The 113009-nt window shown below is 34.1% G+C and overlaps 10 protein-coding genes and 1 non-coding gene across 16 annotated transcripts; 3 read left to right on the top strand and 8 right to left on the bottom strand.

Annotated features, from left to right (window-relative positions):
- Positions 1–6746: 6746 nt before the first annotated feature.
- On the bottom strand, positions 6747–11232 carry LOC129874850 (CASP-like protein 5C1). The gene is made up of 3 exons (XM_055950224.1): positions 10589–11232; positions 7284–7416; positions 6747–7200 (listed from the first exon to the last, which is right to left on the bottom strand). Exons 1-3 carry the CDS (start codon positions 10717–10719, stop codon positions 7006–7008), a joined length of 459 nt encoding a protein of 152 aa, XP_055806199.1. The 5' UTR covers positions 10720–11232; the 3' UTR covers positions 6747–7005.
- Positions 11233–11631: 399 nt separating this feature from the next.
- Positions 11632–14588, bottom strand: LOC129875251 (molybdopterin synthase sulfur carrier subunit). Its single transcript, XM_055950703.1, has 2 exons — positions 14443–14588; positions 11632–12119 (listed from the first exon to the last, which is right to left on the bottom strand). Exon 2 carries the CDS (start codon positions 12101–12103, stop codon positions 11792–11794), a length of 312 nt encoding a protein of 103 aa, XP_055806678.1. The 5' UTR covers positions 12104–12119; positions 14443–14588; the 3' UTR covers positions 11632–11791.
- Positions 14589–15561: 973 nt separating this feature from the next.
- On the top strand, positions 15562–23809 carry LOC129872344 (uncharacterized). 4 transcript variants are annotated; one of them, XM_055947319.1, is made up of 7 exons: positions 15562–15925; positions 21152–21380; positions 22074–22160; positions 22542–22688; positions 22856–22906; positions 22966–23061; positions 23513–23809. In XM_055947319.1, exons 1-7 carry the CDS (start codon positions 15846–15848, stop codon positions 23711–23713), a joined length of 891 nt encoding a protein of 296 aa, XP_055803294.1. In that variant the 5' UTR covers positions 15562–15845; the 3' UTR covers positions 23714–23809. The 4 variants fall into 4 exon arrangements, with proteins under 4 accessions (XP_055803294.1, XP_055803290.1, XP_055803292.1 ...); XM_055947315.1 differs by having other exon boundaries at positions 15563–15925; positions 21162–21380; XM_055947316.1 differs by having other exon boundaries at positions 15567–15925; positions 21162–21380; positions 22856–22882.
- Positions 23810–24410: 601 nt separating this feature from the next.
- LOC129872345 (oxygen-evolving enhancer protein 1, chloroplastic) lies at positions 24411–26288 on the bottom strand. The gene is made up of 2 exons (XM_055947320.1): positions 25955–26288; positions 24411–25286 (listed from the first exon to the last, which is right to left on the bottom strand). Exons 1-2 carry the CDS (start codon positions 26195–26197, stop codon positions 24528–24530), a joined length of 1002 nt encoding a protein of 333 aa, XP_055803295.1. The 5' UTR covers positions 26198–26288; the 3' UTR covers positions 24411–24527.
- A 2084-nt stretch (positions 26289–28372) lies between these two features.
- Positions 28373–28457, bottom strand: LOC129875410 (small nucleolar RNA SNOR75). The gene has a single exon (XR_008763196.1). It is a non-coding gene; the product is annotated as a small nucleolar RNA SNOR75 (small nucleolar RNA).
- A 3291-nt stretch (positions 28458–31748) lies between these two features.
- Positions 31749–34675, bottom strand: LOC129873439 (BTB/POZ domain-containing protein At5g66560). The gene is made up of 4 exons (XM_055948539.1): positions 34212–34675; positions 34072–34141; positions 32705–33967; positions 31749–32614 (listed from the first exon to the last, which is right to left on the bottom strand). Exons 1-4 carry the CDS (start codon positions 34250–34252, stop codon positions 32030–32032), a joined length of 1959 nt encoding a protein of 652 aa, XP_055804514.1. The 5' UTR covers positions 34253–34675; the 3' UTR covers positions 31749–32029.
- A 4823-nt stretch (positions 34676–39498) lies between these two features.
- On the bottom strand, positions 39499–45212 carry LOC129873855 (uncharacterized). The gene is made up of 6 exons (XM_055949048.1): positions 44831–45212; positions 43731–43978; positions 41943–42143; positions 40596–40686; positions 40174–40444; positions 39499–40097 (listed from the first exon to the last, which is right to left on the bottom strand). The coding sequence occupies exons 1-6, from the start codon at positions 45103–45105 to the stop codon at positions 39765–39767; spliced, it is 1419 nt and encodes a 472-aa protein (XP_055805023.1). The 5' UTR covers positions 45106–45212; the 3' UTR covers positions 39499–39764.
- Positions 45213–48026: 2814 nt separating this feature from the next.
- Positions 48027–48784, top strand: LOC129872216 (uncharacterized). Its single transcript, XM_055947118.1, has one exon. The coding sequence runs from the start codon at positions 48129–48131 to the stop codon at positions 48615–48617; it is 489 nt and encodes a 162-aa protein (XP_055803093.1). The 5' UTR covers positions 48027–48128; the 3' UTR covers positions 48618–48784.
- Positions 48785–48900: 116 nt separating this feature from the next.
- On the bottom strand, positions 48901–54579 carry LOC129872215 (wall-associated receptor kinase-like 14). The gene is made up of 4 exons (XM_055947117.1): positions 54226–54579; positions 53224–54014; positions 50766–50840; positions 48901–50393 (listed from the first exon to the last, which is right to left on the bottom strand). Exons 2-4 carry the CDS (start codon positions 53975–53977, stop codon positions 49111–49113), a joined length of 2112 nt encoding a protein of 703 aa, XP_055803092.1. The 5' UTR covers positions 53978–54014; positions 54226–54579; the 3' UTR covers positions 48901–49110.
- A 16118-nt stretch (positions 54580–70697) lies between these two features.
- Positions 70698–103580, bottom strand: LOC129872026 (uncharacterized). 3 transcript variants are annotated; one of them, XM_055946860.1, is made up of 36 exons: positions 103118–103573; positions 102782–102875; positions 99884–102084; positions 99169–99283; positions 97009–97788; positions 96595–96853; positions 95204–95712; positions 93134–93260; positions 92930–93054; positions 90470–91137; positions 90223–90340; positions 90024–90140; positions 88446–88540; positions 87304–87452; positions 87020–87075; positions 86714–86927; positions 81487–81903; positions 81142–81419; positions 80932–81017; positions 80764–80850; positions 80368–80626; positions 79842–80279; positions 79636–79732; positions 78556–78881; positions 75934–76059; positions 75656–75823; positions 75309–75437; positions 75101–75190; positions 74531–74637; positions 74302–74450; positions 73374–73456; positions 73195–73290; positions 72917–73039; positions 71944–72027; positions 71473–71616; positions 70698–71115 (listed from the first exon to the last, which is right to left on the bottom strand). In XM_055946860.1, exons 1-36 carry the CDS (start codon positions 103396–103398, stop codon positions 70792–70794), a joined length of 9519 nt encoding a protein of 3172 aa, XP_055802835.1. In that variant the 5' UTR covers positions 103399–103573; the 3' UTR covers positions 70698–70791. The 3 variants fall into 3 exon arrangements, with proteins under 3 accessions (XP_055802835.1, XP_055802836.1, XP_055802837.1); XM_055946861.1 differs by having other exon boundaries at positions 78556–78878; positions 103118–103572; XM_055946862.1 differs by lacking the exons at positions 70698–71115; positions 71473–71616; positions 71944–72027; ... (7 more) ...; positions 75656–75823; positions 75934–76059 and adding an exon at positions 76247–76544 and having other exon boundaries at positions 103118–103580.
- A 4611-nt stretch (positions 103581–108191) lies between these two features.
- On the top strand, positions 108192–110016 carry LOC129874055 (protein JINGUBANG-like). Its single transcript, XM_055949276.1, has one exon. The coding sequence runs from the start codon at positions 108422–108424 to the stop codon at positions 109838–109840; it is 1419 nt and encodes a 472-aa protein (XP_055805251.1). The 5' UTR covers positions 108192–108421; the 3' UTR covers positions 109841–110016.
- Positions 110017–113009: the final 2993 nt, after the last annotated feature.

Here is a 113009-nt window from a genome sequence, read left to right as displayed (position 1 = left end):
ACTAATTTTCCTCCTTAAAACTAATCCCAAATCGTGGCCAGACTTTGACTTTTACGTTATGAATGTTCATGTGAGAGTTTAGTTGACATGAGGCGTTATTACCAGATTATGACTTTAGTTGACATGAGATGTTGTTACCAGATTACAGCTAAGACAACATGGTTGGCAGGTTAATCGTCTTTTATAGTTTACTATCAGATTGGAATTTAAATAGAAGGGTCATTTGTTTGACCTCTTTGATTATATTATTCTGGTATAATATAGGTGATTGATTAGTTACAATTTGCATGATAGCAGGACTGTGTTGTTTTCAGGAAGAGCAATAATTTGCCGACGGCTTAACAATTTTAAGGTTTTTTGTATTACTACATATAAGAACATATGTGATGTTATCTAGCTAACTTAATTAACTAAATTGATAGTTTCGCAGGTCTAATCATTTTGAGTCCAGTTGTAAAGCTTTTCAACGATTATTTCTTCCTGTATATATGATATTTTCTGTAGCATCCCCTTGGGAAGATACCACTTATCAAACAAAGGCTAATTTAATACTTAAAATATTTAGGAGGAATTTATATCAAAAGATATTCATAAAATATTTAATAGCGGAAATAGGCTCATGCGAAAAAGGATTGAAAGTGCGTCTTTTTTTTTCATTGTACCCTCCGAAAAATTTCTTAGATGAAATACAATATCAGAGTATCAATTTAAGATGGTAATGCCCTTCTCAAGTAGTCCACATTTAAGAATCTTCATTTTTGGAATTTATATTTTCAAATCAACGCCACTGCGGGTTCTATAAGAAACACGAAACTCAAACTTGCGATTATCACAGAACCTAACATCTTCTTTGGTACATAATTACAAGGAAAAATGTAGACCTAGTATATGGCATGACTTGGGTTGAAAGTACACTCAAAAATAGCAAAACATGTCCCAAGTTCAAGTTACAAACATATGGTCCTGTGTTCAACAAGCCTCCGAGATTTCATACATAAGTGTGACATATGGATCATGTACAAGTCCCCAAAATTTTACAAGACCTAGATGCATATGCAATAGTGATCTTCACTAAAGCTCCCAAAAATGCTACTCCAAATGGCCACCTTCAGTTCTCTTTCCGAACATTACCTACGATAGAAAACAACTATCGCTAAGCATAAAACTTAGTGGTGTATAAACCTTGGGCTTGGAGCCATTAGATTCTCCAATTCCCTTATCCGTAGTAGGTATCTCAAAGAGACAAAACAAATCAAGTAACCAAGTGTATCAAAATATCAAATATCAAACCTTGAAGAGTTTCAAAATATTGATATCCATATTTGAAGGCTCAAGTATCAAGAAAGCTTATAACTCAATTCAAGAGAGTTTGTCCAATAATCAATTCACCTTATATGTACGTCATGTCATCACACTAAGCATAATCAATATCAAGATGGATCGAAGCCCATATCAAAAAGGACCGAAGCCTCGAAGCAAGAAGGGTCGTCACCCAATAATCAAGAAAATCAAGAGCCATGTTGAAAGTGGATTTCCACTCGTACTCGAGAATGGACAAAAGTCCATCATCAAGAGTCAAGACGAAATGCAAATCCAAAGTCAAGATGGAAAAGATCCGAATCAAGAGGCATGCCTATATTAATGACAAAGTCACCGCAACAAGAAGGACAAAGTCCCAACAAGAATGTAAAATGATCAAGCAATTCGTACAAGTGAGCGTTTTAGCGAAAACTTTATCATACTTGAGATAATAACCATACAATGCTATAAGATGAAGAATAAGAAAGCAACCCATCAAGATATTTCAAAAATTCCAGAAAATAAAGATATTTAAGTTCAAATTTATACACAAATCTTGATATTTTACCACAACATAAGTTCTACCATTATTTGCAAAGTTCGAATCGTTTACGCCGTAGACCAACCAAAATCCTCTTTGTCAAACAATTCTTCTTGGCTTGTACAAGAGCATATATACCTTAAATACACAATCAAATATCTACTTAAGTTCAATGGTTCAGCACATCAAAACTAAACAGGAAAATCAACCCAAATTATCAAAACAAGAATTCTGGACAGTACTACTGTCCTATACTGTCGCTCAATTTCAAAGGGGTAGACAACAAAAATAGACTTTGTGGCCTTAATGAAAGTTGTAGATATATGTCTTGGAGTTTCAGGAAATTCGAATCACCCCTATAGCAATTCTATACAAAAAGATATAGACATTCGATAGCTAGTGACGCAACTAAAACCTTAGTTATACTATCAAGGAAATCATCTTTTTTTGGCTGAGCTTTCATTTAAAGCCATACATAATGTTGACTAACTACACATCTATGCCTTTTTTCATTACCTTACTTAGTGTTATTGTAATATCTTGATTTCCGGTCTTTATGACTTCAACATTTGCGATGATGTTAGTTTTCTGTTTAGTAGTTGCACTCAAAGATTGTGGCTGGTTACATTGCTAAATTATGGTTCGAGGATGAAGAGCGATGATGAAGTTTCACCAAAGAGTACTCCAATATTTGAGTGTGTTTTCGAGGATGAAGAGCGATCTGAAAAATTAGCGCCTATAGGTTATTCATATAACAAAGTACACATGATTGTGTGGGAAACGAAGGCAGTACGCTGGCGTTAATATTTAAAACAGGGGATACCTATTCGTTTTCGAAAGAAGTTGAAATCACGATGGGAGATAGGGTTCGGAGAATGTTTGGTATAAAGGAGAGAAAAGCCAAAAGTTGCATCTTTTGGTTGTAAAAGATAGAAGTTTCACCTGCTTGGGGCTTATTTGGACGGTGGAGTTTGACCAGTTTGTGTGGATTTGAAGAGACAACGTATCACGGTGAAGGAGTCTGAAGGGGGGTATGTGTCTATAGTTGGGGATTAATTTTTAAGTTGGGGGTATTTGCGTAGTTTAACTTTAGGCTTTTTGGATTCATGCTTTTTTAAGATGGTATATATTTGATTTTTTAATCTAAGTCAGTCTCAATTTTTGTGCACGTTTTTTCTTCATGTTTTTAATATAATACTAGTTTAGTATACGTGATTTGCACGTATGTGTCGTATCAATAAAAATAATTATATATAAAAAAGAAAATAAATAATACTTGCCATTATATATTCATGTTAATAAAAATAAATAATGTTATTATTTTGATGCAGTATTTAAATATGTTATTAACCTGCAAAAACAAGAAAATCAATTCAATTACTTATATAATATTTGTACTCATAGATATATTAATGTTAAATACAATAATTTATTTCGTTTGCATTTCATATAATATATTTTATAGATGATGTTCTAGGTATATGACATATTTCACGTGCATATTGTATTTTAGTGAGTACATTCTTTTAATTTTTTTTAAATATTACTCATTTCATTTTAAAGACTATCAAAAATATATACTAAAGAATATAAAAATATTTTTATATAAGTCTCCAGTTCCTCTTTATTCAAAATAGAGTTTTGATTTTAAAATTCTATGCCAGTAAATTAATTGGGAAAATAAATTCTAAGAAATTTCTAAACGTAAAGTTAATTTTTGTTAGCTTTGTGGTGTTTCAAAATAATCGCCCACATTTGATTCTTCAAAGTCAAGTAGCTTTTTAATTGATAAAAAGGAATCCTAAACCTAAAGTGAATCTAATAAAGAGTCGTATTTAATTTTAAAAGCAATAGAAGTTAGTTTGTGATTGGAGTTAAAAACAGTTTATTAGTGTTTATAATTATAAAAATATTTTTTGATGGATAATTAAGTAATTTAATAAAAAAATTGCTATAAGTTAATAGAGTTGTAATTGACTTTAAAGTCATAATATTAAGACTTTTAATATATAATTTTCTTAATTATTAATTCTCATAATACCTTTTTGCCATATATTTAGAACTCTTTGATTTTTAATTATATTTTTCTCTTACCATATATTTTAGGATTCCTTAATTATTAATTGTCTTGATGCCTCTACCATATATTTTTTTCTCTTACCATATATTTTAAGACTCCTTAATTTTTTAAAAATATTTTTTTACCATATATTTTAGGACTTTGATTCTTAATTTTAAATATTAAGTATAATTAAATAATAATTTTAAAAAAATAGTAAATCACAATTTTACCTATATGTAAAAAATTCAATTAACATTTATAAAGAACTTCATACCTTTTATAGTAATAATGTAATGGAGATATAGGTAGATGGATAAATATTGTCAATCAAACATAAAATACAACATATTTAGTCAAAACTACAATAAATTAGCCCTTTATTTTTCGCAAAGAACTAAAATTATAGCACTACATGACTAATCCCAACAAATCCAGCTTCATTAATCTGAGGCACATTCCTCTCAGATAATTACACATACGATGAAAATAATTACAAGTAATATTAATAATACACAATATAATTCTTGATGAGATAGACAGAATTAACGATTTCCGATAGATAATTTATGTCATTAGAAAAAGTTAAATTATTTATAGAAGAATAATGTGTGATGCAGCACAATGATGTTTTGAGGCTATATGTTAGGTTCACTTGATTTCATAATTCTTATTGAGTAAATAATATTTATAGATATTGATAGAGAGAGTCCAAATTGGTCATGAAAACGTTGGCAAGTTTATATTAATAGAAAAAGTTAAGTATTGTAATTGGGTTATTTGTTTAGTTGCAATTAAGAAAAAGATGTGTGTAAGGAAAACTTTTAATTGGTCATAAAATTGTGAATTTTAGGATTGGATTTATAGAGATCGAAATTTAATTGAATTCAAAGAATGATTTGTATTAGGGACTTTTTGTTATAACCAAATAAGGAGTTTTACGACAGTGGCAATTTAATTTTGTCCAATTTTTTGTCCTTGTGTATAGTTACACAATATATTGCCAAAAATAAAGATACAGTCGGACACTTGAAATATATAACATAATTAGAATGTTTTTTAATATTGTAATATAAACGAAATTTATATTGTAGAATAGACGTTGTAGAAAAGGTAATTTAATATTATTGAACATGACTATTTTTACTTTTATATTTTTGATACATAATTTTTTCATTGGAAAACTTTGGAATTTTAATGTGAGATTTTTTTGCATATGCCTATTTTTACTTAACAAAGTCTTTTAAGAGTAGGAAACTTATTACTAATTTAATATTTTCTATTAAATATTAAGTCTAAAAATTGAATAATAATTTTTTTTAAATGGTAAAAAGACGATTTTGTTTAAAGCGGAGTCTTTTAATAAAGGACAAAAAGTTCAACATTGTAAGGGTCTTCATGCTTTTAATATAATATAGATAGATAAATACTATTAAAAGGTATCCAAATAATACATGTTTTCTTCCAAAATGGATAGAATGTACACGGGCCTTCTCATTGCAAGAGATGAAAATAAAATATCAAATTAGAAATGCGTAACCAAGTGATATGCTAAATAGAAAAGATATTTGCAAATAATAATTGATATTTTTTTTTTCTTGCTTCGTATACCGAACTATCCCTTTTAAAATGTTTACCTAATACAAAGGGGATCGCTTTGGTATACCTTTTCTCCTTCTCTTGCTTTTCAGGGAGGAACGTGTTTTATCACTCTCTAAATTACATTTAATTGAACAAAATCTATATTTAGAGTTTATTATATTTCCTTCACATATCTCACATTTAGGATCTTTCACTTGTCTTCCATTAGGATTTAGAAGTAGAACATCCCAATTGTTGATCTTGTAAGTTTGAATATTGTTAAACGCTAGCTCTTCTATGTCATTTTTCTGAATTGCTGCTCTTTCACACACTTTAAATACCTGAATATAATAATATCAAAGTTAAAGAAGAATGTATAAAAAAAACAATCTGGTGCACAAATTATTTCACGTTCACGTAATTAGGTTTGAGTAAGGACCGCATATAATTAATGTAGGCAATCCACCTAACACAAGTATCAATTGCCGATTTTACGGCTCGGACCTATGTATGATCGCTCATCCTTTTCTTCAGCAAGAATTTTTAGTATAAAGTAACTACAAGAAAATAAGAAATTAATGAAGGACAAAATTTTGTAGCTTAACAACAAAAATCTCATGCTAATTCCATTTAGCTATGGATTATATGAAAATTCAATTAGCTAAGAGCTATTTAACGACGGATAAATTCTATAGCTGATTCTATGTTCTAGCAATAAATATACAATACCTATACACTTTGTACATTTTTTATAAACTAGATGGATGAATTCAGACGGGTAATTATATATAAAAAATAACTAGTTGGAGAAGTTTAGGGAGAAATAACCTGCAAATAGGTATGATGTTTATGTTGAGTTTCCTGGGACTCTTTCCAACAATAATAGCAAAGTGGGGTGCTCATGCAGTCGTTACAAAAATATGTTCAATAACTATTTCTATGACCCTCTTTTCTTACATTGCCCATCCGACCCATAAAATTTAGTTTGTACCAAAGCTAACAACCATGTTGGATTCTTGCTTTTCATCTCTTGAATTATTTAAGGGAGAAATTCTGAAGAAAAAAGCAAAGAAACATTGGTATATATATATATAGAGCAAATTAGGAAATTTTGTATTTCATGTTCAGAAATTATTAGGAAATCCTATGTCGAAGTAAGAGATTATTAGGCAATCCTGCTGTACCTCAAACTGTAGGAGGAATATCGAAAATTACGACAATATATACGACACCTAAAATTAAAAAAAAATACAAGTAAGAGATTCATAAAACTTTGACTTTAACTGCCTTCACCATAATTGACCAACGCAACAAGGATCAAAGTAGATTTAGTACATTTAGTCCAGCAATGGATCACTGGTATTACTTCCCTTCTATAGCATTATACATCTTTTATTCTGAATTTTGTGCTTCATCTACAATTAACTATAAACTCCGACAGACTATACGGAAGTTGTGCCATATACAAAGCCATACAAATTACCTCCGGGTTATTCCGGATATCATATTGCACCAGATAGAGATACTAAATGGAGGGAAGAAGCCAAAGATTGAAGAGGGCTGACGCAAATGTCAGAAACCAAGAAAAGAAAGCCATGGTAGCGGAGAGTTGATAACGGGTGCATAAATTCCCCTGGCAGAATGAGCTGCTAGAATGAATAAGATAGTCAACCGCACTAGCTGTTGAACATGCTGCAGCTAGGGACATAAATGACAGGACCTGTTAGATGCGACAACGAGACAATATTTGATTAGAAGAAGACTATATAAGACAGATTTCAGTATATCAAACAAGGCACATACCCAATCTCCTAAAACAACAAGTGAGAGTAATGCAGGCAGACGAGTTGGGACTTTAATAAAAACTGAGAACGCATCCACCATTGCTAGTATCAAGCTCCATGTCATAACCAAACCCATCACTGTCACCGAAAAGCTGCAAGCAACAAAAGTTGAAGTAGGTAAATTAACAGATAAATTTGCATCTTAATTCACAGCTAGAAGATTATGTTCTGATACTTCTTTACGTCTAAATATTTCTGTACCAGCACAATTCGTTCATTTAAATAACATATAATATACTCCTGGAGCTGTGATATGTGATGCTTCCAGGTGGTTAATTAGCTGTGTTGTTAAGAAGATGTAGTAGATAATGGATTTAAAAAAAAGATGTAGTAGATAATGGATTAAAAAAAAAGATGTAGTAGATATGCAAATTAACAACAATAGGTCTTCATTATCTAGATGAACATATCCTTCGAATTCCTAATGCTATAGAGCCTGTTTGGATAAGCATTTTTTAAGCTGCTTATAAGCTGAAAACTGCTTATTATAAGCTTAAAAAAACTGGGGTAACCCAACTTATTTTTTTGGCTTATAAGTTGTTTTAGATAAGCTAAATCAAACAAACCCAATTATTTTTTGGAGCTTATTTTAAACACAAAATGACTTTAAGTTGGCCAGTCAAACACTCAAAAAAGCTGAAAACAACTTATAAGTTATTCCAAACGGGCTCATAGTGCCATGCTTTTCATTTCTGTTTTCAACCACAAGTTCCGATGCTTTGCATAATTCAATACTGGAGTCACATATCTATTTTAGTTACATTCTGTTTTTAGAGAATAACCATAAACAGTCAATTGGCTCTAACACATATCTGTTGGCAAATACAGGAATTCTTGTAAAAGGACAGAGAATGAGATCATAAAGCGCCATCCCAGCCCCATATCAGCAAATGACTCATTACATCAGTTATAATTTGTTTGGTTATACCTATTACCACTGTGACCAAAGCGGTTCTAGAGACTATGTGCAAGAAACCCCAACTCCTACAAGAACAAAAAAGGTAGAAGAAATGCACGAAAGACACCTTACAAACAAAAGAAATGAAGAATTGTATGATCTGTGATATCTTCATCAACCAATAGTAATACTGAACCGTGGCCTTAAAGATGATATGCCTATTTATTTTAATGAAGAAGCACATGAGTTCAATATGATATTTCAATTGGTAACAATTAAGGAAATGCTGACCTCAAAAACACTTCCTACTTGCAGCTCTTAAAACGAACGCCAAATACAGTATAAGTAAAAGCTGTTATTAGCTCTAGATCTCCAAATGTTCTTTGGAAGATAAGAGAGCTAGCAATATCTACTATCTACACCATGCTAGGAAGTATTCTACGATCACTTCCACAACAACCCCACCGACACTCACAAATGAACAAACTGCACGAATGAAACAACACAACTGTATGTACACTCCATAAGATTTAAAGTAGGTGTAACTACTTGTCCCCTGATTCCCACACTGTAACATGGAAAATCAACCACAATATTTACATCTGATTAGCTTCATCCACAGATCCTTTGTGCATACCTAAGCCCACTTAATAGCTGTCAGTTCTCTCACCTATTTAACGTGGGAACTTGCAACCAAAAATATTTGGCTGTCGTTCCATGAATGTGACTATTTCTTCTGGCAAAGTTTCAGTAATACATTACAAATAACCATCTACCCAGGATTTGTTAACGCATTAATGTACAAAACTGAAGAAAGATACGCCTAGACAAAATAATAAAACGACAAATACCCAGATCACACATGCGACAAATGGCAAATAATACACCAAAAATCAATGTGTCTGGTGTCTCAGCCTAACACGACAAATGAAGTTAATATCCGTTATGACAAATCAAACATAGGTGATGATGAAAAGGAGCAGAAAGAGGTGGATCTATCTCAACCAATGTGTCTCATGTCTCAGCCTAACACGGCAAATGAAGTTAATATCCGTAACGACAGGTCAAACATAAGTGATGATGACGAGGAGGAGAAAGAGGTGGATCTATCCCAATCAACGTGTCTCGTGTCTCAGCCTAACACGACAAAAGAAGTTAATATCCATTACAACAGATCAAACATAAATGATGATGATGATGAGGAGAAATAGGGGGATCTATCTCAATCAATGTGTTTCATGTCTCACCCTAACGCGACAAATGGAGTTAATATACGCTACGACAAAAACATAAATGATGATGATGAGGAGAAGAAGGAGGTGGATCTATTTCAATCAATGTGTCTCGTGTCTCACCCTCACGCAACAAATGAAGCTAATATACGTTACGACAAAAACATAAATGATGATGACGACGAGGAGAAAGAGGTGGGTATATCTCATTCTTGATAAAGTGGAACCGGATCAAGCTCGTCTATAAATCACCAGTCATCACCGCTGAATTAAAAGTAGGAATTTCTTAGTCCGTACATGGATCAACATGTATTACAAAGTAACACGAACAACGTTTCCAGGAGAAAGAACATCCGACATTCCGAGTTCCAACAGCTAGTTGTTCTTCCGTATCACAAACAACATCAGTCCGATGACCTATAGAAGATTATTATCTCATTGACCTATTCTACTTGCTCTCACCTTGTTCCTTTTTTTTTTTTGCTATTGTTTTATTATCTTTATTTCCCCTAGTGTTTTCCTTCCAATCCTCATTTACCTACTCCATATCTATTTAATAGTTTCTTCTAGCTACTCAATTTACAGTCATCAACTTGTCATAACATAACAATTGCAAGTTCCAACCGAAAAGAGGAAGTGGCGCCCCACAGCCTTACAAGTTCCAACCAAAAGAGACTTAACATAAAATTCATTTTTCATTCTTCCTGTTCCCCTTTCAGACCTATGCTCGGTTGAAGCTGCCAAATGACTACATGATGATAGGTCTATTCTACCTCAATTCACCTTCTATTTTGAACTAAGTTCCAGTCCGAAGTGGCAACTGAGCTGTCAAACTAGCTTTTTCCACCCACAAGGATTAAAAAATACCAACTTGTTAAAAGATGGTCAACAGAAATTGCACGGCTAGGTCAAAAATTGAAGGCTATTCCATATAAAGTACCAAAAATTCAATCATTTTTCAAAATGCATATGGAACATACAAACACGTCAACACAGAAGGTTACCAATCAGAATTCTCCTAAAACAAAAAAAAGAACCAAAAATTCAAGACTCAAAAGAATTGACTGATTAATGATATCATTCATCTCAGAAACCCAAAAAAAAAAGAAGAGGAAAGCCCGAAAGAGAAATTACCAGAAAGCAGTGTAGCTATAGAAAGGAATATCGAAACACATGAAAAGAAGTGAAGCAACAGAGAAGATAGCCTGTCCTAATCTCAAAGCCAAGCTACCACTAGAACCCAAAGCCCCTGGAAGTTCATCCATATCGTTAGCGACATGCCAGAGACTAGTAGAAATTTGCTAATATACTGAACCGAGATGTTTGTCATGTCCAATTTTAGCTTTGTACGCATACCATGCCACGTTTAGATCAAAGAGGAAGAAGCAACCGAACAGAGAAATAGAGGAAAATTAATACTAAGAAGACATTTTTGTGACGTATGAATGTGTAATCGATGCTTCTCCTCTAATGTATTTTGTTGAGCTTTTAAATTTTGGGGCAATTTGATCTTGTTCTTGTCTGCCTTCCAAAACAAACAACTCCAGTGGTGAAGCGGTGGCGGTGGACTTTTCTGACTTTTTCCTCCATTTCCTCTCCTTTTGCCTTAATATACTTCTTTCTTTCCTGTATTTTACACGAAATTTATATTCTCACCATGAAGAATAACCATTTACTAGCAAGTAAAAGTAGACTCAAATTCACTAAATTTATAAAGAAAATCCTAGCAAGTTAAAGTAGACCCAAATTAATCGCGAACCTCTACTTTTTGGATGGGAAAAGATTTCTCATTTGGACGATATGGTTTTTACGTGGCATAATACATAAACATGCCATTTAACTTGAACTCATCATAATTAACTCTTTTAACTTGAAGTGTGAACAAATAAATATTTAAATTTTTATAAAACTCAACAAGTACACACATGTATTATACTATGTAGGAGACGTGTGCATACTTGTTCAACTTTGTACAAATTTATCTACTTATGTACATCCAAAATTGGATGAACATATTTATGGATATGCCTTTTTATAATGTTAGTCATCCTCTTCGTGTAAATTTTGCAAATCCATCAAGGTTCAATTAGGTAGAATAATTTAGGATATTTCATGGTAGCCATGAATGCCATATACTGGGCAGTGTGAGCTTAGTTCATGTTCCTAAACACTCGGTGTTCCATACATTGCAGATTCAATGATTTAACCAAAACATACAGTGAGAGAATTTTGTTCTTGAATTATTAGGGGGAAAAACAACACAACTTAGTAAAATGGTTACATAAATACAAGTACAACAGAGTTCGACTTCCCTATATTTGCAGTAGAGAAACTGAGTTAGCCTCCACTAATAGGAGGTATAATGGCCAATTCATCTCCATCTTTGACAGTGGTGGACTCAACTGTGTATTCCTCATTCCGGGCAAGAAGCATGCACCCACGAATCTCTTCCAAGCGTGGGAAGTGAGAAATGACCTTATTCAAGCAATCACCGGCGGTACTACCATAAGAAACTTCCAATGGCATTTCAGACATGCCAGTCAAATCTCTAGCACGGGCGAAAAACAGAAACTTTATTTGAAGAGATCTACTCTCATCTTCATTCTGCAGAGCTTCCACATCTTTACTGTCAATTTGTTTATCAATCATGACTATTGCAAATAACCTGTCCAGCATATTCAACAGCAGTGGTAACATCTCAGTTATGCCCCAATTCCGAAGACATGGTTTTTGTGAATTCAAAATTGACAACAGTAATAGCATATAGTTTTTTCTCAAGGACAGGAGATAAGTAGTAAACACCACGACAACGACTAAATCATACTATTCGCCCTCTTGTATTAAAGAATAACTGAATATTTAAAAGGATCTGTTACTCTTTCCTAAGAAATTACAACTAAATAATAAACAAACACAAAACTTAACTTCTATAAGACGTTGAAATCTAAAAGTAAGAAACACTTACTATAAGTAGTCTAACTAAAGATACAAAAACAGTATTGACCTTAGGACTCCCTTAACATGGCCAAAACTGAACAACATCTAATGTGATTGAAAATAAAGCATTTGCAATTGACAAAAACCATTAACCCAAGTCCACACACTTCACAATGAAAGAAAAGGATGTTCCTTCTTTCACAACATCAAGTTCAATGCAGAATTAACAGAGTCATTTTAAAACGAATGAAGAGAACTAAAAAGAAAGGGAAAACTCAAGCCAAGTCTACTACATCCATGTACTTACATTATGGTTAAGATAAACTTAGAGAAAAATTGTCAGAGACTAAACGAGTATTGAAGTGTTGGATTTCCTAGTAACAAAAAAAAGTGACAAACTTACTTAAGAAACAAATGAGAAAAGATGACACAGCATATTCTTTTGGAGCCTAAGATCAATTTAAAGGATTCAATCAAAACACCCCCAAGCCCCACCCTCCATAAAAAAAAAAGAAGGAAAAAGCAAAGCAACCAGCTAACCCCATAAGGGAAGTAGATAGATACACCGATTTGTATTGGGCATTACACCCTACTATGCCATGATATAGATACAATCAAACTACGCTTCCATACTTCACACATATACTAATCCATTAACTTGTTGAATTCCAAATAAAGTTTCAAAATTAATTTGAGCAAAATTTGGTATAGACCCAATTTGAAAGAAGACATGTATATTTTTCTTCATTCTAAGATATCACTGTTAACATATCAATCAAAATGTAATGAAAAAAGCATTGCACCCAACTGTACCACTTTTCTATCTAAGGATGGTAAAAAATGCTAGACACCATTCTACAAATGACATTATTAATACAACTTTCATGAGTTTTAACAAGTCAAATACACTTACCTAGTCACTTTAAACTTTGATGTAATGTTTTTTCCCATCAAACTAATGATTGCACTATTCTCTAATATTCTCTTTTATTAATACTTATATCACATGACTAAAAGAAGCTTAAAATAATCGATTAATCATCATTTGACCTCAGGTGCTAAATTTTCCCTCCTAGTGTCCTAGAGAGGAAGCTGCTACTATAAGCTACAGAACTCTTTTATACTTTGGGTAGATCTACAATTTAAGAAAAAGTGCTTGATGCTATCTCACAAAAGGATACTCCATTCCATTGGTAGAGAAGCAGCTCTACCAATGGAATCTAAATAGTGGCAGTAGTTCTTTACGGCTATTGGCTAACTTATATTTTCTTGCAATCCAAATCTTCGTAAGTCAGTCAACCGCGAGATGATTAAGAGGATTTGGAGAAAATATAAGCTAACCAACCGTCGTAAAGAACTAATCATCCTGGTAAGGCTCCCTGGGTATGTTGTTGTTGTCATCCTGATAAGACTCATGCCTGCTGTCCGTGTTTATAGAACACTAAAATGGGCTTCATGGCAGGCTGCACCTCCCCAGCCCCGGCCCCTCACAAACTTCCCAAATAGGGAAGAAAACACTCCATTAAGACAGCATGGAAATATTTCTCTTCTTAGTTCTAATTTATTTTTAATTTGTTGCCTAAAACTGAGTATACATGTATGTTTATCAGCTAATACATTCAAACGACAACATACGAAATTTGTGTTCTGGTCTAATGATTATCTTTTCAATTTTTTTCCTTTTTTTTTTCTAGTTTTCCTTCATGTTTTATCTGAAACTGGAAAATAGATTCAAGTTGAATCCATAAACCGGTCTGTATGACTCCTCAATAAAATTTGTACTCTCCAAGTATCTGGAACATGTAATTCTGTTCTAGGCTTCTAGCTATAAGCAAAGTATATAATAACAAGGGAGTAGTTAATTATCATCTTTCAAAATAAGGTCAAATTCTCCACGAACATGTGATATTAGCAAATTATCGAAGATTCGAAGTGCTCAATCCACTTACGGTGCAATGTTCATCGCCTATAATTTGAGAATTCAGCCAAAACTAAAAGGCTGTACTCACATAAGAACTAATCAAAGAGGAATTGCAGAAGGTCGAACATACCTGAACCCAAAAGTAGAAAAAGGAGACGCGCAGATGCTCTTCGAATAAGGCAGAGTACTGGCCTAATTTCTGATAGAATTCAAAGAAATCTGCACAAGTGAGGGAGTGGGGAGAGGGCACAAAAACAGTTTTTAGAAAAAAATAAAAAATGCTTAGGTACACGGTAGCAATACTTTTTTTATTGCCTCAATTATTACTACTCCAATCTTTTTCTATTTCCTACTATTCATTACAAAAAATATTACTTAAATATTAGAATTCCTACCTAATTTTTTTTTAAAAAAAAAACTTAGTGGATTTAAGGTTCGATAGATTAGAAAAATAATTTTATCACCATTTTATGTAACAGAAAGTTTAACTTTAAAGTATAAAAAAAGTTGATCAACCACAATTCGAACACACTTATAAGTTTTAACACCTTATTGAAGCTAATACGTATAATTAAGAAAGACGATATATTTTAAATGGTTAATTTATTTTAATAATCTTTTGAAAATATCAAAAAGAATTAAAATTTAAGTCAAATATGTTTAATATGAACACTTTATTGTATTTAATAGAAACATATCATAATTTAAATATCTAATAAAAAAATTTACTTATAAGCGTAAGACACTTATCATTAAATTTTACCTAGATATATTTGAAGTTATGCTCTCAGTCCCATTTTAATTATCGCTTTAGTTATTTTGGGCACCCAATTCGAAGGATAACCAATATGCTTTAATGGGTGCTTGGCAATTCTGGAGGCAATAAATATATTAGTGCCTAATTGATATTGTATATATGTATGTGGACTGTATTTCACCTCTCCTTATTTGATAAATGTATCAGTGGATATTTAATACCTAATACATCTATTTTTGATATCAGAAAATAATAACTATGAAGCATAGTTTAATAAATTATTTCTTTATTTTTTTCTTAATATTTTGCATATATTTTAAATTTTAAGGGTATAATTAAAAATAATTATCTATTTAATATTGAATTCTAAAATACTCCTTAATTATTTTAGGAGAGTTAAAATGATATTATTATTTTACTAATAGACCATAGTTAAAATGAGACGACTGGAGTACTGTATAAGTATTTGACATATACAAACGTATGTACAATTGAGTGAGAGGGGTATTTATCCTAAAAAAAAGTTTAAGCCAGATAGGAGGAGAGCCTTATCTTTGTGAGGCTGAAATTGTAGAAACCTTGTCTGTATCGCTGTTTATTTTAACTAATTATACATTCATTCTGTAGTTTGCAGTTAGTTCATGTTAGTTGAATGGGGAGTAGTGCTGTATATTGTAGTGGATTGCTATGTTGTTCCCAGTTGCGGTCGAGCAATTCAAGGGTCGTGTTGGGCTTATCGGTGTTGGAACAGGTGGATAAGGAGTTAATGAAGGGAGATGAAAGGGCTGCATTGTCTCTTGTCAAGGATTTGCAGGGCAAACCTGGTGGTCTTAGGTGTTTTGGCGCCGCTAGACAGGTTCATTTTTGCAATGTTCTCTATGTTAACATTTCCTATTCGGATCAAATTCACTAGGCACACTCCCAACAAATTTAAAATTTGGAGTATTTATGATAGGTTGATTATTTTTAATCTACCTATAGCAAAATTTTAAGCCGAGCATCAATGGGAAACAACTTTTCTACCTCCCAAGTAGCGGTAGCGATTAGCTGGACTTAGTGATAAACTATATCTAGCTATGTTGAATAGTTAATCGTTTCAATTTTAATGGACAGACATTGGCCTTGTTATTCTCAGAAATCTGCTTTAACATTACAAGTTTTCTAGAAGAAATATTTGTTGAATTTGGCAAGATTCTAGATGAATTAATTTGAATATTTGGTAAGAAGATAATTCTTCTTTGGTATAAAAAGTCAAGGTAGGAAAGTTGTAGTTGAAATATTGGCAGACCATTTAATGGTTTCACAAAATAAACTTTGACATTTTAACCTATAGTGATGTCACGGAGATTTCATTCCTATAAATAGATAACTCTTGGTTCATTTGTAACACACCTCTCACTTGCTTTCTCATCTTCTAAGGCATTTGATCTTCTTTCTCTCTTGTAGTATTTCACTTGTATTTTATTGGAGTAAAATAAATATTGGTTGATTATATCCGATTTGAGTAAAATAAATATTGGTTGATTATATCCGAGGGTTAAGCAAAAGAAAATAAACTTTTACTGAACGTCGTAAATTCCTGGTGTTCCTTTTATTGTTGTCTCATTTACTATTTATTTGCTAGCAGTTGTGATTTCATCACTCTTTATATATCTGGCTTCCGCAACAATTGGTATCAGAGCCAATGTTTTATCTAAGTATGCTTTGTGGTTGTAGCACAGTTTGAACTTCCATATCAGAAAAGATTTATTTTGGCCTTTTTGCAATTGTTAGCTAATAAATAGTATTTGTAGCAAAAATGGGAGATAAGAAAAATGATAAGTCCACATCGAAGGTCAATAATACGTCATCATTGGCATCTTCGCTTATGACAAGAATTGTGTCAAATGAGAAATTTGCAGTTGATATTTTTGATGGGTCAGGACATTTCGAAATGTGGCAAGGCAAGGTCCTTGATGTCCTTTTTCAACAAGGACTAGATGTTGTCATAGAAGAAAAGAAGCCAGACAGTGTAGGAGAAGAAGATTGGAAGATTATCAATCGTGTTGCTTGCGGTACCATTCGATTTTACCTTGCAAGAGAACACAAGTATCCATACACAAAGGAAACTTCTACAAGTATATTGTGGAATGCACTGAAGGAGAAATTCTTGAAGAAAAACAGTCAAAATAAACTTTACATGCAAAAGAGACTATTATGCTTCACATATATCCCCGATAGCACAATGAATGTTCATATCACCAGCTTTAATAAGTTGGCGACAGATTTGCAGAATATGGATGTAACTTTTACTGATGGAGATATGGCCTTAATGTTGTTAAGTTCATTTCCCGATGAGTTCGAACACCTTAAAACTACTCTACTTCATGGGAATGATGAAGTATCTCTCAAAGAAGTTTGTTCTGCCTTGTATAGTTATAAACAAAAAAAGAGAGAAAAAACAAAAAGATGGAGAAGCAGAAGCACTGTTCGTGAGAGGTCGTTCTCAAAATCAGACGAGAACGAAGAAAAGAAGATCCGAAGAAAAGAAGATCCAAGTCAAGATCCAGACCCAGCAAATATGAATGTGCCTTTTGCCGAGAAAGGGGGCGTTGGAAGAAAGATTGCCCAAAGTTGAAAAGCAAGGTCAAACCAAACAATGGGAAGGCCGTTATGGATTCAAATGTAGCTAATTGTGATGACTCTGATTTCTCGATGGTTACAACAGAGCCATCCAAATCATCTGATGTATGGTTGATGGACTCAACTTATAGCTATCATATGTGTCCCAATCGGACTTGTTTGTTGATTTACAAGAAGGAGAATGTGGAGTTATTCACACCGCAAACAATAATCCTCTTACCGCATATGGTGTTGGTTCAATCCGATTAAGGAATCATGATGGATTGAGCAGAACATTAACAAATGTTTGATATGTACTGGATTTGAAGAAAAATCTCATATCTGTAAGAGCCCTAGAATCAAAAGGGTTCAAAATCATTGCAAATAATGGGGTAACGAGAATATGCTCTGGTGCACTAGTGGTAATGAAGGCGATTCGAAGAAACAATAATATGTACCACTATCAAGGTAGTACAATTATTGGAACAGCGGCAACAACATCTAGTGACAACAAAGAGGCAGAAATGACCAGTCTATGACATATGCGCTTGGGACATGCTAGAGGAAAATCCTTGAAGACTTTATCAGATCAAGGATTGTTGAAAGGAGTAAAAACTTACAACTTGGAGTTTTGTGAGCATTGTATAAAAGGAAAACAGACAAGGGTTAAATTTGGAACATCTATCCATAATACTAAAGGTATTTTGGATTATGTTCACTCTGATGTTTGGGGTGCTTCCAAAGCACCTTCATTAGGTGAGAAACACTATTTTGTAACCTTTGTTGACGATTTTTCTCGAAAGTTGTGGGTGTATACAATGAAACCAAAAGATGAAGAAGGGAAATTTTTCTCAAATGAAAGGCGATGATAGAGACTGAAAGTGGCAGAAAGATCAAGTGTCTTCGTACAGACAATGGTGGAGAATATAAAAATGATCTTTTCCAGAAGGTTTGTGAAGATAATGGCATCGTCAGACATTTCACCATTAGAAATACACCACAACAGAATAGAGTGGCAGAACGCATGAATCGGACTTTACTAGAGAAAGTTCGGTATATATTGTCCAATGTTAGCTTGGGCAAAGAATTTTGGGCTAAGGCAATAACATATGCATGCCACCTCATTAATCGTCTACTATCTGCTGCTATTGGTGGCAAGACACCATTAGAAAAATGGTATGAAAAAACTACTGAAGATTATGGTTCATTATATGTATTTGGCTCAACTGCATATTATCATATAAAAGAGTCAAAATTGGACCCAAGAGCAAAGAAAGCTCTATTTATGGGGATTACTTCTGGAGTCGAGGGATACCGTTTATGGTGTCCAGAAACAAGAAAAAATATTTTCAGCAGGGATGTTACCTTTGATGAATCTGCCTTGACAAATAAGGGAACAATTGAAGATGTCAAACAAACTGATGGTGCTTCAAAGCAGGTGGAGTTTGAAGGAAAAATAATTTTTCCAACACCAAGAAAAAATGAGGAAGCAACAGAAGATTTTCCTCTGGAAGAAGAGCCAGTCGATAAGGAGATTTTATCTCAAGAACCTAAACCACAACTTGAATCAATTGCAACCAGCAAGCTAAATAGAACAATAAGAAAACCTACTCGACTCATAGATGTGGTGGCATGTGCAGACTCAATTGCAATTGATGGTATTCCTACCACTAATAAAGACGCAGTCCAAAGTTCAGAAGAAGATAAGTGGAGGATAGCCATGAATGAAGAAATGCAGTCCCTACATCATAATCATACATGGAAATTGGCCAATCTCCCGAAGGGCAAGAAAGCAATTGGGTGCAAATGGGTATAAAAAAAAATTCCTAATCAAGAAGATGTTCGCTACAAAGCAAGATCGGTGGCCAAAGGATATGCTCAAAAGGAGGAAATTGATTATAATGAGGTATTTTCTCCTGTCGTGAAACACTCCTCCATTAGAGTTTTGTTGGCTTTGATAGCGCAGTTGAATTTGGAACTAGTTCAGTTGGATGTAAAAATTGTGTTTTTACGTGAAAACTTGGAAGAGGAAATCTACATGACTTAGCTTGAAGGATTCAAAGTTGATGGAAAAGAAATATATTTTGTGCAAACTTGAAAAATCATTGTATGGATTAAAACAATCATCTAGGCAATGGTACAAACGATTTGACAAGTTTATGTTGGAGCAAAAGTACAAAAGAAGCAAATATGATCATTGTGTGTATTTGCGCAAGCTTGAGGACGGATCCTTTATATATCTTCTCTTGTATGCTGATGATATGTTGATAGCTTTTAAAAGTCAAGAGAAAATTGAGAAGCTGAAAACTCAACTAAGAAGGGAGTACGAGATGGAGGATTTGGTTGAGGGGAAGAAAATTCTTGGTATGGAGATTATAAGATATAGACATTCAAAGAAACTCTTTTTTATCTCAAAAGGAATACTTGAAGAGGGTACTAAACCGATTTGGTATGACTGGCTATGTTTTCACTATTGCAAACGCACCAGTTAGTTGAAAGTCTACTTTGCAGTCAACAGTTTCTTTGTCTATCATTGAGGCAGAGTACATGGTGATTACAGAGGCTGCAAAGAAGGCGATTTGGCTTCAAGGGTTGCTTAGAAAGCTTGGTATTGAACAAGAAGGTATCACAATATTTTGTGATAGTCAAAGTTCTATTCATTTAGCAAAGAACCAAGTTTATCATGCAAGGACGAATCACATTGACGTCTAATATCATTTTGTACGAGAAATCATAGAAGAAGGTGGAGTCATAGTGCAAACAATTTGGACTACAGATAACCCTGCCGATATGCTGACAAAAGTGGTGACTGCAGTCAAGTTTCAACATTGTTTGAAATTGATCAACATTGTTGAACATTGAAGATTGAGTTTGAAGATACAATCAAAAGTTGTTGAGAGAAAGTTGAAAATGGAGAATCTTGCCAAGGTGGAGATTTGTTGAATTTGGCAAGATTCTAGATGAATTAATTTGAATATTTGGTAAGAAGATAATTCTTCTTTGGTATAAAATGTCAAGGTAGGAAAGTTGTAGTTGAAATATTGGTAGACCATTTAATGGTTTCACAAAATAAACCTTGAAATTTTAACCTATAGTGATGTCATGGATGACATCAAGAGGAAGATTTCATTCCTATAAATAGTTAGCTCTTGGTTCATTTGTAACACACTTCTCACTTACCTTCTCATCTTCTAAGGCATTTGATCTTCTTTCTCTCTTGTAGTATTTCACTTTTTTTCTTTTGGAGTGAAATAAATATTTGTTGATTGTGTCCGAGAATTAAGCAAAAGAAAATAAACTTTTGCCGAACCTCGTAAATTCCTGGTGTTCCTTTTATTGTTGTCTCATTTACTATTTATTAGCTACATTTAGATATAGCAGTTGTAATTTCATCACTCTCTATATATCCGGCTTCCGCAACAATATTCGCCTTGTAATTCTCTGAGCTTATGTAGGAAAACTGCTTTAACTTTATGTGTAGGTTCATGCAGGTACCACAGAGGCTTTATTCCTTGGATGAATTGAAGTTGAATGGAATAGAAGCCGTATCTCTTCTATCACCAGTTGATGCCACCCTTGGAGCAATTGAAAGAAATCTGCAAATTGCTGCTATATTAAGTGGTTCTGCTGCATGGTATGCGCTTGATTTGAGCCCACAACAGATCCTTTTTGTTTCTCTGGGGGTTCTGTTTCTGTGGACTCTAGACTTGGTAAACTCTTTAGATGCCTGTCAATTTGTCTTCTGGAATTCCTCTATGGCTGTTCATAGAGCAATTTTTATATCTTTTCTTTTAGAGATTTCCTGAAAATTTGTTGCAAAGGTCAGAGTCATGTTATTCACCAAAGCAATTGACTTGCTGCGAGTTTTCAAGATTGATGGCTGCTTTTCTCCCCAAGAAACTCAAAGTTTAGTTTTACTTTAAACAAATTGCTAGGAACAAATAACCGCATTTCTAGTAGTTACCAGCTTTAATTTTCGTTTATAGAAGATATTCTGAAAGAGATAAATCTGCAACAGAGAGGTTAAAAAGAAAATCTACAACAGAAGAGGGCAAGAACTGAATACCAACTGACATAAGAAAAATCACCAATATGACCAAAATCTTCAATATAGTGCTCCTATAGCTTTACTCCAAAAGGGTTGTCAAAGACTAATTTTATCACTTATCACCTTGGGGACATGCTCGTGATAATTTTCTAGTTTCATGTTTTGACATATTTCAGGAATATAAAGGAGAACAATGTTAACCTTGTGATACAGTTTACGCACTTGTTTATGTATATTTGATTGTTAGTCAACTTAATCAAGTCAACAGAGGTGAAAGTAAGAAGCCTAAAACATGGAGTTATGTGTTTTGAGACATTTCAAGCATAATTGTTGAGTTATCCATATTTGTGCATAGGTTTCTTTCAATGGAGGAGTTGGTGCTTTGGTCCTTGACACAATTGGCCATACTTTCAGTCAGAAGTACCATAACAGGGTTATTCAAGTGAGATCCATCTCTCTCATTCTATCTGTCTCCCTCTCTTCACCTATACATACAAATGCTGAGCACTAAAGAGTATTGTTTTCAACTTTTCTCGGAAAAAAGAAACTAAATAGGCTTTAGTTTTCAACTCTCTTTGATTGTAACCTCTTGCAAAAGACTTACGAATTGATAATATTTAGAATTTGGTGGTTTATTTTCATTTTCCTGATTCTTCTCCAAAAAAAAAAATCATGTCCTGCTTGCAATGTCTTTAATACACAAGTATTTAATTTCCTTATCCTTTACCTCTACTTTTCTCTTGCTGAAAGTCTGCATTAGTTTGGCCTTTCTTTTCCGTGACTTGTCTTGTAACAAGTTGTTCCTTCCTCAATTCTGATCTAGCATGAAGCTGGGCATTTCTTGATTGCCTACTTGCTGGGTATTCTTCCTAAGGGGTATACACTCACCAGTTTGGATGCTTTAAAGAAGGAAGGATCGTTAAACATCCAAGCAGGAACAGCCTTTGTGGACTTTGAATTTATTGAGGAAGTAGGTAGTCTCCTATCAATTTTATAACCTCCAGTAAAAGCTTTTCAGTGTTGGTTGCTTCTTGAATATTGCTCTTTCTTCTCCTATAAGCTTTCGGGGCTGGGCAATAATCATGTAAGAGTATAATTACTCTTTCTCTAGTTTGACCCTGATTTATCGCCGTGCAGGTAAATAGAGGAAAAGTAACAGCCACGGTATTAATCTCCGTTAACTATCATGTATGTTTATTTCTGTGATTTGTTATATGATTCCTTCACTAATCAAGCACTTCTAACAGATGCTGAACAGGTTTTCATGTATCGCGCTAGCAGGTGTAGCAACTGAGTATCTTTTGTTCGGGTATGCTGAGGGAGGTCTGTCTGACATTAATCAGGTTTATGTCATTCCTCAGCCTCCAATACTCTGAAGAAAAGCCAACTTTCTAGGTTTAGTTTGCTTTCGTATCTCAGCTGAGTGGGACGTCTAAATTAGGACATGACATCATATGGTAACACTGAGAATTTTACTATTTGAAGTGCAATAAACAGCTATTGCAGTCCTTAGATACTCTTCCTCTAAGAAGAACAAGAGCTTTATTAGTATGAGTAATTGCTATATTTCCATTAAACAATAGTGATCGTACCTAGATTTATCGTAGATTGCTATTCACTTTCATGCATAAAGAGTTCAAACTTCCGCCTGCTACTTTTTTCTTGATGAAATTGTGTAACGCTGAGATTCCTACATCACTTTGCTAGATATTGTGCATTCCTACAGTTTTCACCAAAATGATTGATCCTATACTAAATGTTAAACAAAGGCTAATTAAAATTCCTGCTTGACAGTTGGATGCATTACTGAAAAGCCTGGGATTTACACAGAAGAAAGCTGATTCGCAGGTGAGATGGGCTGTATTGAACACAATCCTCATTTTGCGACGCCATGAGAAGGCACAATCAAAGCTTGCAGAGGCAATGACTCAAGGGAAATCTGTGGGCGTCTGCATTGATACTATTGAGAAATTCATTAACGACAATGATTTGTAGCTTTATTTATCTTATGATCCGTCATATAATTACTGATGTCCCCTATGGGCTATGAAACTCCTTCATTCTCTATATAAAGTGATCTTTTGTGTGAAAGTCAAATGAAATTACTGCTAGTTCTTTCCTTGTTTCCTATGTTCCTTTCCATTGTCATTCTCTCGTTTTGATACCATTATTTAGTAGAAATGAATAAATATTTATAAATGTTTGTCTTCTTTGAGAACATGAGAATGGCAATAATGCAAATTTAGATAAAACACATTTTCTGAAACCCTTTTAACATATAGAAACTGGTAAGTTGTATCCAAAGTTTTCGCGATAAATGGGGTTCCATTTGAAATTTATCAGATGAATCTTAAAAACTGTGAATTGAATCGTGCTGTTTGTCAATTGTCAGATTGTACTTGGTATGGATCACCATTTCATTGCCTTACCTGGATGTAGTAGTGTTTGACACTTCTCAACTGGACGGGTATCTCAGGTAAATGTATGAGATTCATTCGATGTATCACTCAACAATAGTTACCTTTGCCAAACACAGAGACAGATTCGACGATTATATCCAAGTCTAAATATGGATTGCATTCAACTTCATACTTTACTTTAGATGAACAGTTTGCAGTCTCAAGTAAATATCAGCATTAGAAGCATTTTGCAACTCACTATCTGAATGGATTATTACTTATACTTGATAATATACAGCAAGATAGTTGTCTCATTACTTGTCCAATTGGATCACAGAAAGTTCAAACCCTGTAGTAACTTATAACAAAATTAAAACACAAGAAATCATCCACAAGGTCTAAGATCTCTCTTATGAGTCAAGCTGGGCATACCAGATACCCTGGATTTTTACATCCTTAGGGACCTTTGCCCCAAGATCAGTATCAGATGGCTGAATGCTCTCAAACACTCCAATCACCTCACCAGTCTGTGGGTTGCTCTTGGTAACAGTAAATGTGATCTTTCCTGTTGAAGATGCAGTATTCTTTACATTCTCCTTCTGGAGCTCCTCCTCATCTCCTCTGCCTCCAGCTGGCAATGCAACAGCATTGTCATAACCAGTGGATCCACCCCTGCCCTTTGGGTCAAGAAATGATGAACCTCTGTATGATGGCACAAGGAATTCACCACTGAAGCTGTCGGGCTTTCCAGATGCCACAAGTTGTTTGATGGTGAAGAGGAAGGGAACGCGCTCACCACCAGGAAGCTGGACAGTAACAGCAGCGTAATCAATTCCATCCTTCTCCTCAAACTTAACGGCTCCATCAGGAGATACTTCAAAGGGTCCCTCAATCTCATCCAAAGTGTAGGTTAAGCGAGTCATAAGCTTGGTCTTTTGGAATTCTGGGGCTGAATTTTTGCTTACACCCTCTGCCTTGACAGTGAATGATGTTGGCTCTAAGCAGAACTTCTTGGCATTGTATTTGCCTGGCTTGAAGGCAAAGCTCTCAACACCTCCATCAATAGTGGGGCACTGGTTGGCAGTTCCAGTTCCCTTTACTTCCATGTATGTCTTGCTCTGAATTTCGTCATAGGTTAGACGTTTGGGAACTCCTTCAGCATTTGCTCCCTATAGATCAAGTTACAAATCTTTAGAAATTTTCTCACTTAGACACAGGACATCAAAAGACAAAAAGGACACAAAGCATAAAACAATTGATCATTAAAGGAACATGAGCTAAAGATGACCAGATGAACATTCCGAAATGAGCAGTTTTAATTTATCCTATCTCACCATTTCAGGTATATGATAGATCTTAATTCCTGAAGATTTGTTAGTGAAATATACTCTCAAGTGTTGATCATTAAAGGAACTCTCAATTGTTTTATACTCTCAAGCATAAAACAATTGATCATTAAAGGAACATGAGCTAAAGATGACCAGATGAACATTCCGAAATGAGCAGTTTTAATTTATCCTATCTCACCATTTCAGGTATATGATAGATCTTAATTCCTGAAGATTTGTTAGTGAAATATACTCTCAAGTGTTGTATGGGGATAGTACAAAAGAAAGTGTTATTTCTCCAATTTTATAGATGCTTGACAAGGTATCGGAGTAGAATGAGGTTCCGGATCCAAATCTCAGCATCATTCATTAGAATTTTCACGTGCTAGAGCCATGAAAAAGAACGTGTTGAGACTTGAGACATAATTAAGTACGTACGTTCTATCTAACATATTAAACTTTTAAATGAGATCCTCACACAATTTAACAGAACTACAATATTAACTTACTGAGACAACGAGAGCAGAAGTGGCAAGAGCAAATCCAGCAATCTTGGCAGCATCAGTACATTTCTGAGCAAAATCTTTAAGATCAGCTTGCAAAGAGCAAGTAACCCTGGATGCAGATGGTTCAATACCAAACGCCTTGTTCACACTTTGATATGACCTCAATTGCAAGTTGTTTCTGGCAGAGACACCACCAACCTTAGTTGGTTGCATAAGAGTAGCAGCTGCTTGTAGAGAGGCTGCCATGCTTCTTTTTTTTCTGTGATCAGTTTTCTGCTGCTCTTTGGTTTCTGTTTATTAGAAAGTAAGAAGAGTGACAGTTGGATGGTCAGATTGCAGAAATTATTTTTGGTGGTTTTGCTGCGAGTAAGATAAGATATATAGGATAAGGTTTCTTTCATTGGTTTCTTAGCTTGCCATGTGGCAAAGTTAGTACTTCGGATAAAGATACTCACTCCCTCAAACTTGTAATTAAATTGATTGACAATAACATTTTTATTTTTTATTTGATATTACGAGAATGTAGATAAAATAAATAACCAAATAGTTAATGAATAGGTCTTCTAGTGTATTTGTTTTGCCATGTTACATTTGGTATTTGTACTTATTTGCTGAGTATTTGAATGAACATTAGTGGGAAATGACTTTGCCAAAAAGGAGAGGCAAGAAAAAAGAATAATGGTGCAACCTTTGCATTATTAGCACGACGCTCTAATCAACTGAGCTAATGGACCAGATATTTTTGATAGTGTCCTTTCTATATTTGACTGAACAGCAGAATGAATACTCTTCCAGGTTTGAACAGAACGAATAATCCATTTAAATTAGTTTAGCTCCACAATGTTGTCAAGAACAGTACGTGCTCTAAAGAGTATCCTACTCGCACCATTTTGGTTCAAATTATAAAATTGTTTCTATTTAATTTTAATTAAGACAGTAGTTCTTTATCCTTGTACTTGTATAAATTTGTATTCTGATGCCTTTTACTTAACTTTTTGCCAACTAAACTCAACATTTTGAATTCCTCTTACCATTGATTAATCCTATGTGTCAATATAATTATTGACTTGGCAAAAATGCAAAAACGAATCATAAATTTAAAACCAAAAATATTGTTTTTTTTTTAAAAAGAAAAATAGAATAGAAAACCCAAAAAAAAAAAAATTAAAATTAATTCTCACTCCTTTATTCTTTTCCCCACCCATCCCCATTTTTTTTTATCTCTCTCTATCATCACCCCCACCCCCCCACCCCCATCCGTTCTTCTCTTTTTTTTTCTCACTCTCTCTTTCTCCCCAAATTAAAAACGAAATTAATAGAGAGTTTGAAGTTCTTCCCCCAATTATCACTTTCTCTTTCTCACCCTTTCTTCCCCACCCTTCCCATTTTTTTTCTCACATTCTCTCTTCAATTTGTGAGGTGACAGATATGATAATTTAGTGGGTAAAAAAAAATTGTTAAATGTCTTTATGAAATTAGGTGGTGTGTTGTGTAAAATTATGTACATATATTAAGATATATTGAAATATTTTAATGGTGATTTGTGGACATCAATGGAGAAAAGAGGTTTATAATATTTAAGTGATGGACAGAGTGATAAAAAAGATGTGACTTAAAAGTTATGAGAGAGGAAGGAAGGTTGTGGTGGTGTCACTTATTGAGTTTAAGGTTCTTGAACAAAAAGTTAGGTAAAAGGATATAAAATACAAACTCATACAATAATCATTTCCCCTAATTTTTATAGTTACTATGTTGATGAATTTAGGGCCTCTTATCAGCTGCTGTTCATCGATTCATTTGCAATTATATCTTTCTATTTAGATTCTTTTTCTACATTTTGTTGTACCTCATGTCTAAAATTACTATAAACCTCCGTAGCTTTTCATTGTAGAGCAGCCAGCACCTGTTTTAGCTTTAGAAAAAACATTTCTTAGATTAAAAAGTTTGTGCAAAATGAAAATATGATCGAATTACCACGGCATTTTAAACATCCGTGTTTTTGAGTGAAATCTTAAAATCAAATAGTGAAATCTCACTATCACAGATTTCACAGGAGATAATAGCAAAAGGAATATAACACTTTTTGGAAAATAATTTTGCAACATTCAAAACAAAATTTGTACAAACAAACGTGACCATTTAACAACCATTTGAAGCCCAAAACTTTATCATCAATATAGAATCGTAAGACAAATTTTTTTCATGTGGTAAGACTCAAAAATCAAAACCAAAAGGACAACTATAAAATTTCTTTCTCCAATTGAAAACTTAGCGATATAAACAAGGAATCGACTTAATTAATCAGAGATCAGCATTATATTGTGTACCAGATTAAAATCTTATCATTAACTCAAAGCATAAATAACCAAAAACCAAGATTAAACGCAAAGTAGTAATGAGGTAGAAGTAGCAGATAGGATTTCCTCTCAGACAAATGCCTCGATTGTCTTCATTATTTTAAAAGAATGGATTATCAGACTCGTCATCTGTTTGTTCCTCATTGAGGAACTACTACTTCAACATTGTCGATTATAATACTAAACAAACTGAAATTTATAAATATAATTCACATCCCTAATGCTGTGTGTGAGAACTAATGAAGAACAATTACCTCCTTCACGTGAAGAGTAGGTCAAGCATGGATTGAAGCTGTTGTACTTATAGGCGTCGTTAGGTTTAGGGTTTAGCGTTAGGGCTATATTAAGGAAACCCCTATACTAAAGCGATTAGACTTCAGGCCCAATATGTACTTCTTCTTGGACTCGCTAGAATTGATAAACCTGGCTTACCACTACTCGGCATTTTTGTTGTCCTGGCCCAGTTTGAGAACTTATACTATAAGGGCTCGTTTGTTGTAAAGAATAAACAAAAATAATTTTACGATAAAAAAAAATAGTTCAAGAATAAAATTTTGATATCTTGTTTGGTTGAAAAGTTTGGAAAAACTTATTCCATCATTTACACCATAATAATGGAATAAGTTATCTCATATATATGATGGGATAAGTTATCTCTCCTTATCCCAGGATAACAAATTCCAGCATAATTAATTTTGGAATAATTTGTTCCCAATCAAATGACCCCTAAACTAATAAACCAATTTAGGAATTGTCCCGAGCGAAGTGCAAGTACTCGTTTTGGGGGTCGTCATTTAATTTATATTTGATATTAAAAAAATCAAGTTTACTTGCTATGGGCACAACTTCAGATGTACACGTCCCAAGTCGAAAATGTGTTTGACTACCAATATTTTTTGTCTGGACTCTGGAGTATAACATTTACATATGAACATTTTTACCTGAAGTTTGGTATAGATCGTCAAGGCTGACTTAAATTGTGGCCTTAGCAAGACCTATTTGAGATTTTTTTTTACTTAAGGATGTGTCCTTGGCAAGGCAAACTTCCGACATTTTCTATTAAAATTGTCTACTTTACGAGGTCAAACTTTGGAAAGTTTTTTACTAAAGTTGTGATCTTTGACATGACATTTTTTTTTTACTCGAAGTTATGTTCTTGGCAACATCAAACTTTAGACATTTTGCCATGAGGTCAGAGCATATGTTTGCCCTAGCTTCAGACATAAATGAATGAACTCCGAAAATTCAATTGAAGCAAAAAATGAGAAGAATCTAAATGATGTACACAATATTATTTTTTTAGGTATCTGAATGTAGATATAAATATTAATGTCTTTTGACGTATTTATGAATGATATTTTTTGTTATTTGACTTGATTAGAAATATATGGTGACGGGTGGTGTCATCGAAGTAGTAGATTTGTCTGAAGCTTGTCCAAATATGGTTCCTCATGAAATTTTTACTATTGTCCTAAAGATGTGAACAAAAATAATATTGTTCTCCTTCCTTTATCAATTTGTGTGACAATTTGAATTTTGAGAGCCAAATTTAATAATTTAATTGTGATTTTAGATATAGAATCTTTAAAAATTACGTAAAAAGTAATATAAATCTCAAAAATTTAAGTTCAAGACTTGTGTAAAACACATACTACTACTTAACAACTAACTTGACACTAATATGTACTACATACTTTTTGCTAATTGAATGGGCAAGACAAGAGTGAGTTTCTCTGTACAAAGTCGCTAGTCCTTTCGTTTCAATGCACAAAGGATTCACTTTTATCTTTCAACTCTATTATTCGGTTTTCCGTCTTTCATAAAGATCAAGTTATGTGTTGGTTCTCAGTGGTGCATGATAAATTATGATTGAGCTGCTTTTCCATTGGCAGAGACAAAATGAGAAAGGGGAATTGTTTATAAAGGAGTAGAAAGAAAAACTTTATCCTTCTTTTAATGAAAGGGATTCGACACATCTTTTCAGGCCAGCAATGCTCATTTTGTTGCATTATGAGATGATAGCAAATTATTGGGCCTTACTGGACCACGAGATGATTGAATAGTCCAACACGAACTTCCCTCTCCGTCTTAACTTGAACACTATGCAACAAATATTGGGGTGTTCATCTTTACTTATCTATTATATTAAAAATAGATATATAATAATATTTATTTAATTTAAATATTCAAAAAGTAATATAATAAAATTATCCTTCTATTTATAATTTCTTAAGAAATGTATAAAATCACAAGTATTATTAGACGGAGGGAGTAATACCATTCATCTGTTTTGGTGTCCAATTAAAACTCCAAATTCCCAAGGCAAGCGATGCTACTACCAAGCAAACAAGGCAACATGACAACTCTAGCATATAAAGCTACTTTAAATTCATAAAAATAAAAAGTAGTTCATCATCACAGTTCAGTTCATCAGATTTAAATTCTCTCAGTATTTCCCCATTTCATATTAGATGACCATTTTTTATTTTACACAGTGATTAAGAAATTATTAATGGACTGATTATCTTTACTATTTTACCATTTGTTTATATCAATGCAATATACGTAAAATATAGAAATAGTTAGTATTGAGAATTGTTCACATTCAAAAGGTCATATTAATTGTAGGAATAAAATAAAAAAAATAATGAATTAATTCTATCTTGATTTAGTAATTGATCAAATAATATGAGACAAACACTTTTAGTAAGATGTTTATCTGAAAAGAAGGAAATAGTAGATACATTCCAAGTTCCTGCTTTGATTGGTGACACGTGGCATATATTAAATTTAATGGCTAAGATTTAATTGATCAAAGTAAATTTCTAATGATTATATAATCTCAAATACTTAGTGATATATTATCTTGTCCATATATATTTAAAAAATATATTCTTCCTGCGCAAGATCTATAACCATATTCTGCTACTTTGTGCTCATTGTTCATTTGAGTTCTTACTATGTCTACTTTATTTTCCATATGAACATACCCATGTTAGTTCGTATTGTGGATATTTATTTGATGGAACTACGTTTGTCACTTTGTCACTTTTAAGTGATTTTCAATGAAAAAGAATTGTGTGAATTATTAACGATTAAATTGATAATTAAATCGTTAGTGATCAATAATTGATAACCATTTTTTCGTTGATTTTCAGAAATTAATTTCCATGGTAAAAATATAAGAAGATTTTCTCTGCATCGATAAGTTTTGGTGTTGCAAAATGACATCAAAAACAATTTTTGGAGGAAACAGGGAGAAAAGAGGAGAAATTATCGGATTTCTTTAAATGGATATAATATATTTATTATCTAAATTATGGTTAGGAATATAATTTGATCATTAATTTAACTTATACTGTCTCACCAATCGAAACTAGAACTTGGGGAAAATGGAGAAGAGCCGTTTCCCACCTAATTAAGAGCAGTTATAAAAAAAGTTTTAACTGCGTATTAAAAGTGGTAAAATTCAAATTTCCAAACACGTTACATTACTCTCTCTTTTTTTCAACCACAGTGTTTCTCCTTAGTTATCATTGAGATCTAAATATAGAAAACAGCAACTTACAAACAAAAAAAATAAAAATCTGTTCACTAAAGAATAGTAGTAAGTTGGAAAATAAACAATTTTCTCAATTACGGCACAACAGATATATAATTTAGAACTCAAAGTAGAAAGCATTAGGTAGAGAAAAGAAGTTGATCTGTTTCTTATTTGGCTTTATTGTTGATGTTGATGACGATGGCCCCGTCCTTTCCTAGCTTCGACAACCGTTGGCTCATGCGAGTCACACACTTGCGTCTTGAATTTACACCCCAACTTCTTTCTCCACCCTCCTCCTCCTTCACTGCTGCCATTGCTGCCGTGTTTGCCTACCTTATCTATCTTCTGGATAGCTTTCTTCATTGTGGAGCATTCTCGTTCCAGTTCATGTACACGCGTCCTCATGCTATCCATATCCAAGCGTAGCACTTGATTGTCCCTCACTGTTTTCCTCCACGTGCTACTCCCTTCCAGTGCACGTGCCACTCCAACTACTCCTGTCGTTTCCTCTTGCTCTCCACCTTCACCGTCGTCCATAATTGACTGCCGCGGGATTTCTCCTGGAGCAACGTCGGCAACCATAAGAGTTCCGGCAATTACTTGCCGGAGTTGGAGTTGCTCGAAGAACAGTACCTGAACTACGGCTCTGAGTGGAAGCCGTTCATTCTGAGCTGCGTGTGTACACGCCTCTAATGTTAGCTTTTGGCAATCCATCACTCCGCATATTTGCTCCCTCTGCGCTTCCGATATCCATGGATGCGCCTGCATAAGGAATTTAGTTAACAATTTTAAAACACAAATTATTGAACTAAGCAAGTGCATAAGTTTTTTTAATTAAGAAAATGTCATTACCTTGAGATACACATCGACAGCTCTGTAAAGGCCATCATCAAAGAGTCTTGCTTGGTCCGGCAATGCAACAGCTAGTTCACAGAATTTTTCCGGTAACAAATTATTATCAGAAGCTATTTCTGATAAGTAACCGTCGATTAACTTTCCGACTAACATTAACACCGTGGATCTAACACTAATGTTCTCTTCTTCGCCTTGATTTCTAGCCGTCGACCTCTGTTCCAATCCGTTTAAAAAATATCCTAATATTCTCTCTACACAAGAGACATCATATAACGTTTCATTCAGATAAGAATAGCTCGGAATAAGAAGATCGTCCAAGGTTGCTTGTTCCAGTTGAGATCCGATTTTCCTCTCCAGTGCAGCTCGAGCAACTTCTGAAGCATTTAGTATGTTCGCTGTTCTCAATAAGCCGAAGAGAATCCTTGTAGCTGTTGAAGTTCTTGAGCTAGTCTCTTCAGGAAGGTTAGTAATTACAGTCTCCAAAAGCTCTCTCTGTTCATTCTCCGACGGTATCGATGACGACAATGTCTTCCTACTCGAGCGTGAAATTCCTGGAATGTACTTCTTCGCGTAATACATTAGACAGCTCTCGATAACTTCTGAACTCAAATCTCTACCTTTCATTGCAGAAATCAAACGCTTGAACAATGGCAAGCTCAAGTGCCCTAGCTCTTCGAACCATGAATCCATACTACCGCCTCTGTTAGCACCTTTACGGCGAGTATTTACTTCAACTCCATTTCCAGGGCCGTGATCGTTCACCGGCCAGCCAAAGAGAGACGGATCAGCAGCTGAAGCTCTAACGGCAACGGCGTCAATGCATCTCTGAACAATGCCGAGTGTTTCTGCTAGCGGCAAGATGTTCTTGCAAGAGTTTAGGGTTCTAATGGAGTCCTTAATGCTCTTTAGCACAGTCTGTGAAAGAAACCTCTCCGTCTTGGAAATGAGGTTATCCTCAGAGTACTCTTCAGTCATCTCCAAGTACTCACCCGCACAGCGCAGTGGAGCAACGTTCAATGAAGACAACTCAATTTTCACACCATAACAGAACTTGGCAGCCGTCTCGAATGTCTCTGAACCGCCCGGGAAATCAGGGAGCGAAATACAGTATTGTTGGTCCTCCTCTTCTTCTTCAATTTCCTCGTCACCATCACAATCGTTGTCTCGTTCAGTGAGTTTTTGGATTTTACTGTTACTTGCATTTGTCTCTTGCTCTGTTATCATCTCATGAAGCTTTCTACTTTTTGACATCAGGGGAAACTGAAAGAGCCAACCGACACAAAAATAAATATACAAACAAACAAACATATTAACAACCATATTACTATTTCAGAATCTACCCATTCAACAGATAACTGACCAACCTTGTGAAGATGGAAGGTCATATCCTCAACTTCAATGATGATATCACTGGGTAATCCTGTAGTACAAAACCTGAAAAAACATCGAATCTGAATTAACAATACGTGAAGAAAAAAAAAAGGAAAATGTCATTGTTACTCACCATGCTTGTCCTTTGGTGGTGGGGTGGTCAGTGTGCGCCATTTTTCTTCAATGTAAGAAGAAAGTCGAAACTTTATTTTATCTTTCGCCAAGGAAGTAGAACTAAGATAGATCCATGAAGATAAGGTGTTTGAAAGGAAGTCAAGTCGAAATGATTATGTAGGTTGAAAAAACAGAAAAAGATATAGATGATGATGAAATAGATGGTTTTTCTTTTCCAAAATCTCGTCTTCAAACTTGTACCCACTTTCCTTTAGATGATGAATCAGATCAGAATCTTCTTTTCTCTCTCTAGGGTTTGGAGAAGGAGGAAGAGGAAAGCTGGGTGGAGGATTCAAAAAGCACTTCGAAATCTACTTTGTAAGAATACACACATGTAAGAGAAATTATTATCGTCATCATTAATTTTTTTCCTTTTCCCTGTTTATAAGCATAAAAACACACTTTGCTTGCCAACTACTGTTATTGCTTTTTTGCATAAACAATGACCTATTATAAAAAAAAAAATTGAGCATTTCTATTGCTGTATTTGGGTGGGCCTAATTAGAGATTATAATCATACGCAACTTGATTAAAGGAGTATTTCACGTTGTTGTCATAATCAACATTTAATTTGTTTTGTTTCATTGGACGGGGTATGTTGATTATACAATCAATCGTATCTTATTCTCAAAAATAATTGAAGCAATTATATATTTGAATTACGTATCTTCAGTATACGACAATGTGTTTTAGTTTTAGTTCACCAAGACTTTATTAATTGTTTAAGTTAAAAATGGAGTCAAAAGGAGAGAAGGAGACTAATGGAATAAATGATTTCAAGATTATGGGGTTATAATGACTTGAATATGGATGGTCCCAAAAAGGGCCCTCCAGCTAAAAGGTAGCCCATCTACGCTGTGTCCAGTTATCGTACCTTTTAAGGATCCATGACAATTTGAATTTTACTCAATATAAAGCCCACATTTCCTGCTACACCACCAATAGCACAACGAAATTTATTTACTTTTACAAAATTTACAACAGTTTGAGGGCAATTTGACACTCCAGAGTTGGGTAGTTCACATGTATACCATGAAATATTTCAATCGCATTAAAATATCGATTAATTTTGATTTTTATGGAAAAACGCCAAACATAATATATCTTTGAAAAAGCAAACATTGGCATGTCACAGAGACAATGGATAGAAATTAGAATATACAAATCGAGTCAACCAATCAGATTTCTTTGATAAAATGGGTATTTGACTTCAACAAAAATTGGTTCTACATTTTCTATTTATTTATTTCACACAGCTTACGCTTCTTCAATGTGTAAACAAAAATCCGGTGGGAAATCTGAGACATGAAAATTTAAAAAATGGGCAAACTGCCTGCCATTAACTAAAACATACCTATCTATATTAATAGGGCAATAAATGATGTCGACTTTATGAGGTCCACGCAAAGAGAGGTTGCTCAACATTAATTCTTCTATCTAACATTTCAAATTCAAAATAAATAACACAACAAGAATATATTCTATTTAAATATTAGTATAAATTAATGAAGATAGGAGAACTAATTGTTAGATTATAGTATTAATTAGTTTCATTTCACAGCAGATAGTGCCAATTTTGAATGTGCAAATTGCAAACATCGAGACTCAAGATGGTGGGGAAATGCTCTATATCATAGCTAGAAACAGCGAAATTAATCCATAAAAATATAGTCTGTGGGCAGGTTAACAACCCGCCGATATGTTATTAGTTCGGCCTATTTTACCTCATCAAATTCAACTCATCTAAAAGTCGGAGTCATTTATGTAGTCTAAATTGACCTATAAGAAACTTTGTCAGAATATTTTTAGGATATTAATTTATTTGATATATTATATATAATGATAATAAAACAAAAAAACGAAAGTTATGTTAGGTAACTAACCAAATAATAAAAAGAAGAAAAAAAATTGATAAAAATTGAATAAGTTGATGTATGACTCATTATTTAGCTCATCTCAACCTAATTCATCTCTTGATAAATAACTTTTAATCGAATTAATAACCAATTTATTTATGAACTCAATTATTTTAACTACCTAAATTCAAACCTGCCTATTTAACCTCCCCACTAATATTAAAATGTTACTGGCATAAAAAGACACATTATTTGATACAAGTGCATCAATGGAATGTCCTCCCCTATAGTTATTCATGTTCCAAAGTGGAGGACAATAAACTGCCATGATTATAGCCACATTAGGTGGGTATTATTTAATATTTAGTGACTAATAATAGGACCATTAGTTGACATTTGTCTTTAAGGAAGATGCTCATTGCACACTCGACTGATCGAACTGGTCCCACGATGTCGAAATATTCATATCATAGCCCATGTGGTCTAGATGAATGTAATATCAAGCTTCAAAAGCAAATACACTGTAATATCTTTGATTTGAATTTTATGTAAAAAAATAATATTTTTAGAGTTATATTTATGTATATTGTATGAATAAAAATAAATATAAAAAGTAATTTATGAAATTCAAACCATGTATTTATATTAAAAATTATAATAAATAAATAAGTTATGATCGAACAAATCAAAAATTATGGTAAAATTCTAATTCGAACGTACAATATTGAAATTCAAAAGAGGAGTTTCAAGAAAGAAAAATGGAGGCGCAAAGACCAAACAATTAGTAGCTCCTTGAGAATAATAAAGAAAACCCAAAAGCGGCACAAAACCCGTGATTAATTGCTTATATTTATTGAATAGAAATCTACAAAACACCCTGCACAAGGTTAAAAGAGCACTCAACTCTGGAAAACAATTTTATTTTATTTTTCAAACATTTTAGAACTTTGGAAGCAAATTAGGGTGGTTCGGTCAATGTGTATTGACCTCAAAATTTACAACATTTTAATTTATTACAAATGAATATTATTATAGGAGTATTAATTAATGTAATACACTTTATTTATAGCCCAACGGCATCATCGCCTCATTGAGTACCTGAAAAACAATAATTATTTTGAAATCAATATAAGGATTTTAAAAAGCTTCGCCTGCATAAGCTTACTGACATTGTCAATCCAAGTCTAGATAAATTAAAATTGTCAATTTATGATCAATCTTTATAACATCGCTTTTAACTTATTTTTAATTTAATATGATGAGGATAATGTGAGTTAGACTTAAATGAAATAGTGAAGAATTATATGATCGCCCCGATTTTTTTGAAATCGAAGCTTAATTATTACTGTTATAATATCTAATTCAAGGATTAAAAAGTACATAGTAATCTATTTCATAAGATTAATTTATTAGCACCATGCCACCATCCTTGATTTATTTCATTCGTTTCTAATCCAACTAATAAATCACTTTCTTGGAAAGTGAATCCTCTAGAGAAATGAAGAAACAAATCGTAGCTTAAACTTTTGAATAGTTTTCAATTGTTCCAAAAAAAATAAATTAAAACTTAAGTATGAGCAAAATTGTCAAAAGTTGTAAACACTACACAAATGTTGATGCTGGAGAATTTCCGGTTTCTTCGGAAATTTTTAAAAAATAGTACCTACTTAGGAGAGAATTTCCACTTTCCCTTTTGGGTTGGCACTTGGCATATAATGGGACCATCTGCTTAATTTCTTTCATTTTCTTTGATCAGCTATTAATCACAAATTAAAGGTCTACCAAATTCGAAAATAAACAAAAAAGGAAAGTGTACCATTTACTTATTAAAGCGTAAATAGAACTTATGCATCCATTTATTCTCCAACTTAATTTTATTTTAAAGCAAAGGTCACAATTTCTCTTCTTTCTTTAGCTTTGCCTAGTGGCTATCTACACCCTAGTTGGCTCATATATAGTTTATTACCTTTTACTTCATTCTCATACTGTTTAAATTCTAGATCCGTCTATAATACCTGCAGTAGTCGGAGCACATTTGTTTTGGGCAACAGTTTCTTTGTTTTGGGTGGTGGAAGAGAGAATGACAACCCCAGGCCAAGGACGACAATTGCAATGTTTGCCTTGTTCAATGCTACCATAGAGGGTCCTCAAATGTTTACCACACCCACCCCATGAGAATTTCCCACATTTCATGCAGTCCACTCTATAACACATTATTCTCTGTGTTTCTTTTCTTGGAACTCTTCGATCCTAAGTTGATGATGTTGTTTTTGTTTACTTTTATCCAATTCTGGAACTCCTATAAAAGGAATTCCATCAACTTTGGTGGTAACGACCAATCGTTAAAGTTCCTTTGATGGTATCGGATTGGTTCTTTATGTCACGGAAAGATTCACCAAGTATGCTTTTCTTGCTGCGTTACTTTAATATCTACGGACTTTTGTTAGCCCTAGGATACAATTATTGGCATTTCGTGTTTGTCTGGTTCCATAGAGAATCCATACTAATCCAACTATCCTCAGACAAAACATGTTATACAGTACGCTTAGCACTAAATCATAATGCTTAAGAGCATCTTTAGGAGTGTATAAACGACACAGAACAGGTATAATTCACATGGAAGTGCGCTTAATTTCAGAAACATTAATTCGTACGTCGTCTGAGTAATGTTGGATCAAATTGTCTTACTAACTTATCTTGGCACTCAATTTTATCTTTTATTTTCCCTACGTACGCAAGAATATTCTCTAGGAGACAACAGCACTAGATTCACCAAGCTGGTTAGAAACCAGAAATTTCCTAGGATAAAGGTTTGGACGAACAATAGAATAAACGATCCCATAGCATTACAAAATATTATGGATAATTGTGGTGTCTACAACAACATATGCGCTCATCAACTAATCCATGAAATACCTACCTACTCTTTACCAACAAAAACCAAGTAACTCGACCCACCAAGCCATAGACAGACGAAAAGATTCACCTAATGTCACCTCTGCTGAATTCGAACTTCTGTTTCCAAGAAACTACGATACATGGATTATCGTCAAAACTCTTTTTAACAGTTGAGAAATTTCACAGTATGAGCAACGCTGAACAGCAAACAAAGCCTAGAAAAAAAGATCATATTAATTTGAAATGTAATTTGTCTGTTAAATGATGTGAAGAAAGAACAAATTCTTATTTACTGACAGCCATAAGTTTACTGGAAGATGGTAAAGGTAGGTGAACGTCTGTTAATTTCAAAAAGTAATGTTATAAATAAATACATAAGTGTATAAGATACATACTACTTGCCAATTGCGTGATGATTAATCAGCAGATTCAGCACCAATTAGTCTAGAGAGTGGCTACTTGTCAATTACTGGTCTGCCAGCATAGCTATCATTTCGTTCAAAGATGTAAACTTCTGAGTCGTTAAGTAGATTATATAAAAAAACATACTGCAGAAGAAACAAAGCAGCAACACATACAGAATAGTTAACATGCATACATGCAATCAAGGAAAGGAAATAAACTGATGCCATCTGTGGCAACACACTTCCCACCTAACGAACAGAGAGTGCGACAAACTAAGGCAATCCACTAATGTTGTCAATAAGCTAAATTTATATGTTAAACATTACTTAATTGAAGCAGCAACAATACATTCTTTACGAGGCACCACCATCTCCATTATCAGACGGCTGCTCAGATGCAGGTTTTTTTGCTGGACTAGATTCTGTAGTTGTGTTTAGATGCACCCTCTTGACTCCTCTTCCAACTACTCCAAGATGAGTTATTCCAGCTGCACCATTTGTGTGGGCAGTGGAAACAGTTGGAGAGTCAAAACTTCCGCTACCACTGGCACCAGCACCCATTTGTGAGGAGCTCACAGCAACAGAAGCATCAGCTTTCTCCATACTTCTTGCTTTTGCAGAAACCATTCCCAAAATATCCGAGAGGATAGATGATGGATTTGACATGCACTGCTGCAAATCTTCAAGCTGCACGTGGAAGAGTCAATTATAAACTATGAAAGAACTAAGACATTAAACAAAACGCATCTGGTGAAATACTTGCCTTCTTCTCCAATTCTGCAGATAGACCAGTGAGCGTTTCAACTTCAGCTTCTTTAGCAGATACAGAGTCGGACTGTGATGCACTGGAAGACTGTCTCGCAATCTGATCTAGATTAGTAGTAGCTAATCTTTCTGCTGATTCTGACAAAAGCTTTATTTCATCGGTGAGCCTCTGCAGCCGCGACTTGCAAGTTGAAAGAGCTTTTTGGCAGTATGGTATGGCTTCCTGATGCTTAGAACCAATTTCCAGACATAAGCAAATCCTAAAGTTGCTGTAATACAGTTAAGATCACATGGCGAGGAAGAGGAAGCAACACCTAAATGGTGGCACTTAAAGAAACCATGATAAAGATTTTACTACTCAGATGTAGGTCAAAAAACAATCCCATTAATTTAATGTAAGTTACATGTTACTAAGGATACAGCTCAGCAATATGGCGACTGTCAGGTTCAACCAAACGTTCCAAAATGGATAATGCCTTCAGGTAATCACCAAGGGAAGTTTCAACATCCTCTGCAAAAGGAAAAGGACAACATTTACAAATCGTATAGCATGTGAAGTAGAGAAATAAACAGTTTTTTCTACTAAAAAGGCAACTCAAGGTCCCAGATCATTTGCAATTGATTTGATCAGTTCAGTTTAGGTCATTTTTATTTTCAACCATTTAATACATTTCCAGTCACCTGCAATTTTCAAAACAATTTGTGATACATGCAGCAAATAACCATCTAAAATGTAAATACAAGATTCCAGCCAACAATGCTAGCAAGTTGTTGAGCTAGATTTCAATAGGAGGAATAGGGCTTTCGTTACTCATGGTCATGTAATGTTACTCAAATCCTCTAAAATGGTCACCACACCCATATGCCCCTCTTTAAGGGGATCCAACATGGGTACAGTGGCATTTTAGAGGATCCAAGCAACATAGGTTGTATGCCTCTAATCTCAGTCTCGGCATGGAGATACACCATTGTGTCAAGCCACTAACATAACTTCTCCATCCTTGCTCATCCCAATATTTGCCTCCACTACCCCTCAATCTGCCAGTCACTCCCTCATTCTCAGTCCACCTCTCAACACCCACATCTATAACTCGCTGGTGATAGAACTAGAATTGTCTTGTTAAATCAGTAAAAACAATAGAAGCCAGAAACATTCACCTCCATTTCATATGTCTGGGTAGTCAGATTACTCCCCTTGATGTGCACTTGTACAGAAGAAATCTTTTAGGACACAGACACTCTCTATCTATCTCTCACTCTCTTGATAGTAATGGTCTTGGGCCAGCTTGTTATCTCTTCAAGTAATTCACTTGATACATACTACCTCCCACCACCATAGGTATATCAGATAACTCCGTCCACCAAAACTTAGACAGTGGACAGAAATTACCTAGTATTTTTTAGCTATGCAGAATTTGCATCCAGATCTCCATGATCCATTCCAACTTCATTGACTGCTAGACCTCACCTTTTAATGCTTTTAACAGTCATCCTCATATTTCCGTTGATTCAAACTGTTTGAGTTAGAGAAACTATTTGCAGCTTGGGATTGCAATCCAAAACAACCAAAATGCTGGAATAAAATCAACCGAGTTTTTCAGTTAAGATGACAACTTAATTATCAGTCCTGTTTAACAGTATATATTTTTGTCAACAAGACAAAAAGTGGTTGATAGCCCAATGGACATTTCAACTTCCCACATAGAAAATAAAAGGAGTCTGACAACACTATTCTAATGGAAGTATAGTTTAATGGAGGAGACAAACCTCTTTCCAAGGCTACCTCAGCCAAAGCTGATAATACATCCACTTTTTCCATTGTGTCACCAGAGTGCTTTTCAGCAATTGCCCTTGCAACATCTAACAGTTTCCAGGCCAAATCCAGGTCAGTTTCATCCTCATCACCTTCAGCCAGGTCCTCATCAACACTTTCTTCTTCATCTCCTTCATCTTCGTTTTCCTCTGCAGCTGTTTCATAACAGTGTAAACCACAACAAGAATTATCATATCTAAAGATGATAACTGATTTCGATTAGTGACAAAATAGTTAAAAGATAACTGATTTCTATTAGTAAGAAAACAGCACCAGCACATCTTTACATTTCTAACATGTCAGTAACAAACTACACTGCTAGGCATGGAAGGCGATTGCATCTGATTCTACAGCAATTAGAGATTTATGTGAATCAACCAGGTAGACTGAATTTCCTCTCTGCACCCCCCACCACCTCAAAAGAATTGTAACAGACTTTGTGTCTTTAAAGAAAGAAATGCAGTAAGAAACAGGGCCATGGACCTTCAAACAAAAATGAGAAGCTAAGAGTCTGCCTCTTTGGAATGAAATGCACATTTACAGAAAATATAATATTATCAAACATATATGAATCTAGAACTTTTTTAACAATGATATATGAATTTAGTACTTATAACATTGTAATGCCATTAAAGTTTTGCTACTTTCAGTGTCCAATGCACAATTGACACTAAAATTAAACACCTTAAAAATAGTACATCAACAAAGTCACAGAAACATAACTTTGTTCGCATAATTGATTTCAAGCTTCACTTAATAATTTTGAGGGGGGGAATAAAAACTAATATGCATCAGGCAATTCCATATTTAGTTACTTTTTTTGAGAATGAAATTCCATTAATTCAAAATATAATAATAGAGTAAAAGAGAGAAGCTCAAAATGAGAAGTTGTAGAAGAATAGGACTCAAATACGAAGAATCAAAAGAAACAAGGAAATGGAAGCAGTAAAAAGTGAGGTATTACAAACTCAATAAATAAAGCAAACAACGGACAAAGAGAAGGCCAAATGCTAAAGGGAAGGAGTACTAGCACTAAAATAGCAGGATACTCTCTCTCTCTCTCTCTCACACACACACACACACACACGCACACACTCTCTCTCATTTATATAACCTTTAGAGTAAAGTTCAAAATAAACTGCTTTTGCTGGATCAATTGCTTACTCTTTTTTGTTCTATAACCATGATGTCCAAACTAGATTGTGCACACCTCGACTAATTCCACGAGGCCTGCTCACTAGAATAGCTATACCTCTGAGAGATTCACTTTTGTAGCACTTTGTTCCTCACTTCTAAAGTGGTGGACTTCAAAGAAGCTCAATGCTCACTCATGAAGTGATAAACATTTTTTTGCCACACTATGTTCCTCACTTCTAAAGTAATGGTCTTCAAAAAAGCTCATTGCTTCACCCATGAAGTGATGAACTTTTCTTTACCCTTCCATCTGGATCAGTAATTCCATTGAGCCAAGCCATTTTTTTTTGTGATTACTCTGTTCCTCACTTCTAAAGTGATGGTCTTCGAAGAAGCTCATTGCTTCATCCTGCGGTGATCAAGTCCTTGCTTCACATTACTATGTTGTTTAATATATTTTAATGACACATTTTGCATCTGTGCTAATTTTGTTAATTACTTAGCAAACTCTTCAATTCAGTTATTATGTTTTGAGAAGATGTCACAAATAGAAAGCACCAGTAATGTTATTAAACATCAAATGAGAATATAATGCAAAGGAATCTAACCATCATCTTCCACTTTTTCCTTTCCATTCGAACTTCCACCTGGTTCAGCAGTACTTGAGATAGAAGACTCACAACTAACAACACTTTTAACAGAGCCGTCTCTATTAGAATCTTGTTGAGACCCGCTGTCCTTTTTTGGCAAAGAAACCAAAGGATCGGCCTCCTCCTGAGCTTTGTACAACAAAGCACACCCATATTTATAGTATGCATTGATACATTCAGGAGCAAGTTCACCAAAATGTGCAACCCTGAAAATTTTGCAAAACAAGTCCATGTGAAACGAGAATTACTAGAAATGGCATAATTACATAAAAAACTGATATGTAGGGACAGAAAAACTCTAAAACTATGCATACTGTATGATGCAAAGAGCAACAACAATGCCCTTGAAACAACTTCAAAAACTCTTGAAATATTTCCCTTATACCCACGCATTCATGTTATAAAGAAAGTTAAATTCAAGTAAACCAACAGTATTGCAATTGCAACAGAAGAAAGAAAATGAAGGTGCATAATTTTCAGAGACTGATGGATAATAATTCCTATTTCAATTGGTGAACTGAACAGCTTGGAAACAGATGTTCATGGTGCCTTGAGCTATAGAAGATGTATCTGCAAAAGCCAAGAGTCCAGGAGGGCTTATAAATCTCAACCCTATATACAGTGGTTCTTCATGTCTGCTTCTCAATCATCCCCAAACAGAAAGGATTTGAACAGCACCAAAAAAGATATTTTTCCTTTTTTTCACAGTGCAATTTCATAAGATAAGTACAGTAAATATATGAAGAAATTATTTATCTGATAATCACTCGGAGTCCGTGCTGTGTCTGTGTATTAGTCCAATGTTAACAAAAAATTGCAAAATCACTTGAAAGATGAACAGCTCAACGATCCAGAGTACATTAAACCCTAAACCCTCAGTACCTTTACCGCCTTACTACCAAAGATGGCCTAAAGATCTCTTTTTTTACATTTCCATCAACAATTGACTCGAAAGAATCCAATCAAACAGTTTTGAACAAAAGAAAGCAAGCAAACAGTTAAATATCCTTGATATTAAGCATAAAAGTGAGAGGAAATAAAACAGGTAAAACCCTAACCGGATTTCCATGGCACGGCTATAGCATTCTACAGCTTCTCCATAATCTCCATCTTTAGATGCCATGGAGCCTTTCACCATTAACTCATCGGCGTACTCCAGGGATTTTTCACGGTCACCATCAGAAGTAACCACAGAACTCTCAGCATTATTATTGTTGTTGCAAGTTGATTCTGTACCTTCTTGAACACCAGATTCGATGGTGGCGTTCACCGAGTTCTGGTTTTGCTCCGCCATAGGGCTTGTTGTTTCTGAAATTGCTGCTTCTTCAGCCATCGTCTCTTTGATTAGAATTAGCAACTCTAGGCGGAAATTTTATAAGCCCTCGTTTTTCCCTCTCTTTTGAACCTCAAAACGGCAAAAACCCGTATGGCGCAAAAATGAATAAATTTCATCTTGAGAGGTAACGACGACGTTTTGATGTCAATGACCCGAGGAAAAAATAAACTCTCAAATTGTTTTTTCATTTTCCTTTTATCTTTTTGAAATTGTGATGCATGTATCAAGTCATGTTAAATACACTATGATAGATGATAAATGGTCAAATCCATCAGTGGCTCCTAAAGTTGACACCAATTTTTACTTAAATATTTTAACTAGATTTTATTCATTCTAGACAACTTATGTCGGATTTCACTATGTCATTTTGACACTTTTTGCTTACATGGCATAGTGAATGTGATACACTCGTTAGACCGCGCGTGAAAGACCTGATTTAGTCTATTTTTAATTTTTTTTCCTTCTTCTTTCCCATTTTTATCCACCATTTTTGCAAACTTAAATTTCATCAATGGTGAATGAAGATAGTTACAACAAAATGATGAAAAATAATGGAAAGTAGTTTTAAAATTTAAGAATAGACCCATTTCAAGATTTAAATATTAAATATTAATGAAATTCTTTCTTAAAAGAATTGTTTATGGGAGAATGATATATTTTTGGTGAATTTTAGAGCTACTAAGAACTTGGTATTTGATGAAAAAGACAAAAGAGTAGGGGTTATTTCTGCAAAATAAGATATTTGGAGAAGACATTAATCAAAGAAGCAATATGTGTGTGTGTAGATATTTCTACAAAAAGGGATAGGGGTATTTGGAGAAGAAAATCAGAAGGACGGGGTGGGGTGTGGGGGTGTGAGCAGATGTTTCTGCAAAGGGGTAGGGCTATGTGGAGAAGACAGTAAAAGGGAGGTGGGAATTGTGCAACTTTTTAATGGTTTAAATCTTTTTTTATTTTGCAAAAATACAATGTGTCATTGATTCATTGGTCACTTTTTATTGTTACTCAAAATTCATTATTTAAGAATTGTTTTTGACACAAATGACAAATGTCGTCGTTTAATTCGTCACTTTACAGGTCATTCGCGAGTATAACACACACATATCATATATTTTTGCTGATTGTAAAAAAAGTGTCAAAATGACACAACGGAATCCGACATGACATGTCTAGAATGAATAAAGTCATATTGAGGTGTCTAAGTGAAAGTTGATATCAACTTTAGAGGATCATCTCTAAATTTGACCAATGATAAATCAGGATAATACTATTGAAATTGTGATGCATGTATCAAGTCATGTTAATATACTATGATAGGTGATAAATTAGGATAATACATAGTATTAAAAAATAAGGGTAAAGTTCATGTAAAAAGACAAATTTCATATATTTTCTGTTTTGATAGGTATACTGAGTATAGATAATATTAAGTTCTACGTAGTAATTATTTAAATACAAATTTTAAAATTTTATTTTCTGTTATTCGTTAGTCTATCCACGCTAAGAAAGATTTACGAGATGTAATTAAAATTTTAAAAATTTATTTTAGAAAAATGGAATATAACAAATTGTTAGTAAACTGTATTGTAAATATTAAAAACAGTAACAACAACTAAAGGTAGTAAAACACAGAATCTGAAAAATTAATGCAAGAACAAAATCGAGCCCACTGAATGCACAGTGTGTCTTTAAGGAAATTATTCCCCTCAAAGTACCCGAAGTTTTGGAATCTTTCCTCCCAGGATAGAACGATTTACTCACCAAAGTAGAGGTACTGCAAATTTTTGGTGACTGCGAACCACTTGAAGGTTGTATATCACACGATTTTAGAAAGTGCAGAAAGAAGAAGAAGAAGATGTTATTTCAGAATTTTCGTATGGAATATTCTGAGGATTAATATATATATATATAGACTGTTTACACCTTTTAAGAAAAGACACCTGTTGGGAAAATGTTTGTCTGTTGAGAAAAGGCTTGCAATTTTTCGGACAAGGTTGCAACCTTTCAAAATCCGTTGGAAAAACGGAGGGAAACAGATCGCGGGTCAGGTTTTTTTTTACTTAATTAATTAAATAAATAAATAATATTAATTAAAATCCGAATTCGTAGCCGTAGCCGTAGCTGAAGCCGAGCCGAGCGACGACGACGACGGCGCGAGGGGAGACCCTCTTCTTGATCCTTTAACAACATGAAGGAGTGCTTCTACTTTTAAGTAGGAGACTTTTCATTTCCACCACCTATGTGAGACCAAAGCTTATTTAATAAAGCAAGAGAGAACATATCATTTTCCTCTCCACTTCTTTTCCCTCAATTTTCCATTCAAACTATCAATTAAACCCAACACAATTTTGGAACTATTGATGTTGGCAAGTTTCAATTACATCATTTAAGTGCGGTAGCAATATATAAAAAATTACAGGTGACACTCTCAATAAAATTTTCTTCAGACTTGAATTCGAGACTGTTGATTAAAGATGAAACAGTCTCACCGCTGCACCATAACTCATGTTGGTACCATTATCAAGTTGTTATGATAAGAAAACAACTCATAATAAAAAAAAAAGGAGGAGTTTTTGACCATAATTCATTTGCTTTTAATCCAATTTCACGCAAAATTACATTTTCCACCAAATAAGTAGGGGGAGATTTTATTTAAATTTAAGATAGCCCATAAATTATAATTCTTATTAGTTACTTGAGATCCTACCTCATAACTATTTTACTATTATTTATCTTAATTTTCAGATGCGAAAATCTGTGTCGCACATAGAATATCTCTAAAAAATATTTAAATCAGAAAAGAAGAAACAAATGAAAAAGAAAAGGATTGGAAAAGAAGCTACAATACTTGGCATTTTTGTTGTTTAAAAGAAAAAATAAATCTGGTCCCAGTTTTAATTAATTAATTAATTTGTATTTTCTCTTGTCCGTTCAAAAAATATCAGGCCACACACTTCTTTGTGATTGTGGTATCAAGGGAGTTTTGCGAACCTCATTTTGATTGCAGAGAGAGCAAATCCATGGCTTCCACCACTACTTCACTTACAATACGGACTTTCCCACCCCGTTGTGTGCTAAATGCAAACACAAATCCTCCTACCAAGCAGGCGGCGATGGCTCTCCCTGGACGGAGGCAGTTGATCTCTTTGTTGACGGCGACAACGGTACTGAAAGCACTGGAAATGCCGTCCAAGGCTGAGGACATTGGACTCTTCGGACTGAGAAAGAAGCTTAAGAAAGTAGAAGAGGAGGCAGAAGAATTAGTGAAAGAGGGATTCGAAGCGGCAGACAAGGGAATCGTAGCGGCAGAGAAAGGAATTAAAGCGGCGGAGAAAGGATTGGTGACGGCTGAGAAGGGGATTGAAGCAGCGGAGGAGAAGATCGAGAGTACCGTGAGTTTTGGTGGGTTGGCGCAAGCTGGAGCGGTGGCCGGAGCTGAATTTGTTGGAGTTTTGGTCGCCGGAGCTGTTGTTAATGGTATTTTAGGACCTGAAGCTCAAAAATCTTGAAAAGATTCTTGCTTTACATGCAGTTTTTCATTATTGTTGTTTGCAAATTAAAATTGATCTGTGTTTAGCTAAATTCAAAGCATGACAGTTTTAACAGTGTAACAATTAATCCTATTATATAATAATATTTCTGGATAAATCTATATGTAGATAAATTATTTGACATATCCCGGGTACTAGAATGCTTGAAGATGATGTATGATGCAGAATTACAATGGGTATGTTGTATGTTGTTGTAAATAACAGAAAAATAAGGAACACAACTGCGTAAGGACGATCCAAATTCATGGCACTGCAAATACTATTTCACATTCTTCATAATGTATAAGTCTGCGTATGAAGCAGCAGAAGCAATATAAGTTTGGATACAAAGAGAACTCTTGTATTACTCTTTGGTATTAGTCACTAGATCAGAAGGCAAGAAAGGTTGGTAATAGATTACAGGTGATCACCTCAGTTTTCTACCTAGAGCAAACTTTTTTTTTTCAAGTCATCATCGACCAGAATTACCTAATAATCTGTTTGTTGAAGGGGGACTCTCTTCACTTAACCAAGGATCCTGCACAGAAACGGGGGACCTATCCTTTATTTCCTCCATGGTTGCCAGTGAATTCGCTAACTTCTGCGGAACAATCAACCTTCTACTCCCAATTCCTTTCTTAGTTGTACTACGAAAAGATGTCTCGCTCATACTTCGGGGAGATGAGCAAGAAGAATTCACTGATGAAGTCATACACACATTGTCCTCTAATGATGCCCAACTGCTGAGCCTGATCTGTTCTAGCTCATCTGCCACTTCTGTCATTGAAGGCCTCATATCCCTATGAAATGCAAGGCATCTGAAAGCAAGCTCTGCAACTCTATGAACTGATGATAGAGTCCATGCATCTCTGTGTGGCTCGAGAAATGGATCGATGATCTCATCCACACGACCCTTCCCTATCCTGTCGATTGCAAGTGCAGCCAAATTAATCTCACTGTGTGATCTAGAGAAATCAACCACTTTCAGTGCTGTAATGATTTCTACAAGAACCACCCCAAAGCTGTACACATCACTCTTGTCCGAAAGATGGTAATTCTGATGGTACTGAGGATCCACATAACCTGGAGTACCTTGTGGTGCTGTAGAAATGTGGGAATCATCTGTCATGCCAAATCTGGAAAGACCAAAGTCTGCAACCTTTGAGTTGAAGTTGTAATCCAATAGTATGTTACTTGATTTGATATCCCTGTGGTATATTGGTGGATTCATTGCTGAGTGAAGGTGAGCAATTGCATGAGCAGTTTCTGTGGCGATAGTGAGACGTATTGTCCATGGAAGTCCTGAACCCCTTTCTCTCTGTAGATGCTGAGCTAGAGTTCCATTGGGCATAAATTCATAAACAAGAATCTGTTCACCATTTTCAATACAACAACCTAAGAGGCGGACCAAGTTTGGATGACTTACAGAGGACAAAAGCTTAACCTCATTCATCACTTGTTCAACACCATCCGGATCTCGATGTCTTAGTTTCTTAATTGCAACCCATTCATCACTGTGGAGCTTTCCAGCATAAACTGTGCCATAAGCCCCTATTCCCAGCCTCTGTTTCTCAGAGAAACTATTTGTTGCCCTCTCAATTTCTTTGTATTGAAATACAGGAACACTGTTGCTGCCGGCAGCTTCAGATAGAAGGCGTCTGGCGCTCATTCTTTTCTTGAGAGATGTCGAACGTCTTCGAATGCAGTAGCAAAGAAAAGCTAGAGCAACCATTAAACCAGCTCCAACAATAATCCCTGTAGGTGGTCGAAATTTCATTAGACCAGGAAGATATCAAACTCACTATTTATATTAAATCAAACAGCTGTAAAAGTAAGCAGGCAGGGAAGTTTTCTGATCAGTTAGCAAGTACAGCAACTCTTTTGCAATTTTGCAAAATCTAGTACATATGAAGGACACAACAAATATGTGATGGCTATCAAACTCATTTATAGAAAACTAAAGAGTGCGCATTTGGTAATTGAGAGGTGTTGCCAAACTGAGACGAGAGGAGCAGGAAATGATTCAGCAGGAGATGCTGAGCTGAAAACTAGTGCATTAAACGAGTGGAGAAGTAATAGTTACTAACATTTTCTGGAGAAAACCAAAAAAGAAAGAAAGAAATTTACCTCCAACGAGCACACCAACTCTTGTAGTTCCACCACATCGGCCAGAAAGGTATCTGGAAGGATTGCATCTAGAAACTGATCGAGAGACAAATATAAAGAGGAAGTTAGTATAAAGATGGCATACCGAAAGATAATCATAGAGAAAGAGGTAGAAGGAAGGAACATATGGCACAAAATTTAGGGCATAATTATTTCTTATCTGGGAATAGAATTGATTGGATATATAGATAGAAGTGTCTTGGAACATCATCAGAATCAAAATTTCTGCCCTCCAGAGTCATGATCAACAAATGAAACCAATTCACTAAAGACGTGGAATCTCACAAGCACTACTCAGTTAAGAAGTTTTAGCAGATACTTTCCAGGACATTGAATTAACTGGTAAAAATGAAACAGTTTCAACTATCATCCCTTCAAATTATGACGTTGATTCAGGTGAAGTACTAAGTTAAAATTAAACTGGCATAATAATGAACTGTCTCATTACAGGTTAGCCAATTTGGAAAGCATCAATATTGGTGCCTGGTCAATCAAAGGTACTGTCTTCCATTTTTCTCTCATCCATTAACCAAATAAAAAAAAAAAAAAGAATCCTGCGATTGATATTTTAGGGAGGCTTAGTTTAGACTAGGCATTGGTTCGAGTCCCTTTTACTATAACGCTTACTCAACAATAAAATATGAAATTATTCACCAATCCAGGTCTTTTTCATCCTCTGACTTTCCCCTGTTCAAACATGGGGACATCCAATGACCATGTGCTGTCCCTTATAATAAACTTAAAAGGTAATAAAATCATTGAAATCTGTTGACTTTGGGGATTGTCCAATTGATAATCTACGGAGTATAGCAATTAAAACCTCGTCAGCAATCACATTCATCATCTTGGAGTAAGAGAAGGCCAAAAACAAACCAGTAAATGCTTCTTTAAATTATTTTTTTTCAGTTAAGATCTTTGAACGTGTCATATAATAACCAAGAAATCCCCTTTCTGCTATATATGCAACTGGGTAAGATAACTAATTAAAGTGTTCAACTCTTCAAGTCAAGCAAATTCCTTTGAGTGGAGGTAGAAAGCTCAATTCAACTAAGTAACATAATTTTAGATTGTAGAGCTCAAACTTGTTATTTTGATTGAACTAAACTAAGTTATAATACCACCTCGAATAGGCAGTCTCGTACAGATTCGGATCCTTCTTCATCTTATTAGAGGCGGATCCATTATTTAAAACTAGTGGGGAGAGTAAACATCATTGTACCCACAACTACTTGATAACAATGTGACAAAGTCAGACACTCTTTCTTTCTTGTCCATCCAAGAAAGAATGACAAATTTTGGAAAAAAGAACTAATCTTAGAATCCCCATTTTAATGTGATTATTTTATGTCCACAAAAATGTGCTTTGAAAATCACAAATATAAAAAAAAATTAAAAGCTTCTTAAATGGAATCAAATATCTTCACAAGAATAATATATTTGTCTTGGGTCCATGTGCAGGAAGAAGAAAGGAAAGTGGAAGGTACTGTTAGTAATACCTAAAAGCCTAAAACGCGGAAACGCTGGCAGCTGAAGTTAGGAACCCAGCGGAGCAAAAAGTTCTTGAGGCCGAGTCCCATGACCAAAAAAAAGAAGGAAAAAGAAATTAGATTAAAGATGTGTTCCGTACAAGAAAAGTATTTTCCATAGAAAATATTTTTTTCAGAAGTTTTGATCATGGGAAAAATTGGATATGAACACACTCCAAGTCGTGTGTGGAGGTCATTGCGGTCTCATTCAACAGTCGACAGCTTAGAACCCAAATTCGACCATATCAAAATCAAGAAAAGGCTTTATTGACTACACCAGCCGCATAAGCATTACTCTTTTGGAATATTTGGATTTCCTAAAAAAACTTAAATCACACTAAAATATCATTAGTTTAATCATAGTCAATTCATGTAAATCTCCATTAAAATCAACAATAGCCCTTCTTCTGTGGCGTGTTTCTACTGGTCAAACCAAATATAAAAAACTACTAGTCGTCTTACCATCTTTCACGTCACTTCTTGCCCATAGTCAAACAATAATTAGGCCATCTAGCAATTAGCTTTGAATTTTACCCCTAATATGATAAAACCTTGTCTCTATTTGAATTGCCATATACCAAATTTAGTCGACATTTTGAGTTCGACTTTCGGCATTTCCATTAATGATATATTTCCAACTACTAAAACCTAAAATATCTACCAATACCTTGAGGTGGATGGAGCTCAATTTATTATGTTCAACTCAACTTAATATTGTTGACACTTAATATATGTTATGTGGAACAAAACTAAAATTTCGTGCTAAATAAATGTGTCTTATCTCTAAAATTTAAATTAAGATGATCCGCACAATTCTAACAACATCAACGGTGAATAATGTCGCAGATTAATTGTTTTTAACATTTGAAGGGAAAAAAAAGGACGAAACTAACCTTTCCGGCACCCATCACCGTCGCGGAAACCATCACCGACGAATCCATCTTTACACCGGCACCGGAAACCTTTTCGGTTCCTTGGAAGAGAAACGTTGGTACAATTTGCATCGTCATCACATGCACAATCCCCTTCCAATCCCCATGCCAATTCCATCGTCTGAAATTCCAGGAACATGGCAGAACTCTTCTTTGTATCATTATCCATACCAATCAAGATGGACGAAACCACAATTCCACACCCTGTATTCCTCAGTTTCTGGTAATCCAAATAATCAGCCGCCACCGCTGAATAACAACTGACATTCTCTTTCTTCGAATCACATGACTGTATGTTCAAACGCCCGCTTAAAAGTTCCGATGGTATAGTACACTCGCTCTTCGGAACTTTACAATTCTGTAGAAGCAGCCCATTTCTCCAAGTCATACCAAAGTTGGTTCGATCAAATTGTTGAAGATCCTCAATCTGACGGCTGCAATTCACCGGGAAGTTGACCATCAGAGTCTCTGAAGTTACATTCTGTATTTGATATTCCCCAATTCTGATTTCTCCAGTACTTTCAGTACAATCCAAACGAATCCCACAACCCTCCGAAAACCCAAATGGATAAGAAACACGTGGACCATTAGAACCAGCTGCTCCACAGTACTGATCACATTTAGTTGAATTAGTAGCCCCAACTGATGATGATGATAACCAACCCAATAAAATTGAGAAAACGAATCTAATAACAATCATCTGATGAAAAACCATGGTTCGAAATTGAATTAAAGAGAACAATCATTTGCTTCTGCAAAGAGAAGATGAAAATGAGTGATAGCTAATTACCCATGAAAAAGGAAGAAGAAGAAGAAGAAAAAAAAGTAGAAGAGTTTGACTTGTGGAAGACCATTTATTGAGGAAATTAAAGGGGTGCAGTTGATGTTGGTGGGAAGTTCATTGTTTCTCAATAAATGCTATTTTCCGAATTCCATAGAAGGGAAAATAAGAGTAAAGAGTACCGTGGACTGGTTTCATGTATTAATGTCGAGCTTAGCTTTTACTTCTCTCTCTCTCTCTCTCTCTTCATCTGCAAATTTTCCTTTCTTTGATTGGTAGCAATTAAAGAGTCCAGATATTTGAGCTCCAAAACAGCTCTGCAAAAACTGGGTTTCCTAACAATGAAGCTATCAAACAGTAATCTGATTTTTATGAGAAGGAAGACCTTAAAATACAGCGGGGAAGAAGCTTCTTTTACTCACACGCAGCGCATTTCCATTTTCAACTTTCCTATTTATACATTTTAAAATCTATTTTAATGCGTCCTGTGCAAATTGGTGCCTTTCTCACTTTCCACATCTACTGTCCATTACATTTTCCATTTTTAACTTTATTAAATATTTTCTTTGGGTTCATATTGTCTGTTTTTTAAAAAAGGTACTTCATATTTAATAATATTTAGTTAAATTATTCCTTATCCCTCCTTAAATATCATAGTGTTAATGCTCCACTTACAGATTGAAGAAAAAGTAGCATTTGTTGTATGTTTTAATTTAATTTACTTTTCTTTTTTTACATAATTAATACGATCAAGTTCATCTAAACTGTAATGAGATTTATGAGTTAGTAAATCTAAGGTCATCAAAATTGAGTGAACTAAATTCAAATAGTGATGACAAGCTAGCGAATTGTCCTTTTGGAAGCATGATGTTTGATAACTTTCGCCATGAAGATTATTGAAATTTAAACTCATGCATTGTCACTCAAATTAGGAATGTTTGCCCACTAACTTATTCCTTTAGAAGCATTTTATATGTCCCAAGTTTTAATTAAATCATTAATTAAAATTAGATCTTAAAAAGGAAAAAGACAAGTAGAAAAGGGAATCATCATTTGAGAAAGTACAAATTGGGACCCAAATTAGTTCATTGTGCCTAAATTAGTTTTCACGTTTCCTTTTTTAAGAAAAAATTAATTTAATTAAAATTAAATTAAATTAGAACAATTTAAATTTTATAATTAAAAATTAAAAATTAGTAAAAAACCTATGAAAATACTAAACAATGCAAAATTTCTCATGTTAATTTGATAAAAAAAAATATATGCTTTAAAATATTAATTAAAGTTTACATAATTTAACCTACAAAAAGTTAAATATAACTACTAATTTAAGACGGAGAGATATTAAGGCTTAAATTTATTCAATACCCACGTACCACTCTACCAGATTTTTGGTACAGAGATTGATTTAATTGAGACAAGGCACTTTGAAAATTAATCTATAATTATTACCTAGTTGCTTTGTTTGACATTTTAAAATCTTAAAATAATGAGTGGAATATAAAGGTTCTTTCTAATTTTTGTTAGATGTGTTAACAAGTGCGGTCGTTAAATTCACACGTAAATTTTAATGCAGACGTACAATGGTTTAAAAGGGACCTAACCATAGTTGACTATGTGAAAAAACTTAAAACATTCAACTCAATATCTTGAGACAATTGAACCGAAAATGTATAGGCTACTTAACAAAAGAATAATAATGAATAAAGATGAGGTTTGCTTTAGATTGCTTTCTACAAAAAATAAAATAATAATTAGTAGTTAATTGTAATACTTAAATCAAATTAACTATTTCCTCTAGTCTCTTAATAATTGAATCTAGATAATATTATAGACCAAATATGCTTTAGCTATGATTACAAATTGCAACAACAGAATCAAAATTTTGACTTTTCAATTAAATTATGCTGCGTGAATTATTAGAAAGATCATGGAAAGAAAATGAAGTGCTAGGTTTTGATTCCGAAAATATTATAATTGCAATTTGTATGCTAACGCTGCTAATTACACTGTAGCAGGCTTATTTTATTGAAACAATCGTTTTACATTGGTCAGGAACGAAAATATTAAACATTATAGCTGTAAGAAAAGGATAATTTTTGGTATATCAAGCATTTCAAATTAACAAAATTTGGAAAAGAATAGCATGTCAAGAGTGTGATGTTTGCGGCTATTTTTACGGTCCAAACCTTCGATTCTATAGGTCACCCTAAGGCCTGAAGAATTTTACTATTGATCCAAGTCTAAAAAAATATTTCATTTTTTTCTTAAAGTATTCAAGCACATCCTGTCAATGTGACATATTGAAGCAACTGCTACTCATGCGTTTAGTTTCTGTCTCCTTCATCATTTTCTTCGTCTTTTTTCCTTTTTTTTTTCTTCCTTTTTTGTACTTTGTAAAGCAAAGTTCTTATGAGTTTACCTCAAGGAAAACTTTAGAATATTGCAATGATCATTTTCTTTATAAATATGGTAAAATGTACTAGTGGACTTATCTATTGACATTTGTCTCTAAATTTATGTCGAAAAATCTTAATGTTGATCTTGGTACCAGCATTACCTAAATAGATGATCTCTTATTCTAAAAATTTACAGTCACTCAAATATTTATATCAAATTAATAAATTATATAATGAAAGACATGACAGTCTTATTACTAAGTTATAATTAACTAATATAAATTTTAATCTTAAATGTTTTGACTTAACCATAATAAGTAGTACTTGTCAATTTACAAACTAAGATAAAATTAGTTTTTTTTTCTATTTTATCCTTACAATCGATATTTTTTCGAAAGTGTAAACTGTAAACAAGTTTAAAGTTCTAAAAAAAAATCTTAAAGGATAAATAGTAAAACTGTTTTTCTTATTAATGATTTTTTAAGAAGCTGGTAAAGCGAAATTGAACAATAAATATGGGACTAATAGGAATACCAAAAAGAAAGATAAAACAAGTGGCTATTCCCAGTTTGGCGTTATACACGCCCTTGTTTTTTATATGTGGACTCTTGGCGCATGTTTGGGTTAGGTTCATTTTTACACTAAAAAGCTACTATATAGATTTGAGTATAAAATAATCTTATACTACTCTATTATTTTTATTTATTTATTATATTAAAAATATATTTTAAATTTTAATATATTGAAGAAAACTACATTTTTTATATTTTATTTTTAGCATTAGTTATATATTTTTAAATAATTATCTCAAAACTTAAGATTAAATATCCATATTACTTGTTATCTTACAAGAGGTGTGTGTAAAGTTGGGACTTTGAACAAGTAAAAGTACACGAAATAATGATTTTAAAGCTTCCAAATTGAGATTTAGTCATAGCACGACAAAGTAGACCAAGTCAACAGCACCTTATCCAACGCCAACTTTTATTTAACGTTAGTTTGTTTCCGTCTTCAATAAACGACGTCTTCTTATCCATTTCAATTTTTTCTTAATGACGATTTTTTCAATAATTCTATCGGATACTCACTCCAATCTTTTTTAATTGTAATAATTTCTTTTTCAAAGTCAAATAATATGAATTTTAATTAATATTTTAAAACGTATTTTTTCATCATATTAATATGAAAAAAAATATATTTTATAGTATATTTTATATAATTTTTGAATATCTAATTTTTTATTTTAAAATATCAAATTAATATAATTTAATTTAACCGCAACAATTAATCAAATTGACTATTGAAAAATGCAATATGACAACCAAAAAAGAATGGAGGGAGTATTGTATAATCCTTAGAGGTCATTTGGTTTGAATACAAGTTATGATGAGATTAGTTGTGCTAAGATTAATTATGATGAGATAAGTTAACCTGAGATTATTTCTTATTGATTTTTTGATTTGTTGTATTCAAAATAATTTGCATTGCTTAAATTTTATTTGTTTACAAAAATACCCTTTACTTTTTTTAGACATTTTATATTTTCTTTACAAGCTTTAGTTATTTATTCTTAAAAAATAAAATTTTTTTCTTATTTAATTTAAATATTTTTGTGTGTGCATTCTCATGATGGTACTGTATGTATTTAAAAATAAAGTTTCATCATATTTAGCTTTAAAATAGAACTTCTATCTTAAGTTTGTTAAAGTAAAAAGAAGATTTATTATTTATATCACTTCATTTAAGCATATATCACTCTAAAATTATAAAATATTAAAGTTATCTTCAATTAATTTATATATAAAATACAAGCTTTCAAGTGACTAAAATAATATATAATTAAAAATATGTAATTCAGTAGTAGAGAAATCAAAATTTCATAAACATAAGAATTAGTCAAATAAATTCATAAATAAAAATTATATTTATATGGTGTCATTTTTTAATAGAAAAATATGAAAATTATAATAAAAATAAGGAGTAGTGAAGGTTGTGAATGTTATTATACATTATATTAAAAATAACATGAATTTACATGAATGTGAAAAATGAGGTATAAAAAAGATTTAAAGGAATATATTTGTCATATTACCTATTTTACCCCGAAATAAGTTATTTTGGGATTACTATACCACCCAAAGAAAGGAATAACTTATCGCGGTACTAATTATTATTTCTAAAATAAGTTATCTCAAACTTGCCAACCAAATAATAAATTGAGTGACACTATAATTTTATCTCAAAACTATTTGATATTATCCTTCACATCAAATGACCCCTTACAGTAATATATATCAGATTATTTTATTCATAAATTAAATGAAAATAGTAATAAGATATTTTTAATATGTCATTTAGTTAATTTTCTGATGAAAATATTCCTTTTGCATTCTTATTGGGCTGAGTTTTGACCAATGATTTTGACTTTTGTGGTTTCGATAGCACCCAATATTCTTGCATGGCATCTCTGACTTTTCGACTGGGAGTATGTTTGAATTAACTTATAAGTTATTTTTAATTATTTTTTAAATATTTGATTGATTAATTTAAATTTATTTTATATTTAAAATAAATTTTAAAAATAATTAAATTTATTTGGCTTAACTTATCTAAAAAACTTATAAGTTAAGCCAAATAGACATTTACTCATCTTATGTATTTGAAATATATGCTAATTATGGAATAGGTATAAGAAATTTTTGGCAAAAAGCTCTCCTGCATTGACTTGAGATTTTGCATTGAATGCTTAAATCTAAGTTCACGCATAAATCCCAAATCAGATTTTCCAAATCTAATTAAGCAGAAAATTAGGGAAAGAAATACCTTGGTTTTGACCATGCACAAAGATCTACCACAATTACCTTCGTAGAACAATGATTATAGGAAATCGGTAAATCATACTCTTTTCGTTAATTTTTATTTATTATATTTTGGATTTGACACACTCATTACAAAAATAATTTAAGACATGACTATTTTATCACACTACCCTTATTAATTAATATTTAGTGTTAAGTTTTGAAAAATAATTTGGGAAATAAGTAATTAATGTTAAAGGTAAAACATAGAAAACAATATTTTTCTTGATATGTTAAAAATGACAAGTAAAAGTGAAAATCTATTTTTATAAATAATGAACAAGTAAAAGTGAATAGAAAGAATAATTTGGAACAACTATTTATAATAAGATGAACAACTAATATGAAAGAAATAGTATGTTTTATTTTTACCTTTTCTCCATGATGGCACGAGATAAATTGAAGGCACATCCAAAATTTTAAATCAACAAATACGTAGTAACAGACTAATTAATATATATGTTTTTAAAATTTGCACAATTATATATAAAGAAAAACAAAAAAAAAATGCACTTGTAAAAAAATTGGATATATTGATTGATAAAACATATTTCATTCTTTAGCGACAAGAATTAGGTGTAGGTTAACCGAAACACTATAATAAGGTGGAGGAGAAGCAAACGAGTACCAGAATATTTGTACAGAAATTAAAGGAGCAAGTGGTTGATAAACTAAATGGAATCTGTCCAAATAATGTGGGACATACACGATTTTTTAAAAATTTCATAGGATTAAAAGGTTCAATTAAACCCTTATAATTTAAATAATAAAATAATAATCCTTTTGTATTTTATATATGAAAAAAAGCTTAAATATGCTATCGAAAAAAATATTTGGCTCATCTATGTCATTGCTGTTTTAGAAAAGGCTCATTTATGCTATTATTTTTTAACTCCGATTTTACAAAACCACCTAAACAACTTTTAACACTTTTCTATTGGAGTTTTGAATCAATTTTTTTTTTTTTTACTTCTTCTTCTTCAAGAACACCAAAAACACATGAAGAACACCAAAAATTTGAATTTCCAACTTCTTCAATTTTTCACGAAATCACCTCAAATTTCAATATTAACATCCCTCCGAGCTAGATATCAAAACTCAATATCTTTCAACCTCGAATTTAACCTAACCTAACAAGACACACTTAAAATTTCTTCAAAGTTTTAAAACTTTAACATCTTTTAAGATATAATTTTCTCCACAACTCCAAATCACTTGAAATGTTGAACATAGACATAGTGAACTTTACAATAATGCGTTTTGGGTTTACGTTCAAAATTTTAAGTAATTTGGAATTGTGGCTAAAATTCCACCATTAAATGAGGTTAAAGTTTTGAAACTTTGAAGAAATTTTAAGTGTGTCTTTTGGATTAGGTTGAATTCAAGCTTAAAAGATATTGAGTTTTGATATCTAGCTTGAATGGATGCTACTATTGAAATTTGAGGTGATTTCGTGAAAAATTGAAGAAGTTGAAAATTTTAATTTTTGTTGTTCTTCATGTATTCTTGGAGAAGAAGAAGCCAAAAAGTACATTTGATTCAAAACTCCAATAGAAAAATATTAAACTATTAAAATTGTTTAGGTGGTTTTGCAAAATTGAAGTTAAAAAATAATGGCATGAATGAGCCTTTTCTCAAACGACAATAGCATAGATGAGCCAAACTTTTAACGGATGACATAAATGAGTTTTTTCTCAAAGTTCGATGGCATATTTGAGTTTTTTGCCTTTATATATTAGATCGGATATAAGTTTTTTCTTATTTGTAATGGATCATCAAATCAATTGGCCCGATTTTGTAGACAAATAAATAATTATTAATACGTGTTGCAAATCAAGACCTTCCAAAAAGGTCAGCTTTGTGTACTTACTTACTTTTGATTGGTTTTAATCTAATCATATAATAATTCTAACATAAATATATAGGTTTTGTTTTATTTAGTAGTGATATATTTAGTGCTGTAATTTTGAAAAGTTGTTAAACGTTCAATTGACAAGTGAAATTTTTTCCAACTTCACTAAAAGATGTCAATGGAGGTAGGTGTTTCCACAAAACAAGTGCACATGTTCCATTTTGCAGTGGTTAAAGATATACTACGTACAATATATAAACATTTTTTAGCTACATAGTTTACCTAAATTATAAATGTTAGATATTCGTGTCGGTTCATGAATTAATGAGGATCGATTTCTTAATTAATTAGTGGATCTATTGATGCTTGAAGGACGAAGTCAAGAGTCTAAAAATTGGCCACCTAGTCCTTCACTCGGTGGATACGGAGGGTGGTCATTCGTACAAATGATTTATGATTGATCCCTTTTAATATCTTCTGTATCGAGTTTGTGGCATAAAACTTGACTAATGCGGTTTACATTCATTTTCTGTGTGATTTGCAGAATATTACACAGTAAAGATTTATCCAATATGCACAAAATGCTGACCCAAAAAGCAGAAACACTGACAAAAATTGTAACGGCTACAGATTTTTCTGAGATTAAAAAAAAACCAAAATTGGGCACCAATTCATTATTCACTTCAATGGCTTACGTAAATTGCTAATTTTTAAGGAGCTTGAAATCTTGCTGTGGCCACCTATTCATCAGTAGATCTCTATTGTTATTTTCTTCTGCGCATAAGCGAACCAACTTCGGAGGACGTTGTTAATTCATGATATGTATGTTTTTTTTGTTTTGTTATGATGCGGTGTTCAAGACGTCGTTATATTGTCACATATTAGGGGCGTTAAAATGAGGCTAAATATAGGTATTTCGTTTAATCCGTCAAAACTTTTATAGGTTAGGCTCAAGATAATTTGTATTGGGTTTAATCTCAACTCATTCAAGCCTTAACCCATTTTAAAAGAATCTTCAATAGAGTCCAACTTAATCTCCAATTTCAATCCATTTTAAGACTCTTTATTTGTATTGGTGTAATGAATGTTCTCATATTAAAATGAATTACTATCTATTTTATATCTTTAAGATTAACCTATTCATTTGTAAACTTTTATTTTTATTTTTTGAATTAAAATTCAAATTGTGATTATAAAAGATAAATAATAATATGTTAAAATTATTGAGATTAAGCGGGTCAAATTGAGCAGATCATGACCCAATCCGAATTTTAGCCCAATTGAGCCCAACCCATTTGAGCCCAAAGTAAATTTGGACGGCTCATGACCCAACACAATTTTATTTCAATCCATTTTAATATTCTCAATTTTAACCCAACCCGCCCATTTGACACCCCTATCACATATTACTATACTACTTCCTCTGTCCCATATTAAATGGACATTTTACTATGCATATTTGTCCTATATTATATAATCACTTATTAAATTGGGATAGAATTAATTTTTTTTAATTTTTTATCCCTACAATTAATATGACTTTTGAAAGTTTAAAGAAATTTAAAGACCTAAAATTTCTTTTTTCAAGAGGCTAATTAATATGAACAAAGGATAAAATAGTAAAGTTAATTAATCTATTAATAATTTTTTAATTACTGTATAAAATATAACGGAGAGATTAATGTCTACCATTTTGCACTGAATTGTATGTAATGTCACTCAAATTTTGTGAAATAGTTTGATGAAACACAAGTTCGATACTTATTTTAATTTGAGACATTTATTTGGAAGAGTAGAAACACGAGAAAAGTGCATCTCTAAGCAGAAAAGGGGCAGAAATAATCTCCAATCAGAGGTCCATGAAGCCATATTTACAGGGTTCAACTGATTTTAATATTTTCGACATAAATCACAAATATATATATGAAAAGTTACTATAATTTAAAGAATTATGATATTTTTAAGCCCATCCTTTCAAAAGTGCAGATGTATTCCGTGTTAAAAACCTTAAAATTGAACCCATTAACTTAAATTACTAGAAAAAATACTTTTTAATTAAATTAATGATTTTAGCGATATTTTTTATTTATTATCATTTATAGCAATATATATCAATATTATGATATATCTGTCATGTATTAAAAATAAATTATGCATGCAATATAAATGTATTATAAGTGTTTTAAAATATATTATACTTATTTGGTAAGAAATTGACACAATGTATTATAAGTGTATTAAAGTATGTGATAAAATATTATCCATGAATAAAACTTGTATTATATAGGTTTTATAAATTATTCTCGCTAATATGTATTAAAATTGTATTATAAGTGTTCATTAAAAAAAATATTATTGCTATAAATGGTAAATATTTTCTTAATATAGTACATTTATGTAAATTTCCCAATATAATCTAGGAACATTTAGATAGGCTAGAAGCCCAAAGAGACAGAGAGCTAAAGCATAATTGAGGTTTCTTGACAAATTACATATTCTAGGGGGAGCAGAAAACGTCGCCCTGTTCTAACCATTTGTGCTCATAATCATAATTCCTTGTGGAAAAAGTAGTGTCCAATAGACCCTGCAAATTTGCACGAACTTTGTGCAAACACTTATGGTGACGAATTCTCCTCAGCACAACATTTTTGTCAAGATTTTGGTGAGACGACGACTTCAAATAGAGCTGGCTACTTATTACTGAACTTGTATTCTCACTATCTTGATGTGAGAAACTCACATTATGGGACTCAGAATCAGAGAAAGAAGGTTTTTGATCTTTGGATATCACGAATGCCATGTTTTCTTGAATGATTGGAATAGCAATGTATAGAGAAGTGTAAGAATTGTGAGTTGGGAATAAATATATAAATAGCATGCTAGATGCAGATATTTCTGTGGGCATATTGGCAACTCTCTCCGGTTTTATTTTAACCAAGTGGTTTCTAGATACTGGATTACCCTTTTTGGCTGAATTAAGTTAGTGTATAATAGTAGCAAATGTAGATATACTTTACTGTATAAGTAATAGCAACTCCTAATTTATCCTAAATGTGTCTGTCAATAAATTGTTAAACAAAACATAGGAAGAGTGGACTATAATGCATTAATTTAACTTATAAAGTGTCAGCACTCAGCAGTATAAGGTTATCCTGAAGTGGAAGACGGTGGGTTACCAATCTATTAAAACTTTTAAAAGTTGAAAGGGAAAGGATGAGATTGAAGGACAATGCAAATAATAATGGAAACAGTGGGCTGCGCCACTAGTTTTAATTAAACCGAATGCGGATTTTATGTAAATATGCACACGTAGCTATTTCAATTTCTATTTATGTTATAACCCAAATTCATAATTTTTTATAAATTTAATCGCTTTTAAATATTGTGTTTGTTTGGCTTGCCTAAGCCTAACTTCAAATAGAATGGTAGTCATTTACTAACTCGGCAACAAATTAAGTTGATCCTCTCTTAACCAGAGAGGTTATGAGTTCGAATTGTAGGTATGGAAAATTCAATGGAATTCTATCCAGTGCAAATTTAAATTGGTCAAATTTCAATACTCAAAAATCACAAAAAAAGAAAAAGAAAAGGAAAGATGAAATCATCAGTATCTAGGTCGCAATGGTCAGAAGTCGCTTTTGAAGAAGTAGCAAAATAAACTGAAAGAAACTCTGTTCACGTTGCTTGTTACTGATTGTGCATGGTTGAGTTTAAATACATGTAACTAATCAAATCAAATTATTTTTTTTTAGTTCTCTCTTAATAAATGATTAATAGAGACCAATAGCTAGGCTCTAGCTATGGTTACAAATTGCAATAAGCAATCAAATCTATTGACTTCACAATTTAAAATAGGCTATGTTATTCCAAAATATCTTTCTGTAACACCATCGCTCTAACTTTTTAATATATTTATAACTTTTAATATATCATACATTCATTATTAGATTGATCCTTTTTTCTTTTAAGACTTTTAGTATAGGTGAATTGATCTTCTCTTGATGAAAAATCATGTTTTCATAAAGCATAAAGTACTAGACAATAGTTGAATCATGATATTCAAAAAGTATAATGTGTTTGCGCTAAAAATTTTAAAATTGAAGTCACTAACTTAAAATTGAAGTCACTAACTTGAAATCCCCAATCCAGACTCAGTCTACAAGGCATAATTCAGACATGTGAATTCGAGCAGTAGTCCCATCCCATGTCGTAGAATCCAAAATCATGAACTTCAAATTCTGACTCTGCCGAGAGCTAAGGATGTTTGGTTTAAGGTGGATTTATATATGCTAAGGTATTGCAGTATAATATTTGATAGCATATTTGTAGAAAAATAATTACCATATAATTATTTATATATTTGGTAGCATATTAAAGAGATATTTAGTTTTCTTATTTTAATATTGTATCACATATATATTCTCTCTTAGGGAATGAATAAAGGGGGTCAAGATTGTACAATTCTTTTTATGGTATCTGAGTCAATTTTTTTATTCATCATAAATTTCCATGGCTGGTGACGACGTACCTCATCCACCACCATCAAATACCGCTGCCGTGGGTCAACACTTTACTTTCGATCAATGGAAGGCTATTACGAGATTTTTTGGAATGCTATAATTCCAGAAAATCGCTTGAATGGTAAGTTTGACGTTTCTTCTTGGATTATTGATACCAGTGCTACTCATCATGTTACCGGTGAGAAATCTTGGTTGTTTGATGTTCATACTGTTGGTTTGTCTAATAGTGAAAATGTGTTTGCTTCTTTGGAAGGTTCCGTTCGACTGTCAGATAAAATCACCTTACATCATGTCCTTTATGTGCCTTATTTACGTTGCAACTTACTCTCCGTTCCCCAACTTACTGATAATTTACGCACTATTATCTCTTTTAATTCTTATATGTGTGTTATACAAGACCCACTGAATGAGTTGATTGAAACGGGAGTTAGGAGGGACGAACTATACTATTTTAGCAAATTGGACGTGGTGCAACATGTGTCTACTGTCATGGCAGCGTCACCATTGGAATTGTGGCATCGACGATTGAGACATCCTTCCGAGAGAGTAGTTAAGTTGCTTCCTCATATTAGTAGTGATAAAAGTAGTTTAGCAAATGATTGTGAAGTGTGTTTCTGTGCTAAGCATCCTAGAGACAAATTTCCTTTAAGTGATAATAAAGCGTCTAGAATATTTGAGAAAATACATTGTGATTTGTGGGGTCCATATCTGCATGTTTCGTCATGTGGAGCTCGTTATTTTCTAACAATTGTTGATGATTTTTCCCTAGCTATTTGGATCTACTTGTTGATTGATAAAACAGAAGTGTTTAAGATATTTATGGCTTTTATGACTATGGTTGATCGACAATTTAATCAAATAATTAAAGTTGTACAATGTAATAATAGTATCGAATTTAATTGTTTGATCGATTATTTTTCCGCCATTGGTATTCTGTTTCAAACCTCTTGTGTGGGTACACCACAACAGAATGGAAAAGTAGCGAGAAAGCATAAAAATGTGTTGAATATTGCGAGGGCTCTAAGATTTCAGGCCAATTTAACTATTTTTTTCTGGGGTGAATGTGTTCTTGCCGCATCTCATCTCATAAATCGTACCCCCACACCCAATTTATAAAATAAAACACCTTTCAAAATTTTATTCAATAAACCTCCTTCTTTCAATGTTATTCGTATCTTTGGGTGTTTATGCTTTGATCATAACCAAAAAATTCAGGGTGACAAATTTGCTAGTCGAAGTAGAAAGTGTTTGTTTGTGGGATATCCGTTTGTTAAGAAGGGGTGGCGGTTGTTTGATTTTGATACGAATGAATTTTTTGTCTTTCGTGATGTGAAGTTTGTGGAGGATGTGTTTCCTTTTGCTTGTCCGGATGATGTTCATATTTTATCTAATTTTTTTGATGTGGGTGTTGAAATCGATGGTGATTTATGGTGTACGGGGATGACTTAGGGGGCGAAGTTGATAGTTCGAAGACTGCCGGGCAACAGCCACAAGCAACAACCCAACCAGCGCTTGTTGGCAGCGAGGGAGGGGCAAAAACACCATACTCCAGCCATGGATGTAGAAGGTGACTTGAGGCGTGGTTTTCGAGAGAAATTTTCCTCTATTTTGCTTCGTGATCATGTGACATACTCAGTTTTTGCTAATAGTCCATCTCCTACTACTCCAATTAACAATCAATCCTCAGGTACTCCCTATCCTTTGGCACACTATATTAATTGTGACAATTTCTTTATAAATTATCGTAAGTTTCTTGCAGCTATTATCTCGGGTAAAGATCCTAAGATCTTCAAAGAATCCATGAAACACAAAGGTTGGAGACATTCAATGAAAGAAGAGATATGCGCATTGGAAGACAATGGTACATGGACTTTGAAACATCTTCCTCCGGGTAAGAAAGCAATTGGTAATCAATGGGTGTACAAGACCAAATTTTTGTCAAATGAAGATGTGGAATGGCTCAAATCGCGCTTGATTGTGTTGGAAAATCATCAACAAGTAGGGATTGACTACAATGAAACATTTCCTCCGGTTGCCAAGATGACTCTTGTTCAAGCCTTCCTAGCCATTGCAACATCCAAAAATTGGGAACTTCACCAAATAGATGTTTATAACGCCTTTTTACATGGTGATCTTGATGATGAGGTGTATATGAAACTCCCTCCTGGATTTGAAAGTCCAGATCCTACATTGGTGTGTTGTTTGCGCAAATCGTTGTATGGGTTGAAACAAGCCTCTAGATGTTGGTTTGCAAAATTGGTGACACCTTTGAAAGGGTACGGTTTCCTACAATCTTATTCTGATTATTTTCTTTTTACATTTACTAGAGGGAATATTCAGATTAATATCTTGGTTTATGTTGATGATCTTATTATTTCTGGGAATGATTCCGCTGCACTTGCAACTTTCAAAGCCTATTTGAGTGATTGGTTAAAAATGAAAGACCTTGGGTCTCTCAAATATTTTTTGGGTATTGAAGTAACTCGTAGTTCATCAGGGTTGTTTTTGTGTCAACGTAAGTATACTCTTGATATTCTCTCTGAAGCACGGTAGTTAGGTGCAAAACCAAGTGGGTTCCCTATTGAGCAAAATTATAAACTTGGTTTTGCAATTGGAGATTTGTTGTCGGATCCGGAGGTCTACCGTAGATTAGTAGGGCGTTTGATTTATTTGGGGGTCACTCGACCGGACTTGACATACTCTATTCATATTTTGTCTCAATTCATGCAAGAACCCCAAATTAAACATTAGAAAGCGGCCTTACAAGTGGTCTGTTATTTGAAATGCTCCCCAGGACAAGGTATGTTGTTACGTGCCGACAATGAGTTGACTTTGCAGGGATGGTGTGATTCTGATTGGGCGGCTTGTCCGCTTACTCGTCGTTCGTTGACAGGTTGGCTCGTATTTCTAAGTCAATCTCCCATCTCTTGAAAGACAAAAAAGTAGCACACAGTTTCTAGATCTTCTGCAGAAGCTGAATATAGGTCCATAGCTGCGGTCACTTATTAGTTGAAGTGGCTGAAAGGTCTGTTGTTGAGTTTAGGTATACAACATCCCAAGGCGATCAAATTGTTTTGTGATAGTCAGTCTGCTTTGCACATTGCAAAAAATCCATTTTTTCATGAACGAACAAAGCACATTGAGGTAGATTGTCACTTTGTTCGTGATGCAATTATGAAGATTTGATCTCTCCGTCACACGTTTCAACATCTTCACAATTGACAGATAATTTTTATCAAAGTTCTCGGCAAAACTCAGTTTGACTTCTTGTTTTTCAAGTTGGGCATTTTAGATTTCCATGCTCCAACTTGAGGGGGATATTGCAGTATAATATTTGATAGCATATTTGTAGGAAAATAATTACCATATAATTTTTTACATATTTGGTAGCATATTTGTAGGAAAATAATTACCATATAATTCTTTATATATTTGGTAGCATATTAAGGAGATATTTAGTTTCCTTATTTCAATATTATATCACATATATGTTCTCTCTTGGGAATGAATACAGTTCTTTTCGGGGAGCAGAAAACGTCGCCCTGTTCAAGCATAATAATCCCTTGTCGAATAACTGTTCAATAGAGTCTTTAAATTTCCACGAACCTTTTGCAAGCATTTGTAGTGACGAAGTCTCCTCAGCACTACATTTTTGTCAAGATTTTCATGGGTCGACGACTTCAAATAGAGTTTGCTACTTATTACTTTGCTTTCACTTTCTCTCTCAACACATCACTGGATGTTTTCTCTTTGGATATTGCGAAAGCCATATTTCTTTCGATGATTTGATATATCAATAATTCTCACAACATAAAAGTATAGAAAAGTGAAAGATTGGGGAATTGGGACCAAATCTATAAATAGCATTCTTGATCCAAAACTTTCTGTGGGTATATTGTCTTCTTTTTATATAGTAATGCATATTTGGGTTCCTCTGGTTTTATTTTAAGCAAGTTTTTTTTTTAATATACTGAATTAGTTAGTTATATAGTAGCGAAATGTATTGCAGATATAAATACCTAGTATATAAGTAATAGCAACTCCCAAATGTGCCTGTCAATCAATTGATAAACAAAACATAGGAAGACTGGACTATTAAGCATTTATTTAACTTATCGAATAGCAAATAAAGTGTCAGCACAATACAACTAATAACAATTGTAATGCTTATCCTGAAGTGGAATAGGGGGACCAATTTGTTGAAACTTGAAAAGTTGAAAGGGGAAGGAGGAAAGTGAAGGAGAATGCAAATTGGTAGAAACATTGTACCGCGTCACTAGTTTTATTTTGGATCATTTCACAGCTATGCGCCGAAGCATTGGGCTCATTTTATAGTCAGTTCCTTCTGTTTTAGCAAACAACACAAATTCATTAGTTTAGGATCTAATTACGTCCCTTTATTGCCAAATACATGTATCCGACGCACTCAAATACATGTAGAGTCAAATTAAGTGTAATTTATTTCCAATACACTGTATATTCGCATGTATCTGAAATACAATGATTTTCTCGCTCACCTCTCTCCTTCTCTTGTTCGTCTCTCTTCCTTTATGTATCTGGTATCAAAGATACAAGTATCTATTATCTTTAATACATGTATCTGACTTGAAATCCGAATGAGATTGAGTGATCTAATCAACCTGAAATATGGTACATAATTATTAATCAATGAGACAATATGTAATTTCATGATAAAAATGTTTGTATAATTAGACAGTTTTTCCTTCTTTTGTATTTTATTTTGAACTTTTAACTTGTTAATATCATGAATTTAAGTTCACAGGAAAAGAAATTTAACTCATGAAAGTAAGCACGCAGACAGACCTTATTCAATTTCATGCCGTTCTGTAGGAAGTTTTTTGCGGTAAATTCTTGTTCAATTTCGTAGCATATTATGAAATCGGATCAGGTAACATATAGGAAGACAAAAAAGCATTTATTTATTTTTGCTTTGTTATATACATTTAACTGGTCAAAATTATTTCTTCCTCTTTCAAATGAAATAACAGATAGAACACACTAATAGAAATGAAAGGGAAGGACCATCCTTTATCCTCTCATACGAATAAAATGCACTTGCTATTCATTTTTCCTCAAAAAAGCTTAAGAAAAGAAAATGTTATTCGTCATTTCTCTCCAGGAAACTTAATAGGAAGCCACTAACAATCCTTCTAGCTATAGGATTAGATATATAGCGACATAATCGTCCATCGACATATGCTAGAATCCCTGATAGAACAAACTTTCCAATTCCCCATTTCCATACAAAGTTGAGCTTTTCTCCAGATGCAGGTACAATGGCTTTCTGATCATCAGCATCCACTTTCTGCTTCCAATTCATTTTCCCAACTGCTTTACTAGCTTGCTTCCGTAGCACCCGAATTGCAAAACTCACAAAAAGGTGTTCAAACAAGGTCAGCACTGTTGGTACTACTCTCCATTCCTAAAGCAATTAAACATTAATAGCTGTGTCAAACCAACAGAATTGGAGAACAAGTCATTTCTCTTTGGGGCATACGGAAGAAAAGAAGTTTTTGAAGATGAGAATATAGCAGAGGGGACAAAATTCCTCAACTTTACCAAGTAGAATATGCTTAATGCAAAGAGTGCCGTAAGTTGTAATGACTGATCAGTAATGGAGCATGGAGTCATGGAGATAACAATGCAATATCATTGATGAAATACTCACACTGAATTGATGAAATCTGATTCAGGAAAGTTCATATGTCGATCCCAAAAATCATCCAGACAACAATTATCTGATCATAAAAGAATGAAAGGAAAAAAAAGTAATACTCACACGTTCCCCCCTAATGTGACGCAAGGAACGAGAAGCTGTTGAAGTATCTCCTTTCAACAATGCTTTGCTAACAAGAAATCCTTTCACACGTTCCACAATCTCCTCTATAAGAGAACTACTTGGTGGTAGGTTCTTGAGGATAACCTTCACAATATAAAGAACATAAAAGCCATTAGCAATTTATGTTGTACTTTGTGATTGGCATCACTACATGTGCACTTAATTTGCTATGAAACGAAAAATTAGAGCTAAGCAAGCTAGATACCCTAGAGTATTACTAATTTTACTATAGTTCTGACAAAAAAGTTTGAGTCTCATGAAGACGGTAATTACAGTCTAGAAGTTTTCAGCCGTGGCATATATTTATAATTAAATAAAAAACAGAGCTACAAGTTTTTAATTTTGACATATTTTTAGAAAGGGCAAACCACACACACACACACACACACACTGAGAACATAGTTTAGTTACCTGGTTGTCAATGACTCTGACTCTCAGGTATTCTTGCTTATACAATGTATCTAACATGGCTTGCAGATATCCTTCAATGTATAGCTGCATCACAACCGAAAGGATCGCTAAAATTTGATGCTTTAATATGCTAGAATAACTATAATCTCTAAAACACACACTAGATATGAGATTACAGTAACTGCAGTGCATTGAAATATTCAGAACTAGATGTTTGTATAACCCCCAAAACAATAGGAGAGAGAGCACCAACTAAACTGTCACACTGACAACAAGAGCAAAGCCAATAACAGCAGATATGTAACAACGTTAGTGGGAGATATTCATTCAGTTAGCTTGACAACAGATCCTCAGACAGAAATCAGATGCTTCCTCAACAACTATCTTTAAAATTTCCAAGCTCTTCAGAGCCATCTAGCCAGATTGGTTCATCCAAAGGAATTTGGATCCCTGTAGGCCATTTTCTTTGATAAGAAATAGATTATAGTTGATCTAATTAGATTCCTGTAGGCCATATTACAACTTTTAGGCCCATAGAAATGATGAGCCGTTGCACTTGAAGTTAATGCCATGTAGTATATAGCTGATAATTTTTATTCCATCAACAGTTATTTGGTTCACCATTATACAGGTGTTATGCAGTTTAAAGTGTGGCTATTCAATGTCGTATAAACTGATTCCTTCCATGATAAAAATCATCCTCTTCCCCTTTTACAAGATAGATGAGTCATGAAGATCCTTGGCCAATTAGACATGAGTTAAAGTTGGCTGGGCTGCACCAAAACCATGCCAATCAACACTACCATCTCAGCTGAGCCTTGACCAAACATGTCTGAATATTTACAGATGGCACATACAATGGAGCATTGACTTATCCCACTCAAACAACAGAAGTTTGCATCCACCAGCATCTGTTATTTCAACAGAAAGAAGTTGCGATGGATAAGCAATAATCACCGTGAATGCATCGTACCTCATCAACCCCAGGACTTCGATCAAGCCTAATTTTTCGATCAGGGCCACCTTCCATGAAAGCACTCCCCAGTAGCGTAGGTTCCATTGCCAATTTAAGTATTCCTTGATGAAAACCATTCACCTGGGAAGAGCACATGAAATTGATTTGGATGACAGAGCCAAATTACAATCTGAAATAGTGCCTAACTCAGCACTAGATCAAGGTTAATTGAACATTTCAAGTTCGGAACTTAGCAGTTACAGTATTTGGAATGATATTAGATCAGATGTTCTTACCATTCCATTTAAACCACTAGCTTCTGCTCCTTTCAGAACTGAGTCTGATATTTCAGTGACAGCAGCAAACAGGATATTTGATCCTGCTGACTTTAACTGCATAAGAAACAGCCTCTGCAGAGTCATTTACAATTGCAAATCAACCATGAAAACAAAATTAACTAAAATATATAACTCACAGTTTTTCCTAGATCACCAAAGTATCTTTTTGTTCCAGAAAACCCTTTACCATCAATACACTTACTAATGAGTTTGAAAGTACCTTCATCCAAAAGGTAAGTAGAGACTTTGATAAGGCAACATACATAAATAAATGGGAAAGGACATACTTTCCAGTAAATTCCAAGAGGCCTGCAGCAAAGATTGTCATGCTAATTCTTCATTATAAAGCAAATTGAACAGGAAAAACAGCTGATATCATTACTCTCATGAGAGTTGGGTATAAAGTACTGTGTAGAAGTCCTGACATCCTACAATCTATTCGCACTGGAACTCAAATGTTCGAACAGTTTTATGATTTGAAAACTCTCCTTGATTTAAATTTGTTCTAGTTATCAAGTTGGGTTAAGTTACAAATTATCTCATAAAACACTAATTCAAAGAACTTTCTACGTCATAGGCGCTCAAGAAAATGGGCAGAGTTAGTAATTCCCGATTTTGCCTTGATAGACAAGCTACTTTCATTCGCCTGCCTAATACGCCACTTTAGCAAGATAATTTTGCTAAACAAGTTTCAGTTCTAACAAGATTTATGGTGTACCGAAACAGCACCAACACAAGAAGATCATTTCTGCCAAGAAGCACATCTTGCTAAGGCATGTTACCCAAAATAAGAAGATAGTAACGTTCAAATAGTCTCCATTAGAACACACAGTTTTTCTTAAATTTCCCAAGAAGTATTTGTTTCCTGGTACTCTGATGCACAGGCAAATTTGATAGGGGCTGCAACAAAAGACCCCATAAAAGCACCAATGCATCAAAAGAGATTAGCCACACAAATGCTTGTCATGGAAACACAGGTCGTGTACCTAAACAATACTCATCTAAAGTCCAAACATGGATGCACCAAGCAGTAAGCCAAAGATTTCGGAGTTTTCACGGGCATACCAATGGTGAGGCCAGGAAGATTAAGATGACCAGTAGAAGGATCAAAGAAAACATCGAGAGATGATGAAGCTAAGTCATCAAATATAGAAGCAAAAGCTGGTGGCAGCAAGGGACTTCCCTTTGCAATGTAGACTGCTCTCATTGCATACCTAGAGTGAATGGCAATTTTCAGCTACTATTGAGCAATTATTATTGAGAACATACGCCATAAAAGTAAACATAGGCTTACCAGGAATAATGTTGGGCACATTTAATTGACAACTCCCGCAAAGTGACCAATGCATGAGTTACAAGGATGCCATTGAGCTCTACAGTCATATTTCTGACGGGAGGTATCTAAAAATGCAGATATCGGAGAGAGAATGTTACACCACAGGTAAAATAAAAAACAGACCATTGCTCAAATTGTAAGTAAACAATTGTACAGTATTTGAATATTCCCTCCTCAATTGACATTATACTCTTCTATCCCGGGACAAGTTGACATCATCCTAGTAGTTGTTTACAACTATCACAAGTTTCAAGAATTCAAATTTACTTAACCAATCAAATTTGAACTTCAATGTGGTGTGCTCTCTTTGAAACTAACTTTTCAACTACTATCTTAATGTAATAAACAAGCCATCTCAAATGGAGTCACGTAAATGGGACAGAGGAAGTACTATAACCAATCAAATTTGAACTTCAATGTGGTGTTCTCTCTTTGAAACTAACTTTTCAACTACTATCTTAATGTAATAAACAAGCCATCTCAAATGGTGTCACATAAATGGGACAGAGGAAGTACTATGTATCACACCTTTATAACACTGTGAAGTAAAGATCTTAGTGTCTCCTGTGTGGAGCTATAGTTAGCATAAGATTCCCCAGGAAGAAAGCTTGCCACAACCTTCAGCAACATTAACAAGAGAGAGAAAGCGAGTTAATTTTGTCACTTAATATTCCTCCTCTGCGTAAAACAACTTCCCTGGTGAGGGGGCATAGTGAAACCAAGGTTCTGTAGACACCTTAACAGGATGGATCTCAAAATGATCAATATAGTACTTTTGACTTGGAGTATTTGTATTGCTGAGGGACGTTCTCCAGAAAGGCACAATTCTCATTAATGTCTCTTCATCGAGGTTGAAATCAAGGGGCTGCAAAGAAAATCAGCGGTATCAAGATAGAACAAATAGGATATGTAAGTATAACAAAAATATGAGAATGAGTCAGTCATGCGTCAATTCCATATAGATCTTGGAACATTATTTTAAAGGCCTTTAAATGTCCCTGCCAAAACAGTTGGAACTTGTACAATAATATGATAGTTACAGAGAAAAGATTCATGCGGTATTTATGTACAGCACAGTATTACCTGAAGAACAATTGATAAGTGTTGGACATGTTTGACACTAGAACTTGATGAAGCTAGAACAAGTCCAACACGGAGGACACGGTCGTTTGTGTCAACATTTTCTATTTGGTGCCTCCGAAGCATTGATGCAAAAGGAGCTCCAGCCCACTTAGGCTCCACACTCAGTGACTGCATTGTGATTACAGAGACATTAGCAGTTTGAGGTTAAGAATACCATCAACCAAGTCATTAGAGACAGACTCGGGTCAGATGAGAACCACCACAGAAAAGAAGATTACCTGTATCCTGAGATGGTTGAGCTTGTGCTTTTCAGCAAACATGGCATCAAAGTCTATCCTATTTAGTCTTGCCACAATGATTGGATTATAGATCAATGCATTGCTCTTATCCTTGTCAACTACATCCTTCAGTAGGTTGAAAGACGAATATGAGCATCAGGTAAATGAGCTACTCCCTCCATTCCAAAATACTTGTCACAATTTTCTTTTTAAGAGTTAAACGATATGAACTTTGATGAACATTTTAATATGTAAATTGCAATTTTAGTACTTTTCGTATAGTTTTTGAATGTCTAAATTTTAATTTAAAATATCAAATTAATCTAATCTACTGTAGCTTTGAAAATTAATCAAATTGACTCTCGAGAAGCGAAACATGACAACTATTTTGGAATAGAGGAAATATCTTTTAAGCAATTAAGCACAATTAATCAGGCTGCAAATAAAATGCCACATGGAAGCCTTGCTGAGTTTGTTATTGGCTATCAAATTATACACGTGCTATATGATGAACTCTGATGTCAAATTACTCTCTTCCTTTCCATCTTGCTGTATCACAAAGCTGGAATCATAGTCCACATTCTTATTGACAAAATAACATCAGGGAATACCTACAACCAGCAGGATGGTGACCAGAATATGCTAACTTCCCTGCAACAAGACTCTTTGAATTCTGGGGGTCAAGTCGACCTTCCAAAACAACCCATCCAAGTTCCAGGAGTCTCATAACGGCTGGAAGCTGGGGTTGGAACGAGTCAATCATCCCCTCTAATGAGATTCTCAATTATTAGCTATTTTTCTTGGATTATAGCCTGAGGGTCGATTGAGATTGAAACATTATCCAATCAATTTTTCAGATTTTCTGGACGATAATTTATGAACCTTTAATCATTATTTTCTCCAGATTTTTCCCTTTTCAAGAGCTTTCATCCATTTTTCACCAAATCATTGATCTTAAATCAAGTCTCAACCATCTCCAATGGTCTTCCAGCAATTTGGTTATTTTTCTGGCGAATTTTTTGGTCAACAGAATAATAGTCTTTTTCCACTCACAATCTCTATTTCAGTTAGGGGATTCAAGCAGTGAGACGATGGGATGATTTCTTTATCTGATTATATTAAACCTCCATTTGTTTTTATTACAGTTAAGATGTCTGAATATAAGAACACATCTTATTACTAAGATATTGTATCTAGATCTGAATATTGTAGAACCAGGACTTAACGATAAGGTGATTGGGGTAAAGCGAGTTCCCATGAAGTCTTACATGGAAAAATGAAACAATCAATATTATTAGTGCATCCACAAATAGGATTAAATGCGGAAGCTAAAACTAAATTTTGGGAACATATAAACACTGTTTCAAGGGATTCTAGGCGACCAGAAGATCTTTACTAGGGGAAATCTAAATGGTCACATGGGTAAAGATAGTCATGGTTTTGACAAAGTACTATATAGAGCTAGAAATGAGGAAGGAAAAGCTACCCAGCAGTTCGCTTTAGCTTTGATTTAGAAGTAGCTAACACATGTTAAAGAAGATATTTTCACAACAACAATATACCTAGTGTAATCCCACAAGTGGGTCTGGGGAACATAGGACAAATAGAATTTATCACAAGTACGATGGGACAGAACCTCATGCATGACTGTAAAGTTACACCAGGAGAAGCGCTGACCATCAACCTAGACCTCCCAACATAGGTTGGCGGTCTTAGGTGTAAAGAGTAAAGGGTAGAGTGAGAGAAGAAAACTTGCAAGCAATTGAGAATTCAGTGTCGGGCATTAAATTGTGCTAACCAGTTACCAATTTCAAGAAAAACGACCGGAAGGAGTATTTGACTTAGAGGAGGATGTGGACATCCCGTGGAAGATGATACACCATTACATTTCATCACAGGAAAGAAAATGAATAAGACTGATCTCGAGAAACAGAAGACAATTAACCACTAGTCTGTGATATTACTAAATAAAATGTCCAACAACAACAACCCAGTGAAATCCCACAACATGGGATTTGGGGAGGGTAGAATGTACGCAGACCTTACTCCTACCAAGGTAGGACGGCTATTTTCTGGAGACCCTCGGCTCAGTAAAAGCATAAATTCATACAAAAAAAATGTTAGATAAGAATAGGAAATTAAAAGTTTTATGAGAAAAACAACAAACAAATAACGAATACATAACAAATAAATACAAATAAATAAATACCAATAACAAATAACGATTAAATAAATAATGAAAGCGTCACAGGTAAAATAGAGTAATCAAAACATAGAAAGTAATAAATAATAACAGAAATAACAGAAATCAGAAGTCAAAGCGCAAAAGATCGTAATGCACTACTAAATAAAATGTCCATTTACTCAAAAGTGCAAAATCTCCTCAACAAGAAAGTCAGGCTGGATGTCTATGCCGATAACAAATTCTCAATGGAAATTTCCAGTAGAAGGGAACATACTATTTTTGTTGTATAACTAATTTGAGATTAGCCAACTAGGTATTATTTATTTTCAGAGAAAATCAATTCACTCAAGCACATTGAAACTGTTAGTTTGAAATGATCAAACAGCTACATGAAAGATGGTTAAGGACACCATGATGGCAAAAATAATCAGACTTACTTGCTTTGCACGTTCCAGTAATTGAATTGCAAAGCAGGAGATTCTTAGCTGCATCTTTGTGCAGGAATGGAATGAAGTGTCCCCTCTTCGTCTATCAGAAAACTCACAAATTCTCAGAACCCTAGTCAAGCCCTCTGCATATACTTCATAACCTAGCGCAATGATCTCCATGCCAGTTAATTGCCCATACCAATTTTTCTTTGGATCTTCTGGCTTCATTTCCAGAGGTAAATGAAACGCTAAACCTCTCTGTTGCTTAATTCTGTAAAATGGCTTCCATTCACGCACTTTATCCAAGTTTATTTCACGTTGTAGATGTACAGCTGCTAGATAAAAACTACCAAAATAAGATTATACAGTCATACTAAGTTGGAAAAAAATACATACACAAGTGAACAAGACAATTACTTCCCATCACAAAAGGTAAAAACAGTACCTCCAATCAAACAGAGAGTACAGCTGATTCTTCATTTTTGAAAAAACAATACATACACAAGTTAACAAGACAAGCACTTCCCATCGCAAAAGGTAAAAACAGTACCTCCAATCAAGACAGAGAGAATAGCTGTTCCTTCATTTTCATATACATGATTTTTAATGCAAGGAAATGGCCCATATAGAAGATATTAACTAATGAGGATTAACCGATTAAGGCTTAGTTGTCGCTGTGACAGTTGCATTAAGAGTCCTTTTGATCCGGTTAGATACTTCAATGGTAGTGTAAGAATAAGTGTGAGCATTAACAAACGTCTGGTTATAGGAAACCCCTAATTTTCCTTATAAGACATATTATTAAGCATAGCAACAACATGAACCTAAATTGAATGGAATGAATGTGGAGGATGCATATATAGGTGACCCTAACTAGTTTAGGACTGAGATATATTAGTTGATTGTTATTGATAAATTACGATACCTTTTCACAAAATTGTATCATCGTTTAATAAAACTTTGAAATTCAATTTTTAATGTGAATTCTGTGAAGCTTTATAAGGAGTGTGCATCATTAATATATGCAATTAAACTTCGGTAGTATCTGTTCTAGTGAAGGTTTTAAGACGCCAACAGCTACCGACCTACCGTCAATCTGGACAACAAGCTTATGGTCAATGGTCAGGTCATCCCAGACATAGCCAACATTACTTCCAGATGCCAAAACCTCCGGCTCTGTTAAACCCTGAAGGTTCACCAAGATAAAGGAACACAACAAGAGTTAATTGCATGATAACGATACGTTGCAACTTACAAGGTCAAAGCATTGAAAACAACGAAAACAGATGCAAAACCTTCTGATAATATGTAATAGAAGTATTTTTCAAGCGGTTCTCGATCCGGTAAGGGAGGTCTGTATTTGTTGGCCAACAGAAGCGTAATACAATTGTAGGACCATCTTCAATCACATGAACAGTGGCAAATTCACAGATGTCTGAGTTATGCTGAGTTGCAAGATCTGATTGTTGAACAGAATACTCAGAGGACTTCTTGAATTTAAGAAAAAATCGTCCAAGTGAAGCGATACAAACTGGTCCTGACCATGAGAAATTGGCCTTATTTGGTTGAAATTGAACAAAAAATGATGAGTCATTATGGGATTTTGCATGTTTTTTGAGGAAATTCTCTAAGAAGGGGTTTCTTTTCATTGTTGTTATCTCATCTCTACTCTTCAAAGTTAATGCTACTCTCTGTTTACTGTTGAGTGTAACAATTGTGTCAGTGCCATCCTCCTAAGAAAAAAATGAATTTAATCCTCAATTCTATCAGTTTAACACAGCAAGTGAGAGCTATCATCAAATAACTAAAACAAAGACAAACCTCCAAAAAACATTGACGGACAATGATGGCTTCGTCTGACTCATTTAGTATGACATATCTGGGATTCATTGATACAACCTGCAGTGGAACTACTTTGCTAACAGATGGTTTCAAAGAGACTCCTAACTTCGTAACAGTTTTGGAACCATATTCTCCTTCCACTTCAAGGTTCATCCCCGTAAGGCCTGATAAAGTATCCAAGTCCAAGGGTGCTTTGGAAGCTCTCTCATCCAAGAGTGTGATGTTCACCTTGTGGCATCTAGCAATGGTAAGCAGAAATTATGCAGGATCAAAAACTGTTATGCCTACATTTCATAACCGCTGATAGATGGAAAAGCAGAGACAATATGGACTCAACAAAACTAGAACTAGCGAATTGAAGTAGAAAAAATTTACTTGCTGAACCATGATTTTATTGATCTGGGAGGAAGATAAGATCCTAATTCTGGAGACACCAGAGAAGCAAAATTTTCCCCAGCATGCCTGAACATAATAGTATCACTCAGCAAAGAAAAAAACTGAGCCAAATGAAAAAATTACAAATCATCTTGGATCGAAGATTACCTAGAAACAAGCTTATGATTTGCAGGAAAACAAAATAAGGAAAACTCGGTATTATTCTCCAAGGTGTACGAAGTAAAAACAGCAGCCTGCACACAGAGACGAATTTAACACCTAGCCGTAAGGTAATAAGCAGCTAAGTAGGAAAACTACCTCCAAAGACAAATTTAACACCTAGCCGTAAAGTAATAAGCAGCTAAGTAGGAAACTTACCTCCAATATCCCTCTTAGTCCACGAGATAATCTTAGTAATGCAAAATACTTCCCACTGCCAAAATCTAATTCGATATCCAAAAACTGAACTTTAGTTTTGTGCTTCTGCAGCCTTCTTGCACTGTCACTACTATTGACTGGTTTGCAGCTTGTACCAAATGAAGTTAAGGTAACAATGAAACAAATTGCAGCAGGATTTGCATATAAGTTAACAAATGACCCAGAGGGAATAGTAGCCTCATTGCATATGCAGTCAATGCTATTAGTAGATGGCAGACCTGTACAAAAGCACAAGTCATTAATAAAATACATCAAACACTTGAACCAGATTTATTTTGCTATTACCTGTATCATTGAGTTTCACATGAATCTCCATATCCAAGAAGTTGGTGAAGCGAACAGTAGGAAGCAGAAAGATTTCTTTCTGCTCTTGCAAGGCAACTGGTGAACTTTTATCTACACGCGCATATCCAAAGTTATCTGGATATATGATAGGTACATCTTTCCCAATGCTTTCGATCAGGAAATGAATGTTTGCAACTCGTCCATCCTCTGACATAATAGCACAATGTGCCGTACTTAAGGAATATTTCATTGATTGAACAGAAAATGCTTTCCGCACTTGGTAAGTTAGCTTATCAAATATCCCAGATAGTCTAACAGGCTTTCCACCTCTAAGATCATCTGACCAGCAAGCTGATGGGTTCTCAAAATTTGTCAAGACATCTGTACCTTCAGGTCTAAATGAAAAAAGGAAGTTACCTGCAAATTAATTTCCAACGTCAAGCATATTAAGAGATCAAGGGGCATCAATAGCTGGCTTGAATAAACAAGTGCTATCAGCTGTAACAGAATATCAACTATGTCCATTTTAGGTTGCTCGGACTCTTTAAATTGTCAACGGGTGCGTGTCAGATTCTTCAAAAGTAGTGTATTTTTGGAGAATCTGACACGCGTGCGGCATCGAAAGTGAAGAGTCTGCTGAGACGATGGTCGGAGTTTACAAGCTGCTTTGATTGCGCTTCGTTGAACAGAGTTCAACTCATTCGACCGATCGGACAGGTCTATTGAATCGGTCGGGACTGACGGGGCTCGAACCCACAGCTTCCGCCTTGACAGGGCGGTGCTCTGTAAGCGAAGGAAAGCAGGTCAAAGCCTGCCATCCACTTGCAGCCAATGGCTTCTTTCCCTGCAGGCAATGAGGGGTGAAGGGGTGGAAGTAGAGGAGAGCGGGTAAGAATGGATTGATTTATCGAGGCTACGCCCCTTCATTACTTTGTTCAGAAGATCAATATGGAATGCTTTTCCCTCATTAATCATACTTGATTTTCAAATCAACCCGATTTTCATGACCCAACCAAGAAAACCTTGAGTCATCAACAAGAAGAACCTCTATTCATTCTTTATGAAGTGGATCAGAGATGCCTTATATCATAAATAGAAAAGTCAGTATGGTGCCCCGGTAGACGCGCAGACCGAGTGAGTTTCCGTCGATCCAGATGTGCCAAAGATTGAGGACTATGAGGGTAGCCCCTGCGACAAGCATTATCCGAGAACGATTATCCAGGAACTGGAAGATGGTTGGCGTGACACGCCTAAATCCCCCACAATCAATCCACAAGGCTTCAGGTAACTTTCTTGGTAACTCTCGATTTTTCCTGCTGTTTTTTCTAACTTTTTCATATTTTTTTTGATGAAAGCTCCACGGGACCACCTACCATCAATTCTAGAATTCTTTCTTTGATAAGCAATGGAAATAGAAAAGGGAGTCCAATCCCCCGGAGGACAGAATAGCACTTCTTAGTGACTAGGAGCGGAGAGCCCGTTGCAATTGAACTAGCCTTTTGACTAAATAGATATGGGCATAGAGAGGGAATCTTGAACTACAGTCAGCTCTCTTACAGCCAGTTACTGCGATTGATTGGGCAGAGAGTGCTACTTGCAGTTTTACTATTGGCCAAGGACAAAAATCTTGTCAACTTAGCTCCAAACTAAGTAAAATAGTAAGAAAATTTGGATTGCACATTTACTACAGGGGAAGACAGAAATTTAGTATTTTCATGATGGGATTAATTGAATCTTAGCAGATTTCTGTAAAATTTTTTATGAGAAACCAAGTTTTTAACATCATAACCTCCGAAGCACCTTTAATCTCTCTGTTAAACCATCAGATATGTCATGGTGTCTGGAAGCAATTGAGCGATTAAATTTGACAAAGTTTTAGGTAATTAGCTGATAAGAACAAACCAGAATTGGAATCATTTGCAATAATCAGTGTTATGAAAAGACATCCCTTTGTTGTTTAAAGCAATGAAGCAATGCGACTCGAGGAGTATCGCCTCATGAGTGAAGCAATGTGCTTCAAACAATGATGCGCAAGTGATCCAATTGAGAAGTGTTTGGTCCTTTGACTAAGTTGGGTAAAATTTGCCTTATCGTACTTCGATGTTGAAAATAGTTTTTTTGATTGAACTTTGGCTATTACAGTACAATTCACATATGTTTGGTATTTTTATTTTTTGTAAATAATGTGCTTCACTTCAAAGAGGCAGCGCTTTCCCTTCTCACTTTTTGCTTAAAGCCTCAGGGACGTTGTCACTTTTTGTGCTTTTGCTTAAGAATATCTATAAGATGAAGAAGACAAAAGCGAAGTCGGAAGTCACGAGTGCTAAGATGATAGATTTTGAATGCTTATATGAAGAGCAAGGGAAAAAAAGGGGGGAATAAGAGATTGCATAGGCTCGCGAAAACGAGAGGGAGAAAAGCTCTCGACTTGGATCAAGTGAAGTGCATCAAGGACGAGGAAGGTGAAGTGTTCGTGGATGAGACCTCTATTAAGCAAAGATGGCAAGCTTACTTGCACAAACTCTTAATTGAAAAAGGGGACATAGACATTATACTGAGTGATTTGCCACACTCTCATAGTCTTCAGGATTTTGGGTACTGCAGGTCTTTTGGGGTTGAGGAGATTAGACGTGCTATTAGTAGGATGAGAAAGGGGAAAGCGCCCGGACCCGATGAAATTCCGATGGATTTTTGGAAGAGCATTGACAAGGCAGGTATGGAGTAGTTGACTAGGTTGTTTAATGTTATTTTAAAGACACCTAAGATGCCCGACGAATGGAGATGGAGTATAATGGTTCCATTGTACAAGAACAAGGGTGATATTCAGAACTGTAATAATTATAGAGGTATCAAATTGCTAAACCACACTATGGAATCTGGGAGAGAGTAATGGAGATGAGGGTGAGGAGAGGAGTGTCCATTTCAGAGATCAGTTTGGATTCATGTCGGGGTGGTCGACTACTAAAACAATCCATCTTATACGGAGACTGGTAGAGAAGTATAGGGAAAGAAAGAGGGATTTTCATATGGTGTTCATTGATCTTGAAAAGGCCTATAACAAAGTTTCGAGGGATGTCCTCTGGAGGTGTCTGGAGGCTAAAGATGTCCCGATGGTGTATATTAGGACGATAAAGGACATGTATAATGAAGCCAAAACTCGGGTTAGAATGGTGGGAGGAGACTCAGAGCATTTTCCTGTTGAGATGGGACTACATCACGGAGCACATGAGCACTTTTCTTTTTGCCTTAGTGATGGATGAGCTGACAAGGTCTATTTAGGAGGAGGTTCCATGGTGTATGCTATTTGCGGCTGACATAGTACTGATTGATGAGACACAGGACAGAGTTAATGATAGGTAGGAGGTTTGAAGACAAACTCAGGAGTCCAAAAGGTTCAAATTGAACAGGATAGAAACAGAATACTTGGAGTGCAAATTCAGTGTTGCGATGGATGAAGAGGGAATGGAAGTGAGGCTTGCTACTCAACCTATTCCCAAGAGAGAAAGCTTTAAATATCTTGGGCCCGTCATCCAGAATAGAAGGGACATCGACGATGATGTCACACATCGCATTGGACAGCATGGGCTAAATGGAAGCTTGCCTCTGGAGTACTGTACCACCTAAACTTAAAGGTATGTTCTACAGAATGGTGATTAGATCGTCTTTGTTATATGGGGTGGAGTGCTGGCTAGTCAAGAACTCACATGTTCGGAAGATGCATGTCGCAAAGATAAGGATGTTGAGATGGATGAATGGATATACTAGGAGTGACAAGATTAGGAATGAAGCTATTCGGGAGAAGGTGAGACCATCTCCAACCCAACACCAAATTTTACACCATTTTGGTGTGTGAATTTGGTATAACACTATTCATCACATCAATTCACTTGATTGAATATTTTAATATTATTTCATTATACAAAATTTTTAATTAAACATTATATAAATTGTATGTTTTGATTAAATCTCTTGTATATTTAGTTATTTTTATGTAATATTTTTATAATATTAATTTTAGATATAAAATTTAGCTTTTTTAATAAATTAATTTTTATATATATGACTTTTTTTAAAATTAAATTTATGTTAATTCTACTATAAATTATAATTGGATATAACTACAATTAACCTTCAAAAAAATTAAAAATGCAAACATATAAATATTAAACAAATAATACAATGTACTTAAAAATAACCGAAAATAATAAACATTTAATAAAGTGTAATTGACATACATCAAAATTGAAATATAAAATACATAGTAATTTTAAAAAGTACAACAAAATACATATATGGTGAATGTTTTAGAAAGAATTTGTTTTATGAAATAAGAAAATATAAATGAAATAAGAAATAATAATATAATAATGAAGAGAGAGAAAAATATTTCTTTTTGGTGTAAAATTTGGTGCAGTGGGTTGGAGTTGATTTACACTAAAATAGTGCTGACACCAAATTTGGTGATTGGGTTGGAGATGCCCTTACTAAGACTTAACTAAGAATAAGTTCATTATTTTTTTTTTGGGCTAAGGTGTCGCATACCATTGAGCTAGTGTTCCCTGCCAAAGGAAGACACATAATTAAGCAAGGTTCATATATACACAGTAAATTTGTTCCAAGAATATATTCAAGCAAAATGATGAGCTGATATAAAGTCTAGTATCGAACTACTGAATTTTAGCTCCTGCTACCACTCTATATGAAATTGAACAGCTTCTAGAAACTGATAAGTAGATACAAAATTCATTCTTAGGCTTAAGTTCTTCTACAGAACTGCCATGCATAGAGCCTATAGCTCTGGGTTGGTCCATCTTGATACTCAAAGTAAAAAACCGTCCAGATAGCAAGCAAACTTTTGAGGCTTGTATATCTTCATTTTGCGATAAAAGCTTGGTTCTTTTCACCTATTTAAAGTCTTTATTGTTCTCATTCAATTTCAAGGGCTTCTAAAATTCCAGTTAAGAACTCTTTTTTTTTTGGAAAAATTTTCAGAAATTCAATTTGCAGAAAATTATTAAAGATAGCAGATTTTATCCCTATGGAGTCTAGACAAGATATAATAGGAGTGCTTATTTTTTTTGAAGAGTCTACATAGGAGTTGAAAGTTCTTTTTCATCTAGAAAGGTAATATTTTTGACATCCAAATCAATTCCATAATTTTCTTTTTCTCGAAGGCAGGCAATTTATATATCAAAACTTGAAAAGGGGAAATAGGCTTGAAACATACCAACACTCAAAGAATTCAGTGTCTTCTTCCGTTCCCCAGAGAGATTTATGGCACGAAAAGCTGCCATAGAATCGTCGATTGTGTCCCCTGCCTTAAGCATCACAGAAGCATAATCATTTTCCTTATGCTGAGGACGTTGGAAACGCAGCTCCATTGAGAAATCGGTGTCATTATGTATCCTAAGTAGTGGAGAGACGACAATTGACAAGCAATCCTACAAACATCGAGGAGGAGGAATGAAAACTCATAAGAACATTAGGCTAGTCGAGCCTGGGTTTCCATCTTAAGAAGAAACAGCTGAGATACCTCACTCCTGGGTGAAACTTCAGCCACAAGAAATGGACCAGGGAAAGTTTTTGACTCTGATTAATAGCGGAAAAGCAAATAACTTTAGCGAGCTCAAGCATTGAATAAGCACAAAGAAATAGTAGTAGTAGCTATTATTGGTAAAAGCTATAGCAAAGTCATTTGTCTCACTTGGTGATGTCAGATAGTTCGAAATCCAAGTCTTAAAAACTCATGATATCTCAAGTGCAAAATTTATATTTTAAAAGAAAAAGAACAAGTTGAGTAAGAGCAGCCTGAAGCACCTTGCAGAGATACTATACGTGGTCTCCATGCAAATGACTGGGTTTCCAATAGTGAAAGATGAAGTAGAGAAGTAGAAAGTAATCCTCTCTCCATAAGCTGGATAGAGAAAAATGATGCTTCCGGAGGTCGATTTGCCAAAGCCATGTGCCTTACAGATAAAGAGTTAGGCTTCTCACATGATGAGCACATAGGTTAATCCAAATAGAACGTGCTTGCACAAAGGCAATATACCAATGAAAATACCGTGATTAACTCTTCAAAACAAAAAGAAAAGGAAAATTGTGGAAGGATAATATGTACATATAAGCCCAGAACAGTGGAGCTTACTCAGTATAAATGTGATGCACAATTGAAAATGTCAGCGGCAAAATTAAAAAACATATCCACACGTACATCATGCACTTTCTGTTTCATAATCTGTTAATCTGGTGTTATCTTGTACTGAGCAAGGGTGAAATGCGGCGGCAAGTTGCGTAGCTAGGTTCAATACTGGGGGCAGGTATATAACTATCAAGCATAGCAGAAGCACAATGGCCACACACTACAAAAAACTGATTGCATGTCTTCTGTGGGAGAAGCTGAGTGAAATAGAGGAAGTGCAACAGGATTAGGGTGTTCAAGTAGATGTGAATCTCACTGATCTAGAAGGTTAAAGGGCAACCCGGTGCACTAAAGCTTCCGCCAAGGTTCAGGGAAGTTCCCGACCACGAGGGTCTATTGTACGCAGCCTTATCTTGCATTTCTACCAGAGGCTTACTGAGCTAGAAGGTTATATCAAGATAAAAGAAAGAGAAGGAATTCAAATGAGAAACAACTTTGTGGTTCTAAAATTGCACAAAGGGCAACTAGAACATTCACAATCATTTAAATGGCATATGATAATTTAACTCCCATCTGATTCTGCTGTGACGGGTCAAGTTTTATACTATAATTTTTTTTTCTTTTCTCAATGATCAATAGGTCAAGTTCTATCTTTTTGCTGTATGGAATAAACTTTACCATTTCGAAAAAAAAATCAGTAGGTCAAGTTCTGTAGTTTCTTTAAAGGCTGTAGATTGACTCCACGGTAAGTTCTGAGCTGAATCATAGCAGCGGATGTTTCAAGTAATCAATCAGAACAACTGTAAACTATGAGAAGCACCTCAAGAAAATGGTAGTGGACTGTCTTCCTGCAACTGATACATCTTGATTATCGTAGAACTGACAAATAAGGGTTAAGCCTGACTGGTTTTCAACCTGAAAATGTCAAAACAGATCAGATCACACATTAAACACTAGAAGCCATGTAGTCTCTGCATGACTTTTCTCGTTACTTTACTGTCTCAAGCCACTGAACATGTGGCGTCGAGTTTCCTTCAGTGCGCTGGCCAGATTTCGGCATAGCGACTGAACATATCACAACACCCCAAGTCCGGTGGTATCCTTTGGATATTCCGTTGGTTAACTGTGTTTATACATGGTTGTGCAAAGCATATACATTATTTATACATTATATATATATAGTGTATATTTAATGTATAATTTATAATAGTGTATAAGGATGTATATGTAATGTATAATATACACTTTTATACATCATGCTATACAAATTTTTAAAATGTAACATAAAAAAATGAAAAGGGTTCTATGGTAGCTCAGGGAAGAAGGTAAAAAAAACAACAGAAAAATGATTTGGCTTCATGAAATTCAATGTAAACATAGATTGTCTATTCTAGATGTAGAAATTTATTGGGCTATGCTCATTGTCAATTTTTTGTTTGGGCGGTACATATGGGCAAGTATCCCTATATTTACAGGGGATAATTACCTTTTTGAGTTCCTTTTATAAAATATTTACTGCTTTTAAACATATTTTTTACTTATTACCTAGATATACTATATTTAGCATATATAGCAAACTGTATAATTTATATTAAAAGTGAATTATATATGTAATATATATGTATTATAAATATATTAAAATGTATTATACTTGTTTTGGTAAAAGAAAACTGCAGTATTTATTAAAAACAAATTATGCATGTAATATATATGTATTACACTACGTATAAAAAAAAATTGCATGCAATACAGATGTATCATAAGTGTCTTAAAATGTATTAGGTTTGTTTTGATAAAAAATCTGCATTATGTATTAAAAAATCTGTGTTATGTATTAAAATTATATAGCTATAAATGGTAAAAATTTTCTAAATATGGTATATTTAGGTAAGTTTCCCTATTTACAGCCATAACTGAAGCCAGATGCAGCATATTTCCTGCTAAAGAGGGTCCACAAAGTTATGTGCATTATTGGTCCAACCACCAATTAATTAACTGTGTCAAACATTTTACAAGGGGGAAAGAGAATGCTTCTACTTTCAGAAAGCAGCAGATCTAGCCCCCTACTTTTATCAATTGCTACCAAGTAATGTACTTTTAACTACAGTTTTATCATTCATCTCTGGTATATTAGCAGAAAACTTTTACTCACTATTTCCATTGAGGAATCCGATTTCTCTGCAGCAGAACTCCACATCAAAGTTTAGTAAGGACTACATAACCAATATATGATGAAAGAATCTTTAGACGTGCAGCTGATTTAGCTATGCTAGCCTATGTTTTGGTTCTAAGAAGAGGGGATTCTCTTATGGCAAGTGAATATAAGACATTTCAAGCAAGATTAAGTTTGCAAAGCCACAGAGTGTATGCAGCATGAGTACTTATGTCAGAGAAGAACCTTGCAGCAATTTGCCAAAATTGTCGAGACCCGTACAGCGTAAGGACCAGCCAGATTCAACTCCCCAATGACAAAGAGAATAATGTCCAATGAAAGCTCAGTAATTATCATACTCAACTGCCAAGCCAGAAATATTCATTAAAAAAAGCACAACAACAACAACAAAATATCACATGAAAAACAGAGATATTAATCTGACCTCTTTAATTCTAGCATAGAAATGGCCAGGCACCCAGAGAATAATATTTTCCGATCCCTGGTTCAGAAATGTATAACGGTAGAAAACATCAATTTCTAATGGATGCATGAGTTCTCTCCTGGCATCATGCAAACAAGTGAGTAATACGTATTACAACATATTATACCATTTCTCCTAAAATACAATATCAAAGAGCAAGATGAAATAGTGTTGCATTAATTTGCATTATTTTACTAAAGAGACTCACCACATATCTTTCTGGGAGTCAAAATAATACAGCAAAACCTCCAGCCTGCTCATAGCCCGAACTTTAGCATTTGATATCTGTATAACAACTTCAGTAGTACTAATAGAACCCTGGAGGAGGGGAACCTTCTCCTTGGAGTCAGAAAGTTCATGAACAATGGTCAAAGAAACCTTGTCTACTGCCACAGTTATACCAAAAGAACTTCCTCGTTGACTCAGATCTTTCCCCTCACTTATACATGAATCATGTAGCAAGATCGTTCCAGGTTCCTTTTCTAGACACCCATCCAAGAAAACATTGTTAATATATGGACAAGGATCACGAAATACTTTAAACTTAAATGGATGTCCAGGTTTGCTGACAACTTCCAGGACCCCATTAGCAAAAGCTGCAGCACGATCATTCTTCTTGTTCACAAGATAAAATATATTTTTAGTTTGCGGAAGATATGTTTCCAAGTCAACATCAGCATCATAAATGTCATGTTTGTATGGAAGCGCTCTCCAAAGTGCCCAGGCACTATCACTAGAACTGGAAATGTCAACAAAATCAGATTGTCGACGGCAGTTCAACCGCAATGGTTCTCCCGATTCATCTTTAGCATATAACGACATGAAGGCCAAATACTGAACTTGTGAATTCCATCTTCTTATATGGTGATACTTCACCTGATGACAGAGAAAGGGTTAAAAGCACCACGTCCATGAAATAACAAATGGTATACCAAGAATGAGCAATACACATATATGCCATAAAAGGTCAAGATAAAAATGATAGGAGAAAAATAACAGAGGCAAGTGTCCTGAGCCTAGTCACAAATGCACAGAGTTTTCTTATTCTTCATCAATGAATGATAATTTTAATAATGATGAGCAGCCCAAGGAGCAGGAAAAAATAAATAATTTACAGGATAAGAAAAAAATGTGAAAAAATTTAAAAAATAGAGAGACAACAAAAGCTTCAAACCAAAAGAATCAATGAACCTCAAAAATTACTTGTCCCTTCATCACACTCTTCTTTGTACAGACAAGAAAATTCAGCCATTCAATTTTAGTTTGTCAATGCGTATCCCTCAATACAGGTGAAACAGAACTCTTTACTTACAGAAAAGGAGGGAGTTTTGGGACTAGAAACCTGATATAACAAGTCTTATCTTTAAGTGGCAATGGATGTTAAATCATTAAGTGAAGGACCATGGAGAAAGGTCTAACAGAAAAGTTCAGGGGAGGGGGGTGGGGCTATGCCTCATGGAACTAGTCTGTGGAAGTCCATCGGAGAACTTTAAGATGCCTTAAGAACACAACAGCTTCATATTAGGAGACGGGAGGACGATTTTACTCAGATGGAATGACTGAATTGGACATGGGCCACACGAGGACTGGCTTCCCGATCTTCATAGCTTTTCTGGAAAAAAGCCTTTCACCAGAATGTGTCTCGGAACCAGGATGGTATGTGTCTCTCAGGAAACAATGTAAAAATTGGGAAATGGGAAGGATGAACCAGTTCTTTCAAACAAAGAAGAACTCTTATCTCATAATCTGATGAATTCTGTGGCAATCAAAAGAAGGATGGGTTTTTATCAGTAAAATCTGCCTACAAAGTTTTGTCTGGAAGATGTAATTCTCGAAGGAATTGGCATTGGAAATGGATTTATAAGTGAAAGGCATCTTGTACAATAAGTAAGCTGCTTCAGCTGGTTGGTGACAAAGAAGCTTGTAACACAACAGAACATGTTAAGGGTCATGCATGTGTGTCCTCTGTGAAAGGGAGAATGAGGATGTCAACCACTTATCTCTTCACTGTAAAAATTGAAAACAGTAGCATGGGCTTTTCTTGAACTTAATTGCAGGATGCCAACCACTTATCAGTACACGCATACATATCTTTATACAAACCCCGGTAAATGAGAAGTGACAAATAAATTGGGATGGAGAAAGTATTGACCGTCTTTTTTATCGGTATAACTGTATACATTTTAGGTGCTACATGTTTGTACAAGAACATCCATAAGCATATGATTTGTATTATTAGTGAGATATGAGAGAGTGATGAAGGACAAAGCTATAGAGAAATGAATTTCTTGGCAAGCTACAAAGGTGAAGCTATGCAAAAAGATTAAATTAAATGCAAGGTAGTCCAATGGCCAGTGTTGGTTGAGGGGGTAACCTATAAGGAAAAGATATTATAGATAAAGACATAAGCAACGATAAAATCAGAGGAAGAAGCAATAATTAGTTCATGGCCATCTTCAAAGATAAATAAATTTCTGTAAATATAGAGAAATACATAATAATATAAGAAAAGTTTTTAGCTAACCGCAGAAAAAAATCCAGAAGGGATTAGTCTCGAAAAACTAACCCGAATTTCAAAAATACCTTGGGGGATTCAACTATACAACTCACAAATCTCTAGTCACTTCAATATGGCAAGGCATACATAATGAATAAAAGCTGAACATACCCTGAACAAAGCCCTCTCTCCCACAAGCGAATAGTGGATCGCACCAACTAAATTGTAGCCACTTTCTGCCCTATCAACTGCAACATACATATGTTGGTCGACATCTTTGATAGAAACAATTGTTCCTGCAAGAGAGATATTTATGACGTTAATATGTTCATAACTAAAAGATGGATTCTGCAACCTGCGCCGAAAGAACATTACCATCAGGAACCATTTCATCCAGACTTCCAGAAGATTCTCCACTATTCTTTTGATATGTCTGCTCTATGCTTTTGGTTGCTTCTGCGCTTAAGATTGCAGATAAAGATTCCCCAGCAAAAAGTATAATCTGATTTAACAAAAAGAAAGTTAGAGTAATTCTTTGTATACCACTTGTATGTCGGCTGCCTCATTACATAAAAGAAATCTACTTTATCATAAAAGTTTAGAGTAAGTCGAGCATTACTAGTGAAACCTTATGGACGTCGGCATCAAATCAAAAAAAGGACATGTAAAAATGGAGCACAGTCCCACACCACTGATTCCACAAATTCTAACTGTTTCTCACCATGTTTAAGATTTACTTGAAGAATGTTCTGCTAGGACCAGGTAAGCTAATTCCAACTTTGGATGTGGCACCTTTTTCTAAAAGACACAAAAGGTCACATATTACCAACAAGAATAGACCCAAGTCTAAAGGCCATACTAAGATATGTTTTTCCAGACGAAGAAGGAAATTATTCATTTACTACACAACTGAAGGATAAATTTACCCTGCTTACACTAGGAGTCTTGTATGCAAATGAGTGACACATTGCCTGATGATTTTTGTCACTTTTCAAGAACATAAGCTAATGTGTTTGAACTTTCTACCAGCCTAAACCCGTTAACTATACCAAAAAGGAAAAAAACAAAGAGTGCAAGAACTAGTCTAAGCCACTGACACACAGCACACGCAATGACCTACAAACTTCCGCAATGTTTGTGTCACTTCTTCAGGGATCAAATCTTTTGACAACTTGTTCTAGTGTTACCTTCCTTAGTCACGCTTTGATTTTTGGTGGGTCTACTAGGAAGTCACGTCAAACACTTCATTTGATATAACCTTTGAAACTGATCATATCCCCTTTGTCTAGTGCAGCAAAGCACCAAAAAGAAAAAAGAAAATAAAGACAAAAAGGAAAATTAGAATATTAATTAACCTCTACCAACTTGTCAAAGAGGAAAAATAATCTCCATCAGTGGTACCTATTTCCAGTAATAAGCACAACCCAAGACCACAAAAAATGGTCACTGTGATCTGCAAGCATTCACCAGCTAATGGGTCGTCCTCTACCTATTAATAGTAAAATTAGTTACTTATTTTTTTGAAGATGAAAAATTAGCTGCCTTGTCAAAAAACTAGTTATGAGGTTTAAATGAATTTTGATTAAAAGTGTGTATAGAGAGTGATAGCCCTTGCAACCAAGAGAATAGCTATGAAATCGAATCTAAAGAACCACCTTTAGGCATGTTTACAGAAGTCACCCTACCCACAAACTAGTTATCCTTGCCAATAAAATTATATCGAACCATAGTAAACTAAGACCTTTTGAAATACCCAATAAGCGCTATTCTGAATGAGTCATATGCCTTACTCAGAATAAATTGATGAAAAGGAAAATTCAGCTGCCCAACAGATGTTATATGTGTAAAACAGAAATGATAATTCTGGCAATCTTTTTTCACATTGTGAAGTAGCCTCTGATTTTTGGAGCATGTTTATGTGCATTTCTGGTCACAAATGAGTCACTCCTCAATCAGTTAGGGAAGAATACAAGTCCTGGTGTTTGATAAATCCATCAAGAATATCTGGAGAATGATACCTGCTTACATTTATTGGAGTATTTGGATAGAAAGGAACAGGAGGTGTTTTGATGGGGTCTCAACTTCCATAGGCTCTTTAAAGGCTAAATGTATTGCTAGTTTATTTAGCTGATCTAATTTGTACTCAGTTTCTGGACTTCACTAGCTCTTTAACTCTGGCGTAGACAGTTTTTGTATAGTAGCCAGGAATTTTTTGTAAACTTCAACGACATATCTTGTAATTACTCCATCTTCTTGATGCTTTGTCAAAAATGAAATCACTTATTTCATCAAAAGAAAAAATTGTCTGGAAAGATAAACTATAGAAGGTACTATTTACAGAAAGTGGAAAAAATACAAATAACTAAACGATGTAAATACGTCTGCCTGATGAGTATACTTTTACCCTACTCAAAAAACAAAATAACTAGTGATGCTTCTCCTCACCTGTATTTCACGCAGCGAGAGGGTCATGTCAAAACCAGATATAGAACCACTGCCAACCCAAAAGTCATTTGACTGCAAAGGAGTATTCCCACTGCTTTTTAAAGGCTGCTCAACCACCAGAATAATATTTAAGTCTTCTAAAACATAGTTCTGGGGAGTTGCAAGTAAAATTTGAGAACTTGTACCACCCCAAGGTTTTCTTGAATCATCTGCATGATATTGATTTCCCAGTTCTGGGGGGCTTGAGCTACTAGCTTCATTCGTGATAGAAGTAACTTCACCCAATTGATTGGGAGAAAATAAAGTATCATCATGTACACTGATGGAAGTTTGATCATTAGATACGAAAGAAGAAAGGGAAGGGGTTCTCATTTCTTGGCTTTGCTGTTCGGTAGATATATGGAGTAACTGAGAAAGAATTGACAAATTCGTTATGCCAAATGAGAATTTCCTTGGTAGTTCAAGCTTAAGGTTACCGTTACCTTCAAGCTGAAGCTTTTGAAGTTCACCTGCAAGGCAGAAAATTCATTAATTAAGAATGTGCTTTGTTTACATTGTTTAGAACAAACTGCTTATTTTGACATACAAAATATTAGCCAGAATCAGCATTTAAGCCCTAAAGTTAGATGCACAAACATGCTAAGCATTTTACCTTGCTTAGGCAGCGCACTTCAAATCAGAAACCAGTGGGCTAAGGCGTGTGTCTAATCATCCATAGGCTCCATCTTGAAGATACAGTGCTAAACAATAATTATATTTTCTTTTCCAATTTCTTTGTCCATATAATTGTTGCTTGTGTTTGAACTCATTACTCTTTCATTACATATATATTGTTTGCTTTTGTGCCTTTTCTCTTGAACGTTATCAGTTGCATTAAGAGTTCTCAACTAAACAGATTGCGCAAGCTAGAATTGACCTAAGAAGAAACCAATTACGAAAGCACTCCAAGGATAGCAAGCAAAAGTCCTCATCGTCATTGCACAATAGCTAATCAGCAGGGATAAGACCCCGAGCTTTACTTGCTCTTTTCATTTAAAGTCCCAACAGGCCTCAGTACTTTTTTTCCTTTTCGGTTTTGATAACACTGTATGTTATTCAAGATCAAAATTCCAATACAGCAAACAAACTCAAGTTAAAACTTGCTGCTCTTAGAGCAATATAATCATATATCACTTTTTAATACTCCTTAATGTTCAGTTTCAAAAAAGTACTCCTTATAATGTTATATGTATCTGAATAAATCCCCAATCTTGGGTACACTCAAATGCAAGGGGGCAGTAATTATAAAAATAAGACGAGAACAAAAAATATGTGTTTATCTTAATAAGAGAACTACCTCAGAGTCCTGCTATTTATTGATAATAAGTGAAGATAAAAGAAAAAGATGATACCAGATTTATCTCCATCCACCAATGCCAGAGAAACCCGAGAAAGATTCACGGCAAATGCTTCCACCTGGTCCCAATTAACTAGTTTATGTTGCTCCAACTGTTGGTAGGAAGAGCTCCTGAGTAGACTAGTATCCTCGTCATTCTGAACAACTAGATGTTCCGTCACAGCTGGCCAAAGGCCTCCCAACTGATTAAAGTAGAATGCATAGCATTCTACCATTGTCACCAAAGCAGCTATCTCAACAATGATCGAACCCCCCTGTCAAATTGGTGTCTGTTTAAAACTTAGAAATCAAAAGATTTTCCCAAACTATGAATAAACAACTTATGTCCAAATAAGAATCTAGCAAAATGGATACAGAAGTTAAAGCATAGGCAAGCAATAATCTGAAGCTGCAAGAACAGAACAGAAACCTGGGACTGACAGGAGATTGTCTGAAATTGTCCACCAACAGAGAGAGATGCTTTAAGTGTATTTAGTTCATTGCCTCGAACGAGTAAGCTCTTTACTGCGCATCTGGCTAGATAAACTTCAGCTAAAGAAATGCTTATAGTTAACCAATCAAAAGAAGGATTCAAGGACATAGAAGCATCATGTCTGGAGTCAGAACCATTCGCTACATTTCCCTGACCGGCCTGCAGAAAACTGCTCCCTAAGGCTCTCAAACATAAACTAATTTCACAATGAGACAATGAAGCTTGAGATAAGGAATTGCGAGACCAAACAAGCAACTGTTGTTCAACTTGATTAGAAGTATCCACAATCTCATCCGGATATTGGAATATATCAGATTCAAACTCCGAAAAACCAATGAGAACGTCCACTTTTTCCTCTTCAAAAGAGAACCTGATATATGAATGTGCAACAGATATGTTAATTCCATAATCACGGATCGGTTGCACTGTCGAATTCTTGTCAGCTATAGTATTAGCATCTGCCATGCTATTATGCGCATTATACCCTTCCCTGGAGTCGTAAAGGATCATATTCACTGATCTAAGTTCACATGTTGTACTAACATTGAATGTAGTATCAGTAAGAACTGAAGCTACTTGTGTGATTCTATTGTTGAGTGCTCTTTCACTTTCAGAATCAGTAGACTCTTGCCTTAATAAGTCTTCATAATGTTGGCTAAGGCCTAAACTTGATCTACTGAAAACTTGAACAACTGTACACAGTAGAGCAGATGTTACCTGCCATAAAAGAAATTGCAAAGTCAAAGGTCTGTACAAACTCCAAGCAACTTTTTACAGAAGGATAGCTTATACAACTCTAGCAAACAGCCGAGCACTGAAAGTCACTTGTTACAGACTTACAGTAATCTGCATGATGGGTCAAGTCAACCTGTCAATGGGAAGTATCATAAATTCTGACAGCAGTACTGTGAACAGCGGTTGCATTTTTATAAAAACAGGGAATAAAAGACCTGTTTGAAAATTTTGTGAGGCAATCCAGGTAAGCATATCGATACTTCATATTTGGAGTGCTATCACTGGAAAGAGCAAGGGAGTACTGAGGAGTAAAGAACAATTGGGTTTCTTGGAATGTGAAAGTGCATCATTGGAAACCAGTGTATCTAGAGTGGTTATCTCACACAAGGTGCGCGTGAGGAGAATATGAGGCTATTTGGATGCATGGGAAGCTACTTTGAGGAGCAGGACAAAATATGGATATGCCCAAAAGGAATTTGAAGCAATGATAAGACTGGACTATGTTATTAAATGACAAACTACAATAATGGTCTAGTCAATACAAGGTCTAAAAGCGACCAATCACGGAACCAAACACGTCAAGGAGGTTGGTGGTTCCACAGACACACTCTCTCTAGTTCCTACAGCAGAGGTGTCATAAACAAGGTCTGAAGCACCAAAGTAGATTGTCTGGAAGAAAAACTGATTCTGGTTATGGTAAGGAGGCTCTTTGTCAAGCCTCTGTTGTAAGCACTTAGCAAGGCCTAAAAATGGAGCCTTGAGTTCTCACTTGTTCACAATTAGAAGAGTGAAGTGCAGCAAAATTCGGGGAACGGAACAGCTAGCAGGGCCTAAAATGAGCCTTCAGCTCCCACTTGTTTACAACTGGAAGAATGATATTGTGGAGGTAGCAAAATTTGCCAAAAAAGACTAGATCCATGAAGCACCATTCATTTAGGACTGCATCCTTGTCAATGTGTTGGTTCTTACAAATTACAACAACTAGCTAGACCTCAATTTCAGGCTGCACTGCCAGTTTTTCTATGCGCAGCTTCCTGTATCCCTTCATGTAGAAAGTCAGAAACATAAAGACCACAATGGCAACCCCCGGAAACTACCTCATAAAAGTGGAGACAGTACAGAAGGACAACAAATAGAATTCCAATTTAGGATTGTATGACCAAGGTCAGTTAAGAGATATACCGCAACCACAATCCTAAAGGCTGCCAGAGTAGCATGAGAGAAAAAATAAAGATTAAAGTACACAGTATAATGATGTCATCATGTCAACTATCCAGCAGATAATAGAAAAAATCAGTCATATGCTCAAGGAAAAAAACCACCAAACAATGCAACTACAAGACACCAAGAAAAGAGAATCACCTTTAGCAAAACTGCAAATTCATCCATAAATACCAGAGTCGTCAATCCACTACTCATGGAATGCAACACTATAGAGAAAAATATATCTATTGAGCCCAAAGAATGCAGATCCTTCCTGACAAAACATCGTTGAAGTATATTAACTTTAGCTCTAGTCCGTATAATTTAAGATATATCCAGGAAATGCTTCTCTGACAAAGGAAACTGAGGGAAATTCTCTTTGATACAGTCATCAGTGTTATGCTAGAGCTCACAAAGGTAAGACACATAACAGATTGGAACTTTAACAGAAAAGTACTTTTTTAACAAGTTTGAAACAAAAATGGACTCCAAGTAGCAAGAATACAACAGTAGTAGTAGACGACCAAAAAAGAAAATTGAACTTCCACTGTTGCGTGTTTTCTGATGGATGTTTTGCTGTCTTACAAATTTACAATGACCAGGGTGAAAATAGGATACCTTAAACTGATAGGGAAAACTGCAATTTCCTAGATCAACAACCCCATTCATATTTTGGGCATACATTATATTCATACCTCTGAATTTTATTAAAACAACAATGGATATCTCAATCAGGATGAGCAAAGCCATTGAAAAACTATTCATGAACATAATTACCATGTGATCTTTTAATACTTAATTGCTTGCAGACTCAAGTATAACATGCACATGCTTGAAAGCAAAGAAAAGAGAAGCATGAAAATGAAACAGATACCTTAAAGATAACAGTCGGATAGTTAAGGGATTTAACACGAAAATTTGGCAACTCTGATTATCCCTTATGTCGAAGGAAACTTTCAGACCTTTAAGTTTCAAGTAGGCAGAAAGTGAAGTGCACGCTTGACTGCTATTAACACCAATTGATTTAGCAATATCAATCTTCTGAAGGTCCTTCAACGATTTTGCATCAAAAACTGCAGTATCTCCACTTGACGAAGAAAAATCCGACTCCAAACTTGGTGAGACGCTCAGTTCAATGTCATCAGCATCAAAAGAAAGGTTTACTTCATCATTCCCAAGCTTATAATACAGATCTGCATTCACACCATGAAAATCCTCCTTTCTCAATGTCAGCTTGATTCGAGGACCAGTAATGTGTATTGCTATTTGCATATGTTTCTCAGGAAGCAGTCTAGGCACCATAACCTTAATTTTAGCAGAAACTGATTTGTATTTGTTATTCCAATCTGCAATTGGTGGATCCTCAACTAATCTAGAATCATCCTGTAAGACAATGGTCCCCATGCGGCTACTAGCCCAAGATATTGCACTTATCTGTCTGCAAATAACTGTAACTGACACTATTACAAAATACTCCAGAACCAAATTCAACCTCCCCATTACCATGCAACAAGTAGTGTATCCAGCAGTAAGGTTCTTGAGACTTTGATCAGTCAAAAATCCCTTAATCTCACAAAGAATAAAAGGATTGTCCATGTTCTGGATCTCATTTTCTACAAACCTTGACGAAAATGTTCTCCAATTCAGGTACGCTCGCTCAACAAGAGAGATTGGTGTATTTACAAGATCTCCACCAGTATCATGAGGAGGATTAGCCCAACCACTTTCAGTAGAGTGGAGAATATGGTAAGGCTCCCCCCATAAAGTAGGTTGCAGATTGTGAACATTTTTTCTCGGATGTCCTTTGAAGCTATTATTGAACTTATTGGCCTTATCTTCCGTGAGAGAAGAGACAACTTTCAAGGATCCACAAGCAAAGGAAAAGTACTGTTCAGAAACATCTTTAGAGAACCTTAAGCAGAAGAAATCAACAGAGAGGCAGAATGTGAATAAACCAGGGTATGAACGCCCAACATCTGATACCACCTTCCTACTAAAAGATGGTGGAACTTCATTATCTGGTGAAATTGAAATTGAAAAGTCTCCGACATATAGGCAAATGTGAACTCCTAGGATGTGATCTTCATTTATAATTCCAAGCTTGTGACAGATATCTTGGTTCCTGACCAATGTTTTCTTCGAGAGGAAAAGGCATTTAACAGAATGGAGCACACTGCAAATGACCATCCAAATAAGGGAAAGTGATTGGCAGATTTTCCAACAAATCCTGCTCAACTTAGATCCGTGACCACCATCCTTTGACTGTTGACCAGATGCTGCTGCTCTATAACGGATTATTCTTCGTGCCTGCACAATGGCCTCAACAGGTATTCCCTTCTCAATTTGAGAAATCACCTCCCACTGTTGCTTAAGAGTTCTTGAATATGCTTCGTTCTGAACAACATCATTAATGAATTTCTTTATCGCATCATGCACCGGATATCCAACCAAAAAAAGCACTTTCTCGTAAGCATTTACATAACGCAACCATAAGCACATAGTCCTAACAATTTTATGGAATGTAAACTTTGGAGATGAATTCAGAGAACAAGTATTTGCTGCTGCTATTTTCCATAGTTGCTTACCAGTTCTGCTACGGTTGGACTCTTTCGAGCACAATGCAAAAAGTACAAGTATGATGGAAATATCTGCTGGAGATAAAGAAAAATTTAATGCGGCAGCATAGAAGTTCAATTCTCTGAACTGAAGATGTTTTATTTTCGCGGAAGCTAGCAACTCAGTTGAAGGAAAAATGCAGCTAATGTGATTTCCTCTCCTCAAGCTGATCTCAACTTTTTGAACATCGAGATCAAAAGAGTTCTCTCCATAGGGCAGAAAAAATGAATTTACCAGTCCAGTTAGAAGACAGCCCTTAATGTGTTTACATTGTACCCCAAGTTTCTTCATCTCAAATGACAGTGACAATACATCATTTGATAAAGGAGATTGCACAAGGAAATGAGCATCATGAACTTGCAACCGACATTGTTGTAATATCCAATCGAATAAATGAGTGCTCCAACTGCCGGCAGTTATTTCTGAAATCATCTTTATGGTATTGTGCAAAGCACTACCCTGAAATATATCAATGGCAAAGAAACTAAACTTCAGAAGTTCACAGATCAGACACGTGAAAAAAATTATTAAGGTAGTATTAGTCACAAAACAAGAGCACCAAGAAGGTTATGGGAGTATCAAAGTAACACCGCACTGATCTTCTCTATGTTTGTACATAAGGAATCTGTGAAGTCCAGAAATAATTTTGATCATTACCACTATCGTCTAACACTGAAATATTAAAAGTTGGAAACACTTGTACTTCACAAAAGAGATGATATTCTGTTTTCCCCTCAAAACGTCTATGGTATATCTCTGAACAGAACATATGGTCCAGAATACATGAGGAAATGAACTTTTAATCAAGACATGAAGGAATTGTCTTCCGATTATGTCTTTACTCCTACTTCAACCTCTGTCCCTTCCTCTGGTCATTCCTTGTCTCAAGCAACCAGGAATTATCTACTGCACCGATTAAATATTTTTAAGTGGACTGTCCTGCGACACTCATGTTTGCCACAATCTTGTCCACAAGCTACTCTAATTTGTTCTTTAGTTCTCCATTTCATTCTTCATGGTCATTGACCATTTCCACAATATCTTCTCTCACCATTGAATGATAGTATGAATTAACACAAATTTTCCATCATTCTTGTCAATCCAATTCATAAAATCCTTTTTCCCAACCAAAATAATCAAACAAGTAGTCAAGTACCTCTGGATCAAGCTCCGCTAGAATCTTTTCCCGCTCCTCAATGGACGAGTCTCTGGGTTTTGGCCTCCGCCTAACACCATCCTCCTCCTCTTCTCTAGGCAGTAGGAAAAAGGAATAATTACTAACAAGTATACAAGTAGCATGAACCCATAAAAGACAGTGGATGCTGAATTTCACTGCACCCCACTATTCTACTATTATTTCATGACAATGGGCGCAAACTTAATATGAATATGTACCTTTTAAACTAACTCCTATATATTTGTTTATCAAAAAACAGCGTCTTTGAATAAACCCGCCAAAACGCGAGGTGAGAGGTGAGGAGAGTGAACTTACCCGACTGATAAAACAATGTTAAGGCCACGGATTTGGAAATCAAATGCAGGGGCTGACCAGTTGGACACACGAAGGTTCAACCGCTGGACAGTAACTTCTTTGAAACACAAGCGAGTAGGATCATCTAGCAAGTCGTTGAGTGCAGACGTGTTGAAGCTAAGGTTCTCTAACTTTGCGTGAGAATGAAGAAACCCTAGCTGAACATCCAATTCAACTTCGTCTCTTAACCATGGCTGTAACAGAGACACAAGTCTCCGTTGAATCAAATCGTTGAAGAACATTATCCGATTAATTTATACAAGTTAATACAGTTCAAGATAACGCAGTTCACCATTGACAAAGTGGAAGTCGGACTCCAATTTGATCTTTCTTGACAACGATATCAATATCAATTAGGCAATGAGAAAAATTAAACGATTTATTTGCTTGTTTTGTGACGGTTAAGAAGAGAAAAATAAAACGCGAAACTTTAGAAACGTTTGTTTATCCTGGGGCTGGGCGACCCGATAAATATAAACTTGGAGTGAAGTTTAACCCAAGCGGTACGGTGTCGTTTTATTGTCTAGTGTCAATAGGAAACAATAAAAAAAAATGTTTGTTCATTTTAAACGTGGTCGTAAAGTTGACAGCTGAAAATTGGAAACATAAATTAGAATAATAGTTAGTATTAACTACTAATTGAATGAAAATTAAGAAAAATTGAACCTTTAAGTTGAAGTTAAAAGAGTAATTTTACCTAAGGTTTTGATCTGTGAAGTGAAGAAGAGGAAAATGGGAGTTGAAAGATCAATAGTTTTATCTTTAAATTTGAAGCTAATATGACGTGGAAAAATTAATGAATTGGCATAATATAATTGATCAATTAATTCATGTGTATATGATTGTGACATACGTATTTGAGGTCAATAAAAAATTATTTAAAAAGTATCAAAATGATACAACAAAATTTTTACATGAACTGTCTAAAATTAACAAAATTTAATTAAAATATCTAAGTAAAAATTGATGTCGACTTTAAAAGGCAACCGGTGAATTTTATTTTTTTTATATTCCTTTCGTGTGATGAGGAACAAAAGTACAACTTTCCATTTTTGCTTGTATTAGTCCCTTTTTTATAATCCAGTGATATGATCAGAGATTCCCACACAATAATATATGTGAATCATATTTTCATTAGTTCATTTGTTTTCTTTTCTCTAAAGTAGAGGGAAAAAGTGCTGCAGGAAATAAATGTTTTTTAACATATCTTTATATTTGCTTTGCTTCGGGATGAAACCAAAGTACTTATTCATCTTAGAAGATTTGTAAGGGTGTTTATTAATTAAGATATTTTGAACATAAAAAGACTCTGTAAATTAATTTGAAAATCGATGGACACGAGTTTGTATATCTATACTATATTAAAAGCATGAAGATCCTTAAAATATTAATTAAACTTTTTGTCTTTCATTAAAAGACTTCGTTTTAGATAAAATCGTTTTTTACTATTTTTTTAATATATAAAAATAGTATTTAATTATATTTAATTCTAATTTTAAGAATAGTCATCATATTATTTAACAGGTATAGGATCGTACTTTAGAAACATATTTATTTATTTTGTTATAACATGTTGATTTAGGAGTCTCTTGACCTTTTGTTCTTTTTTCCAAGTTTAGGAGTCTTTTTTGTTAAGGTTTGCTTTAATTTTCTACCATAATTAAAATCTTGATTTACTATTTTATTCAAATAATTATCATTTAATTATTATCTTAATATTTTAGGACTTACTTGTTTGTATAAGGTTAGAACTTCTAATATTTAGTGTTTTAAAATTAATTTAAAATTAATTTTTAAAATCTTTCCTTATTTAAAATATATTAAGAGTTTTAATATTTAAAACTTTAAAATCAATTACAATTTTGTTAACTAATAACAATTTTTTATTTATAAACTAACTAATTACACCAAAACAAGAATTGACTACCAATTACCTATTCGAGCTAGAATAGAAAAAACTTCACCTAATATATGATGTTGGCAGCCGTATTGCCTCCCTCAAGTGCATTGTGTGGTTCTCAAGAACCCTATTTGTTTCCCACTAATAAGTCTTTCTTCTTTTTTTTTGTGAAGATATGTAATACTAACATATATGGAATATTTGTGGATTTAAATTTTATTCTTATGAAGTTTTTAATTAGAGGAATTCTATTAGGGTTTTAAAAAGTATATTTATATATAAAAATAATGTTAGCCATATGGGAAAAAGAAAAACCTCCTTAAAAATAATAAGTCTGCCTCACAAATTTGTCCATCACGTGGATCAATTTCAGTCTTCTCGAATTTAAATTGTATTTTTTTCTATTGGTGTTTGATTTTCATAATTTGATTTTTTGTGTGTGTGCAGCTATGTAATACTAATATATATGGAACATTTAGGATTTCAATTTTATTTTTATGAAGTTCGAGTGATTTAACTCATGAGCACATGTTTAATCAGTTTCTATACTATATATATATATATATATATATATATATATATTTATCTGCAAGATGGATCATATTCGATAAGTTTAATTGACAATCAATTACCAACCAATTGATAATTATATAGTGTGGGTGAGTTTTATGCCTCTCTTAAGTTGATAAGTTTTTTGATGCGATAATAATTTTTTCAATCATAAAGAAGATATTACAAAATAATATAGAGTTGAGCAAATTTTTATAATAATTGAGTTGTGTTGTAATGATATATGATCGTTTATGCATTAAACGAGTGAAACAAGGGTAATATGCTAAAGATTCGTAAGAACTATTTCTGAAAAGTTAATCAGGCACTAATTTTTTTGCTTACAAATTTTATTTGTTCATTTTTGAAAGTTCTTATCAATTGTTCAACTTATTTTATGTGATTACGGGCAAGAAGTAATTCTTTTGCTTGCAATACAACAATTGAATAAAAACCCTCATTTTTACTCTGTTTTTAGGTTCCAAAATTGAATAGTAGTTTACAAGTATTCTTAAATTTAGGGTTTTAAATTTGATTCTCGACATCATATTCTTTATTGAAGTTAAAAAAATTAATTGAAAATGTCAACGAGTATTAAAATAGTGATAACTTCTTTAAATTATAAATTGTGTTAAAAGTTTATTACGATATATTAAAAGCATGAATACCCTTATAAATATTGATTGAATATTTTACTCTTTATTAAAAAAATATTTATAAAAAAAATTGTCATTTACTATTTTTCACAAATAATATCATTTAATTATTATCATAATATCTAGAACTTTAAAATCAACAAATAATTTACTTTTTAAATCTTTTCTATTTTTTTGTAAAAGAGAATAGCACCAAAAGAATCAAAATAGAATATTTTTTTGTGTAGTAAGAACTTTTGTATGATTTAGAAGTCTTTCTTATTCATCGGTATAACTAATTAATTATTTGAACTTAGTAAATTAATTTATTTATTTTTAAAATCATTGAAGAGAAAAATAGAAAAACTATAAATCTTTCTGTGCATCTAAGAATCCTTTTAGATTTGAGTAGTGATAGATTTATAGAAATTTGTACCATTTTAATGTGATTATTTCAAAGGGCATTTAGAATCTATTTTACAACAAATAACTTATAAAACACGTTAAAACTAAAAATATCCTTTTTACATACACATACAATTAAAATTTTAACAATTAATTCAGGTTTAAATTCAAGTAAAAAATATTGAATATAATCATATTAGAACAAGAAAGAGAACATATATAAATAAATTACAAAGATAATCTATAGTAATAAAATAATCTATTTGAATTTCTTGGTTGTAAACATATACATGTTAAATCACAAATCAAATAAAAAATATATATATTATACTGAAATTTATATAAAAATCAACAACAATATATGCATATATTTTTTTTAACAAGAAATTTAATGTAGTTATAAGTTTATAACTTCCTATATTTATTTACCATTTCTCTCTAAAGTACAACAATAACATATTTTGTGAAGTCTAACAAGGTGAATACTGGGAAGATATAATATACATAGATCTTTACCTTTACCTCTTGATTGTAGAGAGACTATTATCGAAATATCATCAATATACAACAACATATTCAATGTAATTTTACAGATGCAATTTGAAAATGATAAAGTGTATGTAGATTTTAATTCTAATTTTATGAAAGCAGTGAGACTATTTTTGAAATTCAAACTTGTAGGGAAAGTTTGTTTAGTGTTTGAATGTTTCGCTTGGATAAATATTTGTTGCAATTATTAATGTTGACAACAAAAGTTCTTATCATGAGAAAATAATCAAAGCACCGAAAAAGAACATAAACCAACAAATCATTTGTCAAAATAATAATCAAGTGAGATACAACAAACAATAACATATTTGAGGTATAATATTTATTTATATCATTTAAATAGACATAACAGTTACATTAACGTCAATTGCTACTTTTTGATAATTTTATTCTTCAAAGCGACCAAAAAGAACATAAATCAACAAATTATTTGGAATTTTTTAGGTGAGATATAATAGACAATAGTATATTTGAGATACAATATTTATTTATACTTTAGAAATATATATATGACATTTAGTTTATTGTCAACTAGTATTTTTTCATAATTTTATTCTTTTATATAATTTTATTGATTGACGTGAGACACACGTGCAAACACGTACACTAAATTAGCATATGTATATGCAAGGTGGAATGCTTAATCGCACTCGATATTTATACCTAACCCAATAAATACATGACACGTGTTCTGACATACACTCCTATGGCTAATACACAACTAATTGATACACATTCCCACCTTAATTTATGTCTTAACCATGGTAAGGTATGGTTTGGGGTAAATAATGTGCATGTATCATAATTTTTATGTAAGTATTTCTTTAATAATATTCTATTTATTTATTTATTTTATATAATCCAAAGGCTATTGATTGCAAATGCGACTACAACGTAACACGAGATATGCTTGAAGATTCACTTGACAGGTCAATGTATAATTAATTACTATAACATATTGTTGGTTAGGATATTTCAGCATGTAGGAGGATTGTTTTATTTTACAAGTTGTGCCTAAAAAAATACGTGAAAGCTACGTCCTTTTCCCCTCCAAAAATCTTGTACCCAAGTTCTTCATGGCCGCATTTTCTCTTTCCTATTGATGTTTCACAAACATATATGTATGCTCATTCCTCTAAAACATCCTACGTACCTTTTTCATATATAGCTTTTCTAAGAACCCAACTTTCCTGAATCTTTGTTCCCTCGTGATTTTTTTATAGCACAATGAGGAATTCAAGAAAAAGCAAAATGGCAACAGAAGAGAACAGCCACCCCAAACAAGCGTTTGGGAATGTGCTACAATCTGATCCTAACGAAGATGAATATTCTTTTCGAATAAGCCACACATCAGAAACTAGCCATACAAATTGTGATCGTCCTCCTCCTCGATTGAGTTCCGATTATAGCTCTCCTCTAGCTACATCTCCGACATGGGACCAATCATCATCTCCGTATTTAGATCCCTCTTGGGACCAGAGTCACCATACATCGCCATTATCAAAATCTCCATGGACATCTCACATCGAGAATAATACTAATTATTCATATACAGGGCTCATGGGGTCCCTTGTTCGCGAAGAAGGCCATATATATTCTTTGGCAGCTTCAGGGGCTTTGTTATACACGGGATCCGATAGTAAGAATATAAGAGTGTGGAAGAATCATAAAGAATTTTCCGGATTCAAATCGAATAGCGGATTGGTAAAGGCAATTATTATTTCCGGAGAAAGAATTTTCACGGGTCATCAAGACGGAAAGATCCGACTCTGGAAGGTTTCTGGCAAGGATCCAAGCGTTTACAACAGAATTGGAACTTTACCAACTTTAATGGCTTATATAAAAACTTCAATGAAACCAAGCAATTACATCCAAATAAGGGGAAATCGAAATACCGTGTGGATAAAGCATTTTGATGCCATTTCATGCCTTAGCATGAGCGAGGACCAAAAGCTCCTGTATTCAGCATCTTGGGATAAAACCATAAAGGTTTGGAGAGCATCGGATTCTAAATGCTTGGAATCAATAAAAGCCCACGACGATGCTGTAAATTCCATCGTTGTAGGCTTTGACGGGCTACTTTTTTCAGGCTCTGCTGATGGAACAGTAAAAATATGGAGAAAAGAATCACAGGGGAAAGGAACAAAACACTTCTTTTCACAAACATTGTTGAAGCAAGAATGTGCTGTAACAGCTTTAGCTGTTGACCCTTCGTCGAATTACCTCTATTGTGGCTCCTCGGATGGGCTAGTCAATTTTTGGCAGCGCAATAAGCTTCTATCTCATGGCGGAGTTTTAAGGGGTCATAAACTTGCAACACTCTGTTTAGCAGCCGCGGGGAATTTAATTTTCAGTGGATCAGCTGATAATAATATTTGCGTGTGGAAAAGGGAAGGAGGGGAACATATATGTTTATCGGTATTAAGTGGACATTCTGGTCCGGTTAAATGCTTGGCTGTTGAAGAGGACCAAGAACAAACAGGTGGTGATACACAGTTTATTGTTTACAGTGGCAGCCTCGATAAATCAGTGAAGATATGGAGAATATCGTCGCAGTTGGTGCCAAACCAGGCCGAAGCGGGGACGAGTCTGCCGCAAATTTTTCCTTCAGGTAGTAGCTGCAGAGTTAGCCAAAGGAGAAAGTAGCAATGGTGGGAAACTGGAAATCGGAGAATTTTTTTTTTCTTTTGACAATTGTATAGACGCAACTAGCGTTGGAAATTGACCTAGTAAAAATTATATATCTATTTCTAGCTTTGCTGAGAAATTGTAAATGAAGACTTTATTTGTATTTTCACCTATTGGAGTTCTACAAAAATGTCGATGGCAGGTTGATGTATTTGAATTTTTTTGTTATTTGCTATACATACATTAACAACAAAGTAACAACCGATGAATTATCAACATTACTCATGTATGTAGTAATACATCATCTTCATTTCTCTTCCCAGTAATTTGGCCCTTCGACGTGAAATCTCCTAAATTTGAACTAAGTTAACTATTGAGGGCTTTCAATTAGATGGATGTTTCCTCTTGGCATTAAGCCTTTTATGGGTTGTATGGGGTTGCAAAATGAGCCAAAATATCCGTCCAAAATTTTATGGGTTGGACTCAAAATAATTTAAATTGAGTCAATCAAAATCCATTCAAGTTCTAACTCATTTTAAAGGAATTTTTAATTTAGCCTAATTCAATTTCCAATTTCAATTCATTTTAAGACTCTTTACTTGCCCGAGTGTAAATATGTTCCATATTAAATGTATGACTTGTTGCCTATTTTATACTTCTAGAATTTTTATTTATATATTTGTGATTTATTTTTTTAATTTTCTTGAGTTGAAATTCAAATTGTAGTTATAAAAGCTAAATAACAATGTGTTAAAATTATTGAGATTGAGCGGGTCAAACTGAGCAGGTCATGATTCAAACCGAATTTTATTTCAATCCATTTTAATATCTCTAATTCCAATCTAATTCCGCCCATTGACACCCCACTTGTTTGTATCTAACTATTTAAATTTATGGACTATTGCTATCTCCCACTTATGATCGGACCCTTCTTCAAACCTTGCGCATAACGAGAGCTTTAGTGCACTGATTGCTCTTTTGTTATCTCCCATTTCATAGATATCAGACAAGTCTACCACCCTAAGCAGGATCGACTCAAAGCCAAAGCTACTAAGGCAAAGGCTTTAGGCTCCCAAATTTTTGGAGCTCCCATTTTATTTATAGTAAGATTGTACGGCAAATTTTTGTCAAAAACTATTTATTTTAAGTTAAAAGTTATCAATTTTTTATAGAAAAAAAATTGAAGAGAAGCTTTTAGTCATGCGATTGATTAACTGTACCATCAATTAAAAATATATGGTAAATTACTTATGAATATGTATTTTAATAATTTTGTGTTTCAAAAGCTAGAAAAAACAACTTCAAATAAAAATATATGTAAATGTTAGGGTAAGAAATAACTTTGTTAAATCATAGCCTCTGAACCTAAGCTTAGAGAGATAGTAAGAAATAGGTTTTCGACCTGATGAAGCTTAAGATAAATGGAAATTAAAATACATGCGAACAAAGAGCTCAGTAGGGTGACTATATATTTTTACACTAATGGATCACTTAAAAAATGGCCGTAATTACCTCCAAATATATATATATATTTTAAAATACAGTGAATAAATAAAAGTAAATGGTGAGAATAGCTTTAGGTCTTTATAGTTGATTTCGATTTATTAAGACAGAATTAATGACCCCAATAACTGACTTGTGATCAAGTTGCATGTTGAGATTGCGGCAGCACCATTCTAAACATGGTTCACTATGAACACGAATTGAAATTTTCCCAGGAAAAGTAAAGAAATCTAGAGTCCTTGATTACTTCTAATTGAAAACTAAACATGGCAAGGCTAGCTTTACAATATAATTATAATATATAATAATATAAAGCTGATAAGTGTGAAACAGAAAAAAAAGTTTGATTTTCTATGTTGCATAAAGGTCATCTTTAGACTTTAATTCATTGAAAGGACATGAAATTCTTCTTGTATATTTGACTTGCCTAATGGAAAGATATATATTCTCACTTGACTTCATCTTATCTCTAAGGTTAGATCACCTACGTCAACTATATAATTAACTTATTAGAAACTAGAAGAAGAAGAAAAGTCTAGCAGATGACTCAACCCTATTTGGGGGTCTGAATGACAGTACTTTTTGGATAATACTTCTTTAGGACCAGATATCTAATTAATGTTATTGCCTCATGAGTTTAAGCACAAAACTGAATCCCATCTGCCTATTTGTTGTCGTTGGCTTAAGGTATAGCATTCCCCTACCTTATGAGTAATGTGTACCTTATTCCACATTTTGATTTGTTTTGCATAGGTTATGTTTTTCTTTATTCAACTTGTAATACTTCAAATAGTTAATGACATATGAATATTTAATATTGCATCCACCTCCATAATGAATAACTTATAATGCGGTCATCAAACTAAGAAACAAATGTGGAAAAAGAAATACTCCACGTAGTCTTGTTCACATGACGTTGAAATGTTATCAATTTTTGTAGGAGCCAGATTTTTTTCAATCTTTATTTGAGAATGAAGCATTTTGAAATATTAATTATTTTTTCATACACTGATAAATAGAGACCAAATAAATAAATAAAATTATGCACTCTTATTTCATGCGAAGATTATATACGTTGTCATTTTTACATAACAATGTCTAACTTAGATTAAGATTTTATTTTTTCTTTCTAAACATCAAAAGCAATGTCTAACTAAGTTACAACTTTCTTTCTTTCTTCCCTTATTCGAAAGAAATTTTCGCATTTGAATCAGACATACATCAAATTTTGGCCAAAGGTCATGAATTAAGCTCCAAGAGATTTTTTTTCCTTTTTTCATATGTAAGTGTTCAACAATTCTAATACCTGAAAAATTGCCTAATAATTATGAGAACTCACCTAACAAACTTAATAAGTTAAATCAACTATTTTGAAGACAAAGAATCATTAGAAAACACATGTTATTTTGATCACTAATCCACCAAACTCATGTATACTCCCTATAATTATAACAATTCAAATCGAGTTCTTTCGCTAATTTACCCATATTCCTCTTCATTAAGAACTTACACAATCTTGATGCACATCAAATAACAATAATAAGAGTAGGATCGTTTCGATATAAAAATAATGAGGAGGACCGCTTAAATAAATAAAAAAGGTATAAAATAATTTGAAAGCAGATACTAGAAAGTTTTGGGTGAAAGCAAAAAATTTGAATGTTAAAAAAGATATTTGAAGTGT

The sequence above is a fragment of the Solanum dulcamara genome, chromosome 11 (genome assembly GCF_947179165.1).
Source record: "Solanum dulcamara chromosome 11, daSolDulc1.2, whole genome shotgun sequence".
In the NCBI taxonomy this organism is placed as follows: Eukaryota; Viridiplantae; Streptophyta; class Magnoliopsida; order Solanales; family Solanaceae; genus Solanum; species Solanum dulcamara.
This window is presented reverse-complemented; position numbering and strand designations above follow the sequence as displayed.

Bases quoted from the DNA above. Each gene is read 5' to 3' on its own strand.
- LOC129874850 (XM_055950224.1), bottom strand. From the start codon at position 10,719: ATGGATGAACTTCCAGGGGCTTTGGGTTCTAGTGGTAGCTTGGCTTTG. The intron at 7,417-10,588 runs GTAATTTCTCTT...TGTTGCTTGCAG, and splicing joins TATAGCTACACTGCTTTCTG to CTTTTCGGTGACAGTGATGG. The intron at 7,201-7,283 runs GTATGTGCCTTG...CGCATCTAACAG, and splicing joins TTGTTGTTTTAGGAGATTGG to GTCCTGTCATTTATGTCCCT.
- LOC129875251 (XM_055950703.1), bottom strand. From the start codon at position 12,103: ATGATTGATAAACAAATTGACAGTAAAGATGTGGAAGCTCTGCAGAAT.
- LOC129872344 (XM_055947315.1), top strand. From the start codon at position 15,722: ATGGGGAGTAGTGCTGTATATTGTAGTGGATTGCTATGTTGTTCCCAG. The intron at 21,381-22,073 runs GTAAACTCTTTA...ATTTGTGCATAG, and splicing joins TTCTGTGGACTCTAGACTTG to GTTTCTTTCAATGGAGGAGT. The intron at 22,689-22,855 runs GTAGGTAGTCTC...ATCGCCGTGCAG, and splicing joins ACTTTGAATTTATTGAGGAA to GTAAATAGAGGAAAAGTAAC.
- LOC129872345 (XM_055947320.1), bottom strand. From the start codon at position 26,197: ATGGCAGCCTCTCTACAAGCAGCTGCTACTCTTATGCAACCAACTAAG. The intron at 25,287-25,954 runs GTAAGTTAATAT...CTTGATCTATAG, and splicing joins CTTCTGCTCTCGTTGTCTCA to GGAGCAAATGCTGAAGGAGT.
- LOC129873439 (XM_055948539.1), bottom strand. From the start codon at position 34,252: ATGGCGCACACTGACCACCCCACCACCAAAGGACAAGCATG. The intron at 34,142-34,211 runs GTGAGTAACAAT...ATGTTTTTTCAG, and splicing joins ACCACCAAAGGACAAGCATG to GTTTTGTACTACAGGATTAC. The intron at 32,615-32,704 runs GTAATGACATTT...TTCCTTATGCAG, and splicing joins CTGTCGATGTGTATCTCAAG to GCGCATCCATGGATATCGGA.
- LOC129873855 (XM_055949048.1), bottom strand. From the start codon at position 45,105: ATGGCTGAAGAAGCAGCAATTTCAGAAACAACAAGCCCTATGGCGGAG. The intron at 40,687-41,942 runs GTTTGTCTCCTC...TTCCTTTTGCAG, and splicing joins TGAGGTAGCCTTGGAAAGAG to AGGATGTTGAAACTTCCCTT. The intron at 40,098-40,173 runs GCAAGTATTTCA...TTCCACGTGCAG, and splicing joins CTGCAGAATTGGAGAAGAAG to CTTGAAGATTTGCAGCAGTG.
- LOC129872216 (XM_055947118.1), top strand. From the start codon at position 48,129: ATGGCTTCCACCACTACTTCACTTACAATACGGACTTTCCCACCCCGT.
- LOC129872215 (XM_055947117.1), bottom strand. From the start codon at position 53,977: ATGGTTTTTCATCAGATGATTGTTATTAGATTCGTTTTCTCAATTTTA. The intron at 50,841-53,223 runs GTTAGTTTCGTC...TCTCTCGATCAG, and splicing joins CGGTGATGGGTGCCGGAAAG to TTTCTAGATGCAATCCTTCC. The intron at 50,394-50,765 runs GTAAATTTCTTT...GACCACCTACAG, and splicing joins AGTTGGTGTGCTCGTTGGAG to GGATTATTGTTGGAGCTGGT.
- LOC129872026 (XM_055946860.1), bottom strand. From the start codon at position 103,398: ATGTTCTTCAACGATTTGATTCAACGGAGACTTGTGTCTCTGTTACAG. The intron at 93,261-95,203 runs GTGAGGAGAAGC...TTGTTAAATCAG, and splicing joins TCTCGCTGCGTGAAATACAG to ATTATACTTTTTGCTGGGGA. The intron at 80,627-80,763 runs GTAAATTTTTTC...TACCATTGCTAG, and splicing joins ATAAAATCATGGTTCAGCAA to ATGCCACAAGGTGAACATCA.
- LOC129874055 (XM_055949276.1), top strand. From the start codon at position 108,422: ATGAGGAATTCAAGAAAAAGCAAAATGGCAACAGAAGAGAACAGCCAC.